Source organism: Gordionus sp. m RMFG-2023, chromosome 1, assembly GCF_954871325.1.
Source record: "Gordionus sp. m RMFG-2023 chromosome 1, tfGorSpeb1-WG-v2, whole genome shotgun sequence".
NCBI classification, from domain to species: Eukaryota; Metazoa; Nematomorpha; class Gordioida; order Chordodea; family Parachordodidae; genus Gordionus; species Gordionus sp. m RMFG-2023.
Window position 1 is genome coordinate 62,065,151 of NC_088775.1, and position 122,020 is coordinate 62,187,170.

Sequence of the window (122,020 nt, forward strand, 5' to 3'; positions counted from 1 at the left end):
ATTTAATTATATTTATTATTATTTAATAAAGGATTCAACTATAATTTTAGTATATATTTCTTTTTATATTTAGGTTCTTAAGTTCACAAACAAAAACTCCCAATTGTGACACTTCCATTAACAAAATTACAAGCAAATTCAAATTAATAAATTTTATTAAATGTTATTTAATATATATTTTATAAAAAAGAATGGAACATTCAAATTAATCAATTAATAAATATAATGTGACATTTAAAAAAAATAATAAAACGATATATATTAAAATAACTAATAATTAGTCGTAGTCTTAATTATATTAAAATAGATAATAATTAGTCGTCGATAATGACGACGAGAGGTGAAAATAAATCCTTAAATGGAGAAATTAATTCCTTAAATGGAGATTCAGAAAATTTGGTGGATAAAAGAAAATTGGCGGATTTATCTGTGATTAAATTTGATAAATTCTACGGCGAAAATTCCATTTTTAGATATTTTTCTCAATGTGAAGCCAATTTTCTGTTAAAAAATGTTAACCCTACTGAATGTCAATATAAAGATATATTTTTAAAATTTTTTGGCAATAAGAATATTGAATTGGTGGACCATTCTTGTTATCCTGATTCGATTGAAACTTTATCTTTTAAGGAAATTAAGTCAATGTGTTTTAAATTATTTAAACCGACGTCAACAACTTTTGCTTCTAGATTTGATTTCGTTAGACTACAGAGAAACCATAACTGAATTTGCAGATAAAATTAGAACATTTGGCAAGCGTTATCTTAATGATATTGACTAGCGTTTATGTGGTCAGTTTATGGTTGGCATGGAAATGCATAGATTAGAAAGAGATCTCAGGGCTCTATATCCCGACGGTCTTGATAGAGATAATAATATATTTGACTTTCGAATTTATTCTTGATCTGGCAATAGCTTCTGAGCGAGCAGATAAAGAAATGGCAAATAAAAATATGCCGGTTGTTAATAAGATAAATGATAATAACAAAAGAAATGATAATAATAATTATTAAACATTCATTTAAAGCGACTACGTTTGATAAATAATAAAGTCAAGTAACATTTGTTAAAGAGAATAATAAATACAAATATAATAATACCCTTGATAAAGATTATAACAAACTTAAATGTTATAAATGTGGGTTTATTCATAACCGAGAAGTGAGATGTCCAACTACAAATGCGGCATGTAACAAATGTAAAAGAATTTGTCATTTTGCAGTTTGTTGTAAATCAAAGAATTTAAATTATATAAGAGTGTCATCAAGTGATTCTATTCATAACTTATGGAAGATTCAACATCGAGAGAATCGAGCAAAATCAACTGCAGAGATAAATGGATTATTGAATTTGATTTTAACATTGGTGCACAAGCGTCATTGATAGGAATTGATATATGGACAAGTATTGGACGATCAAAAATTAGGCCAACAAATCCATTGGCTGCATATGGTGATCATTCGTTAGACGTTAAGGGCGAGACCCAAGTCAATGTTAGTATTGGATCACAGACAAGGACTCTACTCGTGGTAATAATTAACACAACTAGGGTGCCTCTTTTCGGATCACCATGGATTATAGCATTCAATTTAGGGATGCCTCGTCAGGGTATAATTAAACAAGAACACAATTCGGTCAACACTATTGACAAAGAAAAATGTTGCATAACATTGGATTCTAGAATTCGAGATTTGATTAATAAACCAAGAAATTTTTGATGATAAGATGGAACATATACGTAATTTGCGGTGCGAATTCATTTAAAGGATACCACTGTACCAAGATTGTATCCAGCCAGGGTACCTTTCCAGCTCGCAAAGCAATTGAAATGGAATTAGACCGATTAGTGGCTGCGGTAATTATCGAAAAGATTGATTCGACTATAACTAGGATATGGTGGTCAACGCCAACCGTAAATGTACGCAAGAGTAATGGCGATATTCGAATTTGCACAGATTTCAAAGTTACACTCAAACCTTTTTATTGTATGACCATCATGTTATCCCTACTTTAGACGATTTGTTAGAGAAAACCAGTGGTTATAAATTTACCGTGATAGATCTGAAAGATGCGTATTTACAGATGGAAGTAGAATCAGAATCTCAGGAATTTCTAACGATAGTGACTCATAAGGGGTATTTCTGTTACCATCGATTGCCTTTTGGATTGGCAAGTGCATCTACTATATTCCAGAGATATATGGATGAGTTGCTAAAAGATTGCCAAATGACTGGTGTATACTTAGATGATGTAATTATTTCTGATCGTAACGATATATACAACAACTTAGATCTTTTCTAGGACTCGTGAATTATCATCAACGTTTTATTCGTAATCTACATTGTAAAACGGCGCTATTACATAGATTAACGTGCATGAAAGTATCTTGGCTGTGGATGAAAGATGAATAAAATTCCTTCAATGTAAAAAATTATTGTCTTCCGAGGAAACGTTAATTGCTTATAACGCGCAGTTGGCTAAAATTTTGGAATGCGAAGCATCTTATTCAGGATTAGGGGTTGTCTTGTTACATCAATTAGTAGAAGGAAAGAGAAAACCTATTTTGTTTGCGTAACCTACTTTATTAGAATCAAAAACACTACGCTCCGATTGATAAAGAAGCTCGAACACTTTTATTTGATATTGAAAAATTTCATTCATTTATTTATGTTGGAAAATTTTTAATTTGAACTGATTATAAACCATTAGAACGATTATTTGGGGAGAAACACGATTTACCTAAAATTTCTAATAATCGTTTGACACGATGGGCCTGAAAGATGGCTTCTTATTATTTTACAATAGAATATAGACCTGGTAATAAAAATATAATATGCATTATCAAGGCTTCCAATATTAGACATGGAAGAGATTCAAAATTCTAAACATGCTTTAGATATTCAAAGTATTAATTTATATGTAATTGTAAGAAAATATCCTACTAAATAAGTCGAGGCAAGATGTAATATTATAGCAATGCACATTTAGCAAAGTTGGCGAAACCTTGATCGTCATAAAGATAAAGAAATTGTTAACTTCTATAATCGATGGCAAGAGCTTTTTGTCAATTTTGATATTATAGAATGGAATGGAAGGTTGGTTATTCCTAATAAATTAAGAAATGCAGTGTTCGGAATGATTCACTGGGGACATCCTGGGGAAAATGTAATGAAATCTATTTTTAGATTATATTGTTGGTGGCCCAGATGTGATATTAATATAGAAAATTTTATCAAAATTGCTCGGGATGCCAGAAAAATTGATCTGGAATTCAAGTAATAACTCTGTATTCTTGGAGTGTTGGTAAGGAATCTTAGGAGCGAATCCATATTGATTTTGCTAGCGGATTCGTAATATTGGCTAATTGGTGTCGATTCCTATTCCAAATGGTTAGAAGTTGATATAATGCAGAATACCTCTGCTGATGCTATGATTAGACGATTGAAAAATAGTTTGCTGGGTTTAGAATACCCAAGTACATTGTGTCAGACAATGGACCACAATTCATATCTGGGAAATTTCATTGATACTGTGAATTAAATAACATACATCATATACGTTTGACACCCTATCATCCGAAAAATAATGGATAAGCTGATCATACAATACGAACTTTGAAAGGTCGATATTATGCAACGAGAGAGATCCAGATGAATATGATACAGGTAACCTATCGATTGTGGGTACATAGTTCTACAGGAAGATCTCCTGCCAAGATTATGCTTGGAAGACAATTGAAAACTAGTTTGGACTGGATATGACCATATGTAGAGCATGAAATTGAAAAGGCAAATGAAAGACAAAGTCAAAATCGTGATTTACATTCTAAAGGGAGAGAATTCGAGATTTCACAAGTGTCGCTAAACAATGAGAACACCAAAGGTTGGAGAAAGGGAGTGATTAAATAAAGGACTGGGTTATATTCTTATATTGTTAAAACTCCAAAAAGAACATTGCCGAAACATGCAGATCAGCTAGAGAAATCGTTCAATTATTCCGACTCATGAACAGGGTTGTCATGTCTACCCCCATCAGCGGGAGACTCCCGCAATTTTTTAGTTTACACGCAGACATCTCTCTCCCGCAAAACTACCTCAATTGAAAATCTCCCGCAAAAATCTACCGCAATTTTTTAATTTCTCTCGCAATTTTTTAAAAAAGTATTTTAACGTTTTTGATATATAAATAATAATTTTGAGAGACATTAATTGATTATATTTTTAATATAAATTTTAAATATTTCGAAAAACATGTCTAATTTGGAAATTTATTTTTATCCTGTTATCATTTCATTCATATAAGTCAGTACAGGGGAGTATATTGTATATCAACATCGATTGCAATACAAAAAATTCTCCAAAAATAAGAAATAATACAGATTCAACTACAGCTGCGGAAATCGAATAAACATATCATGTAGTTCAACATTCACAGAGCTATATCATCACAATGTTGGTCGAATCTTTTTCCCATGATATTTAATGACTCCAATATAAGTGCAAACCTTCCTAGGGGTCAATTCTAGACGATTTGATGAGCATCCATATGCAATTCTAACAGATGCATCTAATAAGGGAAATATTAAAACATTTTTCTTGATCCTTCGCTATTTCAACTAGAATAAGAACATTTCAATAAAACTGTTAAAAAAATTTTCCTCGGATAGTGAAAAATCTAACGATGCAGCTAACCACATAATGTAAATATATCTAATTCAGGAATGAATTGCATGTCAGCTATCTGCGCTGTTAATGCCTCTGTAAATTTTGGCAAAAACCAAAGTGTATTTGCCTAATTGAGGCAGCAAAATAATGAATTAATACCAATTGGTTGTATTGGCTGTATATGCCATATACAACATGATTCTTGCAAGAAGGCAATGAATGTACTATCTGTGGATGTCGAAATAATTGTGATAAAATGTTTTAACGAATTTAGTTCATCAACTAAAAATTAATGAATTAAAAGAGTTGGTGAAGTGGTCTGACTTGGAATGGTGTGAGTTGTTGCGATATATACCTATCAGGTGCCATCGATAGAATTTTAAAATTTTACAAACCCTTAAAAAAATACTTTTTAAATAAAGATTTTAAAAGCTGTCCTAAAATTTTGAAAATATTTTTGGATTATGAAATGGCAGAGGCATATTTGGGATTAGTCTCACATGTAGGAAATCTACTTCATGTAGTTAATATTCAGTTGTAATCAGAATATTCTTTATTAATAAAATCATGCTACAGCTCTGTTCATCTCTACAGTTAAAAAGTGATAATAAATTTTATGGCGCTATTGCTAAAAATATTATATTAAAATGTTCAAATAATACTCTAAATAATACAATTTTAAATGAAGCAGATATTTTTATTAAAACAATTTTAGAATATTTATAATAAAAATTTGATTTTAATAACTCTATTTACAAATGGGTAAATATTATGACCTTGGAACAGAAACCAACAATTGATGGTTTTTGTAATTTAATAAATATATTAAAAATACTGAAAAACATTGATGTCTTGTTTGAGGAGATTGTAATTCTCTCTATTTTTATGATTAGTGAGAATACTTATAGTTAGATGGTTTAAAAGTAGAGGAGAAATAGGTTTGTTTCGTATTAACAATAAATCCCCATGCTTGGAAAAAAATATGCGAGTATGTCTTCTCCTTACCTCATTCTAATGCCTCATCCGAGCGCATTTTTAGCCTGATGAGGACTGCCTGGAAAAAGGAGAGAAATCGAATTGCTTTAACAACATTAGAGGCAGAGCTAATAGTTAAAATTTATAATATGTCATGCCAGGAATTTTATAAATATCTCAATAACGATGGTAAACGTTTAGTTCCATTATTTAAATCTCAAATAAAATATAATTAACATCATAACCATTTAATTTTCCATATTTTTATTATATTTTATAAAATCTTATTTATACATTCGCATAAAATAAATATATTTTTTACTTTGTAAATCAAAAATAAAGAGCATTACAATCTCCTCAAACAAGACACCAATGTCTATCGGTATTTTTAAAATATTTGAACATTTTAATATAGTTTTGTCAACGGCGCCATAAAATTATTGTTACTTTTTAACTGTAAAGATGGACACATCTGCTGCATAATTTTGTGAATCTTTATTAAGATTCTTCTGATTGCAACTGGACATTAACAGCATGTAGTAGATTTCTTACATGTGAAATCAATCCTAAATATACCTCTGCCATTCATTATTGAAAAAAAATTTCATGTTAGGACAGATTTTATAATCTTTATTTAAGAAATATATTTTTAAAGGTTTATAAAATTTTAAGATTCTATCGATGGCAGGTAATAGGAAGATATCGCAACCAACATTGTGCTGACTCAATTCTTTAAAAAGCAGATTTCCAATTGCGGATGTTTTGCGGGACATTCGCATAAAATATATTTTTTACATTGTAAAATTAAAATCGTTTGTTTTTTTTTTATATCTTGTTTACATTATTTTATATTCAAAAAGGATCGTTGATTTTATTATAGATCAATATATTTTAATAAATCAAGATGTTATTTTATTTTGAAAAATAGTTATCGACATTGTATTTATATAAACTAATTATAAAAAATAATAGGCGGATAATTAAATCAATTCTAAATCCCGGCCGGGCCCGCAAATTTTTTTTTAGCAATTTTTATATTTCTAACGCAATTTTCATATTTCTCCCGCAAAATATCAAATTTCTCCCGCAATTTGAAAATTTTGACCTGGCAACCCTTCATGAAAGTTCATCGAAGGTTACAGAAATAGTTGTTCCAATAAATGAAGCAGGTACAAATACTGCATTGTTGTTCATCAAGAAACCGTAAACCTACAAAGAAGTTTATTGAGGAAATCTAACTTTAAAATGTTTGAATGAAATTAATAAATTGTATTAAATGTTATTTATTATATATTTTATAAAAAAGAATGGAACATTCGAATTAATCAATTAATAAATAAGATGTGACACTTTTAAAAAAATAATAAAACGACAGGGGCGTCGCTAGCCTTTACAATCTCAGGTGGCTCAACTAAAAAAATTTTTATGGAGGACTTCGCCCTCCTTACCCCCTAATTTGTGGGCCTTCGACCCTCTTTTGCTCGGCCTTCGGTCAGATTTTATATTAATATATTGCATACAAAATTAACTAGCATATAAATAATTAAAGCAATACAAGACATTTCTAAAAATAATATTTTATACAGTATAAAATGTTTTCGATTGCTGATATAAAAAAATTTTGCATTTAAAGAATTACAGGTGATAAAAAAGGTTAATTAATTCATACATGTTGTAGCAGTTAGAAAAAAGAAGAAATAAATTTAATATAATATACTAAATGTCAGTCAATTTTTATGACATATAGAATTAATTTTCCTTGGGGGAAGAAAAGAGAAGGTGAGATCAGGAGATGCCAGCTGGAAAAAAACAAAGAAGATATATTGGATTACAGGGACCGATTTTGTAATGTGATAGTTATTGGTATTTGTTTATATTATATTTATATATTAGTTGTTATTTTATCATTGTGAATAAATGGACTTTTGGATTTATAAGATATATTATTAAAGGGAAGTGTTGAGAGTAAGGAGCGTTGCCACAGTTGTTTACCGTGAACCAGGATAGGCAGCATAAGGGTTTCGGTACATGTTGTAATTATTAACTACTATACAGGTTGTCAGAAAGAGGTGAGATTAAGGGATTTTAGAATTTTATTTTAGATGTTTAGCAAAAAAAAAGAAAAGGATAGAAAGTATGTAATGAGTATTAGGCCTGAAAATGAAAATAAAATCGTGAATTTATTATAGTAATTAATATATTACCTTAAAAATAAACTTTAAGGGTTAATGATATTTGATTCATTTTGGCCCATTTAAGACAATAATATTTGTGGTATTAGATGTCTTCATTTTGGCCATTTAAGACAATAATATTTGTTATATTATATGTCTAGATTTATATTTTACATCCAATGTTTGACAATAGGTAGTGTCTTATTATTTGGTAGGCCTTAATACTCATTGAATGGTGTTATAGGTATTCCATCATAGGAAAATCAGACCTCAAGATATGCAGGACAGAGATTGCTGAATATTTAAATGTTGGGGATTATCATGAGCAGGGAAGTTTTCAATTGGTGATTGTAAGTGTGATTAAGATATAAATTTGTGTAATTGGGGATTTATGAAAATATATATAGAAGTGGATTTTTTGTAATAAAGTATTTGTTATATAATTATGCATTTGGGTTTTTATATCAATTAATATTACTATATTATATATGTAATCCAGTTTCAATTAAGGTTGATATATTAATAAGGGATCTATTGAGGGTGAGTTAATGTTGTTTATTTTGAAGTAATTAACCATTTTTATGAAATATGGTATAATGTGAATTACACATATGATATATTTAATTATTTATGATTTAATGTATGAATTTGATATATATATAAATTTGGCATGGATTTATATGATATATGGGCATAATATGAATTTGATATATATATAAATTTGGCATGGATTTATATGATATATGGGCAAAATATGAATTAGATATATTTATAAATTTGTATGGATGTATATGATATATGGGCAAAATATGAATTTGATATATATAAAGATTAGGTATGGATTTATATGATATATTAGTATAAGTTTGATATATATATAAATTTGGCATATATTTATATGATATATTGGTAGAAATTATGGTACTGAATATTTTTTTTTTAAATATGAAATCTTTATATTTAATATATATTTTTTTAAATTATAAAATTTTATAAAAATTTTTATTTTCATGTATTTTACTGTGTTTATTGTAATTTTTATTAAAAGGAAAATATTTTTCTGGATAAGGTCAGCCATGTGTTGATGGGTATGCCTTAAGATGGTAATATTGTTTAGTGTAAATACTTGAGAAAGTTTTTTTTGTAAATTTATTTTGTGTATTACATTTTTTTTTTTATCTGTAATAATTTTATAGCACATCACATTTTACTATGTATATTATGAACATGTATTTTTTTTTTAAAAAAAAGAAAAAACTCAGATTATTTTATATTGTGAATGTTATATTAAAAATTCTCTACATATATACCATATAACCCATTATATTCTCAATTTATGTTACTTTGCATTCTACATTTCTGTGAATCCGTGCTAATTGTGATGGCAAGGTTAAGTAGAAATGGTATATTTTTCTTAGGATACTGAGTAATTCCTAGGAGAAAAATATTTTATTTTCTACGTATTATATATTTTTCCTCCTTATAAAATATTAAGTTTATGTCTATACATATTCCTTGTAATTTTATTTAAAATCTTTGTTCGGCAAATTTTCGTAATTATTTTCAATACCTAAAAATAGATTTTTCTATCTATTTTAGGAGATATATATAAAAAATGTAGCTTTGTTTTTTTTTCACATGACCGAAGGAAAATTACATGTTGTTTAAATTGCATTTCATACATAAACCATTTGTTTACATTACAGTATTATATGTAAAATCATTATTTCCTAATTCTCATTAATCAGACCCCGAATAATGTATATTATAGCTCCTATTTCCCAAATGTATTAAAATGAATGAATTATTATGTTTTGCTGATTTTACATTGTCAATATTAATGTTCCATAGATTATAAATAGGGATACCACGATGTAAATGTCATTATTGATAATATGTTTTCCAGCGATTATATATTGAAATGTATAGGAGATATTATACTATGAATCATCCTAAAAGGAGGCAATTCGATAAATTCCCTGAACGTTTTCAAGGCGTACCGAAAGTTAATATAATTCAAATGGGCGATTCGATACCTAGAGAAAGAGGGACGCTGGGCCTGTGGAGGGTGGGCGTGTTGTAGCAATTAGAAAAAAGAAGAAATAAATTTAATATAATATACTAAACGCCAGTAAATTTTTATGACATGAAGAATTAATTTCTTTGGTGGAAGAAAAGAGAAGGTGAGATCAGGAGATGCCAGCTGGAAAAGAACAAAGAAGATATATTGGATTACAGGTACCGATTTTGTAATGTGATAGTTATTGGTATTTGTTTATATATTTTTATATTAGTTGTTATTTTATCATTGTGAATAAAAGGACTTTTGGATTTATAAGATATATTATTAAAGGGAAGGGTTGAGAGTAAAGGGCGTTGCCACAATACATATGCCTCAAACCACATAATATAATATAATTCTTAGCAACTTACATTGACAAAAGGTCATGAAAGTAATATAACTCTCTGTTACCATTTTAGACAATGTTTTATAGAATGGACTAATAAGGAAAGATTTATAGGCTTAACCAAATCAACAATTCATGAAGTAGAGAATATAAACGACCAATTCAATCATAAAACTATATCTTGGTTAGAGCTTCCTCTTTGATGGAAGCTAGATAAGTAATCGAGATGAGATATCAAATTTCTAAAAGATTATTTTCCATTTTTAATGATATAAAAACGACTATACAGTTGACCATGATTGCTTATCTAAAATATGCAATCATATTCTCTCAGCAGTAGTAATAATCTTAACTTACATAGCTACACAAATAATAGATGCTGCTTAATTTGCAGTCATAGCCATGACACTTATGATGTTAACTCATATCAGAATTTATTATGTTAGATAAATTGATAAAACAAAAACACTAAAAAAATTTAGAAGAAATTATGAAAATATATTGTAGACTTAAGTTATTTACAGGGCAAGGATGCCATATTAGAAATAAAACATTTAGTTACTATAAAATAAGAACCAGAATAATATGATAAAAGCAATTAAGATTTTATATATTATTGTCGAACCACTTCTAGTTAGTATATTATATCTTAAAATTATAGTAGTTTGTAATAATATAAAATATACTCGTTCTAAAAATTTAACTCAAAACTGTTTTTCAAAGAAGAAGAAAAATAGCTTTCCTTAAAAAAAAGAAAAGAAATCTAATTTATTACATTCATTGCGGGATGAATAACAAGATATTTAATTTTTAATATATTTGTGAATATAAATAGATGGCATTAAAGAATTAAATGTAATTACTTATATTTATTATCAAAAGCATTTATTAATAAAATTTATTAATATATTAACTGTAATCTATTATATAACTATCAAAATACGTCTGTAAAGTAGCATTTTGCCTAATATTTTATAAATAATTATATATAATAGAGGATTATAAACTACATATCTACTTACTTTTTATAATGAAATCTCTTATACTTATTTGAACCTTGAAAACATTTTTAGGAAGAGGCATGATAATTAAATTCAAAAATGAATAATATAGTTGATTTTTTATTTTGAACTCGGCTAATTACAATATTAAATTTGTTAATTTTCATTTAATAAATGATTAATTTATTTAATTAGGGTTATATAATAATTTAAATAATAAAAGTCAATCGAGCTTCAACTGTTAATGCTTAATTAATATTAAGTGAGAGATATTATTATTCTATTTTTAACACATTATTAGATTGCAAGCTGACATAGTGAAAATATAATTTATATGTAATCTAATCTAATAATTAGAATAGTATTCATTTAAATTTAAATAGTCTTATTAATTTTTTAAAGAATAGAATAAAATTAATAGAATTATAAAAGAAATCGTTCAGGGGACAATCAAAAATAAAATTTTTAGTTCACGGGGATATTAAGGAGACATTTAAAAAAATATTTTTGCTTCAGGGGCTATTCAAATTTTATTAGGGGGCTCGAGCCCCTGTGCCCCCCTCCCCTAGTGACGTCACTGTAAAACGATATATATTAAAATAGCTAATAATTAGTTGTAGTCGTTAATTATATTAAAATAGCTAATAATTAGTCGTAGTCGTTAATTATATTAAAATAGCTAATAATTAGTCGTAATCGTTAGACCTATATACGTGGTAATTTCAATAGAAGAATTTATTTTAATTCAATATCTTAATAATTCAAAATTCACTACTATGTTAAACAGGCGCGTACGCAGGAATTTGGTCTGGTGGGGGGATAATAAATTTTTTAAATAAATATTATTGTTTTTTAAAAATATCAAGCATAAATTTATTAGGATTAATATTCCTAATACACAATTTTAAATTAATGAGAATTATAAAAAAATTATATGTAAAGAATCACTTAAATGACCCAAAATAGAAATTTGAATTTTTTGAGCCTTTACACAAAAGGTTTCTTAGGAATAATTGTATTTTGTATGTTATATATTTACAATGTAAAATCCAATCTTCGTTGGGATTGAGCTAATTATTCAATTATCTCACCCTTGCTTGTCGTCAAATGCCTATGATTCAAAAGATCCAAACCTTTCAATCTACTTTCAGATGTTGTACTTCTTGGTATGTTTTTTCAGAGACCTGCAGGCCCGGCACTGGACCGGACAGTATTTTATTTTTTTTAAATATACCCCGGCCGGGCTTGATTTTTTAAAAAAATATCCGGGCCGGGCTTGAATTTTAAAAAAAAACACCCAGACCGGGCTGTATTTTTTAAAACAGCTATATTTGAAATCGTTATTATTAGCTATAAAAATCAAAAATAAATATAATTTATTTTAAAAAAATCCGGGCCGGGTCTGAAAATTTTTTAAAAAAAGCCGAGCCGGCCTAAAAATTTTTTCAAAAAAAGCCAGGCCGGGCCTGAAAATTTAAAAAAAAACCTAAACCGAGCCGTAAAAAATCTTTAAAAAAAATCCGGGCCGTGCCCTGCAAATGGTACTTCTGCAGGCCTTTGTTATTCTTCTTAAGAAAGAGAATGTTCTCTCATTAGTTTATTAATGGGAAGAGTTTATAAACCCTTTTAATACATTGGGAATTTAATCTAAAATGTGTTTGAAATAATGCAGAGCATCCATAGCATTTTTTGGGACTATATCAACCATAGTTAATCTTATAAACATAGTTATTCAGCTAGTAAGGCATCATAAGATACTTTAACATCTTAATAATAAAAATCTAACAAATATTTTTTTTTCTATCACCATCTGAAAAAGGTTGGGAAGGCTTTTGTGGAAGTAATATTTGCAGATTAGTAAGTGCTGCATGATGAATAAAAAATTCATTTATTTGGGTTATAAATGTATCTGTATCTAAGATATACTCTTCTACTGATCCTATTTGACGATGAGCTTGCCTTGCTACAAGTCGAGGGAGACAAATATTAAACACGTATAGCTCTGCTTTTGACTCAACAATAAAATATAAAATTCTTCATTAACATTAGCCCTAATTTCCTTGAGTTCTGATAAAATGCTCTCCGCTATTCTCATCTTCTTAATCAAGTCAATGTCATGTTTTTGAAAAGTAATACTTAAAATAGTTGTATAATTAAATAATACATTCTAATGAGAAATACAATTTGGAATAAGCATTGAATCCAATAATTTTCTTGCTTCTGAGGAAATATTTCTTTTAGGGCCATTGTGATATTTCAGTAATAGCAAATAATTGGCTCTTCTTCCTTAAAAGCTGTTACTGCTTGAGGGCAGAGACTCTATCTCGTTGGACAAGGTTGCAACTTTTTCCCTGAAGGACCAGAAGTTTCAGAAATAATTATTATTTGACTAGAAATTTGAAAATGGTAGATAAATATTACGTCACTAAATATTTGAAAATAATAAGTAAATATTCCGCCGGAAAACTTGAAATCGAAATTAATTGATAAAATAACTTATGAATGTGATAATAAATGTAATTAAATATATATTTTATATGAGATACGAATAAATATTAACAAATATAAATTAATATAAACAATAATATTTTTGAAAAATATACCTGGCATCTGCATTTTTTGGCTTTGAGGGGGGGGGGGAGGATTTGCCCCCTGCCTCCCCCCCCCCTCCGCTGCGTACGCCAATGATATTAAACAATTAATATATATATATATATAAATTTTTTAATTATTAATTTGAATGAATCAAAGCATTAATAAATGATCTAGATGAATTATATGATATTATATAATTATTAATTTGAATGAATTAAACCATGTGCAAGAAATAAGGGTTATCCTTTAACAATTAATTAATAGTTACTGAAATATATGTATGTATAAGCATTTATTTATATATATTTTTAAAAATTTAAAATATTAAAAATAATTCTATATATTTTTCAATTGAATATTTATTTAATGAAAAATTAGGTAAAAATATAATTCTATAATTTTGATTAATATTATTTTTAAGTGGTTATTGATTTTTTAAATTATCTAGGTTAACAATTAACAATAAAGCTCTTTTAAATAAGTGGATGCATGCAGGTAAAAGATATTTTAAACCAAACTAATACTCATAAGATATGATTCCTGATATTTCTACAGATTAAACAATTATAAACTGATGAGGTCTTGAATATAAAAAAGTGTCATTTTCAATTATATTTCCGGGACATTGTCAGAAAATTAATAAGTGAGAATAAGGTCAATTGCTTGACTTGTATTAAAGCTAATAAAAGATCTTGATGATTTTATGATATTAATTATTTTTAATTAATAATATAAATAATGAGGAGGGGCTTATATACCCCTCATCTAGTGCCACAAGAATATGTCAAATAAAATATTCTTTTCAAACACTTGAATTTAAAAATTTAATATAACATAAAAAGGCTCCCCTTATATTAGACAATTATGTATTTTCTAATATAATTGACTGTCTATTTTTCCAGATTTGACACACCATATGTTATTTGCGAGAAAAGAAGCTTAAATTAAAAAATATATATTAGAAATAAATTAGTTAAAAATATAATATTTTTAGGTCAATATTTTTTTTCTCATTTTATAAACATATTTTCCTGTCTTTTATAAACTTTTATGTATTCCTGAATTATATGGGGTTATATTTAATTTTTCTTTCCTTTTGTAATTTATCAATTTATCTTTTCTTCCAAAAAATTTTTACATGAATTTTAAATTTATATCATTTTATATTATATATATTATATTCATATTCTGTTGTAAATTAAATAGCTATTTTTGTTATAAAAAATATACAAATTAAATTTTTTAAAAATGATTAATCTCGTGGAAATTTTATTGTTACTTTATTTTCTTATTATATATTATTAATTTTTTGCATTCACATATATATAATATATATATGAATTTTTAAACAATAATTTAATTTTTATTAAAGCTTGATATCATAATTTTTAAACAATAATTTAATTTTTATTAAAGCTTGATATCATAATTTTTAAAAATATAGGGAATTATAATAGAGTTGATGCAACATACAGAAAATAATAATTTTTCCAAAACATCTGTTTACTCAAAAGAGCTTTGTTTTAAAAAAACGTTTATTATAATTATTTATTAGTATATTTATTGAGATTATTAGAAAATAATAACTAAAATTTTATATAAATTTAAGGTATTTATATATATATAATGTATATTAAAACATTTTGAAAAATTTTATATCTTGCAATTTATATTTTTATGCTATTTAAATAAAATAAAAATAAATTTCATAAACATATGAAATATTTAATCTTAAAATAAAATCATTATAACATAGACTCATTAATATAGTTCCTCTTAATCGGTAAGAAATTTATATAAATATAAAGTCTAATTGTATTTTATATAATGACTAACATTTAATAATTTTTATAAGAATATTATTTCTAATTAGTATAATGACTTGATGGCATTAGGCCTAAATAACTGCTTTTCTACAATGAATAATTTTAGATTCTAACATTTTCAAACAGCATCACAATGATACAAATCTTACACACTATAAATAATAACTCCAACTATATCAATGTTTGGTAGCTACTCATTTCAATTTCTAGCCTTCTTAATTAATGATTCACTTGGTCAGATTTTATCATAAGCGTCTAAGAAAAATTAGCTCCTACATTGATAATATCTATATTTCATCTTTTCTTATTATCTATAGAGCTAACTGTTTTTAAAAATGCCCAGAATTTAAAAAAATATATTTTATAGACACTAAAAAAATACCTTCATTAAATGTTATCTGTAAATCGTTGCTTTCTCTCTCATGATTGGGACATTTTTGTTACAATTTTTGCTCATCATTTGTTTATATCATGAATAACACATTTATTTTGGTATTTTATTCCTTATTGGTCGTTTATTTGTCAGGTTATTTTTTGTTAGATTCTATTTTATAAATTGTTGAAACATAACAATCGTAGAATATTGCAGAATTATTTTTTGTCAAGGTTTTCAGTTCATTAATTACCTTAACCTTTTACTTAGGGGGGTTAAAGTCTTGAAGGTCTTCTAAAAATTAATATAATAATTTCATAGAATATATTTTAAATCATGAATTATAAAATTGGGATTTGGTGGGAAATAGCTAATTCACAAATTTTTTAATTGCTTATCACTCACTAATTTCAAATTTATAAATTGAAGCATTTTTTCATTTATCTTATTAAAATAAAGATATTAGCATATAAATGGAGCCTATAAAATTTCGCTCGCATTTAAAAATTGCACTTAAATTATATGTAAATGGTTATGACTGCACTTATTTTTTTTATTATGTTAAAAATTCGAAAAAAATATATTCAAAATAGAATCCCTTCATAAGCGTAGCCAGAATTTTGCTAGTGGAGGGGGATTAGACAGGGTTTTCTTCCATATATTTTATTGGAGTCATTAGTTCCACTTATTGTAGGCCTTTAGCTATGTTAGATAAAAATATATTTGAGTTTTCACTTTTTTTATAAAAATGTTATTTTTTTAATAATTTTAAATTATAGTCGTTATTTTTAAAAAATATTAATTTTTACTAGTTTTTCTTTCAAATTTTTGTTTAAAATAATATATTATATAAATTTTTGAGGAGACGAGGTTGGAGGGGGGGGGGGGTTATGTGAGGAAATATCTTTCATTTGTAGAATGATATTTACAAGAACAGGTATATTTCCGAATGGGGGAATTTTCCGTCACCTCCCTCCATCTGGTTATGCCTATGTTCCCCTTCCCGACAACCCCCTCCCACTTTAAATTGATTTTCCTATAATGGAAACTGTTGAAATTAGATTTGTAATTAAGATATTTGTTCATTTTCTCCATTTCTCATCAAGTATAAAATTTTTTTAAATATTTTATTTATAAATACCATTTCTTCATTTCATAAACGCGTATAACATGTGTTACTATAATTAAAAGACATAAAGGAGGCTTAGAGTCAAAATTTATACAATTTTGAAAATTGTACGCACTTTTATAAATATATAAATAACACATTTGATAAAGTATGAAATAAAAATAAAAATACATACACATAGAGAAGATCTAATTATATGTATACTATTATTTATAAGAGAACAATATCCTAATAATATAAATTGTTTATATACTGTAAGCTAATTTTGGAAAGATGGGTAATATGTCAAAAATGGAATGTTGTAAAATGCTTTACAATAAGTCGCATATAGGCGGAACATGAATGTAGGGATAAAATGTCTCGGTTATTGATTCAATAGAATTTTCTTTATGATCAACTTGACCTCCCATTACCACACCAAATAATTTTATACCTATATTTTATTAAATATAATTTTTAACTATAATTAAATTTATGTTCTCGCCTATCTTAAAATTAGCAATTATATCAAATATTACATTAAAATCGGTCACCGTTTTTAGGTAAATTAGCGTAGCCGATCAATATATTAGTAACTGCACTGACTTTACAGATTTTAATTTAAAAAAATAGAAAGATAAATTATAATTCAATGTATTCATTTATTTTTATCTAATTTATTACAGCACTCTTAGTTTAATAAGTGTTATTAGAGTTTTTAAATCGTTTTTATGCCCGAACTCTTTATAGATGTATGTACGTAATCCAGAATTAAATTTAATAAAATCTGTTTAAAGAGTTACCATTTACTCACGGTCACATTAATAATATTTTACCTATTTCCATACATCAAATGAAATTTTAATAATGTTTTAATTAACTTAAAAATATTAATGAAATCTTTTTAAGTCTATACTTTTATAAAATAATGAATATTTCTTTTCCCTAGAATAAAAAATAATTTATAACAAATAATAGAGATAACTTTCATAAAGAAATGGACAAAGATAACTAATATCCAGTAGTGTATTTCTTTAAAATTTTGAGGAGGGGGGGGGGGGGGGTTACGATTTTTTATATATTCAGAAAAAATGTTATATGGTCTATATTAGAAGTGGGCACGGGCTGTAAAATTACCGGCGTGAGTGTGAATAAATTTTAAATTATTAGGCGTGAATTGGCCTGACGGGTTTCGCAAAATTTTTGCCGGGGGTGATTTGGCTTAAACATATTTCCCATGAATCACGGAATTTTAATTTTTTAAATTAATTTTTCAGGAATATAATTTTACAATTTTAATATATATTTTCTTATTTAATTCTTTTTGATATAGGAATATTTAAAACAAAAAAAATTACGAATTTTATAAACAACATTTTTCCCCGTCTTTAAAATATCATTTGAATGAAAAATAACTTAAAACTGCTCGACTCTTGTTCATCAATGGAAATTTGGTAATTAATTTAATTTAAATATGTTTTATTTTCATTTATCCTTTTTATATACCGATCATTTGCGCTCAAACTATATTCCAGAGACCTGCAGAGGTACCATTTGTACGGCCCGGCCCAGATTAAAAAATTTTCGGCCCGGCCCGGATTTTTTTTCAAAAATTTTTTACGGCCCGGTCCGGATTTAAAAATTATTATCATATTTTTCGGCGAGTATTATCATTTAATAAGCAAGTATATTAGCAATGTTATTAATTGGCTCGTTTTGAGCCGATTTTTAAAAACGGCTAACTCAATATTTTTGCCAGAAAAATATTGACTTGAGCCTCGAAATTTCGATACTATATGTTTAGACCTTTGCTCCTTCCATGAGCAAAATTTTCAGGCTTGCATAATATTTTTCTGGATAAAACACTGAGTTAGCCGCTTTTAAAAATCGGCTCAAAACGAGTTATTTAACAAACATATATTTTTTTTTATTCTAAACAGATATTTAGTATAATACAAATTGATACTATAAAAAATTTGTGTAAATAATATTTTGAGAATATACTATGTATTTATAAAAAACATAAAAATGATATTTTAATTAATAAAAAATATAACATATATTATATATTATATAATAATATATTTAATCCTTTGCATATTTATTCCATGGCAGGAAAACTATAATTTTATTATGTAATAGATACTATGAGTGTTAGCTAGTGTTAACTTTCATCAAACATTATATTAATCATAACTATATATAATCATTGTAACCATATCTAATTGACGAATAGAAGTAATGGAAGATGTGATGAGCAAAATCTTGGCTAAGTTTTCATCTGACAGACAAATACAAAGCATTTAATAAAATATTTGATATTTTTTTCAAAAATAATGATTTAATCCACCAAATCAATAGACAAATTTTGCAATTTTCTTAGCCTTAACTAGATTAACGATTCGTTCATTAAATGCATTTAAAAGTGTCCATACATAGAAGTTCATCTGTAGCGTCATTTGTGGTTTGCATCAATAGTGCTACAGTTGACTCCGATGTATGGAATGTATCGCCAATTTAGTAGTATATATATACATATCATTGGCCTTATGTTAAACTAACTATATAATTTTATAGCTATATAGAGCCATTTTTTAGCATAATAAATGCATCATGAAAAATAAAATCGTTCTTATTCAATGTATTCTAAACCGAATTAAAGGTCAAATAAATTTAAACATGAATTGCCTAGAGACACGAAATTTAGTTCCAAAGAAATGTAGCTGATAAATAAAATTGATTATCAAATAAATAAATAAAATAGATTATCGAATATATATATAAAATGGAATCTGATTTTTTAAAATTTTGATTTTAAAAATATGATTAGGGGAGACTGGGAATAGTGTTATCCCGGGGCAGGTAATTTCTTCTCAAATAATTTTAAAAGTAATAAACCTTTGATATTTGAAATTTAAACCATAAATGAATTTTAATAAGACACTTCATTGGTTCTAAAAATGTCTAGCTAAAATGCTCAAGAAAAGTTTTAAAGGTAATTTAAGATAATGTTAGTTAAAAATAGAAGATAATGTAGATAATGTTAGCTATAAAAAAGGTAATTTTGGATAATGTTAACTAAAAAATGGTAATTTTGGATAATGTTAACTAAAAAAGGGTAATTTTTAAAATAATTAAAAAAAAATTTTTTGAGCCCCCTGAGTTTGTAAAGGCTAGGCCTCTGTTATAATGTATATATAGTCTTGGAAGACATGCAAGGCATGTCACGATTAATTCAGTTATTAGTCATTCTTATAAGAGGCCATAATAATATCCTGGAGCCAGCTAATTTATTATTAGGTGGATGGCTTATGGCCAGATGGTTTTGTACATTGAACTTTAGATAAATCCTTAAAGTGAAACTTCACATGCATCACTTCATTTTTTAAAAATGTAAATTCTCATACGGTTGAGATAGTCAAGAAAATAAAACAAATAGTCTAAATTAACAAATACTGTCTTATTTTACCAATCGTTATCTCTTCCCTTGTGACATATGTTTAGCAGAATTTTAATTTTTTAAAAAAATAGTTTGTAAATAAGAACCCTTACACCAGAACCCAATGAATTTTAATTTTTAAAACAATAAATTAAAATTACTATTTTATAATATAATTATTCTTGTTTTTTGAGAACTTGTAGTCCCAATTCCGTTTTTATAGAATGAGCGTTTTTATTTTTATTATATTATAGTTTATAATTGGAATATTAAAAAATTTTTACAAAGTTATCTAATGATTTTGACAAATTTTTGAAAATGAATTGAGGAGGGCATATTTACCTTTGCTTTCACATGTAGGGAATTTGTACATGTTTTTAATATGCAACTGCAATCTAAAGATTTGTTGTTACTAATTAGCAAAATAATGATACAACCCTATTTATCTTTACAGCTTACAAGAAATAGAAATTTAAATCTGAAATGAATAAAACAACATTTTAAATTGTAATTTTCCTGTATTGACATTTTCCCACAAACGCATTATGTAAAATTTGAATCACTATCATAAATGTCCTAGAACTCGAAAAAAAGTACACAGGAGAAAAAGACACTCGAAAAAAATAACCCAATTTTAGAAATTTTTTTAACTGTTTCAAAAGTCATTTTCTTCAAGGAAATTCAAAAAGGTTAAAAATAGCGATTATGACAATTATCATTTTTATATGGTACATCTTCCTGAAATCTTAATTTATCATGTTTATAATATATTACCCATTTGCTTCATAATAAGTTAAAAAATTATGATTATGACAATTGTCACTTTTCTCTGATGCATCTTCACTGCTATCTTAATTTAACATGTTTATATTATATATTTTACCTATTTGCTCCAAAAAATCTCAAAAAAGTTTAAAAATAACGATTATGACCATTGTCACTTTTCCATGATAAATGATACTTCTATTTAGCATATATACAACATATAATTTTACCCTTTTGCTTTAAAAATGTTTAAAAATAACGATTATGACAATTGTCTTTCTTCCATGGTTCATCATCACTGAAATTTTGATTAAATATATTAACAATTTATATCTTTATCCATTTCCCTCAAAAAAATTTAAAAATAACGATTATGAAATTGTCAGTCTTTTATGGTTCATCATCACTGAAATTTTAATTTAACATGTTAACAATTTATATTTTTACCCATTTGCTCTTCAGAAAAATTGAAAAATATTTATAAATAACGATTATACAATTTTGACTCTTCTATGGTTCATCACTGAAATAATGATTTTACATGTTTACATATATATTTTTACCAATTTACTTCAAAAAAATTAAAATAACAATTATGGCAATTGCCACTTTTCTATGGTACATCTTCACTGAAATCTTGATTTAACATTTTTACAATGTATAATTTTAATTTACTTTAAAAAAAATCAAAAATATTTAAAAATAACAATTATGACTGCCACTCTTTTATTGTTCATCATCACTAAAATTTAATTTAACATGTATAGTGTTTATGTTTTTATCTGTTTGCTTATTCAAAAAAATAAAAAAAATAACGATCATGATAAATATCACTATTCTATGGTACATTTTCAAAGAAATCTAAGTTTAACTTGTTTATAAAATATATTTTACTTTTAACCCACATGCCTTAAAAAAATTAATAACGATTATGACAATTTTCACTTTTCTATCATCTCACGGGAACCTTAATTTAATATGTTTACAATATATACTGTTACCCAATTGCCTAAAAATCTTTAAAGAAGTTTAAAAATATCAAATATGATAATTGCCACTTTTCAAGGCTTCCCTTCCAAAAACTATATTTTATTTTAATTTTAATTTAAACTTATTCAAAATAAAAAAAATATATTCAATCATAAACTTAATTAGAAATATAACATTTATACCATGATTGAGTTCGGGTCGAATTTTGAGTGGGGTCAAAATAAACAACCCTTTAGGATGAATTAATAAAAACGACCCATATTTTGGGCCGATTTTAAAAAAATCGACGAGAAGTTTGGATCAAAGCCGTAAAAACAACTTGACCTTTAAATCGGAGTTGAAAGAAGGACGACCCAAGATTTGGGTCGAGGTCGTTTTTACAGCTTCTTCGACATAAGGTAAAGAAACAACCCGAATTTTGAGTTGGAGTCGAAAAAACCAGATTTTGAATCGAGGTAGTTTTTTCGACTTCGACTCAAGTCGAGATAAAAATAAGTCCGAAACTTTGTGTTGGAGTCGAAAAAATGACCCAGGATTTGGTCGAGGTAGAAAAAAATGACCCGAATTTTGGATTGGGGTCGCGACACTTGGCGTTATAACAACACTAGTTCATGCATTAGTCCTTAATTTTATTTTTATATCTTTTAATATTTTGATAATGATTCTTAATATACAGGGTATCCCATTCAAAAAAGGAAAGTCCCAATCAAAAAGGAAAAGTGCCAATCAAAAAAGGAAAATAGTTATTTTAAAATATTTTTAAAAAAAATTATAATTTTTTTTTCTTGTCAATTTTCCTTAAATTTTTATTTATTTTATTATTCCTTCTTATTTTTTTCTGACTTTTTGCGATATCTTTGAGTTATTTTTAATCTTTATTTTTCTACTATCTTTTCTCAATTTATTTTTCTTCTCATTCTTGATAATTCATTTTTCTTTTTAAAAATAATTTATAAATTTTCCTTGTTATTTTTCTTAACTTCTCTACTCCATTTTTTTAACAATTCTTTTTTTTTTCTCATCATACATAACAATATTTTGACTTTTTATGATTTATTCTCCTTATATTATTATCTTTTACATATATTTCTAACTTTTTTAATCTCTTTTTAATCTTTATTTTTCTGATCTTTATAGATTTTTTTTCTTCTAATTTTTGATAATTTTTTTTGTAATTATTTTTAATTTTCACTTAATTTTTATTTCTCAATGGCAGACAATTTTTTTATTAGAATTTTTACATATCAAATTATTTAATTACAATTTCTGAAGTAAATTAATCGTTTGGTTATAATCGACATTATAAAATTAAATGAATTTGAACTGTAATACCAAACGATATATAAATTAATAAAATATTATGATTTTTAAATTCTATCTATAAAATTCTATTATCTGCCATTGAGAAATAAAAATTAAGCGAAAATTAAAAATAATTACAAAACAGAATATTATCAAAAATGAGAAGAAAAAAAGGTTGAGAAAAGATATGACTTAGAGATTTAAAAAGTTAGAAATAGAAAATATCATAAAAAGTCAAAATATTGTTATTATGATGAAAAAAATAAATTGTTTTTAAAAAGACAAAAGAATTAAATTGAGAAAAGATAGTAAGAAAAATAAATTAGAAATCGCAAAAAGTTAGAAATAAAATAGGAAGGATTAATAAAAATAAATAAATATTTAAGAAAAATTGACAAGGAAAAAAATTTAAAAAATAACAATTTTCCTTTTTTAATTAGAATTTTCCTTTTTTGATAGACAATTTTCCTTTTTTTGACTAGACCTTTTCCTTTTTTGTTTGACACGTTTCCTTTTATTGAACCTTTTCCTTTTTTGTTTGACACTTTTCCTTTTTTGATCGAACTTTTTCCTAAACCTTTGGGACTTTTCCTTTTTTGATTGACACTTTTCCTTTTATGATTTGGTCTTTTCCTTTTATGATTGACCGTTTTCCTTTTTTGATCCTTTTCCTTTTTTGATCCTTTTCCTTTTATGATTAAAACTTTTCCTTTTTTGATTGGGACTTTTCCTTTTTTAAATGGGAAACCCTGTATTTTCAATAAAATTTAATAATATTTTAAATATTTTTAATTATGTATGGAAATCAAATTTAGTTATTATATAAATGTCTTTAATAATTATTATTACGTCGAGAGTAGTAAGACATAAAGATTTTCTTTTACATTCAGTATTAACCCAGGAATATAGAAGATTCTTCTGCTGAGTGTATACAGGTTGCTAGTATAAATAGATTTTTCCTAGCGAAATGATGTTTAGGTCTATTATTAATTTATTTAAATTAGCTTCTATTCCACTCCAAAAAAATATTCCTAAATTAATGGGAAATCCCTTTTGGGTGGAAAACGCTCTTTGAATGTATTTGATAATACGAGTAGTTCGTTAACTTTATTCCTTTCATTATTAAAAAGAAATATTTAAATATTGTTTCCATATTTTATTTAACGCATAATTTATAAAATATGCCAACGGGTAGGGTAATTTAATTTTAAAAGTTAATTTAAACTTAGTCTCGGGGCATTGCAATTATCATCACCCTTGCCATAGATAGATCATAGTAATTATTATTGATGCCAATATTTACTATGCTCAGTCTATATTAGTGATTCCACATAGGCTACTCGATATCTAAGGAAACGGTCTTCTCGATATTCTCTACAGTTAACTGATTGTGAAGATCGTGTAAAATAATACTCATAATCTTCATATAATATATTTGGTTAATCAAACTAATAACTTATTACTGTTGGGAAAGGAACTCCATTTCTGATCAATTCATATTTTAAAAATAATTGCAAATGTATAAAAGTAATGGCACAATTAATAAATATTATATAAAAGTATATTATTATAAATATATTTTTATAAATGGCAATGTATTTTATACTTTTAATTAAATTCGGTCATCAATTTGATTAGAGATGTTATCAATATAAGAAAATAGATAAATGATTTTAGCATATTTATCTTTTTAAACATTTTACTTAGGCAAAGTTTATCAATTTTCTTTTATTATCAACTCATTTTTTTTAAAACAAGGATCTGATTCCCACGCTTTGGCCAAATTCAGCTTTAATTTTAAATTTCAAATTAATTTTTATATATAATTAACCAGTATTTAAAACTATTCATAGACTTTATCCAAAAATATATTCTGCAATTTTATATCATATAAAAAAATCATGATTTATTATTAATAGCTTTCCTCACTTCTATCTTTTTTTATCAAAAAATGTGACAATACTTTCATTATTGATGTATAATTATATTGAGCTGAAAATATAGCGTCATATTTAAATGATCATCGTGTAAGGAATAAATTCTTTCATGTTTTAAGGTGATTGTTTTTATTAATGTTAAAACTTTTCAGTTTTTCTCATCTTATGATACTATTCCCCTCAATAATGTATGTACATTTAAATGATATAGTATTAATGTTGAAACCCCCCAATTTAGGTTTATTTTTTAAATGGGCATTTTAAGATTTTAGACAAAATAATAATATATTAGCTTAAAGATTTTGCTCATAGATGGCAGAAAAATTTAGACTTCTATTTGTCAAATCTTGAGGCTTACATAATATCATTTTGGCTAAAATTCTACTCCGGCCGTTATAATAAACTTTAATCGGGCCGTTTAACAATACTATATGGTATCATAAAGGTTATGATTTTATTAATATATTAGTATCATCATTTAAAACTAGACAATTTATGGGTAGCACAGTGTACAAGCATTCGATTCTATTTTTTTAATTCCTGTCTGCATCCCGGGAGTTACTCATTTTAAATATATTTTCAAAAATGTTTTTTGAGCATACATACAAAGATAACAATTATAAACTCGTCATTATATTACTAGGCACAAATTGAACAATAAATATTGGCATAAGTTATAAATAAAACAAAAATTATTCATTTATTTGGAGGATGTTAGAATAAATTTTAGCCTTTGAAACAAGCAAAAATTTTCCAAAGGGAATATGCCCACCTTGCTTTTACAAAGATACACACACGCAACAATTTTTCAAAATTAATATTTCAATACATTTTTATACAATTAGTTACTATTATACTATAGTTTAAAATTTCATACTTTTTTTTAAAAATGAACTAAAAATTAATTCAAAATTATCTATTCAACAAAATATTGACTGTCAAATAAGAAAACCTAAAAAATATTTCAAAATGAATCCTAAAATTAATATATACTATATAGATATTTTTATAAAATTTTGCTATTAATGATTTAAAAAAACAACTATCAGAATGTTTTTTCAAAGCGGTTTTTGGGTGATGTTAGCAGCAATTTTTTTTTATTTCCAAAAAAATGTTAGTTTCTAGAATCTCTTTATTTCAATAGTTGCTGATATAATATGTTATCAAAAGTTTATAGTAAATAATAAATAATTTTATTTTATATAATATAATTTTTTAATAAAAAACAATCCTGACCCACATTTCAAAACGCCATTTAATCGTTATTAAAATCTAACCAGTTTGTTTTCTATTTACGATTAAAAAAATGGGGATCTAGATTGTTTTTTTTAAATATTATATTATATAAAAAAAATTAATATGAGAAGTTAACATTTTTTTGGAAATAAAAAATTGATTGCTGGTAACAGTTTGAAAAAACGTTTTGTCTGGAAATGAATGGCCTAAATCAAATCTCAAATTTTTTTATATTTTAATTATAATATTACGGACTGGCTAATAACATTTTATAATTAGCGCCTCAATTTTAAAATAAATAGTATTTTTTTTTTAGTTAGTATATCTTCTTTTGTGATAGTTATTAATATTTTATCAAGTTAAAAGATAAATATTTTAAATAAAGGAAAATAAATTAAGCTAGGAAATTTAAACAAATATTGCTTAATAGAATTTCAAAAATTTATACTTCCCATTCTAATATGACTTTCTAGCCAGAATATATCATAATTTCCATTAACTTACTAAAATATACATCTATTTTTATTAAAATTTTTTTTAATGAGATCCTTAAAGCATAGAATTAAGCTATATATGAAAAAATTCTTTGTTCTAAGGAAAAACAAAATATTAGCTATAAATATTTCTTGGATTGATATATAATATTTTAACCTAAATGGTGTTCCTCTGAACCTAATTTTCTTTAAAACTCAATATACTCATTATTGTGCTTTAAATCGATAACTGCCCTAAAGGAAGAGAGTGCCATAAAATATTAATTCAATTAATTATCCTCAACAATCAATTTTATTAAATATTATTTTCTAACTATCTAGACTATTTTGATTTCTTTAATCAAACAAAAAATTGTGTAAAAAAAATAGTAAATTACCTTTATCTTTATATGTATCATTCAATATTTTATAATCGGTAATAGAACTCGAATTTTTGGCACCATTTGGACTAAAAATTATAACCATTTTAATCGAGTATGGCCTCATAGATTGGTAATGCATCTTCAAGGCTTCTTTAAGTGCCTTGTCTTTCGCGCTTTTTTTATATCCTTTTAAATTAGAAATATGAATATATTTGAAAAGAAATAAAATATATATTTAATTACCCATGTATTTTAAATTAATTAATTTTTGATTGATTTTGTCTAATGCTATCCCATTCTCCATGTATAAATTTGTTTTAGCTTCTTTAGCAAATGTGACTATACCGATATTTGTTCCTGCTATACTCACATCATTGATTAAATTTAGATTCTCTATGACGAACTAGAATATTTATAAATAATAGAAATTATCGCATGTAATTATCGCATGTATAAACCATAATGATCAAAGTTCTTATTATATTACTTAAACTTGTCATTGTCATAGGCCAGGGTTGGGCAAATTTTCAGAAAATTGTATTCGGATACAGATACAGATAATTTATAAAATTTTGTATTTAAGATACAAGATACTAGATACTTTGGGAAAATTTCAATAAGATATAAGATACTAGATACTTGTATTTTTTTAAAAAAAATGTATCTACGATACAAGATACTTTTTTTAAAAAACTTTAAATAGTCAAAATCAAAATGTATAAAGCTTTATTTTCTTATCTATAATATAAATTTATAAAAAATTTGAAAATAAATTGTAGAAAATAACAAATTTATTATATATTTTAATGCGATATTTATTTCAATAATTATATAATTAGTATATTAATATATCAGCATCATAAATCAGCATTGTTTTTTAATATTATTAATTTTTCAAATAATTTATCGTTCAATGTTTGACGATTTGGTTTGTTAACCATATTAGCAAAGCTAAATAATCATTCAACGGGGGCAGAGGAGGGTAATATTGTGTTATATTTAATAAATATTTCTTTTAATTAATTTTATAAAGAAAATTATATTTTAAGCATATATGTAAAAATTAAAAAAAATACCTATGGAAGGTGGATTAAATAACCAGTGGCGTAGCTACGGGGGTGGTTTTCGGGTTTGGACCCCTCCCAGAGCAAAAATTATTTTTAGATTATACGTTCAAAAAGACTTAAAAGTGACTTTATATCAAATAAATACCATTAATATTTATATTTTTCTGGTTTTGATGTTTGTGGAAGGATATTATTTTACTATTGAAATTATTCTGGATAGTATTATTAAAAAGTCAATGATAATAATCTACTAAATTATAATAACATATTATTGATGCATTTAAAAAATATATGTAATATATATTATCGAAGAAATGGTTATAAAATAAACCCGGCCGAAGGCCGGGCAAAAGGGCCGAAGGCCCATTAAAGGGGACCTGGGGGGCTTCTCCCCCTAGATTTTATATGTATGGACCCCCTCTAAGGAAAATTCCCAGCTACGCCACTGCTAAGTACTATCTATCATATAAAAATGGTGCCCCAACAATTTGGATTATATTTTGGCCTAGTATTCAAATTAACAACCTCTTTTTTATCAATATTAGTTTTCTTATTCTTTTCATAGATTTTTTATATATCATTTTAATTTCATTATCAATCAATAATATAAAAATTTATTTAAAAATACTTTTAAATTTAGCAACATATATATATATGAAATGATAATGAATATGATTATAAATGTGATTTATTATATAATTATATATTATACTTTTAAATGCTTGACAAAATTTGATGACGAGTCCGCAGAACCACTTATAAATTTGTGGCATTCTTTAGATTCTGTAGTAATTTTATTATGATCATGTTGAAGTACTTGAAAAAATTTCCCATTTAAAATACTTAATTTAAATTTATAGTTATATTTTTTGGTTGGAGAATCATCTGAAGACGAAGATAAACATATTATTCTATTTTCTTTAATAGACGGATATAAAACGATTAAAAATATGGTAGTTCTAATTGTTAGCAAATTGCTATATGACGACCAACGTCGTATAACATACATTACCTTAAAATATCTAACTTCTGGTTAAATTTTTCATTTAAATTTTAATACTATTTAAATTTTAATACTATTTAAATTAACTAATATAAATGGTGAATTCCATATCAAATCAACCAAAAAAAGTCGATTCTCAACCCGACCCTCTTCAATTTTTCTTAAATTTTGCATAATGGTAGTATAAACTATAACTAAGAAAAAAATGAAATTTTACCTCCCAACAAGGTTTACTCGCTAAGATATGGGCGTTTAAAGCGCGGAAAAATAGTACATTTTTGACAAAATGTGCCTCATTTATTTTCAAATATCTCGAGAAATAATTAAGTTAGAAAAATAATTTTATTTTATTATGTAGCTTAATAATAGTTCTTTAATATGACATAAAAATAAATATGATATAAAGTTGATGAATGTCCAAAACCGGATGTATAAAACCGGAAATGGCCATAGAAAAAAAAGGTATTTTTTTTTTCGAAATTTTTTTTCCGTAGATAGATATAACACTGCTTTATATTTGTGCCAAATCCTAGCCTGGGATGAAAAAGGGTCTAGGAGTTATGACTCTTTATATGGCTTAAATTGATCAAAAATATCTTCATTTAATGAATACTTATGAAATAATTTTTTTTTTAAATTATGTCTAAATGATAGGCCCTAACTTTTTTTTATTTTTAATTGTTAACATATTGTGACTGAAAATTACTTGACAAAATAATTCTAAACCAATTTATAACTTTATTTTTCTGAAATGCATAATTACATATAATATAATAATTCATAATTATGTACAATATATCATATATTAAATTATCTAAAGAATTGGTATAAATTTTGACTTTAATTTTATTTTCATCAAGGGGAATATAAGCATGGTATTTTTGTGTTCCCGGAATTCTTTTTATGCTCTCAAAAATCTGCTTTCTAGATGATTTTCCATATTATTGTATTCATTATTGCTTACAAAAATGTAATTTACTCCATGTATATTATTTGTTGCAAAGTCGAATAAATCCATTGGTGTCAAAATATGGTTTTGATATGGCAGTTGCAAACTAGCTCGAGCTGCTAGCCGTTTTGTAATACCTCCTAAACTGTCGCACGGACTTATTCCATGAGCTGTAGCAAAAAATCGGCCTTTATACCAAAATCACATTCATGATTATAGAGATTTATGAAATTTTTTTTATTTTTATATTGGATTACGGCCCCAATCAGAAAAATAATAAATTTTGGTCAATGTATCAAATCTTTCTTTTAAAAATAAGATCATTTTAGTTTGAAATAAATAAAAGGCACAGGCATTGTGCTTTAAGCAATCTGATATCACCACTAAACTTATATGTTTTATAGTGTTGTCCTGACGATAATAAATGATAAAAGGGTGAATAGTGGACTGATTATTTGTCCAATGAAATCCCTGTGCATGGTCTTGCACTATAAATGCATAATTTTCCGAAAAGTCAGCAATAACTAAGTATTCGCCAACATTTAAATTAGATTTTAAATTGTTTTGAAATAATGATTGTTGTGATGCTATAAATGAATGTGGAATCAAATTGTCTAATTTCTCAATTAAATAATCTAGGAATTCATAAGCTGATTTTGTCAGCGTTTCGAGCGTAGTTCTATCTACCAACCATTGTTTAAATGATATATAATCTATTGAATTCGTATCAAATAATATAATAAGTCTTTCTTTTATTTGGGATGATCCAGGACAAAATTTACATTTATTGAAGTAACATCCAGGCTGGGCAGGATTGCAAAGACTTTGTGCAATACAATGTTTATAATCGTTTATTGGAGGATAATTATAATGATCATTATTGTTTGTAAGCTGTTTTAATTTTCCCCCTATTAAAATAAGCTTAAAATTTTGGTGTAGTGTGCAGATACACATGGTATGTGTACCTGGACCACCTGCTAAAACACAGTTTTTGGGTCGTAAGAATGCAAATCTATTCACTCACAATATGTTAACAATTAAAAATAAAAAAAAGTTAGGGCCTATCATTTAGACATAATTTTAAAAAAAACATTATTTCATAAGTATTCATTAAATGAAGATATTTTTGATCAATTTAAGCCTAATAAAGAGTCATAACTCCTAGACCCTTTTTTATCCCAGGCTAGGATTTGGCACAAATATAAAGCAGTGTTATATCTATCTATAGAAAAAAATCTTCGAAAAAAAAAAATACCTTTTTTTTCTATGGCCATTTCCGGTTTTATACATCCGGTTTTGGACATTCATCAAATTTATATCATATTTATTTTTATGTCATATTAAAGAACTATTATTAAGCTACATAATAAAATTTAAATTATTTTTCTAACTTAATTATTTCGCGAGATATTTGAAAATAAATGAGGCACTTTTTGTCAAAAATGTACCATTTTTCCGCGCTTTAAACGCCCATATCTTAGCGGGTAAGCCTTTTGGGGAGGTAAAATTTCATTTTTTTCTTAGTTATAGTATATACCACCAGTATGCAAAATTTAAAAAAAATTGAAAAGGGTCGGGTTGAAACCTTGGTTGATTTGATATGGAATTCACCAAATATTTTTTAAAGTATCTGTATCTTTTTGAATACAAAGTTGGTTAAGATACAAATACTTTTAAATAATATGTATCTTAGATACTGGATACAAGATACTTTCCAAAATTTAATAAAAGATATTAGATACAAATATCCGCGATACTGCCCAACCCTGTCATAGGCTAACTTAATAAAATGATAATAAAAATTTATAGATATTTTAACGTTAAACATTAATCTAAATAAGCCCTGTTAAATTCCTAATAAATTTTAAATTTTGAAAAAAAATATATTAAAAATGTATTAAAACATTATGAAATATAGGCAACAATTGAACTTTTCTTTGTCTTCAAATTCGTTATAAAAAGATACAAAGATAAATTTTTGATATAAAATATAAAAATATACATACCATATCTATAAAAAAATTCTTTAAAAAAAACAATATTTTTTAAAAAATAAATATTTGGGTTAAGTCGACATGGCTTACCTCATTGTTTTGAATATTTTAGGGTATCGGTCCGATCCGTTTGTCTGTCTTTTGTCATTATACCATTTCGCTTCAAAATTTCGAAATATTTCCTAGAAAAAGTATTTACATCAATATTGAATTTGTGTTTATCTCCTTAAAGGAAAAGGTAATTGTTTTAATTAAAATTTTTACATATTAATATTTTAAAGTATTTACTTCAATACTGTATTTTTGGTTATCTCATTAATTTACATCAATATTGTATATCTGTTTATCTCCTTAAAGGAAAAGGTAATTGTTTTAATTAAAATTTTTACATATTAATATTTTAAAGTGTTTACTTCAATGCTGTATTTTTGGTTATCTCATTAATTTACATCAATATTGTATATTTGTTTATCTCCTTAAAGGAAAAGGTAATTGTTTTAATTAAAATTTTTACATATTAATATTTTAAAGTATTTACTTCAATATTGTATTTTTGGTTATCTCATTAATTTACATCAATATTGTATATTTGTTTATCTCCTTAAAGGAAAAGGTAATTGTTTTAATTAAAATTTTTACATATTAATATTTTAAAGTATTTACTTCAGTACTGTATTTTTGGTTATCTCATTAATTTACATCAATATTGTATATCTGTTTATCTCCTTAAAGGAAAAGGTAATTGTTTTAATTAAAATTTTTACATATTAATATTTTAAAGTATTTACTTCAATATTGTAATTTTGGTTATCTCATTAATTTACATCAATATTGTATATTTGTTTATCTCCTTAAAGGAAGAGGTAATTGTTTTAATTAAAATTTTTACATATTAATATTTTAAAGTATTTACTTCAATACTGTAGGTTATCTCATTAATTTACATCAATATTGTATATTTGTTTATCTCCTTAAAGGAAAAGGTAATTGTTTTAATTAAAATTTTTATATATTAATATTTTAAAGTATTTACTTCAATAGTGTATTTTTGGTTATCTCATTAATTTACATCAATATTGTATATCTGTTTATCTCCTTAAAGGAAAAGGTAATTGTTTTAATTAAAATTTTTACATATTAATATTTTAAAGTATTTACTTCAATACTGTATTTTTGGTTATCTCATTAATTTACATCAATATTGTATATCTGTTTATCTCCTTAAAGGAAAAGGTAATTGTTTTAATTAAAATTTTTACATATTAATATTTTAAAGTATTTACTTCAATACTGTATTTTTGGTTATCTCATTAATTTACATCAATATTGTATATTTGTTTATCTCCTTAAAGGAAAAGGTAATTGTTTTAATTAAAATTTTTACATATTAATATTTTAAAGTATTTACTTCAATATTGTAATTTTGGTTGTCTCATTAATTTACTTCAATATTGTATATTTGTTTATCTCCTCAAAGGAAAAGGTAATTGTTTTAATTAAAATTTTTACATATTAATATTTTAAAGTATTTACTTCAATATTGTAATTTTGGTTATCTCATTAATTTACTTCAATATTGTATATTTGTTTATCTCCTCAAAGGAAAAGGTAATTGTTTTAATTAAAATTTTTACATATTAATATTTTAAAGTATTTACTTCAATACTGTATTTTTCGTTATCTCATTAATTTACATCATTATGGTATGTATGTTTATCTCCTTAAAGGAAAAGGTAATTGTTTTAATTAAAATTTTTACATATTAATATTTTAAAGTATTTACTTCAATACTATATTTTTAGTTATCTCATTAATTTACATCAATATTGTATATATGTTTATATCCTTGAGGGAAAAGGTAATTGTTTTAATTAAAATTTTTACATATTAATATTTTAAAGTGTTTACTTCAATGCTGTATTTTTGGTTATCTCATTAATTTACATCAATATTGTATATTTGTTTATCTCCTTAAAGGAAAAGGTAATTGTTTTAATTAAAATTTTTACATATTAATATTTTAAAGTATTTACTTCAATATTGTAATTTTGGTTATCTCATTAATTTACTTCAATATTGTATATTTGTTTATCTCCTCAAAGGAAAAGGTAATTGTTTTAATTAAAATTTTTACATATTAATATTTTAAAGTATTTACTTCAATACTGTATTTTTGGTTATCTCATTAATTTACATCAATATTGTATATTTGTTTATCTCCTTAAAGGAAAAGGTAATTGTTTTAATTAAAATTTTTACATATTAATATTTTAAAGTATTTACTTCAATATTGTAATTTTGGTTATCTCATTAATTTACTTCAATATTGTATATTTATTTATCTCCTCAAAGGAAAAGGTAATTGTTTTAATTAAAATTTTTACATATTAATATTTTAAAGTATTTACTTCAATACTGTAGGTTATCTCATTAATTTAGATCAATATTGTATATTTGTTTATCTCCTTAAAGGAAAAGGTAATTGTTTTAATTAAAATTTTTACATTTTAAAGTATTTACTTCAATATTGTATTTTTGGTTATCTCATTAATTTACATCAATATTGTATATTTGTTTATCTCCTTAAAGGAAAAGGTAATTGTTTTAATTAAAATTTTTACATATTAATATTTTAAAGTGTTTACTTCAATGCTGTATTTTTGGTTATCTCATTAATTTACATCAATATTGTATATTTGTTTATCTCCTTAAAGGAAAAGGTAATTGTTTTAATTAAAATTTTTACATATTAATATTTTAAAGTATTTACTTCAATATTGTAATTTTGGTTATCTCATTAATTTACTTCAATATTGTATATTTGTTTATCTCCTCAAAGGAAAAGGTAATTGTTTTAATTAAAATTTTTACATATTAATATTTTAAAGTATTTACTTCAATACTGTATTTTTGGTTATCTTATTAATTTACATCAATATTGTATATATGTTTATCTCCTTAAAGAAAAGGTAATTGTTTTAATTAAAATTTTTACATATTTATATTTTAAAGTATATACTTCAATACTGTATTTTTGGTTATCTCATTAATTTACATCAATATTGTATATCTGTTTATCTCCTTAAAGGAAAAGTTAATTGTTTTAATTAAAATTTTTACATATTAATATTTTAAAGTATTTACTTCAATATTGTAATTTTGGTTATCTCATTAATTTACATCAATATTGTATATTTGTTTATCTCCTTAAAGGAAGAGGTAATTGTTTTAATTAAAATTTTTACATATTAATATTTTAAAGTATTTACTTCAATATTGTAATTTTGGTTATCTCATTAATTTACATCAATATTGTATATTTGTTTATCTCCTTAAAGGAAGAGGTAATTGTTTTAATTAAAATTTTTACATATTAATATTTTAAAGTATTTACTTCAATACTGTAGGTTATCTCATTAATTTACATCAATATTGTATATTTGTTTATCTCCTTAAAGGAAAAGGTAATTGTTTTAATTAAAATTTTTATATATTTATATTTTAAAGTATTTACTTCAATAGTGTATTTTTGGTTATCTCATTAATTTACATCAATATTGTATATCTGTTTATCTCCTTAAAGGAAAAGGTAATTGTTTTAATTAAAATTTTTACATATTAATATTTTAAAGTATTTACTTCAATACTGTATTTTTGGTTATCTCATTAATTTACATCAATATTGTATATCTGTTTATCTCCTTAAAGGAAAAGGTAATTGTTTTAATTAAAATTTTTACATATTAATATTTTAAAGTATTTACTTCAATACTGTATTTTTGGTTATCTCATTAATTTACATCAATATTGTATATTTGTTTATCTCCTTAAAGGAAAAGGTAATTGTTTTAATTAAAATTTTTACATATTAATATTTTAAAGTATTTACTTCAATATTGTAATTTTGGTTATCTCATTAATTTACTTCAATATTGTATATTTGTTTATCTCCTCAAAGGAAAAGGTAATTGTTTTAATTAAAATTTTTACATATTAATATTTTAAAGTATTTACTTCAATATTGTAATTTTGGTTATCTCATTAATTTACTTCAATATTGTATATTTGTTTATCTCCTCAAAGGAAAAGGTAATTGTTTTAATTAAAATTTTTACATATTAATATTTTAAAGTATTTACTTCAATACTGTATTTTTCGTTATCTCATTAATTTACATCATTATGGTATCTATGTTTATCTCCTTAAAGGAAAAGGTAATTGTTTTAATTAAAATTTTTACATATTAATATTTTAAAGTATTTACTTCAATACTATATTTTTAGTTATCTCATTAATTTACATCAATATTGTATATATGTTTATATCCTTGAGGGAAAAGGTAATTGTTTTAATTAAAATTTTTACATATTAATATTTTAAAGTGTTTACTTCAATGCTGTATTTTTGGTTATCTCATTAATTTACATCAATATTGTATATTTGTTTATCTCCTTAAAGGAAAAGGTAATTGTTTTAATTAAAATTTTTACATATTAATATTTTAAAGTATTTACTTCAATATTGTAATTTTGGTTATCTCATTAATTTACTTCAATATTGTATATTTGTTTATCTCCTCAAAGGAAAAGGTAATTGTTTTAATTAAAATTTTTACATATTAATATTTTAAAGTATTTACTTCAATACTGTATTTTTGGTTATCTCATTAATTTACATCAATATTGTATATTTGTTTATCTACTTAAAGGAAAAGGTAATTGTTTTAATTAAAATTTTTACATATTAATATTTTAAAGTATTTACTTCAATATTGTAATTTTGGTTATCTCATTAATTTACTTCAATATTGTATATTTGTTTATCTCCTCAAAGGAAAAGGTAATTGTTTTAATTAAAATTTTTACATATTAATATTTTAAAGTATTTACTTCAATACTGTAGGTTATCTCATTAATTTACATCAATATTGTATATTTGTTTATCTCCTTAAAGGAAAAGGTAATTGTTTTAATTAAAATTTTTACATTTTAAAGTATTTACTTCAATATTGTATTTTTGGTTATCTCATTAATTTACATCAATATTGTATATTTGTTTATCTCCTTAAAGGAAAAGGTAATTGTTTTAATTAAAATTTTTACATATTAATATTTTAAAGTGTTTACTTCAATGCTGTATTTTTGGTTATCTCATTAATTTACATCAATATTGTATATTTGTTTATCTCCTTAAAGGAAAAGGTAATTGTTTTAATTAAAATTTTTACATATTAATATTTTAAAGTATTTACTTCAATATTGTAATTTTGGTTATCTCATTAATTTACTTCAATATTGTATATTTGTTTATCTCCTCAAAGGAAAAGGTAATTGTTTTAATTAAAATTTTTACATATTAATATTTTAAAGTATTTACTTCAATACTGTATTTTTGGTTATCTTATTAATTTACATCAATATTGTATATATGTTTATCTCCTTAAAGGAAAAGGTAATTGTTTTAATTAAAATTTTTACATATTTATATTTTAAAGTATATACTTCAATACTGTATTTTTGGTTATCTCATTAATTTACATCAATATTGTATATCTGTTTATCTCCTTAAAGGAAAAGTTAATTGTTTTAATTAAAATTTTTACATATTAATATTTAAAAGTATTTACTTCAATACTGAATTTTTGGTTATCTCATTAATTTACATCAATATTGTATATTTGTTTATCTCCTTAAAGGAAAAGGTAATTGTTTTAATTAAAATTTTTACATATTAATATTTTAAAGTATTTACTTCAATACTGTATTTTTGGTTATCTCATTAATTTACATCAATATTGTATATTTGTTTATCTCCTTAAAGGAAAAGGTAATTGTTTTAATTAAAATTTTTACATATTAATATTTTAAAGTATTTACTTCAATACTGTATTTTTGGTTATCTCATTAATTTACATCAATATTGTATATTTGTTTATCTCCTTAAAGGAAAAGGTAATTGTTTTAATTAAAATTTTTACATATTAATATTTTAAAGTATTTACTTCAATATTGTATTTTTGGTTATCTCATTAATTTACATCAATATTGTATATTTGTTTATCTCCTTAAAGGAAAAGGTAATTGTTTTAATTAAAATTTTTACATATTAATATTTTAAAGTATTTACTTCAATACTGTATTTTTGGTTATCTCATTAATTTACATCAATATTGTATATCTGTTTATCTCCTTAAAGGAAAAGGTAATTGTTTTAATTAAAATTTTTACATATTAATATTTTAAAGTATTTACTTCAATATTGTATTTTTGGTTATCTCATTAATTTACATCAATATTGTATATCTGTTTATCTCCTTAAAGGAAAAGGTAATTGTTTTAATTAAAATTTTTACATATTAATATTTTAAAGTGTTTACTTCAATGCTGTATTTTTGGTTATCTCATTAATTTACATCAATATTGTATATTTGTTTATCTCCTTAAAGGAAAAGGTAATTGTTTTAATTAAAATTTTTACATATTAATATTTTAAAGTATTTACTTCAATATTGTATTTTTGGTTATCTCATTAATTTACATCAATATTGTATATTTGTTTATCTCCTTAAAGGAAAAGGTAATTGTTTTAATTAAAATTTTTACATATTAATATTTTAAAGTATTTACTTCAATACTGTATTTTTGGTTATCTCATTAATTTACATCAATATTGTATATCTGTTTATCTCCTTAAAGGAAAAGGTAATTGTTTTAATTAAAATTTTTACATATTAATATTTTAAAGTATTTACTTCAATATTGTAATTTTGGTTATCTCATTAATTTACTTCAATATTGTATATTTGTTTATCTCCTCAAAGGAAAAGGTAATTGTTTTAATTAAAATTTTTACATATTAATATTTTAAAGTATTTACTTCAATACTGTATTTTTGGTTATCTCATTAATTTACATCAATATTGTATATTTGTTTATCTCCTTAAAGGAAAAGGTAATTGTTTTAATTAAAATTTTTACATATTAATATTTTAAAGTATTTACTTCAATACTGTATTTTTGGTTATCTCATTAATTTACATCAATATTGTATATTTGTTTATCTCCTTAAAGGAAAAGGTAATTGTTTTAATTAAAATTTTTACATATTAATATTTTAAAGTATTTACTTCAATACTGTATTTTTGGTTATCTCATTAATTTACATCAATATTGTATATTTGTTTATCTCCTTAAAGGAAAAGGTAATTGTTTTAATTAAAATTTTTACATATTAATATTTTAAAGTATTTACTTCAATACTGTATTTTTGGTTATCTCATTAATTTACATCAATATTGTATATTTGTTTATCTCCTTAAAGGAAAAGGTAATTGTTTTAATTAAAATTTTTACATATTAATATTTTAAAGTATTTACTTCAATACTGTATTTTTGGTTATCTCATTAATTTACATCAATATTGTATATCTGTTTATCTCCTTAAAGGAAAAGGTAATTGTTTTAATTAAAATTTTTACATATTAATATTTTAAAGTGTTTACTTCAATGCTGTATTTTTGGTTATCTCATTAATTTACATCAATATTGTATATTTGTTTATCTCCTTAAAGGAAAAGGTAATTGTTTTAATTAAAATTTTTACATATTAATATTTTAAAGTATTTACTTCAATACTGTATTTTTGGTTATCTCATTAATTTACATCAATATTGTATATTTGTTTATCTCCTTAAATGAAAAGGTAATTGTTTTAATTAAAATTTTAACATATTAATATTTTAAAGTATTAACTTCAATATTGTAATTTTGGTTATCTCATTAATTTACTTCAATATTGTATATTTGTTTATCTCCTCAAAGGAAAAGGTAATTGTTTTAATTAAAATTTTTACATATTAATATTTTAAAGTATTTACTTCAATACTGTATTTTTGGTTATCTCATTAATTTACATCAATATTGTATATTTGTTTATCTCCTTAAAGGAAAAGGTAATTGTTTTAATTAAAATTTTTACATATTAATATTTTAAAGTGTTTACTTCAATACTGTATTTTTGGTTATCTCATTAATTTACATCAATATTGTATATTTGTTTATCTCCTTAAAGGAAAAGGTAATTGTTTTAATTAAAATTTTTACATATTAATATTTTAAAGTATTTACTTCAATATTGTATTTTTGGTTATCTCATTAATTTACATCAATATTGTATATTTGTTTATCTCCTTAAAGGAAAAGGTAATTGTTTTAATTAAAATTTTTACATATTAATATTTTAAAGTATTTACTTCAATACTGTATTTTTGGTTATCTCATTAATTTACATCAATATTGTATATCTGTTTATCTCCTTAAAGGAAAAGGTAATTGTTTTAATTAAAATTTTTACATATTAATATTTTAAAGTATTTACTTCAATATTGTATTTTTGGTTATCTCATTAATTTACATCAATATTGTATATCTGTTTATCTCCTTAAAGGAAAAGGTAATTGTTTTAATTAAAATTTTTACATATTAATATTTTAAAGTGTTTACTTCAATGCTGTATTTTTGGTTATCTCATTAATTTACATCAATATTGTATATTTGTTTATCTCCTTAAAGGAAAAGGTAATTGTTTTAATTAAAATTTTTACATATTAATATTTTAAAGTATTTACTTCAATATTGTATTTTTGGTTATCTCATTAATTTACATCAATATTGTATATTTGTTTATCTCCTTAAAGGAAAAGGTAATTGTTTTAATTAAAATTTTTACATATTAATATTTTAAAGTATTTACTTCAATACTGTATTTTTGGTTATCTCATTAATTTACATCAATATTGTATATCTGTTTATCTCCTTAAAGGAAAAGGTAATTGTTTTAATTAAAATTTTTACATATTAATATTTTAAAGTATTTACTTCAATATTGTAATTTTGGTTATCTCATTAATTTACTTCAATATTGTATATTTGTTTATCTCCTCAAAGGAAAAGGTAATTGTTTTAATTAAAATTTTTACATATTAATATTTTAAAGTATTTACTTCAATACTGTATTTTTGGTTATCTCATTAATTTACATCAATATTGTATATTTGTTTATCTCCTTAAAGGAAAAGGTAATTGTTTTAATTAAAATTTTTACATATTAATATTTTAAAGTATTTACTTCAATACTGTATTTTTGGTTATCTCATTAATTTACATCAATATTGTATATTTGTTTATCTCCTTAAAGGAAAAGGTAATTGTTTTAATTAAAATTTTTACATATTAATATTTTAAAGTATTTACTTCAATACTGTAATTTTTGGTTATCTCATTAATTTACATCAATATTGTATATTTGTTTATCTCCTTAAAGGAAAAGGTAATTGTTTTAATTAAAATTTTTACATATTAATATTTTAAAGTATTTACTTCAATACTGTATTTTTGGTTATCTCATTAATTTACATCAATATTGTATATTTGTTTATCTCCTTAAAGGAAAAGGTAATTGTTTTAATTAAAATTTTTACATATTAATATTTTAAAGTATATACTTCAATACTGTATTTTTGGTTATCTCATTAATTTACATCAATATTGTATATCTGTTTATCTCCTTAAAGGAAAAGGTAATTGTTTTAATTAAAATTTTTACATATTAATATTTTAAAGTGTTTACTTCAATACTGTATTTTTGGTTATCTCATTAATTTACATCAATATTGTATATTTGTTTATCTCCTTAAAGGAAAAGGTAATTGTTTTAATTAAAATTTTTACATATTAATATTTTAAAGTATTTACTTCAATACTGTATTTTTGGTTATCTCATTAATTTACATCAATATTGTATATTTGTTTATCTCCTTAAATGAAAAGGTAATTGTTTTAATTAAAATTTTAACATATTAATATTTTAAAGTATTTACTTCAATATTGTAATTTTGGTTATCTCATTAATTTACTTCAATATTGTATATTTGTTTATCTCCTCAAAGGAAAAGGTAATTGTTTTAATTAAAATTTTTACATATTAATATTTTAAAGTATTTACTTCAATACTGTATTTTTGGTTATCTCATTAATTTACATCAATATTGTATATTTGTTTATCTCCTTAAAGGAAAAGGTAATTGTTTTAATTAAAATTTTTACATATTAATATTTTAAAGTGTTTACTTCAATGCTGTATTTTTGGTTATCTCATTAATTTACATCAATATTGTATATTTGTTTATCTCCTTAAAGGAAAAGGTAATTGTTTTAATTAAAATTTTTACATATTAATATTTTAAAGTATTTACTTCAATATTGTATTTTTGGTTATCTCATTAATTTACATCAATATTGTATATTTGTTTATCTCCTTAAAGGAAAAGGTAATTGTTTTAATTAAAATTTTTACATATTAATATTTTAAAGTATTTACTTCAATACTGTATTTTTGGTTATCTCATTAATTTACATCAATATTGTATATCTGTTTATCTCCTTAAAGGAAAAGGTAATTGTTTTAATTAAAATTTTTACATATTAATATTTTAAAGTATTTACTTCAATATTGTAATTTTGGTTATCTCATTAATTTACATCAATATTGTATATCTGTTTATCTCCTTAAAGGAAAAGGTAATTGTTTTAATTAAAATTTTTACATATTAATATTTTAAAGTGTTTACTTCAATGCTGTATTTTTGGTTATCTCATTAATTTACATCAATATTGTATATTTGTTTATCTCCTTAAAGGAAAAGGTAATTGTTTTAATTAAAATTTTTACATATTAATATTTTAAAGTATTTACTTCAATATTGTATTTTTGGTTATCTCATTAATTTACATCAATATTGTATATTTGTTTATCTCCTTAAAGGAAAAGGTAATTGTTTTAATTAAAATTTTTACATATTAATATTTTAAAGTATTTACTTCAATACTGTATTTTTGGTTATCTCATTAATTTACATCAATATTGTATATCTGTTTATCTCCTTAAAGGAAAAGGTAATTGTTTTAATTAAAATTTTTACATATTAATATTTTAAAGTATTTACTTCAATATTGTAATTTTGGTTATCTCATTAATTTACTTCAATATTGTATATTTGTTTATCTCCTCAAAGGAAAAGGTAATTGTTTTAATTAAAATTTTTACATATTAATATTTTAAAGTATTTACTTCAATACTGTATTTTTGGTTATCTCATTAATTTACATCAATATTGTATATTTGTTTATCTCCTTAAAGGAAAAGGTAATTGTTTTAATTAAAATTTTTACATATTAATATTTTAAAGTATTTACTTCAATATTGTATTTTTGGTTATCTCATTAATTTACATCAATATTGTATATCTGTTTATCTCCTTAAAGGAAAAGGTAATTGTTTTAATTAAAATTTTTACATATTAATATTTTAAAGTGTTTACTTCAATGCTGTATTTTTGGTTATCTCATTAATTTACATCAATATTGTATATTTGTTTATCTCCTTAAAGGAAAAGGTAATTGTTTTAATTAAAATTTTTACATATTAATATTTTAAAGTATATACTTCAATACTGTATTTTTGGTTATCTCATTAATTTACATCAATATTGTATATCTGTTTATCTCCTTAAAGGAAAAGGTAATTGTTTTAATTAAAATTTTTACATATTAATATTTTAAAGTGTTTACCTCAATGCTGTATTTTTGGTTATCTCATTAATTTACATCAATATTGTATATTTGTTTATCTCCTTAAAGGAAAAGTTAATTGTTTTAATTAAAATTTTTACATATTAATATTTTAAAGTGTTTACTTCAATGCTGTATTTTTGGTTATCTCATTAATTTACATCAATATTGTATATTTGTTTATCTCCTTAAAGGAAAAGGTAATTGTTTTAATTAAAATTTTTACATATTAATATTTTAAAGTATATACTTCAATACTGTATTTTTGGTTATCTCATTAATTTACATCAATATTGTATATCTGTTTATCTCCTTAAAGGAAAAGGTAATTGTTTTAATTAAAATTTTTACATATTAATATTTTAAAGTGTTTACTTCAATGCTGTATTTTTGGTTATATCATTAATTTACATCAATATTGTATATTTGTTTATCTCCTTAAAGGAAAAGGTAATTGTTTTAATTAAAATTTTTACATATTAATATTTTAAAGTATTTACTTCAATACTGTATTTTTGGTTATCTCATTAATTTACATCAATATTGTATATTTGTTTATCTCCTTAAATGAAAAGGTAATTGTTTTAATTAAAATTTTTACATATTAATATTTTAAAGTATTTACTTCAATATTGTAATTTTGGTTATCTCATTAATTTACTTCAATATTGTATATTTGTTTATCTCCTCAAAGGAAAAGGTAATTGTTTTAATTAAAATTTTTACATATTAATATTTTAAAGTATTTACTTCAATACTGTATTTTTGGTTATCTCATTAATTTACATCAATATTGTATATCTGTTTATCTCCTTAAAGGAAAAGGTAATTGTTTTAATTAAAATTTTTACATATTAATATTTTAAAGTGTTTACTTCAATGCTGTATTTTTGGTTATCTCATTAATTTACATCAATATTGTATATTTGTTTATCTCCTTAAAGGAAAAGGTAATTGTTTTAATTAAAATTTTTACATTTTAAAGTATTTACTTCAATATTGTATTTTTGATTATCTCATTAATTTACATCAATATTGTATATTTGTTTATCTCCTTAAAGGAAAAGGTAATTGTTTTAATTAAAATTTTTACATATTAATATTTTAAAGTATTTACTTCAGTACTGTATTTTTGGTTATCTCATTAATTTACATCAATATTGTATATCTGTTTATCTCCTTAAAGGAAAAGGTAATTGTTTTAATTAAAATTTTTACATATTAATATTTTAAAGTATTTACTTCAATATTGTAATTTTGGTTATCTCATTAATTTACATCAATATTGTATATCTGTTTATCTCCTTAAAGGAAAAGGTAATTGTTTTAATTAAAATTTTCACATATTAATATTTTAAAGTGTTTACTTCAATGCTGTATTTTTGGTTATCTCATTAATTTACATCAATATTGTATATTTGTTTATCTCCTTAAAGGAAAAGGTAATTGTTTTAATTAAAATTTTTACATTTTAAAGTATTTACTTCAATATTGTATTTTTGGTTATCTCATTAATTTACATCAATATTGTATATTTGTTTATCTCCTTAAAGGAAAAGGTAATTGTTTTAATTAAAATTTTTACATATTAATATTTTAAAGTATTTACTTCAGTACTGTATTTTTGGTTATCTCATTAATTTACATCAATATTGTATATCTGTTTATCTCCTTAGGAAAAGGTAATTGTTTTAATTAAAATTTTTACATATTAATATTTTAAAGTATTTACTTCAATATTGTAATTTTGGTTATCTCATTAATTTACTTCAATATTGTATATTTGTTTATCTCTTCAAAGGAAAAGGTAATTGTTTTAATTAAAATTTTTACATATTAATATTTTAAAGTATTTACTTCAATACTGTATTTTTGGTTATCTCATTAATTTACATCAATATTGTATATTTGTTTATCTCCTTAAAGGAAAAGGTAATTGTTTTAATTAAAATTTTTACATATTAATATTTTAAAGTATTTACTTCAATACTGTATTTTTGGTTATCTTATTAATTTACATCAATATTGTATATTTGTTTATCTCCATAAAGGAAAAGGTAATTGTTTTAATTAAAATTTTTACATATTAATATTTTAAAGTATTTACTTCAATACTGAATTTTTGGTTATCACATTAATTTACATCAATATTGTATATTTGTTTATCTCCTTAAAGGAAAAGGTAATTGTTTTAATTAAAATTTTTACATATTAATATTTTAAAGTATTTACTTCAATACTGTATTTTTAGCTATCTCATTAATTTACATCAATATTGTATATTTGTTTATCTCCTTAAAGGAAAAGGTAATTGTTTTAATTAAAATTTTTACATATTAATATTTTAAAGTATATACTTCAATACTGTATTTTTGGTTATCTCATTAATTTACATCAATATTGTATATCTGTTTATCTCCTTAAAGGAAAAGGTAATTGTTTTAATTAAAATTTTTACATATTAATATTTTAAAGTGTTTACTTCAATGCTGTATTTTTGGTTATCTCATTAATTTACATCAATATTGTATATTTGTTTATCTCCTTAAAGGAAAAGGTAATTGTTTTAATTAAAATTTTTACATATTAATATTTTAAAGTATTTACTTCAATACTGTATTTTTGGTTATCTCATTAATTTACATCAATATTGTATATTTGTTTATCTCCTTAAATGAAAAGGTAATTGTTTTAATTAAAATTTTAACATATTAATATTTTAAAGTATTTACTTCAATATTGTAATTTTGGTTATCTCATTAATTTACTTCAATATTGTATATTTGTTTATCTCCTCAAAGGAAAAGGTAATTGTTTTAATTAAAATTTTTACATATTAATATTTTAAAGTATTTACTTCAATACTGTATTTTTGGTTATCTCATTAATTTACATCAATATTGTATATCTGTTTATCTCCTTAAAGGAAAAGGTAATTGTTTTAATTAAAATTTTTACATATTAATATTTTAAAGTGTTTACTTCAATGCTGTATTTTTGGTTATCTCATTAATTTACATCAATATTGTATATTTGTTTATCTCCTTAAAGGAAAAGGTAATTGTTTTAATTAAAATTTTTACATTTTAAAGTATTTACTTCAATATTGTATTTTTGATTATCTCATTAATTTACATCAATATTGTATATTTGTTTATCTCCTTAAAGGAAAAGGTAATTGTTTTAATTAAAATTTTTACATATTAATATTTTAAAGTATTTACTTCAATACTGTATTTTTGGTTATCTCATTAATTTACATCAATATTGTATATCTGTTTATCTCCTTAAAGGAAAAGGTAATTGTTTTAATTAAAATTTTTACATATTAATATTTTAAAGTATTTACTTCAATATTGTAATTTTGGTTATCTCATTAATTTACATCAATATTGTATATCTGTTTATCTCCTTAAAGGAAAAGGTAATTGTTTTAATTAAAATTTTCACATATTAATATTTTAAAGTGTTTACTTCAATGCTGTATTTTTGGTTATCTCATTAATTTACATCAATATTGTATATTTGTTTATCTCCTTAAAGGAAAAGGTAATTGTTTTAATTAAAATTTTTACATTTTAAAGTATTTACTTCAATATTGTATTTTTGGTTATCTCATTAATTTACATCAATATTGTATATTTGTTTATCTCCTTAAAGGAAAAGGTAATTGTTTTAATTAAAATTTTTACATATTAATATTTTAAAGTATTTACTTCAGTACTGTATTTTTGGTTATCTCATTAATTTACATCAATATTGTATATCTGTTTATCTCCTTAAAGGAAAAGGTAATTGTTTTAATTAAAATTTTTACATATTAATATTTTAAAGTATTTACTTCAATATTGTAATTTTGGTTATCTCATTAATTTACTTCAATATTGTATATTTGTTTATCTCTTCAAAGGAAAAGGTAATTGTTTTAATTAAAATTTTTACATATTAATATTTTAAAGTATTTACTTCAATACTGTATTTTTGGTTATCTCATTAATTTACATCAATATTGTATATTTGTTTATCTCCTTAAAGGAAAAGGTAATTGTTTTAATTAAAATTTTTACATATTAATATTTTAAAGTATTTACTTCAATACTGTATTTTTGGTTATCTTATTAATTTACATCAATATTGTATATTTGTTTATCTCCATAAAGGAAAAGGTAATTGTTTTAATTAAAATTTTTACATATTAATATTTTAAAGTATTTACTTCAATACTGAATTTTTGGTTATCACATTAATTTACATCAATATTGTATATTTGTTTATCTCCTTAAAGGAAAAGGTAATTGTTTTAATTAAAATTTTTACATATTAATATTTTAAAGTATTTACTTCAATACTGTATTTTTAGTTATCTCATTAATTTACATCAATATTGTATATTTGTTTATCTCCTTAAAGGAAAAGGTAATTGTTTTAATTAAAATTTTTACATATTAATATTTTAAAGTATATACTTCAATACTGTATTTTTGGTTATCTCATTAATTTACATCAATATTGTATATCTGTTTATCTCCTTAAAGGAAAAGGTAATTGTTTTAATTAAAATTTTTACATATTAATATTTTAAAGTGTTTACTTCAATGCTGTATTTTTGGTTATCTCATTAATTTACATCAATATTGTATATTTGTTTATCTCCTTAAAGGAAAAGGTAATTGTTTTAATTAAAATTTTTACATATTAATATTTTAAAGTATTTACTTCAATACTGTATTTTTGGTTATCTCATTAATTTACATCAATATTGTATATTTGTTTATCTCCTTAAATGAAAAGGTAATTGTTTTAATTAAAATTTTAACATATTAATATTTTAAAGTATTTACTTCAATATTGTAATTTTGGTTATCTCATTAATTTACTTCAATATTGTATATTTGTTTATCTCCTCAAAGGAAAAGGTAATTGTTTTAATTAAAATTTTTACATATTAATATTTTAAAGTATTTACTTCAATACTGTATTTTTGGTTATCTCATTAATTTACATCAATATTGTATATCTGTTTATCTCCTTAAAGGAAAAGGTAATTGTTTTAATTAAAATTTTTACATATTAATATTTTAAAGTGTTTACTTCAATGCTGTATTTTTGGTTATCTCATTAATTTACATCAATATTGTATATTTGTTTATCTCCTTAAAGGAAAAGGTAATTGTTTTAATTAAAATTTTTACATATTAATATTTTAAAGTATTTACTTCAATATTGTATTTTTGGTTATCTCATTAATTTACATCAATATTGTATATTTGTTTATCTCCTTAAAGGAAAAGGTAATTGTTTTAATTAAAATTTTTACATATTAATATTTTAAAGTATTTACTTCAATACTGTATTTTTGGTTATCTCATTAATTTACATCAATATTGTATATCTGTTTATCTCCTTAAAGGAAAAGGTAATTGTTTTAATTAAAATTTTTACATATTAATATTTTAAAGTATTTACTTCAATACTGTATTTTTGGTTATCTCATTAATTTACATCAATATTGTATATCTGTTTATCTCCTTAAAGGAAAAGGTAATTGTTTTAATTAAAATTTTTACATATTAATATTTTAAAGTGTTTACTTCAATGCTGTATTTTTGGTTATCTCATTAATTTACATCAATATTGTATATTTGTTTATCTCCTTAAAGGAAAAGGTAATTGTTTTAATTAAAATTTTTACATATTAATATTTTAAAGTATTTACTTCAATATTGTATTTTTGGTTATCTCATTAATTTACATCAATATTGTATATTTGTTTATCTCCTTAAAGGAAAAGGTAATTGTTTTAATTAAAATTTTTACATATTAATATTTTAAAGTATTTACTTCAATACTGTATTTTTGGTTATCTCATTAATTTACATCAATATTGTATATCTGTTTATCTCCTTAAAGGAAAAGGTAATTGTTTTAATTAAAATTTTTACATATTAATATTTTAAAGTATTTACTTCAATATTGTAATTTTGGTTATCTCATTAATTTACTTCAATATTGTATATTTGTTTATCTCCTCAAAGGAAAAGGTAATTGTTTTAATTAAAATTTTTACATATTAATATTTTAAAGTATTTACTTCAATACTGTATTTTTGGTTATCTCATTAATTTACATCAATATTGTATATCTGTTTATCTCCTTAAAGGAAAAGGTAATTGTTTTAATTAAAATTTTTACATATTAATATTTTAAAGTATTTACTTCAATATTGTATTTTTGGTTATCTCATTAATTTACATCAATATTGTATATCTGTTTATCTCCTTAAAGGAAAAGGTAATTGTTTTAATTAAAATTTTTACATATTAATATTTTAAAGTGTTTACTTCAATGCTGTATTTTTGGTTATCTCATTAATTTACATCAATATTGTATATTTGTTTATCTCCTTAAAGGAAAAGGTAATTGTTTTAATTAAAATTTTTACATATTAATATTTTAAAGTATATACTTCAATACTGTATTTTTGGTTATCTCATTAATTTACATCAATATTGTATATCTGTTTATCTCCTTAAAGGAAAAGGTAATTGTTTTAATTAAAATTTTTACATATTAATATTTTAAAGTGTTTACTTCAATGCTGTATTTTTGGTTATCTCATTAATTTACATCAATATTGTATATTTGTTTATCTCCTTAAAGGAAAAGTTAATTGTTTTAATTAAAATTTTTACATATTAATATTTTAAAGTGTTTACTTCAATGCTGTATTTTTGGTTATCTCATTAATTTACATCAATATTGTATATTTGTTTATCTCCTTAAAGGAAAAGGTAATTGTTTTAATTAAAATTTTTACATATTAATATTTTAAAGTATTTACTTCAATACTGTATTTTTGGTTATCTCATTAATTTACATCAATATTGTATATCTGTTTATCTCCTTAAAGGAAAAGGTAATTGTTTTAATTAAAATTTTTACATATTAATATTTTAAAGTGTTTACTTCAATGCTGTATTTTTGGTTATATCATTAATTTACATCAATATTGTATATTTGTTTATCTCCTTAAAGGAAAAGGTAATTGTTTTAATTAAAATTTTTACATATTAATATTTTAAAGTATTTACTTCAATACTGTATTTTTGGTTATCTCATTAATTTACATCAATATTGTATATTTGTTTATCTCCTTAAATGAAAAGGTAATTGTTTTAATTAAAATTTTTACATATTAATATTTTAAAGTATTTACTTCAATATTGTAATTTTGGTTATCTCATTAATTTACTTCAATATTGTATATTTGTTTATCTCCTCAAAGGAAAAGGTAATTGTTTTAATTAAAATTTTTACATATTAATATTTTAAAGTATTTACTTCAATACTGTATTTTTGGTTATCTCATTAATTTACATCAATATTGTATATCTGTTTATCTCCTTAAAGGAAAAGGTAATTGTTTTAATTAAAATTTTTACATATTAATATTTTAAAGTGTTTACTTCAATGCTGTATTTTTGGTTATCTCATTAATTTACATCAATATTGTATATTTGTTTATCTCCTTAAAGGAAAAGGTAATTGTTTTAATTAAAATTTTTACATTTTAAAGTATTTACTTCAATATTGTATTTTTGATTATCTCATTAATTTACATCAATATTGTATATTTGTTTATCTCCTTAAAGGAAAAGGTAATTGTTTTAATTAAAATTTTTACATATTAATATTTTAAAGTATTTACTTCAATACTGTATTTTTGGTTATCTCATTAATTTACATCAATATTGTATATCTGTTTATCTCCTTAAAGGAAAAGGTAATTGTTTTAATTAAAATTTTTACATATTAATATTTTAAAGTATTTACTTCAATATTGTAATTTTGGTTATCTCATTAATTTACATCAATATTGTATATCTGTTTATCTCCTTAAAGGAAAAGGTAATTGTTTTAATTAAAATTTTTACATATTAATATTTTAAAGTGTTTACTTCAATGCTGTATTTTTGGTTATCTCATTAATTTACATCAATATTGTATATTTGTTTATCTCCTTAAAGGAAAAGGTAATTGTTTTAATTAAAATTTTTACATATTAATATTTTAAAGTATTTACTTCAATATTGTATTTTTGGTTATCTCATTAATTTACATCAATATTGTATATTTGTTTATCTCCTCAAAGGAAAAGGTAATTGTTTTAATTAAAATTTTTACATATTAATATTTTAAAGTATTTACTTCAATACTGTATTTTTGGTTATCTCATTAATTTACATCAATATTGTATATCTGTTTATCTCCTTAAAGGAAAAGGTAATTGTTTTAATTAAAATTTTTACATATTAATATTTTAAAGTATTTACTTCAATATTGTAATTTTGGTTATCTCATTAATTTACTTCAATATTGTATATTTGTTTATCTCCTCAAAGGAAAAGGTAATTGTTTTAATTAAAATTTTTACATATTAATATTTTAAAGTATTTACTTCAATACTGTATTTTTGGTTATCTCATTAATTTACATCAATATTGTATATTTGTTTATCTCCTTAAAGGAAAAGGTAATTGTTTTAATTAAAATTTTTACATATTAATATTTTAAAGTATTTACTTCAATACTGTATTTTTGGTTATCTCATTAATTTACATCAATATTGTATATTTGTTTATCTCCTTAAAGGAAAAGGTAATTGTTTTAATTAAAATTTTTACATATTAATATTTTAAAGTATTTACTTCAATACTGTATTTTTGGTTATCTCATTAATTTACATCAATATTGTATATTTGTTTATCTCCTTAAAGGAAAAGGTAATTGTTTTAATTAAAATTTTTACATATTAATATTTTAAAGTATTTACTTCAATACTGTATTTTTGGTTATCTCATTAATTTACATCAATATTGTATATTTGTTTATCTCCTTAAAGGAAAAGGTAATTGTTTTAATTAAAATTTTTACATATTAATATTTTAAAGTATTTACTTCAATATTGTAATTTTGGTTATCTCATTAATTTACATCAATATTGTATATTTGTTTATCTCCTTAAAGGAAAAGGTAATTGTTTTAATTAAAATTTTTACATATTAATATTTTAAAGTGTTTACTTCAATGCTGTATTTTTGGTTATCTCATTAATTTACATCAATATTGTATATTTGTTTATCTCCTTAAAGGAAAAGGTAATTGTTTTAATTAAAATTTTTACATATTAATATTTTAAAGTATTTACTTCAATACTGTATTTTTGGTTATCTCATTAATTTACATCAATATTGTATATCTGTTTATCTCCTTAAAGGAAAAGGTAATTGTTTTAATTAAAATTTTTACATATTAATATTTTAAAGTATTTACTTCAATATTGTATTTTTGGTTATCTCATTAATTTACTTCAATATTGTATATTTGTTTATCTCCTCAAAGGAAAAGGTAATTGTTTTAATTAAAATTTTTACATATTAATATTTTAAAGTATTTACTTCAATACTGTATTTTTGGTTATCTCATTAATTTACATCAATATTGTATATCTGTTTATCTCCTTAAAGGAAAAGGTAATTGTTTTAATTAAAATTTTTACATATTAATATTTTAAAGTGTTTACTTCAATGCTGTATTTTTGGTTATCTCATTAATTTACATCAATATTGTATATTTGTTTATCTCCTTAAAGGAAAAGGTAATTGTTTTAATTAAAATTTTTACATATTAATATTTTAAAGTATTTACTTCAATACTGTATTTTTGGTTATCTCATTAATTTACATCAATATTGTATATCTGTTTATCTCCTTAAAGGAAAAGGTAATTGTTTTAATTAAAATTTTTACATATTAATATTTTAAAGTGTTTACTTCAATGCTGTATTTTTGGTTATCTCATTAATTTACATCAATATTGTATATTTGTTTATCTCCTTAAAGGAAAAGGTAATTGTTTTAATTAAAATTTTTACATATTAATATTTTAAAGTATTTACTTCAATACTGTATTTTTGGTTATCTCATTAATTTACATCAATATTGTATATCTGTTTATCTCCTTAAAGGAAAAGGTAATTGTTTTAATTAAAATTTTTACATATTAATATTTTAAAGTATTTACTTCAATACTGTATTTTTGGTTATCTCATTAATTTACATCAATATTGTATATCTGTTTATCTCCTTAAAGGAAAAGGTAATTGTTTTAATTAAAATTTTTACATATTAATATTTTAAAGTATTTACTTCAATGCTGTATTTTTGGTTATCTCATTAATTTACATCAATATTGTATATTTGTTTATCTCCTTAAAGGAAAAGGTAATTGTTTTAATTAAAATTTTTACATATTAATATTTTAAAGTATATACTTCAATACTGTATTTTTGGTTATCTCATTAATTTACATCAATATTGTATATCTGTTTATCTCCTTAAAGGAAAAGGTAATTGTTTTAATTAAAATTTTTACATATTAATATTTTAAAGTGTTTACCTCAATGCTGTATTTTTGGTTATCTCATTAATTTACATCAATATTGTATATTTGTTTATCTCCTTAAAGGAAAAGTTAATTGTTTTAATTAAAATTTTTACATATTAATATTTTAAAGTGTTTACTTCAATGCTGTATTTTTGGTTATCTCATTAATTTACATCAATATTGTATATTTGTTTATCTCCTTAAAGGAAAAGGTAATTGTTTTAATTAAAATTTTTACATATTAATATTTTAAAGTATATACTTCAATACTGTATTTTTGGTTATCTCATTAATTTACATCAATATTGTATATCTGTTTATCTCCTTAAAGGAAAAGGTAATTGTTTTAATTAAAATTTTTACATATTAATATTTTAAAGTGTTTACTTCAATGCTGTATTTTTGGTTATATCATTAATTTACATCAATATTGTATATTTGTTTATCTCCTTAAAGGAAAAGGTAATTGTTTTAATTAAAATTTTTACATATTAATATTTTAAAGTATTTACTTCAATACTGTATTTTTGGTTATCTCATTAATTTACATCAATATTGTATATTTGTTTATCTCCTTAAATGAAAAGGTAATTGTTTTAATTAAAATTTTTACATATTAATATTTTAAAGTATTTACTTCAATATTGTAATTTTGGTTATCTCATTAATTTACTTCAATATTGTATATTTGTTTATCTCCTCAAAGGAAAAGGTAATTGTTTTAATTAAAATTTTTACATATTAATATTTTAAAGTATTTACTTCAATACTGTATTTTTGGTTATCTCATTAATTTACATCAATATTGTATATCTGTTTATCTCCTTAAAGGAAAAGGTAATTGTTTTAATTAAAATTTTTACATATTAATATTTTAAAGTGTTTACTTCAATGCTGTATTTTTGGTTATCTCATTAATTTACATCAATATTGTATATTTGTTTATCTCCTTAAAGGAAAAGGTAATTGTTTTAATTAAAATTTTTACATTTTAAAGTATTTACTTCAATATTGTATTTTTGATTATCTCATTAATTTACATCAATATTGTATATTTGTTTATCTCCTTAAAGGAAAAGGTAATTGTTTTAATTAAAATTTTTACATATTAATATTTTAAAGTATTTACTTCAGTACTGTATTTTTGGTTATCTCATTAATTTACATCAATATTGTATATCTGTTTATCTCCTTAAAGGAAAAGGTAATTGTTTTAATTAAAATTTTTACATATTAATATTTTAAAGTATTTACTTCAATATTGTAATTTTGGTTATCTCATTAATTTACATCAATATTGTATATCTGTTTATCTCCTTAAAGGAAAAGGTAATTGTTTTAATTAAAATTTTCACATATTAATATTTTAAAGTGTTTACTTCAATGCTGTATTTTTGGTTATCTCATTAATTTACATCAATATTGTATATTTGTTTATCTCCTTAAAGGAAAAGGTAATTGTTTTAATTAAAATTTTTACATTTTAAAGTATTTACTTCAATATTGTATTTTTGGTTATCTCATTAATTTACATCAATATTGTATATTTGTTTATCTCCTTAAAGGAAAAGGTAATTGTTTTAATTAAAATTTTTACATATTAATATTTTAAAGTATTTACTTCAGTACTGTATTTTTGGTTATCTCATTAATTTACATCAATATTGTATATCTGTTTATCTCCTTAGGAAAAGGTAATTGTTTTAATTAAAATTTTTACATATTAATATTTTAAAGTATTTACTTCAATATTGTAATTTTGGTTATCTCATTAATTTACTTCAATATTGTATATTTGTTTATCTCTTCAAAGGAAAAGGTAATTGTTTTAATTAAAATTTTTACATATTAATATTTTAAAGTATTTACTTCAATACTGTATTTTTGGTTATCTCATTAATTTACATCAATATTGTATATTTGTTTATCTCCTTAAAGGAAAAGGTAATTGTTTTAATTAAAATTTTTACATATTAATATTTTAAAGTATTTACTTCAATACTGTATTTTTGGTTATCTTATTAATTTACATCAATATTGTATATTTGTTTATCTCCATAAAGGAAAAGGTAATTGTTTTAATTAAAATTTTTACATATTAATATTTTAAAGTATTTACTTCAATACTGAATTTTTGGTTATCACATTAATTTACATCAATATTGTATATTTGTTTATCTCCTTAAAGGAAAAGGTAATTGTTTTAATTAAAATTTTTACATATTAATATTTTAAAGTATTTACTTCAATACTGTATTTTTAGCTATCTCATTAATTTACATCAATATTGTATATTTGTTTATCTCCTTAAAGGAAAAGGTAATTGTTTTAATTAAAATTTTTACATATTAATATTTTAAAGTATATACTTCAATACTGTATTTTTGGTTATCTCATTAATTTACATCAATATTGTATATCTGTTTATCTCCTTAAAGGAAAAGGTAATTGTTTTAATTAAAATTTTTACATATTAATATTTTAAAGTGTTTACTTCAATGCTGTATTTTTGGTTATCTCATTAATTTACATCAATATTGTATATTTGTTTATCTCCTTAAAGGAAAAGGTAATTGTTTTAATTAAAATTTTTACATATTAATATTTTAAAGTATTTACTTCAATACTGTATTTTTGGTTATCTCATTAATTTACATCAATATTGTATATTTGTTTATCTCCTTAAATGAAAAGGTAATTGTTTTAATTAAAATTTTAACATATTAATATTTTAAAGTATTTACTTCAATATTGTAATTTTGGTTATCTCATTAATTTACTTCAATATTGTATATTTGTTTATCTCCTCAAAGGAAAAGGTAATTGTTTTAATTAAAATTTTTACATATTAATATTTTAAAGTATTTACTTCAATACTGTATTTTTGGTTATCTCATTAATTTACATCAATATTGTATATCTGTTTATCTCCTTAAAGGAAAAGGTAATTGTTTTAATTAAAATTTTTACATATTAATATTTTAAAGTGTTTACTTCAATGCTGTATTTTTGGTTATCTCATTAATTTACATCAATATTGTATATTTGTTTATCTCCTTAAAGGAAAAGGTAATTGTTTTAATTAAAATTTTTACATTTTAAAGTATTTACTTCAATATTGTATTTTTGGTTATCTCATTAATTTACATCAATATTGTATATTTGTTTATCTCCTTAAAGGAAAAGGTAATTGTTTTAATTAAAATTTTTACATATTAATATTTTAAAGTATTTACTTCAATACTGTATTTTTGGTTATCTCATTAATTTACATCAATATTGTATATTTGTTTATCTACTTAAAGGAAAAGGTAATTGTTTTAATTAAAATTTTTACATATTAATATTTTAAAGTATTTACTTCAATATTGTAATTTTGGTTATCTCATTAATTTACTTCAATATTGTATATTTGTTTATCTCCTCAAAGGAAAAGGTAATTGTTTTAATTAAAATTTTTACATATTAATATTTTAAAGTATTTACTTCAATACTGTATTTTTGGTTATCTCATTAATTTACATCAATATTGTATATTTGTTTATCTCCTTAAAGGAAAAGGTAATTGTTTTAATTAAAATTTTTACATTTTAAAGTATTTACTTCAATATTGTATTTTTGGTTATCTCATTAATTTACATCAATATTGTATATTTGTTTATCTCCTTAAAGGAAAAGGTAATTGTTTTAATTAAAATTTTTACATATTAATATTTTAAAGTATTTACTTCAGTACTGTATTTTTGGTTATCTCATTAATTTACATCAATATTGTATATCTGTTTATCTCCTTAAAGGAAAAGGTAATTGTTTTAATTAAAATTTTTACATATTAATATTTTAAAGTATTTACTTCAATATTGTAATTTTGGTTATCTCATTAATTTACTTCAATATTGTATATTTGTTTATCTCTTCAAAGGAAAAGGTAATTGTTTTAATTAAAATTTTTACATATTAATATTTTAAAGTATTTACTTCAGTACTGTATTTTTGGTTATCTCATTAATTTACATCAATATTGTATATCTGTTTATCTCCTTAAAGGAAAAGGTAATTGTTTTAATTAAAATTTTTACATATTAATATTTTAAAGTATTTACTTCAATATTGTATTTTTGGTTATCTCATTAATTTACATCAATATTGTATATTTGTTTATCTCCTTAAAGGAAAAGGTAATTGTTTTAATTAAAATTTTTACATATTAATATTTTAAAGTATTTACTTCAATACTGAATTTTTGGTTATCACATTAATTTACATCAATATTGTATATTTGTTTATCTCCTTAAAGGAAAAGGTAATTGTTTTAATTAAAATTTTTACATATTAATATTTTAAAGTATTTACTTCAATACTGTATTTTTAGCTATCTCATTAATTTACATCAATATTGTATATTTGTTTATCTCCTTAAAGGAAAAGGTAATTGTTTTAATTAAAATTTTTACATATTAATATTTTAAAGTATTTACTTCAATACTGTATTGGTTATCTCATTAATTTACATCAATATTGTATATCTGTTTATCTCCTTAAAGGAAAAGGTAATTGTTTTAATTAAAATTTTTACATATTAATATTTTAAAGTATTTACTTCAATATTGTAATTTTGGTTATCTCATTAATTTACTTCAATATTGTATATTTGTTTATCTCCTCAACGGAAAAGGTAATTGTTTTAATTAAAATTTTTACATATTAATATTTTAAAGTATTTAATTCAATACTGTATTTTTGGTTATCTCATTAATTTACATCAATATTGTATATATGTATATCTCCTTAAAGGAAAAGGTAAATGTTTTAATTAAAATTTTTACATATTAATATTTTAAAGTATATACTTCAATACTGTATTTTTGGTTATCTCATTAATTTACATCAATATTGTATATCTGTTTATCTCCTCAAAGGAAAAGGTAATTGTTTTAATTAAAATTTTTACATATTAATATTTTAAAGTATTTACTTCAATACTGTATTTTTGGTTATCTCATTAATTTACATCAATATTGTATATTTGTTTATCTCCTTAAAGGAAAAGGTAATTGTTTTAATTAAAATTTTTACATATTAATATTTTAAAGTATATACTTCAATACTGTATTGGTTATCTCATTAATTTACATCAATATTGTATATCTGTTTATCTCCTTAAAGGAAAAGGTAATTGTTTTAATTAAAATTTTTACATATTAATATTTTACAGTATTTACTTCAATATTGTTATTGTGGCAATCTTAAATAATGATACCAACTTCATACCGAAAGTCCAAATATTATAAATGTATAATTTATTATATTTGTACTTCTCCAACCTGCCATGGTAGAGGATTTACATTAAATAATGTATTTATTCTGACAGCAGAATGCAATGGTAAATTATTTAATATGCAAGATTTTAATATACAAGATGTAATTTATTATTCTCTAGATATTTGCAACTACTTGAGAGCAAGAAGAGGAAGTATTTTACAATATAATATGAAAATCAAATTAATATATTTTTCCTTAAGTATCATTGGGAAGAAATGAAGATAATGTGACTTCTGTGAATATTCATAAACAAGAAGATGGAAGTGCTGTGAGGATTTCTGGGATCCTTGAAGAAGGTCCGGAGTCGATATATTCGATGATCAATCCTATTCGAGAAGATGCTGATTTTGGTTAATCAAAATTTTGTTAATATATTTTCTTTTTAATTTAATCATAGTTAATCAAAATTTTTTTAGTATATTTTCTTTTTAATTTTATCATAATTAATCAAAAATATATTTTTCCTTAAGAATCGATGGGTAGAAATGAAGAGATTGTGACTTCTGTGATTAATCATGAACAAGAAGATGGAGGTGCTGTGGGGATTTCTGGGATCCTTGAAGAAGGTCCGGAGTCGATATCCTCGATGATCAATCCTATTCGAGAAGATGCTGATTTTGGTTAAACAAAATTTTGTTAATATATTTTCTTTTTAATTTTATCATAGTTAATCAAAATTTTGTTAGTATATTTTCTTTTTAATTTTATCATAATTAATCAAAAATATTTTTTTCCTTAAGAATCGATGCGTAGAAATGAAGAGATTGTGACTTCTGTGATTAATCATGAACAAGAAGATGGAGGTGCTGTGGGGATTTCTGGGATCCCTGAAGAAGGTCCGGAGTCGATATCCTCAATGATAAATCCTATTCGAGAAGATGCTGATTTTAGTTAATCAAAATTTTGTTAATATATTTTCTTTTTAATTTTATCATAGTTAATCAAAATTTTGTTAGTATATTTTCTTTTTAATTTTATCATAATTAATCAAAAATATTTTTTTCCTTAAGAATCGATGGGTAGAAATGAAAAGATTGTGACTTCTGTGATTAATCATGAACAAGAAGATGGAGGTGCTGTGGGGATTTCTGGGATCCCTGAAGAAGGTCCGGAGTCGATATCCTCAATGATAAATCCTATTCGAGAAGATGCTGATTTTGGTTAATCAAAATTTTGTTAATATATTTTCTTTTTAATTTTATCATAGTTAATCAAAATTTTGTTAAAATATTTTCTTTTTAATTTTATCATAATTAATCAAAAATATTTTTTTCCTTAAGAATCGATGGGTAGAAATAAAGAGATTGTGACTTCTGTGATTAATCATGAACAAGAAGATGGAGAGGATGATCTCCATGTTTTACCATATTTGGACGAAAGTTTTATAGATGAAGATGTTGTAATCGATATCTCCATTGCAGCTGATAGCTCTGTAACTTTACCAATATCAGTTAATAACATTCAATTCTCATATTTAAATGTAGAACAGCCATATAATTTTATTCTTTCCCATAAAAAACGTAATTTGTTATATTCAAATAAATTTCTATATGTTCATCATAAATTTGGAATTTTATTTAAATGTAGACTAAGTCATTGTACGGCAAGAGGTACATTATTAAATATGCAGTTTACATTGACACATATTCACAACCATCCTTCTGAATCTGAGGAAGAGCATTATGCAATTTTAGTAACTATGAATAAACTTAAAGAACAAATTCGAGCGTACCCCTATCAAAGCAAACGTAAAACATATAATCAAGTTATGCATATTAGAAAAATGGATCCTCTTTTAACTCTATTCTAATGCTCTACCAACATTTCTATCTGTCAAAACTATTATGAATCGTGTTATTAAATCATTGAGACCACCTTTGCCTCTTATAAATTCTGATATCCGATTATACGGGGATTATAAATTAACACTTGATAATAAGACTTTTTTAATTTGTAATGAAAATAATGAATATTTTCTACACATGAACTACTTGAAAGTCTCTGTAATGCCGACCAAATTTTGATGGACGGCACATTTTTTTCGTGTCCTATATTACAATTATACACTATTCATATAAGGATTAATCATACAATAATTCCTTGCGCATATATATTATTGCCAAATAAAAATAAAGAAACGTATCTAAAAATGTTGAATCTTTTAAAAAACTATTGCCGATCTATAGGTATTTCCCTTTCTCCTTCTAAAGCACTTATAGATTTCGAAATGGGAGCACTTACAGCACTCGAAGAAATTTTTCCAACCATTTCTGTCAAGGGATGCTACTTTCATTATTGTCAATATATTTTAAGACGAATACAGGGTAATAGGTTGACAGCATATAGTCGTCTTAATCCTGATTTTAATAGATTTTATCGCAGACTAATGGCGATACCCTTCTTAACCGAAATCGACATACCATTGGTATTGTCAGAATTAAATAATGAAGTAGAGGCCTTTAATTTAGATCCCATAAGAGATCTCTTTACATACTTTAAAAGTACTTGGATTAACCCAAACGCTATATTTAAATATAAGATGTGGAACATGTATGATGTTCAAGGTGTAAGAACATGAGGGATTTCATCGTTCTTTAAAAGAGTATATAACATATTCTCATCCTAATTTATATCTTTTTATTGATATATTAAAACAAATACAACAAGATATGGATATAAAATTTATCCAATTGCGTAATTGGAAAAAAGTTACCGAAAGAAAAAAAAAATACTGTATAATAGACGAGAAAATCAGACAAGAAACATTTTTATATTACACTACTTATACACCAATGCAGTATTTAGATAAAATATCAAGATATTTAATATCGAAAAAAAATAATGATATACCTGCTGACTAGATTATTTTTCATTTAAATTTTTTTTTTTCGATATTAAATATCTTATCCAAGATATGCGAAAATAAAGATTTTAATTCACAGAAATATCTTCGTAGAATATTTGATTTTTTGACTTTCTAAATACTACTAAGGTGTATAGGTAGTGTAATATAAAAATATTTCTTGTCTATTTTGCAGTATTTTTTTTTCTCTCGGTAACTTTTTTCCCATTTATTTGTTATAACATATCAATAAAAATATATAAATTAGGATAAGTAACAATAAGTAATATACACTTATAGAACGATAAAATCCTTCAACATGGTTATTTGTTCTTACACCTTGAACATCATACATGTCAAAGATATAAATTAGGATGAGAATATGTTATATAATCTTTTAGAGAACAATAAAATCCTTCAACATGGTTATTTGTTCTTACACCTTGAACATCATACATGTTCCACATCTTATATTTAAATTTAGCGTTTGGGTTAATCCAAGTACTTTTAAAGTATGTAAAGAGATCTCTTATGGGATCTAAATTAAAGGCCTCTACTTCATTATTTAAATCTGACAATACCAATGGTATGTCGATTTCGGTTAAGAAGGGTATCGCTATTAGTCTGCGATCTTAAAATCAGGATTAAGAATTCTATATGCTGTCAACCTATTACCCTGTATTCGTCTTAAAATACATTGACCATAATGAAAATAGCAGGTTGGAAATATTTATTCGAATTCGTAAGTACTCTCATTTAAAAATCTATAATGGCTTTAGAAGGAGAAAAGAAAATACCTATAGATCGACAATGGTTATTTTTAGAATTCTTTATTTTTATTTGGCAATAATATATACGCGCAAAGAATTATTGTATGAATAGTGTATAATTGCTTAAATAATATAGGACACGAAAAAAATGTGCCGCCCATCAAAATTTGGTCGGCATTACAGAGACTTTCAAGTGTAGAAAATATTAATAATTCATTATTTTCATTACAAATTAAAAAAAGTCTTATTATCAAGTATTAATTTATAATCGGATATCAGAATTTATAAGAGGCAAAGGTGGTCTCAATGATTTAATAACACGATTCATAATAGTTTTGACAGGTAGAAATGTTGGTAGAGCATTAGGATGGAGTTGAAAGAGAGGATCTATTTTTCTAATACGCATAACTTGATTATATGTTTTGATAGTTGTAAGCTCTAATTTGTTCTTTAAGTTTATTCACTAAAATATAATTCTCTTCTTATGATTCATCAGGCTGGTTGTGAATATGTGTCAATGTAAACTTCATATTTAATAATATTCCGATAATAGTTTTCACAGAAAGAAATGTTGTTATAGCATTGAAATGGAGTTGAACACTTTTGCTTAGATAAAGTATGTTAGATATTAACTTGCATATTCACATTCAACAGATTCAATTGTTATGCATATATTTTTATTAAAAAACGTAAAAAACGTTAAATTATAAAGGTTGAAATTATTATTTTTGGGGAAAAGTAAAATTATATGACTGAATCGATATTTACATTGTGGATGTATGTTCTATTTGTGAGGAAAAGATTGGTGAAATCGATTACATCTTTTTCATCCATAAAATTTTTGTCTAGTTTTTTTCAATATGTTTTAGTTCGACAATTAATTTTTACATTACAAATAGAATCTGAATGTCATATTATTTATAATTAAATATTATATTTTATTATAGGATATTTGTAGCTTTTTAATTTTTTGTCATATAAATTGAGAATTTTTGAAAATATATTTTAAAATAAAACTTTATTATTCATATTTTTTGTATCATGTCTAAATATATGGAAGGAGATAATTTATAAAAGAAATGTAGAATATAAATATAATCATTATTATATTCATAAAATCAATTTCACATTTTTAACTTAAAACAATCGATTAATTAATTATTAGACTTTTCACATGTCTTGGTCAATAATAGGTATAAAAATTATAAAATCTGATTACTTCAAAAAATATAGACTTAGAATTTAAATAAATATGTAATTGAAACTTACCTAATCTTAACAATTTAATAGATTAGAAATAATTAAACACTTTTGATTTAGATATTATTAAAAAATAATTTCTTAATGTGATTTGCTGGATGATGTTAACTTTTCAAAATTTAGTTATCCACAGTTAAAGATCTTGATAAATATATGTACATTTCACTAGCAATGTAAAGTTTAATATAGCTTCGAATCTGAAGGGTTCAGAAATTTAAAATGGTTTGGTTGGATATTTTCAGAGGACAAAGCCTAAAGACCTAGAATACAATAGAAATGACAATTTATTACAAATAAGTAACATGTACTTAAAACATAAACACCAAAATAAATTTTAAATATATGCGTAGTTAAGGATTTCATCTGGTAATATCTATAATCAGTGTCTACATGGCCGGGGTGGGTAGGAGACATAGCCTCCAAATTATTCAACCCTAGAACTCGAGGGCAATGCTATATTAAATTTAATATATATTTTTTTATATAAGTAATATCATCAAAATTTTTCATTCGATGATTTTTAGATTTAAAAAAATGCGTCTAAAAGATTTTCAATAATATTATTCCAAAAAAATCATCGATAGTTGGTGTCTTTTTTGATGTGTCTAAAATTATAATAATAATAGTTAAAATTATACCTAAAACTAATTATTTATTATAAGATATTCGATTTGATTAGATTCGTATTTACGAATACGAATAACACAATTTCGATTCAAAAATAATAATAGGAAAATATATTATTCTTCAAATATTTTATCTATTATTCGATCGAATAATTCGAGATTATTCGATTAAAATAATTTATTAATAATATATAATTAGTAGGAATTATTTACAATTATTCCTATTTAATAAAATTTCCTAGGAAAAATGAAGAAACATTTTATATTTCTAAATGTTGTTAACGGCTGTTTTTATTCGAATAATTCATAATACAAAATTAACCTCCGAAAATTGTTTTATGATGGACGAAGAAAGTATTTATTTATATGTAATTTATAACTCATATACAATTTTAAATAACTAGCTATCCCGTTAAGAATGAGGGGCGAACCAGATAGTTTTTCTTTAAAAATTTGTTGTTGGTATATTTGTTTTACATGATTTGAATATTATATTGATTTTTCTACATTATTATACTATATATGTATCTATATTATCTTACTAATAAAATATGTTTCTCTTTTATCCAAAGTTAAATTTTACAAAATAAATTTAATATGCTATCTTTTTTAATTTACGGTTTTAAATAAAATTTTCAAATTGAATTGAATATTCGACGAATCGAATCGAATAATCATTTTATTATTCCTACGAATATTAATTGTTCGATTCGATTCGTATTTTTGTATATCTAGTTAAAATAATGTAAAGGATAAGTGGCATAAATGGCTATATGAAGATAATAATTGAAATATTTTTAGTCTAATGCACACACACACAGTATAGAATGAGGAAAGGGAGAGAAAAAAATAGGTAGGGAGCTTTAAGATATCTTCTCCAAAATACTCAGTGGGGCATATTAAAAAAATATATTTTGAAGCTTTTTATCTTAGATAAAAATAGAAAATAGTGGATAAAAATTTATATTATTTTACGTCATATTAAATCTTTATACCTGTCATCTGACAGTTTGTCAATAACCTTTCTTTTATATCTGACAAAACAGATGCAAGATTATCGGTTTATTCTATTATTATTTGAAATCATTTATATTAATCGAGGATTATGATATGTTTTAATAGTCTTTCTTAATATATATAAATAAATATTATTTTATATATATTTAAATATTTTATTTATAATTGTTAAATATATTTATATAAAGTTAAATATTATTTCTATATTAGTACAATTAAAAAATTTAATATGTTTTACTTTTATAAATAATTATTGTATAAATATTTATAAATTTATTAAAATTTTAAAAATGTTAAAAATAAAATTTAAAAAAATGTTAAAAATGTCTAGTTTGTATTCACCATCTTTCTTCTTTTTAACGCGAAAACAGCTGTGGGATATTTAGGACCCGAACCTATTTTAGAGCATGATTTATTTATTAATTAATTTTTTTATTTATTTTTTATAGATATGGTATAAAATTTTTAGATATTTACATTGTTTTTATCTTATTATAATCTTTTAATATTGAATTCCTAAAGATTTAAATTACTTAAAAAAAATTAATAATTTACTTTAATTATAATTATTAGTTGGTTAAACGGCTCGATTAAAGCCGATTTTAAAAGCGACTCATTATTTTAGTCAGAAAAATATTGCCTTAGCCGCGAGATTTCGTTAATAGATGTTGAAACCTTTGTGCCACCTATGAGAATAAACTTAAGGCTCGCATAATATTTTTTCAAATATAATATGAGTTAGCGTTTTTAAAAATCGGCTTAAAATGAGCCGTTTAACAACACACTAATAATTATGTAAATATTTTGGTTGAAGTTTCAAATTTGGTTCATATTATTAATTTTTACTATATATCTAGTTTTATGAGGTTAATTGCTTAATTTAAATCTAATTGCTTTAAAAGAATTATTTAAATTAAAAAAAAAAAAATTTTTTTTAGTTTGTTGTAAATAGCCTAACTTAGGCCTACTCGAATATGGCTTAGGCTAGAATTTTACCTAAAATTGATTTAAGAGCTAGCTTATTTAGGATAAAAACTCTAAAACGTATGGAATTTATAATTAAGGAAAATCGGTTTATTTTCTGATATATATTTTGCAATTAAAATTTGTTCGAGCAAGAAAATAATCTTAGAACAAAAGTCAAACTTCATTGTTGATGATCATTAAAAATAATATTCAAAAATATTATAAATTTTTATAAGAAAAATATATAATCAAAGATGAGAAGAATTCTCAAAACAAGAGAAAATAGTGATTTTGTTTGTAAGACTTTCATTAATTAATATTATTAATTAAATAATAATAAACAAAAAATATAGCAGATTTATTTTATCCGTCCTTATAAATGGAGTTATAATAAATGAGTTATTTATATGAAAAATGCAAGAAAATATATATCATAAAATTGCAAATACAACATTATCCTAATCTTAACTGACAAATGCCACTAATAACTTTAAAAAAAGATTTCAAATAAGTACTAATCAATTTGATTTAAAATATTATTATATTATGTCATACTTTAGCAAAATATTTGGCACACTCGAATTTATCTAGACCCATGGCACCACTAGCGTCTATTGCTAGCACAACATCTATGGGATTGATCCTTATTGATCTTTTATCCTTATTATGTTTCAATAAAATTTTAACACCTTGTAACATCTTGACCAATTTTTTGGCCACCTTATCCACGTAAGCTTCGAAATCATGATGATTAAATTTTGTTCCCTTTATTTTAGCTTTTTATTTGTAGAAAATAGGAAAAATGAAATTTTTCAAAAAATGATTAAAATATTTCTGATTCAAACATTTAAAAAAATAATGTACATGTAGTTTTTTTAATCTTGAGTTAATAGTTAAGAAAATTATTATGTTAGCCTAAATATTTGAATACAATACGTCTTTTATAGGAATATTAGATATAACAAAACTTACAGTTCAATATGGTTCAGAGTTGTTTAATATAATTCTTAGTTAGTCAGGATTTTTCATTTTTTATGATATATAAAAAAAGATATTACTACTATAGATTTGGGTAGCGGGTGAAGGAGGTCCTGGTGTGGAATAAGGGGCTGTGCTATAGTAATCGACGAATGATAATACGATATGACTAAGTGAAATCGTTAAAAACGAAACGTAAAAAAGTGTTTTTAAATTCATTTTTAAATAAAAATTAAAAAGATATGTATTTAAATAGGTAAAAATTAATTCTTTTTTTAGCTAACTTCTTTTTATAATTATAATATTTTGTTTTAAAATAAGAAATTAATTATGTCAATTTCTCTAAAGATTTTTTTCAAATTTTACGAAATGTATATCATGACTTAAAGGTGATAAATTTTTATGATACGGTAAATTGACGCTTTGTTAATTATTATTGCTGACAAATGTCCAAGACCTATATTTAAAAAAGTTATTTTATATTATAATAAAATGTATATCTACCCTGCTTTATTTTGCATCTCTAAAATATCTAGGGATTTATTTTATGTCAAAATGAATATGTTAAAATTTAGTTGACATTTTTAGATTTAAAAAAATTAATATGGTTTTCAAAAAAATTCTAGTAGAAATTACAAAAAGAAACCTTAAAAAATTAATTGTTTTATTTTTACCTTGGCTTTATTGTAATGAACAAATATGTATATATATTATTGAGGGATAAAATTAGTGTTTGTCTTATAGTATAATTATTTTTGAAAGCATGATATAAATTTTATTTAAAAAAATATATACATATGTTTGAGTGAGATTGTGATTGTATGCGATAGAAAGTTTGATTAGTTTAATGATCTGCCTACAATTCAATTATTAAATAAATTTTTACAGTAATGAATTTTACCCTATTTCATCAATGGAAACTCCTCAACAAATATGACCCCCATTAGATGCATGCTCCCTATCCCCCCTTGAGCCCTATCCACCCTCCCAATGTCTACCTTTTATCTCGTTTAGATGCCTACTCCATACCACCCTTCAAATTATTTGGAGATAAACTTCCTCTACCACCCCCCCCTCCACTTATGTAGACGACCCTGGTTGGAAGAAAGGTAAGATGCTTCTACCACCCCCCCCTCCACTTATGTAGACGACCCTGGTTGGAAAAAAGGTAAGATGCTTGAGCTTTTAACTAACTAAGAATTTTAGTCACTCCTAAACTGAAAAAATCACCTTAAAAATGTTGTAGAAAGAGTGATGTATTAGAAGTGGGGTTCTCTATTAAGAATAAAAGAAGAGATTCTATATACGCGACAGAACCATTGGAGATGCATTGAAGTGAAAAAATTGGATGACGTCAAGTATGGATCGAATCATAGGTGAAAACAATGTTATGGATTGGGTTTGAAATGATGGAACATCCCTGTATTAAGCAAAGTATGAAGGCATAACTGATCCAATTAAAACTTAAATATAAACAGTGCATACTAAATTAACTTTACAAATTAATTTTATTATAAACTCTTACATTACCCAATAAATTCTCAAATTATGTATTTCCAACTCCCAATCCCCATAATACCAATCTATTATTCATAAATATTTTTTTTCTAAATTATGTATATGCCAGTTCCAATCCACAAAATCTCAATCTATTACCCAAAAACATATATTTACCATATTTCTTAGTTGTAGCATGATTAAGAATATACATTTAGAGATCTCTATTTGATATTTCGACACTCTTGATTAAAACGTTAAAAATTAACTTATTTTTATTTATAAATTTAAAAAAAATAAGCTCCTGGAGTTGTTATATAACATTTTAAAAATTATTGTATAATATTATCACCTTACATTAAATCCTCACCTCAAGGGATGATTTATACGGTGATAAGGGTGGTTAGCATTATTGTATATAATCATCACCTAACATTAAATCATCACCTCTAGGAATGATTTATAATGTGATAAGGGTAGTTAGCATGTATAATATACAACAAACTTAAATATAAGTGTATTGATTGTAAAATACTATAGTATAAGAATATATTATGAAAATTTTCCTAGGATAATGTAAAAATAACAATCGTAAGATAATAATGTATAACGATATGTAAGCAATTATATATTAAATATATTGGAATTATGAATTAATGTCCAAGGACATAACGAACATTTATCGAATATAACTGCTATATTTAAGTAAAAACATATTATATATTATTATGTTAATCGACCCTTTATTATCAACTGATAAATCATCCCTTGAGGTGATGATTTAATATAAAGTGATATTATTATACAATCTATATATAATATTTAAGATGTTATACAGCATCTCGGTGTAAAGAAGCCCTTACTCTCAACCCTTCCTATAATCTTGCTGCCATTTGTACATAAAACAAAAATATCAGACTTATACCCTTCAAATTCTTTATTTGCTATAAACGTTCATAATATCAATATTAACATTCATATGAAAACAAGTAAACAATAATATACATAGTAAAATGTGAAATCTTCAAGATCAGTCCAAGTCATCCATTATATTCTGTGCATTCTTGATCTCTTTGTCCTCCCACCATGGCATCCCGTGATCGGCAGAGGATATTTACCTACAAACGGGGTAAATAGCATATTATGATATTTGCCCCAGTGGTTAAATATACTTTATAATGATAAAATTATAGTTGCTCCCAGATGTTAATATTTGACCCCAGATGATAGTATTTGCCCCAGATGTTAATATCATATATAACGATAAAATTATATTTATCCCCTGACGATAATATTTGCCTCAGATGTTAAATACCATTTATTAATGATAAAATTATATTTGCCCCCAGATGATAATATTTGCCCCAGTTAGTTAAATAGCATTTATAACGATAAAATTATATTTGCCCATTAGTTTTTAAAATATATTAGGCATGGATTATTTTTAATCTAATATATAGATAAGCTAAAGAAAATCCTTATTTTTTATTATATAATAGATAGGTTATCATAGATAGATATTATAAGTTTTTTCAAATTATATTTGAAATATATAAATTTAAAAAATCCTTTTTCATTGTTAATCTAATTTAAAACATATCCATCCATTTATTACAAAGTTGGTAAGTCAATTTGATTTAAAACCCCTATTTATTAAAAACATCAAATAAAATCTAAATTTGTTCAAAATGCTTAATATAGACAAAGACTTATATTATTATAGAATTAAATAAAGTTTATATGATATGGATTATATTATAATCTAAATTATTGACAAACTTAAGAAAACCCTTAAATTTTTTATTATATAATAGATAGATTATCACAGATTTTATCAGTTTTTTAAAATTTTTTAATTGAAATATATCAATTTAAAAAATCCTTTTCCATTGTGATCTTATTAAAAACATATCCATTTATTGTACAGTTGACAAATAAATTTAATTCACCCCTATTTTTTAAAAAACATCTAATAAAATCTAAATTTGATCAAAATGCATAAAGACAAAGACTTAAATTTTTATAGAATAAAAATTTTCATGATATGGATTTTTATTATAATCTAAATTATTGATGAGCTAAAGAAAACCCTAAAATTTCTTATTATATAAAAGATAGGTTAGTTTTTTAAAAATTTATATTTGAAATATATAAATTTAAAAAATCCTTTGTCATTGTTAATCTTGTTATTACCCATATATTTATTGCAAAGTTGTAGTCCAATATATTGAGATTATCTACTTATTTGATAAAAAAAAAACTATTTCTTTATTAGAAACAGTTCTTTTATAAAGTTAACCTTGTTAATACCCATATATTTATTGCAAAGTTGTAGTCCAATATATTGAGACTATCTACTTATTTGATAAAAAAAACAAAGTAAAATAAGCACATTTCCTTTATTAGAAACAGTTCTTTTATAAAATAATAACTATAGAACGTTTATATAAGTTTTATATAATAAAAACTAAATATTATAAATGTTAATATAAAAAATGTAAAATAAATGCGAAATATTAATATTATAAATGTTGGCATGATCTACAAAACCATAATATTTTCCTAGGCTTTTTATTAATATTCTGGCAATGGAAATGATACCAGTTTAAACAAATATCACATATATAGAACAGTTTTCTAATTCCATTTGGGAATCTTGCACAGCCATATATCATTCTTTATTATTTGCATAAGACTCTCAATGTGCAAATATGCATCATTAGTAACATAGGGAGCAATTAAACACACATCAATGTCAACATTATTTAAGCACTGCAGTAGGAAGCAAAGGGACATCCTCTTTAAAATATCGTTCTTATTAAATACTTTTTTTAAAGAGTCGGGTTTGATAATTTTTTTTAATATCCATATTGCTTGCTCATCTTTCAGTAGTGCTGAAAATGGTTTTATCTCTTCTGAAAATAAATATATAGGAATGTTTAATAATATAAAAATATACTATTCAAAATGCATTTTGTTTCAGACCTGGATATTCTTTTCTAAAATAAAATAAAAATTATAGTATAATATAAAATAAAAATTATAGTATAAATAAAATAAAAATTATAGTATAATATAAAATAAAAATTATAGTATGAAATATTTTAATACGAACCTGTATTTATTTTATCCGTGATTATAAAATTAATAAATTCTTTCTGACAATCTGTTATAAGGGGAGATGATAGTAAAAGGAATATAGTAAATATAAATATTGTATAAATAAATGAAATGTTTTTTCTATATCATCATCCAGGTTTATGATTCCAACACTATTATCATTGTTAGGTATATCAAGATTATCATTTATATATTTTTTTTTCTGATTAAAAATTTTGAGATTATATATTTCAATAAAATTTACTTATTCCTCCCTTTTTTGTTATTCCTATTACAGATAGGTCTATTTTTCTTGGTCTGCCTTGTGATTTTAATCTAGCTGGTAATCTAAGTTTTCTAATTTTATTATCTAAATAAATAATAAAAAGTATTTATTTGATAAAAAGATAATATTTTTAAGACCAATATCCTGCGTTGTTGTATTAAATGACATATAATCATTCTCTTTTTCTTCGGGGTCTGAAGAAAAAAATAAAAATTTATTATTTAAAATATAATATAACCAATAATACAAGAAGTTGTGGATGTTGACATAACAATTTTATTGTGCTCTATTGTTCTTTTGTCAATCATATCAAGGTCTAGAGAAAATATATAAATCAATATAAAATAAAAAATACTTTCTAATGTTGAAAATATTCGATTATGAAAATCCTGGCCTGAAAAAAAATATTAATTTTATAAAAATCTTATATTCTACCAATCGGAGAAATAGAAGTGCATGGCACAAAAACACTATCATGTTGAATATAATTTTGATCATCATGAACAATAATATCAACATCTTAAACATATTTGAAATATGGATAAAATATAAAACTACTTTGCAGAGCTGAAGATATCATATTGCTCATCTTTGTTTGTATTTCTATATCTATCATAGATTATTATTTTAAATATATTGAAAATTATATACCAATAGTTTGTAGAAATGATCCATCAACCTGCTCTCTCATTAGCATATGATTTACATCATGATCTGATCAATTAAAAAATAAATATATTAAATTTACATTTGATACCCATGGATGAATGAGTTTCTGAGGTTTCATCATTAGATATAACAGTGAACATTTTTCCGACCTCATGATATATATTAGAGGTCTGCATTGGGAGGGATTTCGGCCCGCCCACCCACACCTGCCCATCTATGTGGAAGGGCGGATGGGCGGGTAAAAAATTTTTCGAGAATGGGCAGGCGGGCGGGTTCAAAAAAATTTGAAAATATGGCCGGGCTGGGCGCGGGTTAAGAAATTTAAACAATGGGCGGGCGGGTTAAGGAAATTTAAAATTTTTGTTCAAAAACAAACTAAAAAAAATAATTGTTTAAATCATCTATAACAATATTTCTTTTTTTATTGTACCAATCGATTTTTTTTAAGTGAAGAACATTTACCTAACTATATTATGTAATAAACACAACAATAAAACTTTTTTCTTAGAATAAATAAACATTTTTATATATTAAAAATTTCTTTTATGGGAATGTAATAAAACTTTTCTAGTGCTTCTTCCGAACGCGGATTTAGCATTGCTGGAAGATTTTTAGAACAAAGAAGAACGTGTTTAAATCCAGAAAATGTCAATTCATTATTATTTTTACATTATAATTATATATAATAATTTTACATTTATATTTTTTTCATAAATATTCAATTTGATCAAATAAATTGTCCATAATTTACATTGATTATATTTATACTTATATTAATTTCCTAAATTATAAACTTTTTGTAGAGGTGTAATGCTGAAATATTTTTATTAGATGCTTAAAAAAAATGAAAGAATGACCATAATTAAATTTTATAAGTGGGCTTGGGTTAAAAATTTTTTATAAAAAATGGGCGGGCGGGTAAAAAATTTTTTATTAATGGGCGGGCTGGTAAGGAATTTTAGACGATATATATTTTTTTGAAAACTTAGGGCGGGCTGGGCGGGCGGATTAAATTTTTTTTAAAACATTGGATGGGCGGGCTTTTGGTTGGGCGGGCTTTTGGTCCAAAAACCCGCCCAATGCAGACCTTTAATATACATTCATTTTCTTAATTTGATCAAATTGATCCTGGGGAAAATGTGAAACATAATTCACAGACATAGTGAGTTCCGTTATTAATTTTTTATATTTTTTTCTTTGTGGTAGTTTGCGATTTGAAATTGGTTGTACAAAATCTGCAATTGTAATATCTGTATGAGACACAGGTGGTGTTTCAAAACAATTTGACTTAGAATAAGCTCGTGTCCATCTTGAATTACATAATTGGGAGCAATATTTATCCAAGTTATATCCCGATCGTAGTGCCAATATATGGTGGCATAGTAAAAGCATTGTAAAAATATATCCACATGAACACTTTTCCTATACTTTATAATTATTCCCAGAATCATTTAAATCTATATCCGTAAATATATCAGAAGGGCTGGTAAATTTATCAAAATACTAAGATCAAGCTCTTTAAGTATTTTTTTAAAAGTATATGTTGTTAGAAGATCACGGTATTTATATTCTGCTGATTAAGAATGATATGAAACTGTCCAAACCCTTTCATTATTCATTATATTTTTATACTCCCTAGAGTTTATTATAGCTGAGATATCCTTATAAAAGACTTTTAAGGTTGAAAATTTCGTGACAACCATTTAAAATTTTTGGTTAATGGACTCTGTACGATTATTTGTTGAATTAAAAAAAAATGAGGAGCAGATGACCAGTAGCCAATAACCCACTCATTTTTGATTGGATGCCAATTGATATTATAATACTTAATAACATTGGGTAAATTTAATTGAACTAATTGTGAATATAGAATATTATATTGATCATCAGATTCAGCATATACAAAGTTTTGTAAAATGCCTAAAACTGATTTAACTTCATCGTTTATATTTCTTTTAGATGTGGTAATTTCTCTTTTAAACGTCCTCATGACATGGAATATACATATATGAATTTCGGTTCTTGGAAAACTTTCCTAAAGAGCTTGCCTATCAGCAAAGTCTTTGTCTCCGATAATTACTTTAACATTATTAATATCATTATATTTTGCTAAAATATTAGATATTTTTTACACTAAAATAGGTTTCCCCCTTGACAAGTCCTAATGCCACAATCTGAGATTGGCCATGCCTATCTATCACGAGTAAATAGAAAGAGGCATACCAAGATTGTTTAATTTGTAGGTTGCATCAATAAATATCACCTCAGGATAATATTTAAGATAATGGTGGAGCATGCTAGCATCTTGAAAGTATATGCCCATTAATTCATTATCCTTTTCTAGTATATCAACCACGGCTCCATTATCTTCCCTAAGTTGATTTATTACATCAAGTAATATATTATTCGATGGCTTGTTTAACTTTGCAGAAATATTATGAATATCCCTCAAAGTCAACATCTGACCAGAATTAAGTACATATTCTTGGATCTTGACCTTATTAGCTTTAAAAGTGATAGCCTGCTCAACAATTTGTTTATTAATAGGAGACAACCTTCTTTGTTTGGGGAGCATCTCAAATATTTTCTTATCTTGAATATATAAATTATATATTAGTTAAAAATTGAATATATTTATCTAACCTAGATCATGGTTTTTATGATCTTTTACAAACATGACTATATCTAAAGACTACTCATTTAGTATATCATGCTGAAGAAAGACTGAGAACATAAAGGTACATTCTTTTCGAAGACTTGATGAGGTTCTTATACCTCTAGACTGGGATTTTTTTTTCAGTCCATATTTACATATATAAAAAACTCTGCTATATTTATATTGAGCTATAAATTCACTGCTATATGGTTCCTTTAATAAATCTGATTTATGAATAACTATGTTAAAATAATTTTCTTTTTCATATATTGATATAGCATTGTTTAACTCATGTATAGAATTAAATTTTGCATTAAGACGTCATAATCTAAAAATATTTATTAAAGATTAAATTTTATTATTATTTTTACCTTTGGTAAAATCTTTACTTCTTAAATGGACAAAATTGCTTGGATTTAAATTAATCAAGATGGAGTTTTACTGTCAGAATCTAAAAATATAGATTAAATTTAATTATTACTTCTACCTTTGGTAAAATTACTTCTTAAAAGGACAGAATTGCTTGGATTTAAATTAATCAATATGGAGTTTTACTGTTAGAATCTAAAAATATGTATTAAAGATTAAATTTTATTATTATTTTTACCTTTGGTAAAATTTTTACTTCTTAAATGGTCAAATTTGCTTGGATTTTAATTAATCAAGACGGAGTTTTATTTTGGCGCTAACTGGGCAAATATCCTTTTCGCCCGTCGTGATCTCCCCATCCCACTTCCACAAGGAGAATTAATTGTTCATGTCAGAAAAAATGACTTACATTTGTATATTATATTAAATTTATTTCTTCTTTTGCTACAACATGCCCACCCTTCACAGGCCCAGCGTCTCTCTCTCTCTGGTGGCATTGTATTGAATAGTCCATTTGAATTGTATCAACTTTCGGTAAGCCTTGAAAACGTTCAGGGAATTTATCGAATAGCCTTCTTTTATGATGATTTATAGTATAATATCTCCGATACATTTCATTATATAATAGCTACAAAAAAATGTTAACAATAATGACATTTACATTGTGGTACCCATATTTATAATCTATGAAACAGAATAGGCAATATAATATACAAGCAAAACATACTAATTCATTCATTTAAATACCTTTGAAAATATGAGTTATAGTATACATTATTCGGGGTCTGATTAATGGGAATTAGGAAATAATGATTTTACATATAATACTGTAATGTGAACAAATGGTTTATTTGTGAAATGCAATTTCAACAACATGTAATTTTCCTTCTGTCATGTAAAAAAAACATAGCTACATTTTTTTATAAATATCTCCTAAAATAGATAGAAAGATCCATTTTTGAGTATTAAAAATAATGGCGAAAATTTGTCGAACAAAGATTTTAAATAAAATTACAAGGAATATGCATAGACATAAACTTAATATTTTATAAGGAGGAAAAATATATAATATGTAGAAAATAAAATAAAATATTTTTCTCCTTCAGTATCCTAAAAAAAATATACCATTTCTACTTAACCCTGCCATCACAATTAGCACGGATTCACAGAAATGTAGAATGCAAAGTAACAAAAATTGAGAATATAATAGAATATATGGTATATATGTAGAGAATTTTTAATATAACATTCACAATATAAAATAATCTGAGTTTTTTCTTTTTTTTAAAAAAAAATACATGTTCATAATATACATAGTAAAATGCGATGTGCTATAAAATTAATATAAAGATAAAAAAAAAATGTAATACACAAAATAAATATACAAAAAAATTTCAAAAAAATCTTTCTCAAGTATTAAACTAATCAATATTTCCATCTTAAGGCATACCCATCAACACATGGCTGACCTTATCCATAAAAATATTTTCATTTTAATAAAAATTACAAAAAATAGTATAATACGGCATACCCATCAACACATGGCTGACCTTATCCATAAAAATATTTTCATTTTAATAAAAATTACAAAAAATAGTATAATACATGTAAATAAAAAATTTTATAAAATTTTATAATTTAAAAAAATATATATTAAAGATTTCATAATTTTAAAAGAAAAATATTAAGTATCATAATTTCTACCAATATATCATATAAATCCATGCCAAATTTATATATATATCAACAATATCAAACTTATACCAATATATCATATAAATCCATACCAAATTTATATATATATATATAGATATCAAGTTCATACATTAAATCAAAAATCACTATCTACATTATAGATATTATTTTGACTTTTATCATAACTCAATTCCTTTAATTTCAATGTACTTCATAATGTTATTACATAACCTGGCAGACACATTACCTCATATCTTCACGATATCATTCCTTTTAACCTCAATGTATCCCCTATATGCTTCATATAACATTATTTTACATCTAAATGTATCCTATATATGTTTATCATTTATAATTAATTATATCATATGTGTAATTCAAATTACACCATATTTCCTAAAAATGGCTAATTACTTCCAAATAAACAACATTAACTAACCCACAATAGATCCCTTAATAATATATCCATAATTGAAACTGGATTACATATACAATTATTAACATTAATTAATAATAAATCATCCCACACCTGTCCATCCCTTTAAAAACCCAAATACTTAATTATAAAATATTTTATTACAAAAATCCACTTCTATATATATTTTCATAAATCCTCAATTACACAAATTTATATCTTAATCACACTTACAATCACCAATTGAATATTTTTTAACCCTATATATACATATATATCCCTGCTCATTATAATCCCTAACATTTAAATATTCAGCAATCTTTTCTGTCCTGCATTACGTGAGGTCTGTTTTCCTATTGATGGAAACCTATTCGCCATTCAATGAATCTTAAGGCCTACCAAATAATAAGACAATAACTTATTGTCAAACATTGGATGTAAAAATATAAATCTAGACATATAATACCACAAATATTATTGTCTTAAATGGGCCAAAATGAATAAAATATCATTAACCAATAATATATATTATACATCATATATATATAATAAATCATTTTATTTTCATTTTCCGTCCTAATACTCATTACATACTTTCTATCCTTTTCCTTATTTGCCAAATATCTAAAACAAAATGCTAAAATCCCTTAATCTCACTTCTTTCTGACACCCTGTATAGTGGTTAATAATTGTGTTATGTACCGAAACTTTTGTGTTTCTGATCCTAGGTCATGGTCAACAATTGTAAAGAGCCCTTACTTTCAACCCTTCCTATAATATTGATGCCATTTGTACATAAAACAAAAATATCAGACTTATACCCTTCAAATTCTTTATTTGCTATAAACGTTCATAATATCAATATTAACATTCATATGAAAACAAGTAAACAATAATATACATAGTAAAATGTGAAATCTTCAAGATCAGTCCAAGTCATCCAATATATTCCGTGCATTCTTGATCTCTTTGTCCTCCCACCATGGCATCCTGTGATCTCCCCATCCCACTTCCATCCCCAAGGAGAATTAATTGTTCATGTCAGAAAAAATGACTGACATATTATATTAAATTTATTTCTTCTTTTTTCTAACTGCTACAATACTCGGGAACGAAGTGGTCACGAGCTCAAGACTCGCCTCTGCCACCAATATGGAATAAAATATCTCTTTAAAGTGGGTGATTCTAGAAATCTAAATTAGTATTAGAATAAAATGGGTGATTCTTTATTAGAAATCCAAATAATGTAATATCATAATATATTATGAGAATTTACCGAAGATAATGTAAAAATAGCAATCTTAAAATAATAATGTATAACCAATATGTACGCCATTAAATATTTTGAAATTGTGAAATGTCTAAAATTATAACAAACATACAATTATAGAACAAAATTGTTATATATAACTATAAGTAAAACATTACATATTTGGCTCTTTATATTCGTAAATATAATACCTTGAGATGAGTATGTAAGACAATAGTATTATATTATACAATAATTATTAATTTCGATAAGAAATATAAATAAACTAGTATGTATAAGCGTTTATAGTTTATGCTAGTGATCTGCATTGGGCCTAATTTTTCAAGCCCGGCCCAGCCCGAAAATTTTTTTATAAAAGTTTTGCCGGCCCGGCCCGAACCGAACCCAAATTTTTTTAAAAAGGTTTTACCATAAATGATACTTTTTTTTAATATAGGTAAAATGTCAATCATTTTAAATCAGATATTTTTTTATCGTTTTTGATAAAAAGTAATTTTTATATTTATTAATTTTTCGGTTACGAAAACTGCAAAACCATTTTTTTACATTATTAATTTTTTATGAAAATGATTATTAATATTTTTTTGAAATTAATTGTAATATTTTTTTGGTTGAATTACTAATAAAGAAGAAGATTTTATTATATTTGTGATTTTAGTGATTTGAATAAATTATTTCTATATTTAGATCATTGCCTAGGTCTTTTTATTTGGTTCTCTAGTTTGTCATTTATATTTCTGTTTTTTTTTGATTTTCTGTAATTTCGTCGTTTTTTTGACAGTTTTGCCGGCCCGGCCCAAACCCGAAATTTTTTTAAAAAAATTTACCGACCCGGCCCGGCTCGAATTTATTTAAATATAGAAATTATTTAATTACTCAAAATAAAAGACATATGTTATATATCGTTTAGTTTCAATAAATAAAATCAAATACTTTTATTTTACATATAAAATTCAATATAAAATTGATAAATTTAGATATTAAAAAAATTTCCAAAGTCCGACCCGACCCGGTCCGAATTTTTTTTTAAAATATTAGGCCCGACCCGAACCCGATTATTTTAAATAGAATTAGTCTGGCTGGGCTTAACTTTGCAGATGTGTAGTTTATGTCTTTTATTATTTTAATGACATGCAGCAAAATGAATGATTAAAAAATTTAAGGAAGAGCTTTAACCGTTATATGTTCTGAATATAACTTTTTTTGAGGTAACGAAAGTAACTTAACCTTTACGTTTTAGAGTAACATGACTAATCCTCCTCACACATATATAATATATGATGAAAGTTGAGACTTGATGACTATATCAATAACTTCATTCTATTATCAAACACTCACTTATTGCGGAAAATGATGCATGGCAGTGACCCTAGCCTATTAAAACGCATATTTCTCTGAGGAATATCATATTTGTTGATTGGTAATCTAATAAAGGGTATTTCTTAGTAGCTTAAGATATAAAAATGACATTCAGTTATGTAATCTAATTTTTGAAAATTTTAGCCCGTTTTATTGATTTTTTTTTCTTTCATAATGCACCATTATTATTAGTTATTGTATTCTCTTTCAAATAAGATTTAATCCTTAAATACCAGGTGATTCTATTTCTCGGAAGTCTAATGCAAACGTTTAATTTCCCAATCAAATTTCTTTTTGAGCTCATTTTCTTGACCTGATAAAAAAATGTTGAATATTGACCAAATAATAAACTATAGTTTTTACCTTGTAAACTCGATCATTTTATGATTTCTAGTGAATTTTGAGGCTCACTTCTCTCACACTCATTTGAGATATCTATGAGTCACTTCTAGGCTTTTTTTTCTATTATTTTAACTAAACCCCGATCTATTATTTAAGCCTTTTCTTTGATGTAACTCTCCTCAACAATGTGTGGGTATATTTAATTTTCAAAGAATACCTTGAACTCAATATCTATAATTTTATAGGTCAGTGACAATATTTTTTGCGATTTCTCATCCTTGAATGCATCAATGTACTGAGTACTAGTCATTAGAGATCAGAATGAATAAATCAGGGATTGGAGTTTTGCTTGAGTGCTAAAATTATCATATTCTTTGCACAGATATTTAATTATAAATATTTATTCTCATAGTAAAGGATGAAATAGGCATAACTCAGAATTAAAAATTGAATCAACTATATATATTATTAATTTCCCTCGGTACTTGGTAAAAATTTCCTTTTAAAATGCATAGTTTGAATATAAAATAGGATTTAGTTGTATAAAAGTGTCATACAAGTGTCATACAAGTAGCAAAAATAAAATACATTATTAATATATTTTCATTTTTATAATCTAAGAATGCTATATTATATATAAAAAATGGTTAATCTTAAACAAATATCCAAATATCTTTTTCTCATGAGGGATTTCTTTGACGTTGATAGATTCCCATTTAAAACAAATAACACATTTGTTGATTAGAAACAGTTTTAATATATTCATATTTTGTTACAATATTTTATTAATCGTTCTGCGTTACTATATATAAAAAAACAAAACATTTGTTTGTAATATATATAATAATTTATAAATTAAATTTATAAGCTATAGGCAGTGCTCTGGTCCCAAAAATTAGCGAATAGGATGCGTTATCTCTAAAAAAATTAGATAGGGACGCATAAAATATATAGTTTATTTTAAAGCATTTAAATTTAAGCTGGACTAAACCGATTACACTTCTGCAATTTATTGTACGATAATAACTATTTTCCTATACTGTATAAAATAACTCAGGGTTGTGTTATATAATTTTAAACCAGTTTTAATCAATGTAATAAATATACACAATTATTATTTTCTTCTTAGTAGAATTAAATATGATTTTTTTTAAAAGTTGATATAATATATAATAATTTCTTACTAAATCAGTGGCATATCCAGGATTTTCTTATGGGGGGGGGGGGGAGAATTTTTTTGGGCCTTCGCCCCCAAACCCTCGGTCTTCGGCCTGCTTTCCCCCGGCCTTCGGCCGGGTGTTATGTTTTAGCTATTCTGTTAAATTATTCATAATTTAAAATAATAATTATATTTATATTATTAATTATTATATTTATTAATTCGTGCTTATGGATATTACAAGCCTATTTTTTATTATTTTAAGTTAGGTATATTATATTTATTTATATTTAATAAAGTTTTTTTAAATGTAAAGTTGAAATAAAGTTTAATGTCATTTTTTTTATAAAATTTGCTTTAAAAACTAGCCTCAGCTTAAATTCTCATACAATTTTTTATTGAAAATACTTATAGTCAGACCTTTGCGCCGACGAAACTATCGGCGGCCGGCGCAATTTTCAAAAAATTAATCGACGGCCGGCGGCGCGCCGATTTTTAGCCGCCGTCAACAAAATCGGCGTAAATCGGAGCAGTTATAAATTTTTATAACATGAATTTTTTTAATTGCTTATTATTTTTTAAAAAAACGAATATACACTACTCTACAGATATCTCGGCATATTTTTTAATATTTATTTAATAGAAAACTCATTATAAATCCAAAATCGATTTCGTAATTTTTTAATTATCATGTATAAAAATTATTTTATTTAAATTTTCGGGATAATAATGATTCCCTTGAATTTAACGTCAATCCAGCGGTAGAGAAAACTCTTTCACTAGGTGTGCTAGTCACCCGAATGAAAAGAATTTTTTGGCGAGCCTGGAAAGATTGGGAAGTTTACTTTTCTTTTCTCTCCAAAAATTTAGAACGTCCATATCTTGTGAATATCGTTTTCCAAGAAAACTATGGCATTCTTGTTCTAAGTCACCTAACTTGGAATCATAATGTATATTTGTTGAATGTTTATTTGCCAATTTTGTCAAATAACTTAAATTTAATAATTCATCTTGATCCTCATTAGCTATATTTACTACCTGATTATCATCATTCTCTATAAGTTTAAGAGGTTTTATTATAAATTCTGAAGCCAAACAATTTTGCTCTATTAAATAATTTGACACAATTGTCAATTTTTGAAATCTTGGATCTAAAATAGAAGCCAATACCTAAATAATTTTAAATAAAAAAATATACTTATATATTATTACTTGCAGATTACACACCGAAAATCGTAACGCAAATTTTTTTAGCATATTTTCCTTAAGTGAAAAGATTTCAGAACTTTCACTATCATTTACTATTAAAATTGTTTCAATTTCATTTCTAAAAAGTAACGCCAAGTAAAGTAGGCCTTTTTTGTACTGAAAGAAATTCGACATTTTCTTTAAATTTTGAAAGAAATGCTAATCATTCTTCTACCAGCTTAGATTCATAATTTGATAATTTGAGAAAGTGCTTCCCAATTCTTTTCAAAACATTATTAATTAAATACTTATTTAATACAGATATGCTTTCTAGCATAATTAATATAATATACCAACGTGTTAGGTTTTTTATTAAAATTTAATTTGAAGATATTATATTACCTTATAATATTTAGTCTAAGTAACATTTATAAAAATATTTATTATTAAAAATTTAAAAAATTACTTTTGACGTATTAAAATAATTAGAACCCTAAAATAATTAAAACTAGGACTAAAATGAGATTTTATTTTATTAATAAAAACATATTTAGTTTTTTGGGGTTTACACGTAAAGGGCGGAGAGGACCCCTAAGAATAATATTTCGGACCTAGCTCAATTTTGAAGCAGACAGGAATTCTTATAATAATGACTCAATAACTATAATTTATTTTCTAAATTTCTGGGCAAAACATTTTTTAAAATATTTTAGAAAGCATATTCAATATTGATTAAAAATTTTTTAAAGACTCTAAAATTTTTAAGACTATATTTATCATTGTAAATTAACCAATTTATAATAATCTATCATTTCTTAGTAGCATTTAAATGTTATAAGTAAAACAATTTACCCCATTGGCTCGAAAATTGTGTTTTTTACCTTCATTTCTAGGGTACACAAATGATATTTTATATTTTTAATAATTGTTTTATTATTAACTAATTAAATATGATTAGAATTGTTTTTTAGCTTACTCAAAATCTGTTTGGCATTATAAAACAATCGTTGCTTTTTAATTCTGACGAATTAATAGAATTAACCCTTTCGCGCCTGAAATATTTCCCGTGAACAAAAAATTTTTTCTAAAACTGAGTTAAACAAGACACAAATAACACATTTTCAACGTTTTTTATTTAAAAAGTATATATATTAATTATGAAATGTTACCAATTGTCATCATTGGGATATTCATATGTAAAAAATTATACAATTTATTTTTAATGATAAGGAAAAAAACAATTGCGATTTTTATTTAAACATAAAGATACACTTTATACATTCAAATCTTGAGTAATCATTTTTGCAGTTGCATCTTTGTCTGCTAGCCACCGATGGCTGTTTTATCTAATCTAATCTCTGTGATTGGATGAAAATTATTCAATTTCCTTTTTTTTTCAATCTTCAAAGTAGGTCTATCTTCTTTTTCACCCTTTTCCTTTCCAACTATCATCAATCCTTTAGCTATCGGAGCTTTAAATACTAAAAGAGATCATGTTTAATATTTTCTGTTATGTGGCATCTATAGAGCAACCATGAATTTACTACAACAAGAATCTAATAAATGAAAGAAAACTCGCATATAAAAACGTTTCCTTTTATGTTAGTTTTGTAGAGTTCAATTAACCTATCATGGAGATCCACCCCTCCCGCCCATACCACCGTTATAGTCCTGAATAATGGCCGGAATTTTAACATTGAGAAAAGACTTATCAGATACCGACCATCTTGTTCTTGATATTGGATTTATTCCCATAAATGATGATGTGATAATCGATTTGTTATCAAACCATTTGCAAATTATAATATTATTATTAGAATCTTATAATCAAGAGACCCTCTTTCTTTTTTCTTTAGGATTCTATCATCATACAGGTGGAATCCCAATAATCGATTAAGTATAAGGGTCCCCGACATGATAAAGCCATTATCTTTATGAGCAACTACTAAATTTGAAGAAAAAATGTTATCCATGTAAATTTTATGATTTTCATGTGAGGGAACTGTTTCTAATACAGTGTTGTGATGATTTAATGATACATATTGACGATTAAATTCAAACCCATTCATATAAAATTATAATATTTGCAAAAATAATTAAAATAACAAAAGAAATAATAAAAGAAATTTCAATAATGCTTTGTCTATATTTTAATTATTTTTGCAAATATTATAATTTTATATGAATGGGTTTGAATTTAATCGTCAATATGTTTCATTAAATCATCATAACACTGTAGTTGTATAACGATATTTCCTAATTCCCTTCAAAGATTTTTTTATATTTGTGGATTTTCCTAAATATATTTCGAAATCATATAGCATTCCAGATGATACACATAAAGCGAAAATTTTAATTTCCCATTTATGCGGTTTTGAGCTAATATATTGTTTAAATCTCTCCCTCTGGTATAATATATGTTGAGGTCATCTAAAAATTATTTATAAATTTACAAAAAGTATAATAAAAAAAAATCCCACTTTCTTAACTTATTGCAAATATTATAATGGCTTTCTAAATGGGAAATAACCTATATTCAATTCTTACTATATCATATTTTTAATATTTAATTTTAAAAAAGTTTATAGAAAAAATTACATCATAAAATCCCAATGTTACCAATTTGGATTTCCTTCAAAAATCATATAAATAATAATTATTGTTAAATTTTTTTTTACTAAATATAAAATACTAGTAATAATCTATTATAAAAATATTATATACCTTTGATTTATATATATTTATTTAGAATGGTTATCGATGTAAAAGTGTAAAAATTTTAGCGCGTAAGATACCTAACGTTGAACTTGTATTTTGATATAATAAAATTATGATTTGGTTATTGATAAAATATGAAATAATAAATATTGTTTTGTAAATTCATGCGTTTAAGTAGCAACCATTAGTTTTTTAAATATAAAAATTAATTGATTAAAAATTTTGACGACAAATGATCTCGCTGGGCGCGATAGGGTGGCACTGACTATAAGTTAAGAGGATTGAAATTAAATATTTTTTCTGCAACAAACTCCAATGGTAACTATTTAATGGGGTTAGACAAATCGTTTACTATTTCAATTTAAAAAAAAATTATGTATTGTAGGGGAGACTGGGTTAGGTAAACCCCAGGGCTGGCAAAACACTTTTTCATTTTAAAAATAAACCAGAAAGTTAAATTTTATCCTAATATAGCTTTTAATTAATTATTAAAAATTTTATTTAAGAAATAACATTATTCAGAAGATTTTTACATGACAGAATTTTAATTTTTATTAAAATATATAATCATTTATATATAAATTAAATAATGAGAATTTATTATGTCTAGTTATTATTTCAATCATGATTAGTAAATTTAGAGCTAGTGGGGCTTACTAAACCATACACGTCAATACATTTGAGTGATTTTTTTTAGTAGTTATTATATTATTCAATATGATGCGAAAATACACATCCAATAAAATTACAAAAGTATGTTAATGATTATCTAGAAGTATACCAAAATTTGAAGAATTGAATGCAATTAGGCTATTAAGGTATATGAAAATTTTAAATCAACAAGGATCACTAGCCAACTAATAGATTAATTTATCTATATTATACAGGGATGTGAACCCTTCGACAAAAAAAAAGGTCCAGGTCCAGGTTCGGGTACAGGTAGTGTTGTTAATCGGCTTAGCCGAGTCGGCTCGAACAGAGCTCACCCAAATTTTATCTCGTTTTTTTCGACTCCAACTCAAAGTATTGGTCGTTTTTTACGACTTCGACCCGAGTTCAAGCCGAAAAAAACGACTTCGACCCAAAATATGGGTCATTTTTTTCGACTCCGACCTAAGTCCAAGCCGAAAAAACGACCTCGACCCAAAATATGGGTCGTTTTTTACGACTCCGACTCAAAATTTGGGTTGTATTTTTCGACTCAAACTTGAAGTTTGGGTCATATTTTTCGACTCAAACTTGAAGTTTAGATCGTATTTTTCGACTCCAACTCAAAGTTTGGGTCGTTTTTCTGACTCAGACTCAAACATCGGGTCGTTTCATTCAATCAGACCCAAAATATGGATCTTTTTTTTAAAGACGAAAAGTTAGGGTTGCTTTTTTTCACCCCTAACCCAATATCTAGATCATTTTTTCGACCAAAAGTCAAATAACATTTAGTATATATTAATATTATAGGCGGGAAAGTTACTTAAAGCTTCTTAAAATTATAATGCTCTGATTAACTATTCATCATAGTTATATTTTAAAATTTTTAAGTGAAGATGTACCATAGAAAAATGCCATTTGTCATGATGGTTATTTTTGAACTTTTTTAAATGAAATAGATAAAAATATATATTGTAGACATGTTAAATCAAAATTTCAGTAATGATGTACCATAGATAAGTGGTAATTGTCATAATCGCTATTTTTGAACTTTTTTGAGTTTTTTAAAGCAAATTGCTAAAAATATATATTCTAAACATGTTAAATTAAAAATTCAGTGAGGATGTATCATAGATAGGTGACAATTGTCATAATCGCTATTTTTAAACTTTTTTCAATTTTTTTAAAGCAAATAGCTAAAAATATATATTCTAAACATGTTAAATTAAAAATTCAGTGAGGATGTATCATATATAGGTGACAATTGTCATAATCGCTATTTTTGAACTTTTTCAAATTTTTTAAAGGAAATAGCTAAAAATATATATTCTAAACATGTTAAATTAAAAATTCAGTGAGGATGTATCATATATAGGTGACAATTGTCATAATCGCTATTTTTGAACTTTTTCAAATTTTTTTAAAGGAAATAGCTAAAAATATATATTCTAAACATGTTAAATTAAAAATTCAGTGAGGATGTATCATATATAGGTGACAATTGTCATAATCGCTATTCTAGAACTTTTTTAAATTTTTTTAAAGGAAATAGCTAAAAATATATATTCTAAACATGTTAAATTAAAAATTCAGTGAGGATGTATCATAGATAGGTGACAATGGTCATAATCGCTATTATTGAACTTTTTCAAATTTTTTTAAAGGAAATATCTAAAAATGTATATTCTAAACATGTTAAATTAAAAATTCAGTGATCTATGGTATCATCACTGAAATTTTGATTTAACATGTCTACAATATATATTTTTATCTATTTCATTTAAAAAAGTTCAAAAATAACCATCATGACAAATGCCACTTTTCTATGGTACATCTTCACTTAAAAATTTTAAAATATAACTATGATGAATAGTTAATCAGAGCATTATAATTTAAAGAAGCTTTAAGTTACTTTTCAGCCTATAATATTAATATATACTAAATGTTATTTGACTTTTGGTCGAAAAAAATAGTTCAAAAATAGCGATTATGACAATTGTCACCTATCTATGATACATCCTCACTAAATTTTAATTTAACATGTTTAGAATATATATTTTTAGCAATTTCCTTTAAAAAAATTTGAAAAAGTTCAAAAATAGCGATTATGACAATTGTCACCTATCTATGATACATCCTCACTGAATTTTTAATTTAACATGTTTAGAATATATATTTTTAGATATTTCCTTTAAAAAAATTTGAAAAAGTTCAAAAATAGCGATTATGATAATTGTCACCTATCTATGATACATCCTCACTGAATTTTTAATTTAACATGTTTAGAATATATATTTTTAGATATTTCCTTTAAAAAAATTTGAAAAAGTTCAAAAATAGCGATTATGACAATTGTCACCTATCTATGATACATCCTCACTGAATTTTTAATTTAACGGTTTAGAATATATATTTTTAGATATTTCCTTTAAAAAAAATTGAAAAAGTTCAAAAATAGCGATTATGACAATTGTCACCTATCTATGATACATCCTCACTGAATTTTTAATTTAACGGTTTAGAATATATATTTTTAGCTATTTCCTTTAAAAAAATTTGAAAAAGTTCGAAAATAGCGATTATGACAATTGTCACCTATCTATGATACATCCTCACTAAATTTTTAATTTAACATGTTTAGAATATATATTTTTAGATATTTCCTTTAAAAAAATTTGAAAAAGTTCAAAAATAGCGATTATGACAATTGTCACCTATCTATGATACATTCTCACTGAATTTTTAATTTAACATGTTTAGAATATATATTTTTAGCTATTTCCTTTAAAAAAATTTGAAAAAATTCGAAAATAGCGATTATGACAATTGTCACCTATCTATGATACATCCTCACTGAATTTTTAATTTAACATGTTTAGAATATATATTTTTAGATATTTGCTTTAAAAAAACTCAAAAAAGTTCAAAAATAGCGATTATGACAATTACCACTTATCTATGGTACATCATCACTGAAACTTTGATTTAACATGTCTACAATATATATTTTTATCTATTTCATTTAAAAAAGTTCAAAAATAAGAATCATGACAAATGGCACTTTTCTTTGTTACATCTTCACTTAAAAATTTTAAAATATAACTATGATGAATAGTTAATCAGAGCATTATAATTTAAAGAAGCTTTAAGTAACTTTTCCGCCTATAATATTAATATATACTAAATGTTATTTGACTTTTGGTAGAGAAAAATAGTTCAAAAATAGCAATTATGACAATTGTCACCTATCTATGATACATCCTCACTAAATTTTTAATTTAACATGTTTAGAATATATATTTTTAGCTATTTCCTTTAAAAAATTTTGAAAAAGTTCAAAAATAGCGATTATGACAATTGTCACCTATCTATGATACATCCTGACTGAATTTTTAATTTAACATGTTTAGAATATATATTTTTAGCTATTTCCTTTAAAAAAATTTGAAAAAATTCGAAAATAGCGATTATGACAATTGTCACCTATCTATGATACATCCTCACTGAATTTTTAATTTAACATGTTTAGAATATATATTTTTAGATATTTGCTTTAAAAAAACTCAAAAAAGTTCAAAAATAGCGATTATGACAATTACCACTTATCTATGGTACATCATCACTGAAACTTTGATTTAACATGTCTACAATATATATTTTTATCTATTTCATTTAAAAAAGTTCAAAAATAAGAATCATGACAAATGGCACTTTTCTTTGTTACATCTTCACTTAAAAATTTTAAAATATAACTATGATGAATAGTTAATCAGAGCATTATAATTTAAAGAAGCTTTAAGTAACTTTTCCGCCTATAATATTAATATATACTAAATGTTATTTGACTTTTGGTAGAGAAAAATAGTTCAAAAATAGCAATTATGACAATTGTCACCTATCTATGATACATCCTCACTAAATTTTTAATTTAACATGTTTAGAATATATATTTTTAGCTATTTCCTTTAAAAAATTTTGAAAAAGTTCAAAAATAGCGATTATGACAATTGTCACCTATCTATGATACATCCTGACTGAATTTTTAATTTAACATGTTTAGAATATATATTTTTAGATATTTCCTTTAAAAAAATTTGAAAAAGTTCAAAAATAGCGATTATGACAATAGTCACTTATCTATGATACATCCTCACTGAATTTTTAATTTAACATGTTTAGAATATATATTTTTAGATATTTCCTTTAAAAAAATTTGAAAAAGTTCAAAAATAGCGATTATGACAATTGTCACCTATCTATGATACATCCTCACTGAATTTTTAATTTAACGGTTTAGAATATATATTTTTAGCTATTTCCTTTAAAAAAATTTGAAAAAGTTCGAAAATAGCGATTATGACAATTGTCACCTATCTATACATCCTCACTAAATTTTTAATTTAACATGTTTAGAATATATATTTTTAGATATTTCCTTTAAAAAAATTTGAAAAAGTTCAAAAATAGCGATTATGACAATTGTCACCTATCTATGATACATTCTCACTGAATTTTTAATTTAACATGTTTAGAATATATATTTTTAGCTATTTCCTTTAAAAAAATTTGAAAAAATTCGAAAATAGCGATTATGACAATTGTCACCTATCTATGATACATCCTCACTGAATTTTTAATTTAACATGTTTAGAATATATATTTTTAGATATTTGCTTTAAAAAAACTCAAAAAAGTTCAAAAATAGCGATTATGACAATTACCACTTATCTATGGTACATCATCACTGAAACTTTGATTTAACATGTCTACAATATATATTTTTATCTATTTCATTTAAAAAAGTTCAAAAATAAGAATCATGACAAATGGCACTTTTCTTTGGTACATCTTCACTTAAAAATTTTAAAATATAACTATGATGAATAGTTAATCAGAGCATTATAATTTAAAGAAGCTTTAAGTAACTTTTCCGCCTATAATATTAATATATACTAAATATTATTTGACTTTTGGTAGAGAAAAATAGTTCAAAAATAGCAATTATGACAATTGTCACCTATCTATGATACATCCTCACTAAATTTTTAATTTAACATGTTTAGAATATATATTTTTAGCTATTTCCTTTAAAAAATTTTGAAAAAGTTCAAAAATAGTGATTATGACAATTGTCACCTATCTATGATACATCCTGACTGAATTTTTAATTTAACATGTTTAGAATATATATTTTTAGATATTTCCTTTAAAAAAATTTGAAAAAGTTCAAAAATAGCGATTATGACAATTGTCACCTATCTATGATACATCCTCACTGAATTTTTAATTTAACATGTTTAGAATATATATTTTTAGATATTTCCTTTGAAAAAATTTGAAAAAGTTCAAAAATAGCGATTATGACAATTGTCACCTATCTATGATACATCCTCACTGAATTTTTAATTTAACATGTTTAGAATATATATTTTTAGATATTTCCTTTAAAAAAATTTGAAAAAGTTTAAAAATAGCGATTATGACAATTGTCACCTATCTATGATACATCCTCACTGAATTTTTAATTTAACATGTTTAGAATATATATTTTTAGCAATTTGCTTTAAAAAAACTCAAAAAAGTTCAAAAATAGCGATTATGACAATTACCACTTATCTATGGTACATCATCACTGAAACTTTGATTTAACATGTCTACAATATATATATTTATCTATTTCATTTAAAAAAGTTCAAAAATAACCATCATGACAAATGGCACTTTTCTTTGGTACATCTTCACTTAAAAATTTTAAAATATAACTATGATGAATAGTTAATCAGAGCATTATAATTTAAAGAAGCTTTAAGTAACTTTTCCGGCTATAATATTAATATATACTAAATGTTATTTGACTTTTGGTCGAAAAAAATAGTTCAAAAATAGCGATTATGACAATTGTCACCTATCTATGATACATCCTCACTGAATTTTTAATTTAACATGTTTAGAATATATATTTTTAGATATTTCCTTTAAAAAAATTTGAAAAAGTTCAAAAATAGCGATTATGACAATTGTCACCTATCTATGATACATCCTCACTGAATTTTTAATTTAACATGTTTAGAATATATATTTTTAGCTATTTCCTTTAAAAAAATTTGAAAAAGTTCGAAAATAGCGATATTGACAATTGTTACCTATCTATGATACATCCTCACTAAATTTTTAATTTAACATGTTTAGAATATATATTTTTAGATATTTCCTTTAAAAAAATTTGAAAAAGTTCTAAAATAGCGATTATGACAATTGTCACCTATCTATGATACATTCTCACTGAATTTTTAATTTAACATGTTTAGAATATATATTTTTAGCTATTTCCTTTAAAAAAATTTGAAAAAATTCAAAAATAGCGATTATGACAATTGTCACCTATCTATGATACATCCTCACTAAATTTTTAATTTAACATGTTTAGAATATATATTTTTAGCAATTTGCTTTAAAAAAACTCAAAAAAGTTCAAAAATAGCGATTATGACAATTACCACTTATCTATGGTACATCATCACTGAAACTTTGATTTAACATGTCTACAATATATATTTTTATCTATTTCATTTAAAAAAGTTCAAAAATAACCATCATGACAAATGGCACTTTTCTTTGGTACATCTTCACTTAAAAATTTTAAAATATAACTATGATGAATAGTTAATCAGAGCATTATAATTTAAAGAAGCTTTAAGTAACTTTTCCGCCTATAATATTAATATATACTAAATGTTATTTGACTTTTGGTCGAAAAAAATAGTTCAAAAATAGCGATTATGACAATTGTCACCTATCTATGATGCATCCTCACTAAATTTTTAATTTAACATGTTTAGAATATATATTTTTAGCTATTTCCTTTAAAAAATTTTGAAAAAGTTCAAAAATAGCGATTATGACAATTGTCACCTATCTATGATACATCCTCACATAATTTTTAATTTAACATGTTTAGAATATATATTTTTAGATATTTCCTTTAAAAAAATTTGAAAAAGTTCAAAAATAGCGATTATGACAATTGTCACCTATCTATGATACATCCTCACTGAATTTTTAATTTAACATGTTTAGAATATATATTTTTAGATATTTCCTTTAAAAAAATTTGAAAAAGTTTAAAAATAGCGATTATGACAATTGTCACCTATCTATGATACATCCTCACTGAATTTTTAATTTAACATGTTTAGAATAGATATTTTTAGCAATTTGCTTTAAAAAAACTCAAAAAAGTTCAAAAATAGCGATTATGACAATTACCACTTATCTATGGTACATCATCACTGAAACTTTGATTTAACATGTCTACAATATATATTATTATCTATTTCTTTTAAAAAAGTTCAAAAATAACCATCATGACAAATGGCACTTTTCTTTGGTACATCTTCACTTAAAAATTTTAAAATATAACTATGATGAATAGTTAATCAGAGCATTATAATTTAAAGAAGCTTTAAGTAACTTTTCCGCCTATAATATTAATATATACTAAATGTTATTTGACTTTTGGTCGAAAAAAATAGTTCAAAAATAGCGATTATGACAATTGTCACCTATCTATGATACATCCTCACTGAATTTTTAATTTAACATGTTTAGAATATATATTTTTAGATATTTCCTTTAAAAAAATTTGAAAAAGTTCAAAAATAGCGATTATGACAATTGTCACCTATCTATGATACATCCTCACTGAATTTTTAATTTAACATGTTTAGAATATATATTTTTAGATATTTCCTTTAAAAAAATTTGAAAAAGTTCAAAAATAGCGATTATGACAATTGTCACCTATCTATGATACATCCTCACTGAATTTTTAATTTAACATGTTTAGAATATATATTTTTGGCTATTTCCTTTAAAAAAATTTGAAAAAGTTCAAAAATAGCGATTATGACAATTGTCACCTATCTATGATACATCCTCACTGAATTTTTAATTTAACATGTTTAGAATATATATTTTTAGATATTTCCTTTAAAAAAATTTGAAAAAGTTCAAAAATAGCGATTATGACAATTGTCACCTATCTATGATACATCCTCACTGAATTTTTAATTTAACATGTTATTAATATATATTTTTAGATATTTCCTTTAAAAAAATTTGAAAAAGTTCAAAAATAGCGATTATGACAATTGTCACCTATCTATGATACATCCTCACTGAATTTTTAATTTAACGGTTTAGAATATATATTTTTAGATATTTCCTTTAAAAAAAATTGAAAAAGTTCAAAAATAGCGATTATGACAATTGTCACCTATCTATGATACATCCTCACTGAATTTTTAATTTAACGGTTTAGAATATATATTTTTAGCTATTTCCTTTAAAAAAATTTGAAAAAGTTCGAAAATAGCGATTATGACAATTGTCACCTATCTATGATACATCCTCACTAAATTTTTAATTTAACATGTTTAGAATATATATTTTTAGATATTTCCTTTAAAAAAATTTGAAAAAGTTCAGAAATAGCGATTATGACAATTGTCACCTATCTATGATACATTCTCACTGAATTTTTAATTTAACATGTTTAGAATATATATTTTTAGCTATTTCCTTTAAAAAAATTTGAAAAAATTCGAAAATAGCGATTATGACAATTGTCACCTATCTATGATACATCCTCACTGAATTTTTAATTTAACATGTTTAGAATATATATTTTTAGATATTTGCTTTAAAAAAACTCAAAAAAGTTCAAAAATAGCGATTATGACAATTACCACTTATCTAAGGTACATCATCACTGAAACTTTGATTTAACATGTCTACAATATATATTTTTATCTATTTCATTTAAAAAAGTTCAAAAATAAGAATCATGACAAATGGCACTTTTCTTTGGTACATCTTCACTTAAAAATTTTAAAATATAACTATGATGAATAGTTAATCAGAGCATTATAATTTAAAGAAGCTTTAAGTAACTTTTCCGCCTATAATATTAATATATACTAAATGTTATTTGACTTTTGGTAGAGAAAAATAGTTCAAAAATAGCAATTATGACAATTGTCACCTATCTATGATACATCCTCACTAAATTTTTAATTTAACATGTTTAGAATATATATTTTTAGCTATTTCCTTTAAAAAAATTTGAAAAAGTTCAAAAATAGCGATTATGACAATTGTCACCTATCTATGATACATCCTGACTGAATTTTTAATTTAACATGTTTAGAATATATATTTTTAGATATTTCCTTTCAAAAAATTTGAAAAAGTTCAAAAATAGCGATTATGACAATTGTCACCTATCTATGATACATCCTCACTGAATTTTTAATTTAACATGTTTAGAATATATATTTTTAGATATTTCCTTTAAAAAAATTTGAAAAAGTTCAAAAATAGCGATTATGACAATTGTCACCTATCTATGATACATCCTCACTGAATTTTTAATTTAACGGTTTAGAATATATATTTTTAGCTATTTCCTTTAAAAAAATTTGAAAAAGTTCGAAAATAGCGATTATGACAATTGTCACCTATCTATACATCCTCACTAAATTTTTAATTTAACATGTTTAGAATATATATTTTTAGATATTTCCTTTAAAAAAATTTGAAAAAGTTCAAAAATAGCGATTATGACAATTGTCACCTATCTATGATACATTCTCACTGAATTTTTAATTTAACATGTTTAGAATATATATTTTTAGATATTTCCTTTAAAAAAATTTGAAAAAGTTCTAAAATAGCGATTATGACAATTGTCACCTATCTATGATACATTCTCACTGAATTTTTAATTTAACATGTTTAGAATATATATTTTTAGCTATTTCCTTTAAAAAAATTTGAAAAAATTCAAAAATAGCGATTATGACAATTGTCACCTATCTATGATACATCCTCACTAAATTTTTAATTTAACATGTTTAGAATATATATTTTTAGCAATTTGCTTTAAAAAAACTCAAAAAAGTTCAAAAATAGCGATTATGACAATTACCACTTATCTATAGTACATCATCACTGAAACTTTGATTTAACATGTCTACAATATATATTTTTATCTATTTCATTTAAAAAAGTTCAAAAATAACCATCATGACAAATGGCACTTTTCTTTGGTACATCTTCACTTAAAAATTTTAAAATATAACTATGATGAATAGTTAATCAGAGCATTATAATTTAAAGAAGCTTTAAGTAACTTTTCCGCCTATAATATTAATATATACTAAATGTTATTTGACTTTTGGTCGAAAAAAATAGTTCAAAAATAGCGATTATGACAATTGTCACCTATCTATGATACATCCTCACTAAATTTTTAATTTAACAGGTTTAGAATATATATTTTAAAATATTTCCTTTAAAAAAATTTGAAAAAGTTTAAAAATAGCGATTATGACAATTGTCACCTATCTATGAAACATCCTCACTGAATTTTTAATTTAACATGTTTAGAATATATATTTTTAGATATTTCCTTTAAAAAAATTTGAAAAAGTTCAAAAATAGCGATTATGACAATTGTCACCTATCTATGATACATTCTCACTGAATTTTTAATTTAACATGTTTAGAATATATATTTTTAGCTATTTCCTTTAAAAAAATTTGAAAAAATTCAAAAATAGCGATTATGACAATTGTCACCTATCTATGATACATCCTCACTAAATTTTTAATTTAACATGTTTAGAATATATATTTTTAGCAATTTGCTTTAAAAAAACTCAAAAAAGTTCAAAAATAGCGATTATGACAATTACCACTTATCTATAGTACATCATCACTGAAACTTTGATTTAACATGTCTACAATATATATTTTTATCTATTTCATTTAAAAAAGTTCAAAAATAACCATCATGACAAATGGCACTTTTCTTTGGTACATCTTCACTTAAAAATTTTAAAATATAACTATGATGAATAGTTAATCAGAGCATTATAATTTAAAGAAGCTTTAAGTAACTTTTCCGCCTATAATATTAATATATACTAAATGTTATTTGACTTTTGGTCGAAAAAAATAGTTCAAAAATAGCGATTATGACAATTGTCACCTATCTATGATGCATCCTCACTAAATTTTTAATTTAACATGTTTAGAATATATATTTTTAGCTATTTCCTTTAAAAAATTTTGAAAAAGTTCAAAAATAGCGATTATGACAATTGTCACCTATCTATGATACATCCTCACATAATTTTTAATTTAACATGTTTAGAATATATATTTTTAGATATTTCCTTTAAAAAAATTTGAAAAAGTTCAAAAATAGCGATTATGACAATTGTCACCTATCTATGATACATCCTCACTGAATTTTTAATTTAACATGTTTAGAATATATATTTTTAGATATTTCCTTTAAAAAAATTTGAAAAAGTTTAAAAATAGCGATTATGACAATTGTCACCTATCGATGATACATCCTCACTGAATTTTTAATTTAACATGTTTAGAATAGATATTTTTAGCAATTTGCTTTAAAAAAACTCAAAAAAGTTCAAAAATAGCGATTATGACAATTACCACTTATCTATGGTACATCATCACTGAAACTTTGATTTAACATGTCTACAATATATATTATTATCTATTTCTTTTAAAAAAGTTCAAAAATAACCATCATGACAAATGGCACTTTTCTTTGGTACATCTTCACTTAAAAATTTTAAAATATAACTATGATGAATAGTTAATCAGAGCATTATAATTTAAAGAAGCTTTAAGTAACTTTTCCGCCTATAATATTAATATATACTAAATGTTATTTGACTTTTGGTCGAAAAAAATAGTTCAAAAATAGCGATTATGACAATTGTCACCTATCTATGATACATCCTCACTAAATTTTTAATTTAACGGGTTTAGAATATATATTTTTAGATATTTCCTTTAAAAAAATTTGAAAAAGTTTAAAAATAGCGATTATGACAATTGTCACCTATCTATGAAACATCCTCACTGAATTTTTAATTTAACATGTTTAGAATATATATTTTTAGATATTTCCTTTAAAAAAATTTGAAAAAGTTCAAAAATAGCGATTATGACAATTGTCACCTATCTATGATACATTCTCACTGAATTTTTAATTTAACATGTTTAGAATATATATTTTTAGCTATTTCCTTTAAAAAAATTTGAAAAAATTCAAAAATAGCGATTATGACAATTGTCACCTATCTATGATACATCCTCACTGAATTTTTAATTTAACATGTTTAGAATATATATTTTTAGATATTTCCTTTAAAAAAATTTGAAAAAGTTCAAAAATAGCGATTATGACAATTGTCACCTATCTATGATACATCCTCACTGAATTTTTAATTTAACATGTTTATAATATATATTTTTAGCTATTTCCTTTAAAAAAATTTGAAAAAGTTCGAAAATAGCGATTATGACAATTGTTACCTATCTATGATACATCCTCACTAAATTTTTAATTTAACATGTTTAGAATATATATTTTTAGATATTTCCTTTAAAAAAATTTGAAAAAGTTCAAAAATAGCGATTATGACAATTGTCACCTATCTATGATACATTCTCACTGAATTTTTAATTTAACATGTTTAGAATATATTTTTAGCTATTTCCTTTAAAAAAATTTGAAAAAATTCAAAAATAGCGATTATGACAATTGTCACCTATCTATGATACATCCTCACTAAATTTTTAATTTAACATGGTTAGAATATATATTTTTAGCAATTTGCTTTAAAAAAACTCAAAAAAGTTCAAAAATAGCGATTATGACAATTGCCACTTATCTATGGTACATCATCACTGAAACTTTGATTTAACATGTCTACAATATATATTTTTATCTATTTCATTTAAAAAAGTTCAAAAAAAACCATCATGACAAATGGCACTTTTCTTTGGTACATCTTCACTTAAAAATTTTAAAATATAACTATGATGAATTATAAATCAGAGCATTATATTTTAAAGAAGCTTTAAGTAACTTTTCCGCCTATAATATTAATATATACTAAATGTTATTTGACTTTTGGTCGAAAAAAATAGTTCAAAAATAGCGATTATGACAATTGTCACCTATCTATGATACATCCTCACTAAATTTTTAATTTAACAGGTTTAGAATATATATTTTTAGATATTTCCTTTAAAAAAATTTGAAAAAGTTTAAAAATAGCGATTATGACAATTGTCACCTATCTATGAAACATCCTCACTGAATTTTTAATTTAACATGTTTAGAATATATATTTTTAGCTATTTCCTTTAAAAAAATTTGAAAAAGTTCGAAAATAGCGATTATGACAATTGTCACCTATCTATGATACATCCTCACTAAATTTTTAATTTAACATGTTTAGAATATATATTTTTAGATATTTCCTTTAAAAAAATTTGAAAAAGTTCAAAAATAGCGATTATGACAATTGTCACCTATCTATGATACATTCTCACTGAATTTTTAATTTAACATGTTTAGAATATATATTTTTAGCTATTTCCTTTAAAAAAATTTGAAAAAATTCAAAAATAGCGATTATGACAATTGTCACCTATCTATGATACATCCTCACTGAATTTTTAATTTAACATGTTTAGAATATATATTTTTAGATATTTCCTTTAAAAAAATTTGAAAAAGTTCAAAAATAGCGATTATGACAATTGTCACCTATCTATGATACATCCTCACTGAATTTTTAATTTAACATGTTTAGAATATATATTTTTTGATATTTCCTTTAAAAAAATTTGAAAAAGTTCAAAAATAGCGATTATGACAATTGTCACCTAGATACATCCTCACTGAATTTTTAATTTAACATGTTTAGAATATATATTTTTAGCTATTTCCTTTAAAAAAATTTGAAAAAGTTCGAAAATAGCGATTATGACAATTGTCACCTATCTATGATACATCCTCACTGAATTTTTAATTTAACATGTTTAGAATATATATTTTTAGATATTTCCTTTAAAAAAATTTGAAAATGTTCAAAAATAGCGATTATGACAATTGTCACCTATCTATGATACATCCTCACTGAATTTTTAATTTAACATGTTTAGAATATATATTTTTAGCTATTTCCTTTAAAAAAATTTGAAAAAATTCAAAAATAGCGATTATGACAATTGTCACCTATCTATGATACATCCTCACTGAATTTTTAATTTAACATGTTTAGAATATATATTTTTAGATATTTCATTTAAAAAAATTTGAAAAAGTTCAAAAATAGCGATTATGACAATTGTCACCTATCTATGATACATCCTCACTGAATTTTTAATTTAACATGTTTAGAATATATATTTTTAGCAATTTGCTTTAAAAAAACTCAAAAAAGTTCAAAAATAGCGATTATGACAATTACCACTTATCTATGGTACATCATCACTGAAACTTTGATTTAACATGTCTACAATATATATTTTTATCAATTTCATTTAAAAAAGTTCAAAAATAACCATCATGACAAATGGCACTTTTCTTTGGTACATCTTCACTTAAAAATTTTAAAATATAACTATGATGAATAGTTAATCAGAGCATTATAATTTAAAGAAGCTTTAGGTAACTTTCCCGCCTATAATATTAATATATACTAAATGTTATTTGACTTTTGGTCGAAAAAAATGATCTAGATATTGGGTTAGGGGTGAAAAAAAGCCACCCTTACTTTAAGTCGTCTTTAAAAAAAAAGATCCATATTTTGGGTCGGATTGAATAAAACGACCCGATGTTTGAGTCTGAGTCAGAAAAACGACCCAAACTTTGAGTTGGAGTCGAAAAATACGACCCAAACTTCAAGTTTGAGTCTAAAAATATGACCCAAACTTCAAGTTTGAGTCGAAAAATATGACCCAAATTTCAAGTTTGAGTCGAAAAATACAACCCAAATTTTGAGTCGGAGTCGTAAAAAACGACCCATATTTTAGGTCGAGGTCGTTTTTTCGGCTTGGACTTGGGTCGGAGTCGAAAAAAACGACCCAAACATTGAGTCGGAGTCGAATAAAACGACCCGAGCTTTGGGTCGGGGTTGCGACTCGCGGCGTTTTAACAACACTAGGTACAGGAATAAAATTTGAAAAGAACCTGGGTTCAGAACCCGGGTTCAGGGAACACAAAAATAATGACTCAAAATAAGATTTTTTTTCATCCATTTATTATTATACTTCAATATACACATATTCACAATTTACATATTAAAAATTCAAAAATGAAATAATTTATATTTTAAATGTTTTATTCAATCGCACAATCATAGTATCTTCTAAAATATCATCGTTGAGATTTCCACGTAAAGTAGTTAATATATATTTCAAAGATGAAAATTCACGTTCTACCCTTACCTAAAATAGATAGTTATCTTTATAAAATTATTGTACTTGTGTCGCCGGTACAGCCATGAAGATTCTAGATAAGATATATAATTCTTGATATATTAATAAATTTTCTTCCCATAAATTTAAAATATTTATATCCTTATTTATTCTTATAACTTCTGAGAACTTTACTATCAAAGATGCAATAGGCATTTTTTGATCCTCCTTTCTATCTGATGATAATTTGATTTTTTTTTCTCTATCTAAAAGTAAAATTTCAAGATCATCAATGTTGCTATCATTATTATTATTATCACTACAACCAGTAGGTATTGTCGTAGCCTCCAATATATTGTAAATAATGGAGTTTTACGTATGCCATAAATCCTTAAGATGATCTTTAGCCATTTGATTTTGCTCAATACTCAATAAAACTTGATATCAAGGGTCTAAATATATAGAAGCGTATACAACACTATTTTTCAAATATGTTCTCAATTTTCAAAATTACTAATATTTTTTCATTTATGCTGGCTAATATAGTGGTTAGACATTAATAAAGCACAAAATATTGGCAAATTTTAGAATTAGTATTTCCAATTGTTCAGACAACTTTAACAAAGCTAATATAAAGATAACTATTGAAAAATTAATATTATATAATATATTTAAGGGACTCGGCCTAAGGCCGAAGAAAATGGGGTTTGAGGACGAAGTCCCCAATAAATTTAAACCCCCCCCCCCCCCCTACCCACCCCTTCCTTCCGCATTGACAAATCCTGGCTATGCCACTGATTATGATGAAGTATAGTATTAATTTTATGTAATTTTAAACAATAAGATCAAATTTTAGCAATATTTAATAATAAGGATTATGTAAATAAAAATCTAATGGTAATGGTAGAGAGATTAATTATTTATAAATTTTATGTTCTTATATTTTAATATATGGATTAAAATTATGATGAAGTATAATATTATTGTATAAGTATTAAAGTTATTGTTATATTCGCTTGTGATCGACGATTGCTAAATTAATTAGAATATAAATTATATATATAATTTGTTAGTTTGTGAATATATGATCGACGATTGTAAAATATTAATTTGAATATGTAGTCTAGGAATATATTTTTTTTATGAACTTGAATAGACTTGTAATTTTTTTATTTTTATGAATGAATTTTTGATATTGTAGTTTTGTTTTGTATATTAAAAAAAATGTATATAAATGGGATAAAATTTCCAAATAAAACAGTTGTCTAGTTTTATGATTTTAAAAACTTTAGTATTATGGTGCAAAATTCAGGATATTAATAGCGTGGTTGATTACAAGTAATATAAGAAATAGTAACATTCGTAAGATTATTAACAGAAATTATTAAATATTTATATATCAATTTTATTTAATACTAGGTTCCTTAATTGTATTAAGTCTCTCCCACTTGCTTCGACAAATAAATTACAATCCTATATAAGGAGTGGTAACAGTTATAATTAATATAATAATATTTTATTTGGCATGTTTATTTTATCCTAGATCACTGGGCACATGGTACATGTTCAAACTTGGATAAATTTTTCATATGTCCAAAAGGTTTATTAAATGAATCAAAATTAAGTTTCAATTTATAATTATTATGATATTTTGAACAATAAAATTATTCTATACATATTATTATTAATAAATAAAAATGTATTTTAATTCATTATTAAAAAAAACTTATGGTTTAGGTAGCCCCTTAAGTGATTTGCCTAACCCCGCTATTGGGGTTTGTTGGACAAAATTTATACTTTTACAAAAAATAAAATTTGAATAATATGATTATATTTTTATAGTTATAAGTATCTATTCGTATATTGCTTTTATAATATCCAAAAAGACTCAGGAGCTATAGCAGATTTTGCAAAAATCGTTCGAGTAACCCCAGTTTCCCTTATATATATTCTTTATTATTATAATTTGAGCGTTGTTTAATATGTTGCTAATAAGGAATTTACATGCTCGATGATTAAAGACTTATAAATAATTGGACTATTATCGCCCTAGCAATTAATATTCATATAATTACTACAATTACCATGGAGCAAATTAGTTATCTCTAAGTTAGATTTTATTTCAGTTTAAAAAGTAAATAATATGGCGTTCAAACTATAGAACTATTCACTGATAAAATATCAACTGAAAATATTATCATGAAATATGAATTACCATGTCATTGAATTAATCGCACAAGTAGTGTATACTTCAATAAGTAATTAACCCTATGGATCTTTATGGAATTGAGATATTTTGCCTCTAGCTGACCAAATAATTAATAGTTTTAAAGAGAGATTCTAAAAATAAATAACTCATTAGTGATATGCAATATTTTCCCAAATAAATTTTAGCAAATCGTCACTCAACAATTGTGTGTATTTGTTCAAACGAAAACAATCTAATTTTAAGTTTCAAATAATTATAACCTATTGGCATAATTGAAATATAATTATGATTTATTCTTCTTATTTTTATATTTTTTTTGATTGGATCATATAATTTTTTACCCCCAATGCAATTCAAAAAAGATAATCATTAATAGCAAATAATTTATCATAATTGTTCTTAAATTATATATATTTTTTAATCTTCCTACTTGTAAAAAAAAATTTTAAGTTAATTATTACATATAGACCACACTAATAGTGGAAAGATGATATTTAAAGAGAGTATCAAGGAATCTCTAGATATAGCCGAATTAACAAAGGTCACCAAATTAAGACAATTAATTTTCTTTGCTAGAATATATAATATATAAATCCTAAATTTAAAATATGCAAAGAAAATATGACAAAATACAATATCACGTCACGACTTATGCAAATATTTTTAATCTAAAAAAATAACAAAAATTTGCTACAATTTAAAATGAATGAATTTAATAAAATGAAGATAACAATTTTTTAAAAATCTTTGAATTTTTTTTTCAAATTGCCACAAATTAATAATTTATAAATTATAAAGGTAATTTCAAATCACGGAAAAATCTAGAAATTCTAGGAGAATTTTTTTCATCAATAATAAACTACAATTTAAAAAAGATTATCCTTTGGAGAAATCACTATGATTGTTTGCCCTTTATTAGTTTATTAATAAAAAAAAAGATATATTGTTATAATGATAATTCTTTGGTTTTTAAAATATTATTTTATTTAACAAAAATAATAGGGGCCTCTTCATCAGTTAAGATAGGGTTTTGATAAGATTATTACCGTTACAATATTGTAAGTTAATTATATGATCCTTTCCGCTAACTATGGCCTGAATTTCGGATATGTCTGGTATCTTTTGATTCATGAGAGCTGCAAAAATAATGACTGGCAATGATTTAGGCCCATTATCTTGTTAAAAATTTTTTTAATTTATATTTATGAAATGAAATATATATTTTTAAAAATGTAATTTTATACGTATTGACAAATGAAATAAAATGGTATCATTCCTTTCCAAATTTTTTTTAAAAAACGAGAATATATCATCAAATATATGTTTATCTTACAGCAACTTAATTGGATCCAAATAAATACAGGAGGGGTGGGGGTAAAGAAAACCATATTCTGATGTTTACATTTATTTAAATTAATAATTAAGCCCATGTCTATTATGAAGATAAATTTAAAAAAATCAATGTTATGTAAGAGATTTTAAAGATTAGATAGATATTAAATGCAAAAATATTATTTCTAACTTGTTATAAGGAAACCTTTATATAATAGTGCATAAGAATGATGTCAACTACGAACTATAACTTTAAAAATAATAAACTACTACACATCGCGAATAAAGTTAGGTCTCACCAAGCGTAGATATTTAAAAAAAATTGCTTTCTTACCATCAATTTGAATAGGTAATTTCAATTGGTCAGACATGTAAATTGGACTGATGAGGGAGTTATTGTGGGCAAAGATTATAATAACTTGTTTAGCTCTCATCCTTCCATATCGGTCAAACATCCTCTTGGCCATATGCAGTCCTATATCTCTTCTAGTTTCTCCACCTGTTAAAATAAAATATAAAATCTGAATTAATTTTCACTGCTAAAATTCAAAAGATTTGCCATATTCTAATTTTTAAAAAAGTGTTTTGCCAAATATTTTTATGATAGCCATTTTAATTCATCAATTGAGCTTTTAATCGAAATTTATGACAAAAATAAATATTGCTTCTTTTCTAAAAAAGATTTCTAAAACTGATTCTTCTAATTAAAATAAAAAGATTAAGCCTTTGTTCCATAATAGAAAATAAAATATTAAATTAAATTAAGGAGATAAAGTATGGATTTTATGAGACACATAGTTAAGAGTAAATTCAATGGGGTAATTAACCCTTAGCCTAGCACCCTTTTTCAATATCATTTATTTAAAAAAACTTTAGCGTATATTTATATCCCAATTATTACCTAGGCTAGTATAAGGGAATTTTTGATATATATTAATGTGGAGCCAAAACATTAATCTATAAAATGAATAGTTTTAGCTTGTTCATTTTAGATGAAATTCAATTTTTTGATTAATTAACACCACCCAGTAAGGTGTTGACTGGCATATACCCATTATTGACCAACTATAAACTCGACGTTGACTGTTCATAAACCTTAGACGACTGGATACTATTTTAAGACAATTTATAATAACTAATATTAAGTATAAAGATATAAATTATATTCATAGACTTATTCAGGCCTGATTTCTCAATCATTATTTTTATCTGAATCCAAGCCTGAATCTATTTTTGTCTCTGATCCTTGGCTAAAATTAAGAATGTTTACTATTTATAAAAATCGATAATTATACAAATATTTTAAAATATGTGTAATATCTTATAAAATTATAAATTGATAGGATGGGCATTTTATTTTACATATGATGGAATAAATTTTCGGGAAAACAGATTTTTTTAAATTTAAAAAACGTGCCAAATAAATAATTCAATGATAGAAAATAATTAAATTTAAAGAACTAATTTTGTCAAAAATATATTTCAGGAGTTGTAAAATATCTAGCATATAAATTTCAGAAAATTTGACGCTGAATTGTATTATTTCTAATATCTATTTGAGTTAAGTAAACAGAAAACTCACATTTTAATCAGGCAAAATAGTCAATATATTTATATATTCCAAATTTTATATGATTATACGGCTGTGCTCAGACTTTTAAGGAGTTGGGGCAAAGTATTTTGGCAAGGTTTTATCAATATTTTAATGATATTATTTATTTATTTTTAAACTGAGTGGAATTTATATAAAAATCTTTTGATGTAGCACATAATTGGTTGTTGCATAATTACTATAAATTTATATTGTATAATGATATTAAAAGTTATTAACTATTAATTAAACATAACATTGCTTTTTTGTGCTCATAACAATATAATATCAACTCACTAATATTAACTCACTCTAAAGATATAACCTCATAATTTTTATGGAAACAGACAATAATCAGAATTGTTAGAAAAATTGTAATGGATATATTTGGAAGGGATTCAGTTAGCCTGTTATCATGGATAAAATTTAATTTTTGTATAGGAGTGTGGAATGTCGTGGATAATATATTGATTTCTTCTAACTCATTGTCACCATTCATTAAATATTAGCCCATATGTATTTTATTGCAATAAAATGGTTAACCAACTACAGATGTGTTTAATAGCAGCCATATCGACAAAGCCAAAATGTGAATTTTTAAACTGATGAAAGATTTGTGTATTGACATTATAGCATGACGTTAAAAAATATATATTCTCAGGATTTTCCCACTTAGGAAAATTGCTTTTAAATTTACTTCCTTTGAATTGAGATTAATATCAGAAAATTTTCCTAAAAACCCATTTCTAACTCACCAGAATGCTCTTTGCTATGAATAAAGATTCCCTACAATTATTCCACTCAAATTGTTCCAAAACAGTATGTATAAGCATTATTGCATTATTTAATTCTTGTCGTCTTGAATTATTTTATTACCTTACATTATTACAGGAATACTAAATGACTGGAGGTAAAATCAAGAATGAGAAGCTCTTTTTTTAGACAAAATGCAACAAGTTCGATCTTCGATGTTTCTGGAACAACTACTAACTATTATAAATATTATCAATCCCCGTTTTTTGATAATGGTTTAAATGTCAAACTATAGATATGATGTCAACATTGAATTAAAATTTATCTTTATTAATATTAAGCTAATTAACTTTATATTATAATAAGAAGGGTTGGAATAAGAAGGGTTCGAATAGCTTTGAAAAAAAAGATTCTTAAATTGTTTGCACCTTGATTGAGCAAAGTAGCCCTAAGATTTTACATTCGGTCTAGGACGATCGCCCTTGGCTTTCATTATATGCGTACTACTCTGATTATGATTCCTACTTAATACTTAGCCAGTAGTTTTCTGTCAAATCGATCACGATTCGACCGACCCCTTTTAAAATTGTTAAAAATTTCTGGAATTATTTAGAAGGGTAAATAAATGAGAAAGCCGTTTATTTTAGCTCTCTAGCACACATGGTTCTCGAGATATAAGGGCTCATAGGTACAAAAAAGAGCCACTTTGGAATCTGTAAAATTTTTAAAAAGCTTATATCTCAAGAACTATTTATAGTAAAAAGATATATAATATATCATATTGTAGGTAAAAAAAATTTCTAAAAGGCTATCAAAAAATAATAAAAATCGGCGCCAATTTGAATCTTTAACTTCCGGTTTATCTGCTTTACCTGTATTTTTAAGCAAAAAAGGGAGTTTGTTTTCGAAATTTTTTTATTGCTTTTTATTTAGACACCTTTTATAAATATATATACGATGTCAAAACTTTGGCGACGCTATCGACTCCAAAAATTTAAAAAAATAATAGATGGCGCTTTATGAAATTACGGATTTTGGTTAAAATTTTGCTGCAAACTTATCAATAAACGGATATTTTCACTTTTTATACTAAAAATATTTTAAATTTCTATTAAATATACTAAATAAATTGAGGGGCAGTGTGGGTAAATGCCCATTAGACACTTAATAATGTAATATATTTCCAATAATAAAATCTTTCGTATAATTTTTTTATTATTCATTCATATTAATAATATAGAAATAGAGATAGACAATCATATTCATTCCATAATTTAAAATTTGTGAAATGTTTTATTTAATATTTGCGATTCTGTTGAATTAGAAAAAAATTTTGTTTCAATTTTATCCTGAGAAATTGGATAAAAAGCATGAAATTTTTGCGTCCCTGGTATAGTACGAGCTTTGTCGAATCTCTCTTTTAAAATTATTTGTTCTTTCTCATATTCATCTTCCATAATATAGGAGAACTCTATTCCTTAATAAAAAAATTATAATATATATTAATAAATTATAAATCATATACCTTTTATATTTTCCTTACAATAGGCAAAAAACTCTTTAGGAGAAGTTATTTGTTTTGAAGTAGGTCTTTGTAACTTGCTCTAGCCACTAAACGCTTGACGGTACCTCCAACCCCGTCACAAGCTGATTTGCCATGAGATGTAGCCCAGAAATGCCACTCAGCTTTTATCTCGAAATCATATTAATGGTGGCAAAGATTCATTAAATTTTTCCGATTTTTATATTGAGCTGCTGCTCCATCTGAAAAATAGAAGAATTTTTTTGGCAGGCATTGAAATTTCTTTGTTAAGTATTGAACTAAATATTTTTGAAATATATGAACCGCAATTGTATTATGAACGAGAGATTCAGATATTATTACGAAACTTAAATGATTTAAATTATTAAGTGACTTGTAATAAATGACAAAAGGATGAATGATAACTTGAGATTTATTCCAGTGAAACCCATGTACTTCATCTTGAACCACAAAGGCATAATTTTCAGCAAAATCTGCCTGCACGATATATTATCCTTCCTTTAAATTAATTTTAAGAGCATTCATGAATATTGTTTGCTGCTTTGTTATGAATGAGTGTAATAGTAAAATATTTAGCTTTTCGAAAAGCGTTTTTAAAAAATTAAAGGTTGATGAAGTGATAGTTAAAAGATCTGTACGATCTGTGGTTACCCATTGCTTGTAGGTATTATATTCGATATCAATTGAATATAATATTTCACTTATCATGGCCTTTAAATTAGAAGATCCAGGGCATTGAGCACAATCACCAAAAAAACATTTTGGTAATGCTGGATTACAAATTATTTTTGGTAATATATCCTAATATGTAATCTTAATTAAATCTTCATTTAAAGTAATTTTGGGCAAACTCAACAGCATTAATTTTGTGTTTTGATGAATGAAGCAAACACATATTGAATGGGTACCACTACTAGAACAAATACACAATTCTCGGGACGAAGATCACAAAATTTAGAGAATCCAATTTTAATATTTGAATGAATATCTTTAAATTTAAGATATAGCTCTCGTAAATTAATTAAAATTAATCTTTTTTGGACTTGAATCTTTTCACTGTTCTTTATTATGGTTACAAAATCCCTTTTCCCAGGCATCGATCTACTATATTGATCATTGTTATAAAAAGATTTGACAATATCAACGGTGGCGGCATCTATTATTTTGCCGGGTTTAGGATTAGGTGTTGAAAAAAACCCCTTTTCTTTTATTAAACCTTTAGATTTTATCGCCATATGATATGAAATATTGAATTCTTCTATAATTCTTCTTACTGTCCAATTTGATGGTAATAATGTTAATAATCTATATTTGTTTGTTATCGAAAGCTGTGGGAAATTGATTTTTAAGGTATCGAGAATTTCATCTAATTTTTCATCATTTGATGAAGATAATGGTATAATTTTAGTCGCTAAAACTTTTTTCACGCTAGATATTTTTTTCTTTAGATATTTCTTTTCACGTAAGCGTTTTATTTTAATGGGAGATTCCCCAATTGATTGTAGGGATATATTAATGTTTTCAATTGCCTCTTGATTAACTATATGAGGAGGAGAATCAATATCATTGTCATTATAAGGAAGCTTTGCTAATTTTTGTCGGCATGAAGAGCATATTAGCATATTTAAATTGATTGGTAAATTTTTTTTGGTCATCCAAGGTTGAATCTTTCTTAGATTCTTGCGATAATATGCATGTTTTTGTAAATTAAATGGGTTACAACATCTTGATATTTTAATATATCTTTTATATAGAATAAAATTTTATTTATGAACCTAGAATATGGCTTGTTTAAAATTAATCTGATCGGAAAAAAAATTATATTAAACAGAAAGAGAGATTGTTTTAAACTTTTAATTTTTTAAAATATTATTATCGTAAAATATAATCGATAATATGTCTAATATAAATTCTTTTTTAATGCAGCTGTTATACATTATCGTGCCAAAAAGTCATTCGCTATTATAGTAGTAAAGCAGAGATCTAAAATATGTAAAAAAATTTAAGGATGGTGGGGGGGGGAGAGCAGAACGAAAATTTTATCGCATTTCTTATAAACTTATAAATATTTTCATTTTTAGAAATAATATTTTTTTTAAACATTAGCGCCATCTATTTTTTTTACGATTTTTGATAAAAATGTATATTTTGGAAGAGTCGATAGCGTCGCCAGGGTTTTGACATCATACATATATTTATAAAAGGTGTCTAAATAAAAAGCAATAAAAAAATTTCGAAAACAAACTCCCTTTTTTGCTTAAAAATACAGGTAAAGCATTATAGGTAAACCGGAAGTTAAAGACTCAAATTGGCTCCAATTTTTATTTTATTTTGATAGTCCTTTAGAGATTATTTTTACCTACAATATGATATATTATATTATTTTTTACTATAAATAGTTCTTGAGATATAAGCATTTTAAAAATTTTACAGATTCCAAATTGGTTCTTTTTTGTACCTATAAGCCCCTATATCTCAAGAACCAGGTGTGCTAGCAAGCTAAAATAAACGGCTTTCTCTTTTATTTCCCCTTCTAAATAATTCCAGAAATTTTTAACAATTTTAAAACGGGTCGGTCGAAAATGGGCCTTTTTTGATCGATTTGACATGGAATGGCCCATACTCAGTTCTGATTTTTTTTTCATAACATAAATTTTATAAATTATATTTATATAAAATATTATTAATTTCAATTTCTTTGATAAAAATAAGAAAGTATAGATCGTGATTTAATAGGTGGAGTAGTATCCAGTCAACCTATATACCCACTTATCCCCCAGTCTTCACTACCAGCATAAAAGATAGAAAGAACTATATGGGAAAATTGAAGGAGGAATATTCTGTATTAAACATTTTAGTAAATGTTACCCGAATTATTAATTTTTTCATTTATTAATTATAGATAAAAAAATATAATTTATTCATGTTTTCATTTATTAATTATAGATAAATATATTTCATTCATAATTCGAAATAAAAAATATATCTATCTTTTTAAAAAAGAAGAACCTATTGGTAAGATGTTATGATTATTTTTATAGGCTAAGGGCTGAATGAGGAAACTTCTTATTTAAACAATATGACCAAATAATTAATTCAGATTAAGACAATTTCTATCTCATTGTAAAGAAGGATGTAAATAATTTATTTTGCCATAGAAATATTTGTAGAGAAAATAGATATTTTGAAAAACGGAATGATATATTAGTAGTAAAGAGAAGTCGAGGTATATAATAAATATTGTTTATAAATTTAAAAATTAACAGATCACATGAGGAAGAAAAAAGTTGCTGATAGATGTAGAAATCAAAAATGCATATAATGGTAATTAAGAATTATATGATGAAAAGTTTATTCATAAACCTAAAAATCAGCACACATATAGTGATAGTTGTGATATGGCGCGAATTTATTAACTAGAATAATAAAATACGGTGCTGATATGTGGGGGAATAAAGTTTGTGGTAATGAGTTTGTCAGCAATGCCTAAGATTAAAATTCTCGACAATTTCAAAAGGAACGGCCAAAGGTTTTGAAATATGATTGTGTATAGGTGATATATATAGATAAGATAAGTTAAATGTGTCAGAAATACGTGGAAAACCTAATTTTATCTTCCTACTATTACACTATTCAAATTTCACCCTTATTCTTCCCAGAACAATGTATTTATTCCTAGTAATTATATTATAAGATAACCTAAAACTTGGCTTGCACACTTATAGCGAGATTGATTAACATAATATATTCAAATTAAACATGATCAATTATAACACTATTTAAACAATTTTAGTCCTTACAATAAAAAAAATCAGTCTTATTTAAATTAGACCATCTAATTTATCTGAGTATTTTGTATAATTTGAAAATAGACTTAATTTGTTATTTATTTTTATTATGGTGAGTTTTACCCGGGGGATCCATTTTCCTAAATTTCATGAATATTTTTTTAATATTGTCTCCTCTGTTTAATTCCAAGTTTATTTTTGGCCTATCGCTGTAAATTCCAATGCCTATGTGAGTTCCATCTAGTCCTATTTTGAATTTTTTATTGATAGCTTTTACCAAAACCTAAATAAAGTTGTAAGAGAAGTTAATTCTTTCAACTATGATTTATGATTAATATATTATACACTTTTTAAAGGATTGACGTGTTTAAAACTTATCAAATAAAATATTTAGCTAAAATGCAAACTCTCAAAAAAATACTCTCACCCGAAAACATCCCCACAATTGCAAATTTACCTCCATGGAGGAGATAACATATCTAGGTTCGGCGGATTCAAGGCAATCAATACCTTCCCTCCACTCTTGATATCCTTCTTAAGCTTGGTGACCTCCTTGACTTGCTACCTTCGCATAAATCATTCCTCCTCCTTATGAAATTTATTAACATTCCACTTATACTTTATGCTCTGAGCTCAAAGCTTATTTTTAAATATCCTATCCCTCTTAGTATTTATTAACCGAAAATATTTTGAATCTAAAATTCAATAAAACAGCAGGAATCACGCTTTATTTTCCACCAAAAGTGGTGGCATAAGGATTAGATCTCCTACCGATCTTGCTCTCACTGCCTTTATTTCGAGAAGTCTAATTTCATAACCCACAATCACGTCCCACACCTCACCTCACAATAAAACTTTTCCTATTATGCTATCCTGCCATGGAGAAACGCGTTGGTGATATCCCATCGCTTAAATCCAATATACAGAAAGATTTGGAGAGGCCAGTTGTAGCATGCAGCATTAAATCCCTATTATCTAGCATGCTCCCAACAGACCTTTCTCTCTTCACTTTTTTACCTAATGGATATGGGCATGAATTTTTGGAAGTCATTCCTTTCAAAAATCTACAACTCCAAATAACCAACAATAGTGTGAATATGATCTATGAGATTTGATCTATGAGATTTTAAAATCTCATAGATCATATTCACACGGTGGAGTTGTGAGATTTTGATATAAATGGCCCCCAATGTTTTTGAAATGATAAATCAAAATTAAAATTTTTCATGACATGAGAATTTAAAATTTTTAATATTAAAATTATAAATTTATATAAAACTTAACTTTTTAGTTTTATTATTTGTAGAACTAATCATCATATAAAATTTATTAGAATTAATCATCATATAAAATTTATCAGAACCAATCATAGTTGAAAATATGAGAATTTCGAACGTATAGATAATATAATATTGGAAAATACAAAATATTAAGAGTGAATATAATACGTTATAAAATTAAACATTTTAAAATGATTTACGCTCATAAATGAAAAATTAAATTTTCATTGCGATTGCGCCAAATTTTTAATAATTTATTTTATGTTGGGGGATTAGATCTCGATGAGTAAAGCTAGTCAATGCAATCATTTTTAAGATGTCATACTTTTGGTATAGGTTTTTATTCTCTGTAATGAAGAAAAGGTCCTCTCACTTGTGCTTGTACTAATTGGTATCAATGTCAAAATATAGTATTTTTAATATATTTGGTGTATTTCTTGGAAAATTTTCTATAAAAATGAATTTTTATACCATTTAAATTCTGGATGGCCTTTAGATACATATTTATATCCTATGAATAATATTTAATAAATATTTATTTTTCAATTTCAAAATTTGATATATCCTCAGATCAGAGGGAGTTATGAGATATAGTATTTGTAAATTAGATACAGCCATTTGATAAAAATCGTTCATTGATTAGTCAAAATTAAATCTAAAAGTAGAATAAAAACGGTTATTTTATAATGATCTTCAATTGAGTCCATGTTAATATTGGAACGATTTGTATGTCGATAAAATATAGGCTTGTGAATTACAAAATCATATAATTTCGCTTTCATCTCAATGATCACATAAATCTCGAAAATTCCTGGTCGATATTATCTCTTGGTCTATTGCACAATTAAATTATATTCGTGACTCTCATAACTTCAGCCAAATCTAATTTTTTGAAAAATATTGCATAAAATTTTTGTATAATAAATAATTTATTAATACAGTCCAATGAAAAAATCGGAAGTCATATTAAATCTAATAATGTATCAGCTTCAGATAAAATATATGTTTCAGGTGATTCTGATATTTTTCTAAGGACATAGGCTCTTCTAGATCCAAAAAATGCTGTAACAGCTTTATGTCGTTCCCACCCCTATCCCGCTGGCTAAGCGCCTGAGCCATTTTATATTGATTCAAAAAATTTTGTGCTTTATTCTAACAAGATATACCCCCCCCCCCCTCTGGCTACGTGGCTGAATGAGAAATATAAAATCAATTAACATCATTAAACAATAAAGTAAATATTATAATATGATTTCTGTTATTTATATATATCGTAATTTTTAAAAGGATCATGACTATCAGGGATCTTCATGGGATTTAAAGGGATCCCTGTAAATTTCAATTTTTTAAAGGATAACGGGATTATCACGTTTTAATTGTGATAAAGAGGAAATTTTAAAAGCGTTTTCCATGCGTTTCGTTGCGTTTTTTAATTTTATTGTTATTCATTAATTTTCAATGTTGTTTTTTTTGACCATATGATATAAGATATGTCTAATATAGGGTATCAATCGATAGCTAATCAAAAGATCTATTCAACTGGAGGTCAATCTCTCCCCCATAATGTGCGGGTCTAGGTCTTGGGGGTTCAGAAATATTTTTATCAACACAAAATATCGATATGGGTATCAAATAAAAGCTAATTTTAATATGGTTTGACTGAAAGTCTTCATTCTTGGTCTTTATGGGTATGACTTAATCTGGGGGGGGGGGGGTGTCTAAAAACTAATTTTTTTGTTATGGGTATTAAATATAAGTTAATTTTAATATGGTTTGATTGAAAGTCTTTATTCTTGGTCTGGAAGTGGGGGGGGGGGGGGTGGTATGGATAGAGGGGGGTGGTGGTGTGGATAGAAGGGGGTGGTGCGTATGGAGGGGGGGGGTGTAAAAAATAATTTTTTTGATATGGGTATCAAATAAAAGCTAATTTTAATATCGTTTGACTGAAAGTCTTTATTCTTGATCTTGTTGGGTATGACTTGGTCTAGGGGGGGAAGGGGGGGTGTAAATTTTTTTTTGATATGGGTATCAAATAAAAGCTAATTTTAATATGGTTTGACTGAAATTCTTTATTCTTGGTCTTGATGGGCATGACTTAGTCTGGATAGTGGGGGTGGGGGGGGGGTGTAAAAAATATTTTTTTTTTGATATGGGTATCAGATAAAAGGTAATCAAAAAATTTTTTTTATTCTATAATAATAATCACTTACAGAGGTCTAGGTCTTAGAGGGTGAGGAATATTTTTTCAACATAAAATATAGACATGGGTATCAAATAAAAGTTCATTTAAATATCTTTAGATAGAAAATATTCATTTTTTGTCTTGATGGGTATGATGACAGGCCCTCAACTAATTAACAAAATGTATAGTTGTATAGAATTTTCAGAAATAAAAGAGAATGAAGATAAAAAAAATTTTTAATCTTTTTTCAGTTTCAATCCTGAATTTGAAATATATAATTTGCAGTGTTCTATATTAGCACGATATTCCATAGCTATTTTTTTAGTATCGATATTATTAGCGTGCAACATTTTTTTAAAAAAGTGATAACGGTAGCTCGTTTCTAAATAAATAGCAAAAATTATTATAATAATTTTATAATTATTTCTAAAATCATAATCTTTTTATTTTATTTTAAAATTTAAATTTATATTTAAAAATATGCATTGTAAATATATTTAAAAATTTTTAAATGTCGACAGTAGAGATTGATAATGAAAATAATTTTGGTACAGATCATATCGACAAAGGAATATCCCTTGAAAATGATGATGATATGGAATTTCCGTTTCCTAAATTCACAAATTATTTTAATCTCGATAAAAAAAATTAACACAGGTTATAAATTTTTCTGTAAGATGTGGCCGAGGTTTTATCATCAAAAGTTGCTTCAACTTGAGAAAACATTTAAAGGTAATATATCAAACAAAAATATATCTTTAAAAAAAATTAGAGCATCTATAATGTTTTTGAGTTAGATGAGTTTATGTGATTTTATGGCCTAGTCTAAACATGCTATATTTCAACTGGCCATAAGATAGTGCGCTACATTTTTGAAAAAATAGCGATAACGCTCTTCTTTTTTGTAAAATAGAGGTAAAGCGCTGTATTTTTTAAAGTAGCTTTTAACAACATTATAAAATGTTTCCTTTTTTCTCATCCCAAATTATTTTTTACACCCCCCCCCCCTCCACCCCACCCCCAGACCAGTCATACCCATCAATACCAAGAATAAAGATTTCATTCAAACCATATTAAAATTAGCTTTTATTTGATATCCATATCAAAAAAAAATTTTTTTACACTCAACCCCCACCACCCAAACCAAGTCATACCCATCAAGACCAAGAATAAAGAATTTCAGTCAAACCATATTAAAATTAGCTTTTATTTGATACCCCCTATCAAAAAAAAATTTTACACTCCCCCCCCCCCAGAACAAGTCATCATACCCAACAAGACCAAGATGGAAGACTTTCAGTCAAACCATATTAAAATTAGCTTTTATTTGATACCCATATCAAAAAATAATAATTTTTTACACCACCCCCTCTCCACCCCCACCCCCTTACACTCCCACCCCCACTCCCCAGACCAAGCATACCCATCAATACCAAGAATAAAGATTTTCAGTCAAACCATATTAAAATTAGCTTTTATTTGATACCCATATCAAAAAAATATTTTTTTACACCCCCCTTCCCTACCCCCCCCCCCCATACAGACCAAGTCATACCCATCAAGAATAGAATAAAGAATTTCAGTCAAACCATATTAAAATTAGCTTTTATTTGATACCCCCTATCAAAAAAAATTTTTTTACACCCCCCCCTCTAACCCCCACCCCCCAGATCAAGTCATGCCCATAAAGACCAAAAATGAAGACTTTCAGTCAAACCAAATTAAAATTAGTTTTTATTTGATACCCATATCGATATTTTGTGTTGATAAAAATATTTCTGAACCCCCAAGACCTAGACCTGCCCATTATGGAGGGAAATTGACCTCCAGTTGAATAGATCTTTTGATTAGCTATCGATTGATACCCTATATTAGACATATCTTATTTCATAAGGCCAAAAAAACAACATTGAAAATTAATGAATAATAATAAAATTAATAAACGCAACGAAAAGCTTGGAAAACGTATTTTAAAATAAGATTCTTCTTTATCACGATATAAACGTGATAATACCGTATTATCATTTTTTAACTTAAAACCCAAATTTTTTAGTTATCCCTTTAAATCCCGTGAAGATCCCGGATAGTCATGATCCCTTTAAAATTACGACATATATATTTAATTGCATTTAATTAAATAGTAAATTATTTACAATTATATACAAATAAAATTGCTTCTTATAAGTGCAGGTGGTCTGGTTTGTGGGATCACCTACCCTGAAATGGGTTGAATTAATTTACATCATATATTTTTTTTTGAAAAACACATAACACCGTTTGACACAGGAGTCACTAGCCGTTAAAAACAATGATTCAAATCTCGTTGGTATCAATTTTTTTAAAAATTTGTAATAAATCTGATTGTTTATTTTATATTTATTTAAACTAAATAGGTATAATATCTAAAGACCCGATGCCACCTATCTCTAGTCTGTATTTTATATCCCGTCTGTAATTTATATTTTTAATTTGTAATTTATTCCAAAAGAACAAAGTAATTATTAGTGTTATAATATATTAATATTACTAAGATAAATAATAATTGGAATTATAATTTAGTAATATTGAGGGTAGAATATTAATTATTAAGCCTAAATGAGATACTCATTTATAACAAATTCATTCTTATTATTAATATAACTTGGGCAAATATCCTTACTAATTTTCCAATTTATACAATAATAATTTATAGAATAAGATTGTAATACAAGTTTAAGTTAATTAAGTAAGTCCAAAACCGAAGAATCCGATCCGATAGCTATTCGGAGGCTCCTTTTCTCCTCAGATTTCGTATACATGGTGCTCCTTCTTGATCTAAATTAATTCATCGACAAAAAGTGGTATACAATTGATACAGAGATCTTCTACCTGACAAATTACTGGAGGCAAATTACATTTAAAATTCTACCATGCCCTCTTAAAATCAGCACCTACCCTATGTAAGCGCTGCAAAAAACTATAAGAAAAAAAATTGGCTTAATTGTTTAAACTTCATCTTTTGGAATATAAATAAATAATTTTAAAAATTAGGCGATATTTTTTTTAATATAAAATTCAAATTATTTAAAAAAAATTAGTATATCATTAGGGCCATCATGGGTCACGACAAAAATTATCCCATGAAACATTTCAAAAATGCTTAAAAATAATATTTTAAAGATTCTATATTATTTTGTACTTATATTTGTATTAGGTCGACAATATTAATAAGCTTCACAATTTGGCATCTTGTAAAAAAATCGATGAAAGAATAAAAAGATTGGCGAAGAACTTTTTTGGTATAAGTATAACATTATATTTATTTATTTTTACATGATTTTAAAATTAAAATATATTTAAAATATAATTATTTATCATTTTAATCACTTCTGTGGTTATATTGCACATGATTAAAAAAATGATAAATTGTGGGAAATAGAGAAAAAAAACAGATTTCAAATTAAAATACATTATATAAAAATGTTTTCAGTTTGACAGTTTCATTCAAATCTGAAGTTGTGAGTTTCAGACAATTTAAGCCATAAGCATGCTGAAATTCCTAATATGTGATTTTCAAAATATCTATGTGATTTTATCATATTGAATACCTGTCAGATTTTAAAAATTTAAGTAGTACAAAATATATTTGAAGTAATAAAAATTAAAATTTGATGATTTCAATTTCGAACGGTATTAGCCGTGAGATTTTGATGGATGTAAGATTTCAATATCTCACGGTTTTCACTGTAACACATTACAACTTTGATTGTACACATATTTTTTTTTAAAGTTAGAATCCCAAAAATTTAATACCTACCTACATTATTACAAAAATATACATTTTAAAAGCAACTATAACATTGGTATAATTTTCTGTAAAAATTTTATTTGAGATAACATAGATTTATTGATAATGCAATTTGTTATATCCAAATCTAGCCGATTTTTTTGAATATAAAAAAAGAAATTTCAAATTAAAGGTTTTAATATACCATTTTTATCTATCAACTATCCTATCATTTTAATATTAAAATTGGGGGAGATAATATAACTCAATTTTATTCTATCCGGCCCGATAAATTTGAGTTCGGAATCAGTTTTAGATTAAGATTTGACCTCAGAAAAGAATTTTTATCCACCAAAGACCCGATTTGAACCCGTG

General features: G+C 23.9%; 3 protein-coding genes across 3 annotated transcripts; 1 reads left to right on the forward strand and 2 right to left on the reverse strand.

The window, feature by feature from the left end:
• Window positions 1-17,261: 17,261 nt before the first annotated feature.
• LOC135928259 (uncharacterized) lies at window positions 17,262-68,735 on the reverse strand. The gene is made up of 5 exons (XM_065464672.1): window positions 68,597-68,735; window positions 68,094-68,314; window positions 27,893-28,052; window positions 27,665-27,835; window positions 17,262-17,578 (listed from the first exon to the last, which is right to left on the reverse strand). Exons 1-5 carry the CDS (start codon window positions 68,733-68,735, stop codon window positions 17,457-17,459), a joined length of 813 nt encoding a protein of 270 aa, XP_065320744.1. The 3' UTR covers window positions 17,262-17,456.
• LOC135931069 (uncharacterized) lies at window positions 59,825-64,177 on the forward strand. Its single transcript, XM_065467934.1, has 8 exons — window positions 59,825-59,907; window positions 59,951-60,118; window positions 60,176-60,208; window positions 60,258-60,407; window positions 60,528-60,677; window positions 60,798-60,947; window positions 61,068-61,217; window positions 61,338-64,177. The coding sequence occupies exons 2-8, from the start codon at window positions 59,989-59,991 to the stop codon at window positions 61,865-61,867; spliced, it is 1,293 nt and encodes a 430-aa protein (XP_065324006.1). The 5' UTR covers window positions 59,825-59,907; window positions 59,951-59,988; the 3' UTR covers window positions 61,868-64,177.
• Window positions 68,736-106,160: 37,425 nt separating the features above from the next.
• Window positions 106,161-107,367, reverse strand: LOC135931929 (uncharacterized). Its single transcript, XM_065469246.1, has 3 exons — window positions 107,077-107,367; window positions 106,457-106,585; window positions 106,161-106,320 (listed from the first exon to the last, which is right to left on the reverse strand). Exons 1-3 carry the CDS (start codon window positions 107,207-107,209, stop codon window positions 106,277-106,279), a joined length of 306 nt encoding a protein of 101 aa, XP_065325318.1. The 5' UTR covers window positions 107,210-107,367; the 3' UTR covers window positions 106,161-106,276.
• Between the last annotated feature and the right edge of the window lie 14,653 nt (window positions 107,368-122,020).

What these genes read in the sequence shown, in the direction of transcription:
- LOC135931069 (XM_065467934.1), top strand. Translation starts at nt 59,989, where the DNA reads ATGATACCAACTTCATACCGAAAGTCCAAATATTATAAATGTATAATT. An exon ending in TCGAGAAGATGCTGATTTTG is followed by an intron (nt 60,408 to 60,527) that starts GTTAATCAAAAT and finishes TTTTTCCTTAAG; the next exon opens with AATCGATGGGTAGAAATGAA. An exon ending in TCGAGAAGATGCTGATTTTG is followed by an intron (nt 60,678 to 60,797) that starts GTTAAACAAAAT and finishes TTTTTCCTTAAG; the next exon opens with AATCGATGCGTAGAAATGAA.
- LOC135928259 (XM_065464672.1), bottom strand. Translation starts at nt 68,735, where the DNA reads ATGAATTTAAAAACACTTTTTTACGTTTCGTTTTTAACGATTTCACTT. An exon ending in CGCTACCCAAATCTATAGTA is followed by an intron (nt 68,315 to 68,596) that starts GTAATATCTTTT and finishes ACAAATAAAAAG; the next exon opens with CTAAAATAAAGGGAACAAAA. An exon ending in AATTAATTTAAAATACATGG is followed by an intron (nt 27,836 to 27,892) that starts GTAATTAAATAT and finishes CTAATTTAAAAG; the next exon opens with GATATAAAAAAAGCGCGAAA.
- LOC135931929 (XM_065469246.1), bottom strand. Translation starts at nt 107,209, where the DNA reads ATGGCCAAGAGGATGTTTGACCGATATGGAAGGATGAGAGCTAAACAA. An exon ending in ATTACCTATTCAAATTGATG is followed by an intron (nt 106,586 to 107,076) that starts GTAAGAAAGCAA and finishes ATTTTTAACAAG; the next exon opens with ATAATGGGCCTAAATCATTG. An exon ending in TAACTTACAATATTGTAACG is followed by an intron (nt 106,321 to 106,456) that starts GTAATAATCTTA and finishes AAACTAATAAAG; the next exon opens with GGCAAACAATCATAGTGATT.